Source organism: Canis lupus, chromosome 16, assembly GCF_011100685.1.
Source record: "Canis lupus familiaris isolate Mischka breed German Shepherd chromosome 16, alternate assembly UU_Cfam_GSD_1.0, whole genome shotgun sequence".
Lineage (NCBI taxonomy): Eukaryota > Metazoa > Chordata > Mammalia > Carnivora > Canidae > Canis > Canis lupus.
In genome coordinates, this window is record NC_049237.1 from 57192250 (window position 1) to 57330759 (window position 138510).

General features: G+C 38.0%; 1 long non-coding RNA gene across 1 annotated transcript; it reads right to left on the bottom strand.

The window, feature by feature from the left end:
- Positions 1 to 1766: 1766 nt before the first annotated feature.
- On the bottom strand, positions 1767 to 114940 carry LOC119869577. The gene is made up of 5 exons (XR_005371147.1): positions 114770 to 114940; positions 109615 to 109704; positions 100372 to 100598; positions 85539 to 85741; positions 1767 to 4016 (listed from the first exon to the last, which is right to left on the bottom strand). It is a non-coding gene; the product is annotated as an uncharacterized LOC119869577 (long non-coding RNA).
- Positions 114941 to 138510: the final 23570 nt, after the last annotated feature.

Below are 138510 nucleotides of genomic sequence, written 5' to 3' on the forward strand. Positions count from 1 at the left end.
TTGGCTTTGGGCTTTCTCAGATCCTAACACATATGGCAGAAAGGACTCCAGATTTCTTTCAGTCATTCAGTGATTCATAAAATTAACAGTATTTATTGAGTAGCTAAAAAGGGCCCAAATCATCAATAATGGTAAAGTTAAAAAATGCAGAGTTTGGTTCTATTGCTTTTGTTAAGTATTCATCTGTATTCATTCCGTTACCAAATCATCTCATACGTATGTATAAATTCATAAAATACGCAATATTTTAAAGTATTTTCAGTCTGCCTGAATTTTATGAAATCAAATAGAAGAATTTCTTGCTCCTAAGGATGTGTGCAAGATTTTCATACATAAAATGACAAAATCTGCAAATTAAGTACATTTTCTAATCAAGAAATTTTCAGATGCTGATTTTTTTGAAAAGCAACAAGACTTATGTAAGGATCACTCAATTTTTGCTTGTTTCAGAAATGATCAACAAATTCTACATGTCAATAGTTTGCCATTCACCTACTACCGGATTTGAAATGATGTTCAAACAGGGTGTATCTGCCCCAGAATATGAGCACTTGGTAAGGCAGATGAAGTCAAATCACTAAATGGACTTAGAAGTGCACCTGTGTGAATCTGGATGGACATAAGCAACCTTGCGAGCTAATGACTGTGGTAAAATTTGGTTATAACGTTATACTTTAAGAGCACAAGAAAGATCGCAGCATCGTTGGGAAACATGCTTTCATCTATTGTAAAGAACACCCTATAAAACCAGCATCTTTGGTATATTACTAGACAAAATTCATTCTTAAATCTTCAGATTCTGAGAATAGCTAAAAGAACATGTCTCTCAAAAGGAAGCTCTACCATATTGAAAACTGGGTCCTTTATTTTATATTTTTTTAAAGATTTATTTATTCATGAGAGACAGAGAGAGAGAGAGAGAGAGAGAGAGAGAGAGGCAGAGACACAGGCAGAGGGAGAAACAGGTTCCCCACAATCGTCCGATGTGGGACTTGATCCCAGAACCCTGGGGTCATGCATGCCCTGTGCCAAAGGCTCAAGCACTGAGCCACCCAGGCATCCCCAACTGGGTCCTTTAAAACCACATTCTTGTAACTAATACGTGAATATACTAGCATAGTTTAAGATATATCTTTTCTTTCTTTCTTTTTTTTAATGTGCACCTGACTTGATAAAGGTCAATGAAATTTTAGGCTAGAGTGAATGGATAAAAAATTGAAAAACTACTTAAAAAAAACAATTCCTTCCAGGTAAAGAACAATTGACCCAGGCAGCCCGGGTGGCTCAGCAGTTTAGTGCTGCCTTCAGCCTGGGTTGTGATCCTGGAGACCCAGGATCAAGTCCCACATCAGGCTCCCTATGGGGAGCCTGCTTCTCCCTCTGCCTGTGTCTCTGCCTCTCTCTCTCATGCTCTGTGTCTCTCATGAATAAATAAATAAATAATATTAAAAAAAAAAAAGAACAATTGACCCCTAGGTGATATAATTCACTTGAGGAAAGCCAGGATAATGTCTGGAATATAGTAAATGCCCAATAAAGAGCATCTTTTGTAAAAGCAACTTCCTTCAGGCTCAAGAAAAAAAAAAGTCTTTGTCTTATAGTTATATTTACCATCTATCAAATAACAAAACTGTAATGCACACTGTATCAATGATGAAATAGGTTTTTAAAGGCTGAAACTAGAAAAGGTAATTATTTAATTAACAAAAAAATACTAAGCAAACAAAAATAGAAAGCAAGGATTTTCCCCCTTGTTTTATAAATGAGAACACAGACACAGGGAGGTTAAATTTCTTTTCTAAGACCATAGTACAGGCAGCTTGTTGAACCCCAAACAACCGCTCTTTGTTTGAAAGACAAACTCTTCCACGCTACCATGTTTCTTGGCTTGTACTACAGTACATATGAGCAAAACAGCTAAATGTAAATTTATCCACTGGTGCATGCAAATAAATCACTTTCCTTTTTCTTTCTTTGTGAAGAAAAATAGAACACATTAATAAAATCAGAATAATTTCCTACAATTTGATGTCATAGTATAATCAATTTTTTCTTAGTAAGATTGTCTAATGCGTATAGAATACAAACTCTGTGTGTAGATGTTTATAGAAAAGGACCCTGAGTAAAATTAAGTTAATGCTCCATCCATGAGTTGCTTTTTTAGAAATTTAACATTGAGGACAATGATAAAATAATCAATTCCTGCCTTACGGTTTGCTTACAGAAGGAGCTCTACCATAAAGGCATTCACAGCGAGCAACTGGATTAAGACCATGATCTTTGGTCACTAAAATACATTTTAAGTTGGTAATCCTATGCAAAATAGTAACATTTAAAATCACAGAAAATCCAAAAGCTAACATGACTCCCGTCCACAAATTTTAGGATATTGACAAGCCAACAGTTAATACAGAAACTATTTGGTTGTAGGACTATTTTTATAAAGACTTAGATGATGTCCTTGCATCCATGTCAGTTGCTTATCTGCTCTTTATGCTGCAGTAGTAGAAATATTGCCGTGGGAGGACCTAGTCACTGATGTTCATCTACCATCACCTCTCTGAAAGAATAGTGATTCCAGAACAAGCAATCTTCCTCATCTTGCCTCAAACCAACGCCCTGCTTGTGTCCTATTATATGTCTGTCACCTTGTTGGGGAACCTCATTCTATTGATTCCCTTTAGGTGCTATATTTGTGTGGTCTCTAACATCCTGGCCCAGCATACCATGCAGATGTTGGTTACACCTCCTGTGGGAATGCAGCCAACTGCCAGACCAACTGCTGCTTCACATCCACTGGCTCTGGTTTCACAGCTCCTCTTGCCCCTCAGGGCTTGCACATGGCTGGGTACCCACATAGGCTCATGCCTGTGAGATGTGGGGTTCCTCCATTGGAACTCTCTGGCTTACACACTTTCCAGGGGCCTCAGCTAAACATTTGTGGAACCGTACTGCAATCAGTCTTCTCCCGCCAAAATTCCTTCCTTCCTGCTTTCCTTCAGAGGTGTCAGGCCCGCATCACCTTTAAGGCTCTCTCACTTTCCCTAGTTCCCTCTCTATCCAAATCCAATATAACCTGTTCTTGCTTATCTTGTCCTCACCTCCCCACTGTCACTGCCCTCACCTTTGACGTACATGCTGTGAAATTCAATGGCCATTTTTACCCTTAATTACTTCCTTACCTATATGTTCAAAGTCACTTTTTCTGTCTTAGAATGTTTTGGCTTTGACATTCATATTTCTATCTTCTTCTTAAATTTGTTTTCTGACTCTTCCTTCTTAATCTTACTGGTGAGCTGGTATCTTAAATGTTCCCTCTCTGTTTGATTCTGTCTTAGGACCTTACTCCTTTTCCCTCTATATGTTTCCTCAAAATCATTTCATCTCCACACTCTCATTTTGCAGATATGTTCATGTCTGAGTCCCTTGGTTGAGCTTTGAACTGATATATCCAAATGCACTCTTAAAATCTTCTTTTGTGTGATTTGTAATTGCTCGAAATTCCATATGGACAAAATGGAACTCATCATCTTTACCATCTAAGCCCTTATTTCAGGAAATGACGTTTTCATAAAGTTGGGTGTTAATCTCCTCTGACCTCTCAATCTCTTCATACATCAAATACCCACATCCTGTGGACTCTAATCCTACTTGATCACACATTTATTCACTGCATATTACCCTCTGCCGCTATTCAGACATGGGCGATTATTGCCTTTTGCTTGACTTAGTATAATAGCCTCCTTAGTCTCTCTTTGTCTGAAATCTGAAGTCATCTGATCAATTCCCTGCATCAATCAGAGTGATCATTCTAAAGTTCAGACATGATCCTTTCACTATCTTCCTTAGAGCCCTTAAATGTTTCCTACAGATGGATAGATCCATGTTCAATTCGATGGCTATCTCTCTTCATTGGGATTTTCTAGGAAATGCGTGCTAAGACTCTGAAATCCATGTCACAAACTTCAGTAGGGAGAGATGTCACCTTTCCTAGGGGATGTTCTCAGAAGCATTACCTGCAAAGGAAGGAGACAATATTATTGGTGTGTGTGTGTGTGTGTGTGTGTGAGAGAGAGAGAGAGAGAGAGAGAGAGAGAGAGAGAGAGGAGGAGGAGGAACTGTCTGTGATGAGGATGTAACAGATGTCTCCATTAATCCCACAGGAAGCTCCAGAGCTGGAATACCCTTTGGAATTGTTTCACATTAAAACAAAGGGCCAGGCTTTTGTGCTGCTAGCACAGGTTAGTCACTGCATGAACTCTGGAAGGGAATATTACCTTGTGAAATTCAGCTTCCTTTGGCTTAGAGCAATTTCTGAGTAGGACACAACTATGTGCCATCGGCATCCAACACTTTCCCCAGTGGAGAGGATGAAGAGATGGCCCAGGGCAGTACAGCCTGGCATACACTTCCCTATACCCCTCTACCCCTCAGTTGTCAGGGATAGTACCCATGTAGGCTTTTCAATCCAGTGCAATTATCAGTAGTTCCAATTTCATTCTTATAAGTGTACTAGATTTAGCAAAACAAATTATATGGTCACTGTATTAACTTGCTAGAGTTGCCATAACAAAATACCAGATTGGGTGATTTAAACAGCAGACATTTAATTTCTTACATTGTCTAATCTGGATGTCCAGGATCAAGTGTTCATAAGTCTGGTTTTTCCTGACTTGGTTCACAGGCAACCTATCTTCTTGCTGTGTCCTCACATGGCCTTTCCTCTGAGCATGTGCATCCGCCAAATCTCCAGGTCCAAATTTTCTTTTCTTATTATGACACCAGTAATTTTGGAATAAGACTTACCCTAATGGTCTCATTTTAGCTGAATCATCTACTTAAAGGTGCCATCTCCAAATACAGGCACATTTTGAGGTCCTGGGAATTAAGACTTTAGTACGTGAACTTTGGGGAGAACAATTCAACCTGCAACAGTCATCGTAGTTTTAAGTGATCATGTCTTTTATGTCTTTGCCTCTTCAGTTTCCTCTCCTGCCATTTTTTATTCATGTATCCTCTCTTTGAGTCAGAGACCTATTTTTGGTTTCCCGAGGATATCACGTACTCTCTGGCTTTGAGCTGCAAACATGCTACTTTCTGTCGCAGGTGTCAGCTTAGCAATCATTTCCTTTAGAAATACTTACCTGCCTCATTGCATCAAGGTTCATTTCCTCTACTGTATCCTCCTAGAGGGACAATATAGTGCAGTCCTAGCAGGTATCATATTATATCCTTTCCACTAACCTAAAGCACAAGAACATGGACTACATGTGTCCACAATTGTTTCTCCAGAGTGTATCTCAGGACCTTGCACGTGATAGATACTAAGTATATGGATAAAGATAGATATAGATTTTGAGGGACCTTACTGTCTTAAAAATGTACGTTTATTTTAAATATAATAGAATAAGTTAAGTTCAGAGATTTTATGAAGATTATGACCTAAGGGTATTCCTTAATTGTCTCTACTTTAAACCCTGACTCTATCCCATCTGCATCTCCCATGCCAAGTATCTCTGGGGGTATTGAGCACATGGGTAAAAAGTGCAGGGTTTCTGATTCCCCAGCCAGCTATGGGGCTCAGGACCTACTCACAGTACCTAGCAGTTGTACCTGAGTCCCAAAAATTTGACCAGAAAATGACAATAATACAAATAACTTACAGTTCAAGTAAGAGGGCCTAGCATCTAAGTGATAGAAACAACAATCCATTCTTCATGTTTTTCATGAAACATTTTATTTATGAGATAGAACTCCTTCAAGAAAAAGATGAACACTTTAACAATAACAATGACAACAGATGTGTAATAAGAAAACCCAAGGATATTCACACAGAAGAATAACTGTGTGCAAAAGCCACACAAAGAAGACCCCCTGGACCTGACAAATTTGATAAATGCATTGGAAGAAAAACATGTCGGAGATGTAAAATGGTTGCCTGGAACATCAAGTGGAAGGGCTTAAAGCCACGAATAAAATATAAGGATATATAAAAACTAAGTTGGGAGATTTAAAGACACTTGAGGAATATATCCAGAAAAACCAGCAACTAAAATATAGATAATCAAACTAAAATAAAAATGATCAGAGCGCCTGGATGGCGCAGTCGATTAAGCATCTGCCTTTGGCTTGGGTCATGATCCTGGCTGGAATCCCAGGACCCACCGCCATGTCGGGCTCCCTGCTCAGTGGGGAGTCTGCTTCTCCCTTTCGCTCTGCCCCTCCTCATTTGTGCTCTCCCTCTCTCTCTTGCTTACACTCTCTTTCTCTTGATAAATAAATAAAAGTTAAAAAAACTAAGATATAGATAAGAGGGAAAAATGAATTTACAAATAAATGTTAGAGAAAGAATTTCCTTGAGAAGAAGAAAAGTCTGAACTTGAAGATGATTTAAGGGAGTAATGATAATAATAGCAGTAAGACCATCCTTTCGTTCGATGTTTCATCTCTTTCTTACAAGCTAGAAGCTTGGAAAGAGCTAGAGACTACTGAGATAAAGATGTCTGCTATTCAAGAATTCCCTTCTTGACAAAGATGCTCCCCTCTAAGGATTAATTAAAGCTCTTTGTAACTATGCAAGCATTCAGCGACTATAATACTCAAGTAAGTTGCATGAAGAGTTTTAAGCAAATATAAAGTTAGCAAAACAGAGATTCAGAGATGATATAATTGGAGGAATTTATTAGGATGCAGTGAATATTGTGTTTTCATACACAAACACACTCACATATATGAACACAAGTTAAAAATCCAAATAATAAGTCGCTGAGTTACAGTGACTTGCAGTTGCCCTGACTTTAAATTCTGTCTGGACAACTTATCAGCTGTGTCTACTGAAAGGTTGTTAGACTGTCTATACTTCAGTTTCCTCATCTATAAATAAATTCAATAGTATTATACCACTCATCCTTAATGTGATATTAATTCATTTAATATTTGTGGAGTTAGTAGAACACTATGTCCTATTAAATACTGTGTGAGCTTATTGAATAAATAAATGACATCATGAATGACAAAGTGACTGCAATGAGTAACAATTAAGTGTTATTTCAAACAATTATACATGCAAACTATGATCCAAAATTAAACTATCTCAAGATAGCACATCCTGGGGAGAGGGATGTGAAAGGTGATGTATTACTCACATCTACATAGAAGGGGTAGTGGTGGTGAGACAAGGCGTAGGAGTGTTCAAAGCCCTCCTGTGAGGTTGAGGTGAATGAATTGTGGAAGAGGGTATAGAGAATGTTAGTGGGGAAAGAGTTGCTATTGTGTCTCACATTATGACAGAGAGATTTTTCTTTCATTGAGGTAAAGAGAAGACAGCTACTAATGGAATGTAAAATTTCAATAGAGCTTTCAAATAAACAAAGAGAGAAAAAAGTAAATGAATAGCATCTTGATGGGACCAGCAAAATTAGGAAAATGAGGAAAAAAATAAATGATTAATGTAAATTAAAGCAGAAAGAATAAAACCAAATATAGCAATTGTTACATTCTAATTGAGCTGAATTCTTCTTTTAGGAGATAGACTGTCAGATTATGTTAGAATAAACAACATTTCTGTACTACTTTAAAAAAAAATCATTTAATGGACAATGAGTATATTTTGAAAATGGAAAGTAAGTGTTTTTCTTTTTAATGTTACAAATAAAAGCATGGAGAAATCAATACCAGACAAGAGAAAGTAGGAGAGGCAACCTTATTTTCAGACAAGGTGAAATTTAATGTTATAAATACAGAAGATGAAGATTACCTAATAATTAAGGAGCAAATTTATGATGGTTATACAACATTTATAAAAATGAATGTATCAAAGAGCATGATAGGTCTTTGATACAGACCAGATATCCAAATACTATAATTTGAAAAGGAAATGGAAGCATTATGTATGTGTGATGTTATTAAATTTTTCAACATAACATTTTCAGAATCAGAGACATCAATGAGAGTGCTTCTCAAATAACATGTGGTAAAGAACTAGGTGTTTGTTTCTTTTAGCCCCATCATGAACTGATTCAGTAAAAAAAAAAAAAAAAAAAAAAAAAAAAAGTTAGGAAATTGAAATAAGGTTTTAATATTAGATGTCATGAAAATAAAATTACTCTAATTGCTACAAAAATTTTCTAAACACTAACTCTCCATTTCTTTGCTGACCTCATCATGGATTGTAATAAACCACCATACACCAGCTCTGGCCCATACATCATCTTTGAGTAGTACTAGTCTACAGGGCAAAGTGAGTAAAGCTCTAAGTGGCTGTATATGTCAACAGTCTTGATTTATCAGCCATACAGAGAGATCATTACATCTGTAAACAAGGAAAACATATTTTGACTTTTCACGGAAAGTTTAGTCATGACAACAAAGATTATCTTAGGTTTACACTGGAGAGTTTCACAGTGCAATATGCCTATGCATAACATAATGAAGTCAAAAATAAATATAAATTGCCTGGACAAGAGGAAACACTCCCACGCTCATATCACTTCCTCATTTAAAACTGCAGGCATGTCTCAGGAAGAGACATGGAAAATCTCAGGGAGATCTATAAAGCAGTCTAGGGGTCACAGCCAAAATAATAGTCAGATGAAAATGATAGCTTTCCAATGTTGATAATAACAAAACAAATGATAAATGATAAAAGTCTTTAGAGCACATCTTAAGGAATTGTAAAAATATTTAAACAAACAAAACAAAGCTGGATAAGGGAAATAAGAGAAACACTGAAAATGATAAATTAAAAAATAATAGTAAATGATAAATAAATCTGCAAGGTAATTATTTAGAGATATAAGTAAGATGAACTACTCACGAACTTAACATAGGAACAAAAAAGGAAAGCCAAAAAAAATCCAAAAAATAATGAGACGCACAGAGATTCAACTTTTTTTTTAAAGCAATAATCTAAAATAATAATAGTAATAATAATAATAATGATATCCCAGCAAAGCAAAAATAAACACAGTAACATAAGTATTGAAATGTATGAATAGACCAAGCCAGGCATCATTGGAAAATCTAAAACAAACATTATCATTTGAAAAAAACAACTAGAGTTTTAGTAATCATTCCATAATTATTTATTTTTATTTTATTTTTTAAATTTACTTAGTAGAGACACAGAGAGAGGCAGAGAAATAGGCAGAGAGAGAAGCAGGCTTCCTGTAGGGAGCCTGAAGGCAGACTAGATTCTGGATCAAGAGATCCTGGGATCGCCCAGAGCTTAAGGCAGAAGCTCAGCCACTGAGCCACCCAGGCATCCCTCACTCCATTATTATTTAAACTAATCCAGATTGGGGGTGCCTGAGTTGCTCAGTGGGTTAATTGCCTGCCTTTGGCTCATGTTATGATCTCAGGGTCCTGGTATCCAGCCCCAGGTGGGGCTCCCTGCTAGGGGGAGTCTGCTTCTCCCTCTCCTTCTGTTCCTCCCCTCATTGTACTCTTTTTCTCACTCTTAAATAAATAAATAAATAAATAAATAAATAAATAAATAAATAAATAAATACATACATACATACATACATAAATAAATAAAAAATAAATACTCTTTAAAATATATATATATATATATAAACTATTTCAGATTGTAGTCAAAGATGGTATCTCTCAGACACTCCCCTTTACAACTAAAATTCCCTGGACTTCATATAAAAACAAGCATAAAAAACATCTGGGAAGTAGGAAGAAGGAAGGCAGCTGCGGACCTTAGAAGTTGAAGAACCATGGGGTGGTATGTTTCTGTGTTTCCTTACTGATCCCCCTCCCCCTGCCCAAATATCCAGACAGGATATTGCAGAAGCTTCCAACTTTCAACTACCAAGAGGCACAGAGAAAAAATCTCCAAGAGAGGCCTGTACCCCTAGACAAGGGAGGGAAACTTTTTTCAGCAATACCCATCCTATTCCAGGAAAATGCCAACAGAAAAAAACTCACCTGCACCCCACCTCTCACTTACCTGTGGTTTCAGTAGAATCTCTTGGTGAGAACAGTGAAATGGGTAAAATCAAAATATAATGCAATATCCTACTTGTAATGAATTATTTAAATCATTAGGCAATTATACTTAAAAATGGACCTTCATAAAACTTAGGCTTGACACTGCCCTTGAGATGGTAAAATGATACCAGTGACTATGATGAGGTTTTTATTGTATTCAGATCCTGAAACAACCTTAAGACAAGGGTACAAAGTGATATCTTTAAAAACACTGTACACAAAATCAAGGTGGAATCCTAAAAATGTTCAAATAACATTTGAAAGAGTAATTGAAAGAGAAAAGCAAAGAAAGGAATGAGAAACCAACAAAAAAAATGATAAATAATTTTTAAATGACATATTTAAGCTCTAATATACCAATAAGTAGCTTAAATATAAATGCTCTACATGTATCAAAGGACAGAGATTCGTAGCATAGGTTAAAGAAAGAGAGAGACCCATTAGATCTCCACAACTTTTTCATCCCACCCCAGCCTCACTCCTGGTAACCACCATTCTACGCTCTGCTTCTGAGTTTGATCTTTTGAAACCCCACATATGAGATAATGCTAGCGTGCAGCATGGTGATGATTCTTAATAACACTGTATTGTATACTTAAAATTTGTTGAGAATAGATCTTAAGTGTCCTCCTCATACACACACACAAAGGTAACTCTCCACCAGGATATTGTATTAATTAGCCAGACAGTAGTAATCATTGCACTGTATATGTACATCAAAACATCATGTTGTACAAGTTAAATATGTACAATTTTTAAAGAATCAAAAAATTATTTATGGAGGCAAAACCACATCCTACTATGGCATTTATAAGAAATTAATTACAAATACCACAAAGGTAGTTTGAATTTAAAAGAACAAAAACTACGTATAATGCAAATATTAATCACAACAGTAGGAATGGTTACATTAATACAAGATAAAGTAGACTTCAAATAAGAGAAAATTGCTAGATACAATGATGACAAAGGATGGATATGGAAGATGTAAGGATCCTAAATATGTACTCACCCAATAAAAGAACTTCAAGGCACATAATGCAGGACCTGATGGAACTAACAGAGGATACAATCAAATTTGATGATTCAATACATAAATATTACTGGCTGGATAAAATCAGCAAAGATATACAATAACTGAACAACACAGTCAACTGGTATAATCAAACTAACATATACGGAACATCCACCCAACAGCAGTAGCTATAAGATAGGCTATGGACTGACCCAAAAACAAACCTCAAAAAAATTAAGCATTGAAATCATTCAGAAAATGCTTTCTAAACATAATAGAATCAAACTAGAAATCAATAATGAAAGGATAATAGGAAAATCTCTAGAACCTTGGAAACACAAGTAAATAAATTACTGGTCAAATAGGGAGATCAAAAGAAAAATTTTAAAAATACATAAGACAAAATGAAAATGAAAATATAGCATATCACATGTGAAATGTAGTTAATGAAGTACAAAGAATAAATTGTGGCATAACACGCTCATATTAGAATTGAGGGAATGTATAAAATCAATAAGTTTCTACATCAGTAAAGGTTAAAAAAAAGTTAATATAAACTCAAAACAAGTAGAAGGAATGAAGACAATGAAGCTAAAAGCAGAAGTCAATGGAATTGAAGTCAGACAATAAAGAAAATAATTAAAACAAAAACATTGGCTATACTAAAAAAAAAAAGGAAAAGAAAAGAAAAGAAAAGAAAAGAAAAGAAAAGAAAAGAAAAGAAAAGAAAAAAGAAAGTCAATAAATCAGTAAGTTGGCAAACCTCCAGAAAGATAATGCCAGGAATGAAACAGGAAATATCTCTACACAACCTGTAGCCTTTAATAAGGGAATGCAGCAAACAACACTGCTCATGAGGATAAAACTTACAAGAAACAGACCAATTATTGGAAAACTCACTAACCACCCAAGTCACCTGAGATAAAATGACAATCTGAATAGCCTTATAACTATTAAGAAAACCAAATCCATAATTTTTAAAGTGTGGCAGTTTTTTTTTTTTTAAACAAGTGCATGCTATGACCCACAAGTTACATCCTGAACATTTTTCCAGAGAAATGAAGACATGTTCACACAAAACCTGTAGATAAATGTTTACAGCAGCTATAGTCAGAATAACTAAAAATTGGAAACAGGCCAGATGCCTTTCAACATGTGGATGGTTAAATTCATGATGGTACTTTGAGATCATAGAATACTATGCAACTATTACAAGGGAGTATTTTTTTCTTTTTTAATTCTTATATTTTATGTATTTTTTTCATCAAGGCAAGTGCACTCCTTAATCCTTATCACCTATTTCACCCATCTCCCCATCCCATTCACACCTGGTAACCATAAGTTTGTTCTTGGTCTGTCTCCATTTCTTGGTTTCTCTTTCTCCGTCTTCTCTTTTTTCCCTTTGCTTGTTTGTTTGTTTTGTTTCTTAAATTCCACATAAGAGTGAGATCATACAGTATTTGTCTTTCTGCGACTGACTTATTTTGCTTAGTAGTATAGTGTCTAGATCCATCCAGGTTGTTGGAAATGGCAAGATTCATTCTTTTTTATAGCTGATATTCTAATATATATATGTAATATATATATAATTATATAATAATTTATATATAAATATATATATATAATTTTGCAAATGTTGAACCACCCTTGCATCTGAGGAATAAATCCCACTTGATCATGGTGTATGGTTTCTTAAATGCATTATTGGATTCAGCTTCCTAATATTTTCTTGAGGACTTTTGCATCTATGTTCATCAGAAACATTGGCCTGTAGTTCTTTTGTTGTGGTGTCTTTACTTGGTTTTGGTACCAAGGTAATGCTGGCCTCATTGAATGAATTTGGAAGTTTTCTTTTCTCTTCTATTTTTTGGAATAGTTTGAGAAGAACAGGTGCTAACTCTTCTTTAAATGTTTAGTAGAATTCACCTGTGAAACCATTTGGTCCTGGGATTTTGTTTGTTGGAAGTTCTTTGATTACTGATTCAATTTCTTGACTGGTTTGTGGCCTGTTCAAGTTTTCTAGTTCTTCCTATTTCAGTTCTGTAATTTACATGTTTCTAGGAATTTATCCATTTCTTCCAGATTGCCCAATTTCTTGGCATATGGTTTTTTATAATACTTTCTTATAATTGGGTAAATGTTAAGAGGATTTTCCCTCTTCATTTGTGGACTCTCCAGTGTGAAAGTCTGGCTTTGTCCTTCTCTATACTACCAATGGATGACCATGGTCCATTTTGCTCCTAAACCACATCTTTGTCCTACCTTCCTCGATGTGGCCTCTTCTCTACCTATAACTGTGGAGTTTGTTGTGCCAGTCTTCAGATTGTTTTCTGGGTTATTTATGATGATGTGTGTGTTATCTTTTTGCATGCATGGGAAGAGTTGAGCTTAGGATCCTCCTTCTCTGCTTTCTTTCCCCAAAGAACTATTGATTACAGAAAAACCTATATTGATCTCTAAAGAATTATGCCATAGGACTAACACAGCCAAACCCCAAATTTCACATACTGTATGATTCCATTCACATATCATTCTAGAAATAACATTATGGCTATGGAGAACAGATTGGTAGTTGCCAGGGGTTTACTAAGAAGAGATAGAAGTGGATGACTCTTGCCATGAAAGGATGACATTAAGGATGCTTGTAGTGATAGGAACATTCTTCATCTTGCCTATATCAACATCAGTATTCTGACTTAGCTAGTGTATTATATTTTTGCAAGATGTTAACTTTGGGGAGAAAATTGGTAAAAATTACATGGGATCTGAGTTTTTTTCTTACAACTGCACGTGAATCTACACTCATTTCAAAACAAAAAGTTTAGTAGAAAAATAAGGAAATGGGTCTCAGGAAAGTTCCAGAAATTTCCCCAAACAAACCTTGTACAAAATATCAAGATGTAATAGAAGAGAAGAATATAAATTAAGAATCAGCTAATCTTATGGAATTACTCAGTAGGTAATGAAATACAATTGCTAGATAGAGAGGAACAGATTGAACAAGGGAGAAATAGATGATTCCTGTTACTTTAACTTTCAACAACTGCTTCTAAGACAAAACAGAGCACAGTGAATGGAAAAATGAAAACAAACAATGGGGAACAATAAGAGACCTACAACACACTAATAAAATCCATCTCTATCCCTGAAGTCTTGGTCTCTTGTCTTGTGTGTTAAAATGACAGTCTTCTAATTCTGAAAAAAAATTAAATCTCGACTTCAACCCTTTTATTAATCTGTTGATACTTATAAAGGTAAGAAGGCAGCTAATTCTGGGACCTCTGGATGTCTCAGTTGGTTAAATATCTGACTTTTGATTTTGGTTCAAGTCATGATCTCAGGGTCTTGAGATCAAGCCCCATATGAGGCTTTACACTGGCATGGAGCCTGCCTAAGATTCTCTCTCTGTCTCCCTCTGGCCCTGCACTCTCCCCACTGCACCTACATGTACTCTCTCTCTCTCTCTCAAAAAAAGAAAAAAAAAAAAAAAGGTGGTTAATGCTTTTGTGGGCTCTCTTTATGAACTAATCCTGATTTCCTGATTCTGAAATACAGATAAATGCTTCTTCCAAGAGCAGCCACTTGATCCTTGGAAGGCAGCATTACAACTTGTGATTGATGCTCAGAATGAAGGAATGGAGACCTGGTAAGAAGAAATAATTGTGCTGAAGAAATCAATTTAAAACATCTTGGCATGTACCCATTTGCACTGAATAATTTATAAATGCAAAAGCAAGAAGTGGCAAAGATACACTTAAAAAGTAGATGAAATGTACATGTGCACAATTGTGGGTCCATTTAGCTCAACCAGGAACACGGTTCTTAAGATCTTGTCCCTTCTGTGTCAGAGTTATTGTGAGAACAAACTGAGGGAGCCTGTTGAAAAGACACTGAAAACTTAGAAATTAACTTAATATCAAAAAAACTTCCTAATTGTTGTGTATTTTTTCTTAGAACTCTGAGGCAAAGTTTCCATGTTTATCTGTGGATATTTTTTAAAGTATTTAAGTAATTACATTAAATTTGATGCAGGAAAAAAACAGAAACAACAAGAAGCAAGAAAATCTAATTTTTTTTTCTAATTGTTTCATGAAATTTATGTTATTCCTTGGATGCTGTTGATGTGGATCATATTACTTTACCTCATTGTTTTGTTCATCTAAATCATCATGTTCTCTCTTCCTCTGTAATTAACAGACCCAAAATATACAATAAGTAATCCATAGCTAATAAATGGAATAATATAACTAAGGGGTCCTGAAAAATATTGAGAATCCTTATAGAATGGTTTCTGGCCTGACCATAAGTTCTGATCTTACCCGTTGGCAATCTTGATAATATTGAATCTTATACAGGTTAGCTTGGCAATGGTGCTGTCTTTTGGGGCCTCCATGAATAGTGCTTTTGGGTAAATTTTTCTTCTTGATTCTGTTGTAAAATGATGATGAAGCTTTTAATGTATCCCACATGTCACATTTGCAGCATTACTCATGATTGCTTACTTCCACATGAATGAACTAGTGTAATCTTTAAAAAATGAAAATAATCACTATATAATTAATAGGTGAAGAAATTGTGATCTTTAAGTGTAGTAGAATAGGACAGGCTTTCAGTAATGATAAAGCAAGCTCTAAACTCTGGAAATGTGACATTAAAGTCACTGTTTCACTCCCTTTCTTTTATACCCAGGACATCTTTAAAGGGTGAGCTTTGAATCATTTCACTGTACTTTGCGCTTGAAAAATAATCAAAAGCAGAATTTTCATTAAAAGAAAACCGAAATAATTAGCCTAATGATCATAATAGATGGCAGAGCAATTATAACTGAGGATCAGTTTCCAAATCATGGTGCTAGGACCCCTTCCAGGGCCAATTATATAGATAGATAGATAGATAGATAGATAGATAGATAGATCTTAAGGAAACAATCGACATATATATGTCATATATATCTGTATATATCATATATAGATATATCTTAAGGAAACAATTGACATCATTAGTAGGTTGTAACTGATGCAGAAATGAGCATTTATTTATTCTTTAAGTACTGTGCATGTGTTTATAAACTAATTTCAAGTCATAAATATTTTTCATGTTATTTTTATCTGAACCAAATGGCATTCTAATATCCTGTCATCTAAATTATGTTAAACTTGTCTTTATCAATATAAAGATCAATGTTTCTCAGTTAAGGTAAAAAAAAAAAATCAAGGGATTGAAAACATTTAAAAAATGCTGTGATCTACTTTAAAAATATTTCAGAATTTTTAAAGATCACTTATAGTTACCATTTGAGAAAAGTGGCATCTAAATTAAACATGATTCCCCTAATGCCGACTCTACAGACTTCTGTGCATGGCAGCTACGCATCCTTGTGAAGATAAATGCTTATTCCCTGATGGACTTCGAGTATCCCCTCAGTAAGTGAGTTAGGATCAGAGTGCACACAACGTCAGTGAGATGCAAGCCATGGTGAACAAACAAAGCCATGAGCAGTCATTTCCTAGGTGTATTGTTAAAAACAGATTGTCTAATGGAAATTAGGAGGAATGCTTCTCAGTAGCTGTGTTTAGCATGTTTAATATGCAAGCATAAAAGGCAAGACTTTGTGAATAAATTATCAGCTTACTATCATCCTTATTTTGCTTATCATTTTTTTCTTCTTTCCATTAGATTAATTTTTCCTCTTTACACTGTTGTTACATTTCAATCTAAAATCTATGATTTACATATGGTCAAAATGAGCTGAAGCCAAACTTGGAGGTGCATAAATACCTTTGACAAGCAGTCAGAGCCACTTATACTAAACAGAGTAAGACAGCACCAAACCCAGGAGGAGAAATCGTTGCGATTTCTTTCAACCTTGAGACTCAAGGTGAAAGTTTCAATGCTCCAAAAACATAATGGAATGAACTATAATTGTGTCAAGTTTTCTTCTATGGAAAGTACAGTTCCTGTGGTCCTTTTAAGTAAAGTGCATTGATGCTAACTTAAATGTTTTCTGGATTTGGGCAGGATAACAGTGACACAAATTTATTAAAAACATATCTATATATGTATTATATATAATACATATGCACACATATCCACATATATATTTGCAATGAAGTAGTGTTGTTTTTTATTTAGTATTTTTCAGTATTTAAAATTTTTAATACTTAGAGTTTATTGTACATGCAAGAACAGTTCAAGATCTTGCAATATTCAAATTCAAAGCCTGATGTAAAACTCAGGGTGATGATATTACAGGACGGATTCTAAAAAAGGAAATGAGGGAGTTAAGTTGTACAATGAGTGATTATTATAATAGGGATTCAGACAGCAGAGAATTGGTTAAAAGTGGCTAATACCATTTTAGAGTGATGACTTAAGTCTCTTTTATCATCAGAGACAGTTACAAAAAGCAGCCCAACTTAAATTTCACCTGCTTTTGCAGAATAAGCGAAATTGCATTTCACTATTGTTAAATGGTTTTGTCTACTCTGGGAATTTTTAAATTTGGTCTTTCTCTTGCGTTTAATTTTAACAGCACCTTGGGCTCTCCATCTTGGACACTGCTCTTGAGAAAAAGAGAAGCACTTTATCAAATTAGTCCATTTCATGCAGTAAGGGCAGAGAAAAAACAAATTCATGCAGACACATTGGCATAAATGTGTGTGTGCACTCACACTCACACTCGCACACACATTTACTTACACATAAAAACCCAGCAGTCACTCACATCCTTCAGGTTTATAAATCAGAAAAGGTTTACTATAGTGTAGTTTAATAAGGACAAGAAAGATTATCCTTTACAATCTCATCTTTTTATGGATTAATATTCTGAGATTAAATAAATTGTCCCTAGTTTTACAATCTCAAAATGGCATAGCCAAGATGTTAACAAATGCCTAATTATACTGGTTAAAATTCAACGTTGTTTCAAAAAAGCTTTATTTCTTGGTAAAATGCTGATAGTAAAAAAAAAAAAATGCTGATAGTATTTCAGGGCTTATTTTAAAGCTATCACAGTCCTAAAATGAAAATTTTACCACAGTAATTTTAAGCATCAAGTTTTATTTTTCTTTTTGAATTTAGTGATTTGCTATTTAAATTCAAGTAGGTCCTGTTTACAGCCAGAGTTATTTTTGAATATTTTAGTTCATAAATTCAGAGGTTGATAATGATAGTTTTGTGGTGTGTAAAATTTTATTTCATGTAGTTTTAGCTTGACTTTTTACATGATGAGAATTTATCATCAGGGCTGTTTGAGTGATTGGCTCCCTCAGTTACATATCCTAGTGAACAAATGAAAGGGAAGGAAGGAAAGGAAAGGAGGGGAAGAAAAGGAACTGAGTGAGATTTGGAAGAAGAGGGAAGAGCAAAGGCCACAAGAGAATGGATGCATTCATCTGGAGAGCAGTGGCATCTTGAGCAGAATTAGTGAATGGGACTTGTAAGAATCACTACTGCCCTGAAGGGGAGGAGAGTAGGGCTGTAGGGGTGGGAGGAGCCAGGAAGGCAGCTCCTCATCAGCAGGTGACAGCCTCATCCCAGGACAATAGAGGTGCTCTGAGAAAGGAAGGTAATGAATCACATCCTGAGGAGCCACAGCAAAGCTGTGGGCTGGTTGCCGTGCAACACGTGGCAAACCTGAACACACGTGTACTTGGCATGAAGGGAGCTCTGACGAGGGCTGTCCTGGCAAATATAGCTGACTACGGTGAACATCAAACTTTTTACAAAGCGGAGAGAGAACAGAACACTGAACTATTATGTTGAGGATACACTTGAGAGAAAAGACGATCATTTTATCTCTGTCAGCTTAGACTTATTTGGACTTCCAGAAGTGGTCAATAAAATGAGACATGTGCAGATAGTCATCTATCCATACCATCTACCCATACCTCAGGATTGTTCTTGGAAAATACTACACAGTGGAAGATGGACTCATAGTGAGGATCACTGGTCACTGGGGATAGAGAATGGGATGTGTCTCAGTGAAGTCGGCTTCTTTTTTTTTTTTTTTTTCAGAGTAAATGAGAGGAAAGTGAGGCTTAGATAATTCTGATTACAGATGTATAACAAAGGAGGTAATATAAGCACATTGAAATTAAATATTAAATGATTAATAATTTTATTAATCTAAAATATATTGAGTGATGGCACCTCTATGACTCAGTCTATTCAGCCTCAGCCTTTTGATTTTGGCTCAGATCATGATCTCAAGGGCCTGAAAAATAAGTTCTTCATCCCATCCAGCTCCGCACTCAGCAGGAAGTCTGCTTGAGATTCTCTCCCTCTGTTCCTCCACCAAGAGTCTCTCTCTCTCTCTCAAAAAAAAAAAAAAAAATCTCTAAAATAAATAAATAAAAATAAAATATATCGAATTATTCTAAAAATACTAGTGTGTTAAAAAAAAAAAAAAAAGGATCTCGCGGTACTTTCAAGAAGATACATTATTAGGTTGAGTGCTTTAAAACCAAAGCACTTGAGTGACCATATCATCTGATCTTGCAACTCAAACCATTCGGGCTTAATAGGAAAAGCTGTTGGAATAGAAATTAGAACTGGAGTGAAGCTGCAGGAACTCTAAAATAAGATCCCCTATGTCTAGTTGAAAATCCATTGAACAAGAATATTCTTTAAATTAGCCTTGTACTTATGAACAGTATGGACTAAGGAGAGATAAGAAAAATGGGAATCATTTTTCAATTGGCTGAGACTCATGATAAAATAGTTTTAGAACAAATGCAATAAGGTTGCATATGATGAGAAGAAAAGAAATAGTAAATAGGATGACAGACTATAAACAAGTCATCCTGTCCTTTGTCTTTCATACAAATCCATGCCTGGCATTTACTCCCTTCCCATGAATTTCTTAATTTTACCAAGGTTCACCATGCTGTGGGAGCAGTGCTAGGCTCCCGGGACAGAACAAGTGATACAGAATAAAAGTGCCTTTGAAAACATATATCTGGATTCAAAGAATGACTTCTTGAATTAATGTACTCTTTAACCTAGGGTACATTAATGAACTTCATGTAGTCTCAGTTACAAAAATTAAAATGATAATTTTTATTCTTCAAGGATTAGTGAAATATTATGTTCCAATTCTTTAGGTTGTACATCACTGGCCCATTATCATTACACAAATTTTAGAGATATTGATCAGATATTCATTATAAGTTTATTCAAAATTCACCCACTAAACATTTAGTATATATCTGCAAGAAAGTGTGATATAGGAGATAAATTGCTAGATGAAAACATAAGTGTAGCATCATTGGGATTGTGGTTGACTGGTGGTGGGCTATCCAAAATTCATTCTCAAACCTGTCTTCTTTGTCACCTCCCACAATAAAGCTAAGGGAGAAATCCATGTTTGGCAACCTCCCTGCAAGCTGGAGGAGTTATTGGTGAAAAAATCTGCTGAAAGCCTGCTTCAGAAGGTTTTTTTCTCCACGATAAAAGTAAATGTCTCTTTTTCTGTCCATTCTTTCTTACAAGTCTCAGATGATGATCTACAGATATAAGGACCACAATTCAAAGCCATTGTCTTGCAACTAGGGCAATAGGCAAAATAATTGCCCAAATTCTGGGCAAGATCTCTGGCATAACAGATTTGCATTGACACTGAAAATGCTGAACTCTATTATTTCTGTGCATGAGAAAAAAAAAATGTCATTGTTCCTTGAGAAAATAGGAGCCAATTTTGGTTGTTCCTAATTGATGGAAGGGTCATATTAAAGAGTGGCCAAGGTTATAAGGAAGTCTAGAGGAATAATACCTAATCTTTCAGTCTTTTGAGTCATTCCTAGAGAAGAGATGCAAATTGAATTTTCAAATATAAGTATAGTTCTTTTCAGTTTTCAAAAGTTTGGCTGTGATATATCTTGGGTGGCTTTATTGAGTTTATCTTATTCTGGAGTGCTAAGCCTCTTTAATCTGTAGGTTTCAGTTGTTTGTCAATTAAGGCTACAGCTATTGATACTGAGATTTGAATTTTTTGAATTTTTGAATTTTTTTTTAACTCTCACACTTTTTCTTCCTTCCTTCCTGGATGCTTATGACACCTATATTAGGTCTTTGTTACAGTCTCTATGGTTTCTAAGGCTCTACATTTTTCCAGTTTATTTTATCTCGTTGATCATAATAGATAATTTTTTATTTTTCTACCTTTAACTTCTCTGATTCATTTTACTATTTCCTTCTTCTGCTGTTGGGCCCATCCATTGAGTTTTTTATTTCAGTTATTATAGTTTCAGTTTGAAATTTTCCACTTGATTCCATTTTATGTCTTCTATTTCTTGATGGAAACTTCTGTTGCTTTGCAGAAATTTTATGTATTTTTATTTGACTCAAGAAAAAAATATTGCATTGAGATAGAAATGATAATTTAAATGACATGTATTTCTCATCACAACTCAGGAAAGCTGTAAGGAAGTGGGAAAATATTTCTCAAGTTCTGAAATAAAATAACTGTCAACTGTCAATGCCAGAATCCTATATTTAGTTAAAATATCATTTTAGAATGAGGAGAAATCAAGAGATTATCAGATAAAGGAAAACTAGGATTTGACACCAGAAGATCTATCCTGAGAGAATAGCTAATGAAACATCTGTAAGCAGAAAGGAAACAATAAATGAAAGATATTTAGAACATCAGGAAGGAAAAAGAACACAGAGAACACACTAAGCAAAATTTTGGGTGACACAATAGTTTTTTTCACCTTTTGAGGTTTCTAAACTATATTTGTTTGTTAAAGCAAAAGTTTTAACACAAATCTATAAAGAAGAGATACTTAAGACAATTAAAAATGGGGAAAGGTAAAAGGGTGTAGGTTTTAATATTTCACTCAAATTGGCAAAATGACACCAATAGAAAGTAAACGTTTTATATGTATTACATCTAGAACAATAATGTAAAAAGCTATACAGAGATACACATAAGATCACTACAGATAAATCAAAATGGTATTCTAAAATGTATTCAAATAACTCACAGGAAAGCAGGAAAATAAAAACAAAGAAATGGAAAACAGAAGAAGCAAACAGAAAATAAGAAATAAAGTGGCAGATATGACCTAACATATCAACAATTAGATTAAGTATAAGTGGTCTGAATATATCAATTAAGAGACTTAGATGATAGAGTGGATTAAAAACCAGAGTCCCAACTATCTGGAAGAAATTCACTTCAGATATTATAATATTGGCAGGTTGAAAATGAAAGGGCTGGAAAATCATCAAGGAGATAGAATTCAACACCATCAATCAAAGGGTATAACAGACATTTTCTAGAATATGCCACGTAAGAACTGTATGTTTTTAAAATATCTGTGGAATAGATACCAAGATATATCAAACTCTAGGTCATAAAACATGACTGAAAAATCTTAAAATAATTTAAACTATACAGGGTATGTTCTCTGATCACAATAGAATAAAACTAGAAATCAAGTATAGAAAGATAACAGGAACATTTTTAAAAACTTGGAAACAAACAACATATTTGAAATAATACAGGGATAGAGGAAGCCTTAAATAAAATTTTAAAAATACATCAAAGTGAATGAAAATGAAAATGAAAATGTATCAATAACTGTGAAAATGCAAAGAAAGAAATCCATAGCAGCAAATGTATATGTTAGAATAAAGGACAAATCTAATATCAATAATCTAAACTTCCACCTCAAGAACATAAAAGAAAAGAAAGCCAACTAAAGCAAACAGAGAAAGGAAGAAATAATGATAACCAGAATAAGTGAAATTGAAAAAAAGAAAGTCAACCAGAATATGAATAAAACAGAGATCTGAGGGGTTATTTTTGGAAAAATTAATAAAATTAAAAACGTTTAGCAAAACTGACGAAGAAACACCAAAAACATAAAGTACCACTATCAAGAATGAAACAATCACCTGCAGACATCAGTAGGAAAATAAGGGAATACCTCAAACAATTCTGCACATGTAAATTTGAAAACATATGTAAAACGAACCGTTTCCTCTAAGGAAAAAAAAAATTCAAATTCGACCCACTCAATATACAGTAAATTAATTCAATAATACTATTGTATCTATTAGGTAATTTTAATTCATAGTTTAAAAAAATTCAGGTGATTTAACCGGAGATTTATAACAGAAGTTTACACAATAATTGACACTAGTTCCATTTAATCTTTTCCAGAAATGAGAATAGGGAGCAAATTACAAATCACTTTATGCAGCTAGTCTTATTCTAATACCAAAACCAGACAAATACAGTACAAAGACACACACACACGCAACCAATACAGACCAAAGCCTATTACAAATTTATTTTGAATTTATTTATAAAAATCATTAACACAATAGTACCAAATAGAAATCACCATTATATGAACGGAATTATACACCGCGGAAAGGTAGAGTTTATCTTACAGATTCAAGACTGGTTCGATATTCAAAAACCAATCAATGTAATCTAGTATATTTATAGGCTAAAGGAGAAGAAATTTATGATCACTTAGTCAACGTGGAAATAGCTTTTCACAAAATTCACCACCCCTTCATGATAAAAATTATCAGAAAAGTTCGAATAGAGGGTAACTTTCTCAGCTTGATAAAGAACATCCGAAGACATACAATAAGCCTCATGCTTCATGTTAACTTTTGAGAAGAGATATGAATCTTGAAAGACTGAACACATTTCTCCTATGAGAGAATAGGGCATGGCCTTCTGCTCTCACGACGACTGCAGGAAGGCACGAAAGAGAAATAAAAGGCACACAGGTTGGAAAGGAAGAAATAAAACCATACTTCTTTGCAACACGGCATGATTGCAGATTGTCTTAGTGGGTTTGGATACCGGACAGTGGGTGGCGTGAAAAACATACATTGCTCACCGTTCCCAGACCCTTGGGCAGGTGTGTGCTCTCTGGGTTCCGAATTCAGAACTGGATGCTGAGGCCTCCACTGACCTAGAAAGGGTGGCGGGAGCTGGAAGCTGCAGGCTGGCTTTGCTGCATCGCAGACGGAGCTCGCTGACCCATAGGCCGAAGCTCTCCAGGCCACATGCACTCGGGAGGGAACTTTCAGAGCTGTTTCTGGAAACTTAGCCCAGCATCTGTCCTGTCAGTGCTCCCCACACTTCCCGATGCCGTTCAATATTTTGTAATTAATCTTTGTTTAAACCAATCGGAGTGAAATCTGTTCTCCCCAGCTGATCTCCGACCAGCACAAGGCCTGTGTACTCCCTTCCTTGTGCCTTTGTACGTGTTGCTGCAACAGGTGGAGGAGGGAAGTCCAGAGTTTGAATAGGGGGCAGAAAAGGTGACACACATCCCATGACCCCAGCAGCAGTGGCGGGTGACATCTAGCCTGTATAGTTTTCCACGGGAAAGTTTCTTATTGCAAGATTAGGAATAGGGTCCGGTTATTAGGATACCTGTATATCTTCTTCTAGATTTTAAATCCACCCAGAGACCTGGAAACGCCTATCTATTCAGTGTTAAAATAAAGCTGTTTTAAGAGACTTGTAAATCCAAATGTTGCAGACTGGATTAACTAGGTACTGTTATTGCTGATGTTGTTTCATTTTGACTAATTTATCATATAAGATAAGGCGATTAAGTCTACAGCCACTTTATTATTTCCCACACACTTCGATGAGCAGGGCTTCAAAGACATAAAAGAAGCAAAATAAAACATATCCTCACTTTACGTCCAATGCCAAAGGGGTCAGGATGATGTTGAAATTCCAGGGATCAGAGCTTCTGTTTGGGCCGTTAGCCAGGGGTAGCTAAATTAAGACAATTTTGGTGGCGTGAAAAATAAAAAAAAGAAGCTGTAAGTTGTAACGGAGAAGAATCAAAGAAAAGTCCCTGGATCTTGGACAGGGTCTGGCCACTTGTCATTCAAAGGGCTTGACATGGGACCTCGAAGGACAAAACACCATAAACTGGGTGACTCTAAAGCAGAGAAACGTATTGTCTCAGAGCCCGGGAGGCCTCAGGTCTGGAGTGACAGGGTGCACGCTGCCTCTCTGTCCTCAGGGCCCTCGGGAGCACCCATCCCTTCCTCTCGCAGCTTCTGGGGGCTCCACGTGCTTCTTTCCGCAGCACAGAGCAGCTTGGGTCCCTGCTCCCATCCCCTCGTGCATCTCTGTCTCGCTGAATCCCACAAGCTTTGGGACCAACGTGTTGTTTTTGTTGTCATTTAGCTCAAGGGAGTCCCTACTTTTCTTTGTGCTTGCTTCTTGGACCCGCCGCTGGTTAAGCGGGTGCCCTTTAATTCCCACACTTGTGAGTTTCCCAGATCGCCTTCTGCTATCAGTGCCCGGTCTCCCTGCATTATGATCAGAAAAGGTATTTTGTATGATTTCAGCCTTGTTTATGGTTCTGAACAGTTGTGTGGCCCTAATACTAGACGGTCTCTCCTGGACAATCTTCTGTGTCCATTTGAGAAGAGCGTGCGTTTTGCTGCTGCTGGAGACAGTCCCGCATATGCGTCTTGGTCAATCCGGCTCATTGTGGGGCCAGGTCCTTGATGTTCTTGCTGTCTTAGCTGTTCTTTCCCTTGTTGAAAGTGGGACATGAACTCTACAATCATTATTTTTCAAAGGTCTCTTTGTCCCTCCAGTTCTGTCAACGTTTTGCTTTACGTAATGAGAGTATCTGTTGTTAGATATGGGAATATGTATTATTCCTTCTCGACGTATTGCAATGTTTCTTAATACATATAATGTCCTTCTTTGCCTCAGGTCACCTTATTTGAGGTGAAGCTTTCGGGGGCTACAGGACCTGCTGGACCTGCTGGTTCAACAGTACCTGCTGTTTTTCTCACCTGAGTTCTACCTCAGTTGAGACAGAGGCAAGCCCCTTGCAGCGTGCCCCCAGGTGTCCCCCAGACAGCTGAGAGCAGCCCTACACAACAATTTGCAAGTCAGTCTGCTTGGCAACGTTGGGCTCAAGGTACTAGGCAGACAGGTTGTCACTGGGCCAGGGAGGGATGAGTCTAGGGCAAGAAAAAAATGCCTATTATTTTGAAGGTGTTTATTTTTTTCTTCATTAAGCTATGGTTTCCTTCATGCAAACTTTTGACGGTTCCCAGAACTCCAACAAAGTTGACTCTGCTTGTTTTTTTTAGTGCTTCTGTAGAAGAATGAGTGCTTAGAGCTGCCCTAGCCTACCATTTTGCTGACATCACTCCAAGAATCTCTTATTTTTTGAGGCAAATCATGTAAAAGAACTCACATAAAGACAAAAAAGAAGCAGATATTTAGAATTCACAATCTCTCCCACAGAAAACCATATTACCTTACCATATTCTGGAAATGATTCTTTAAGCCACTATCCCAGAAGGAGATTGAAAATGATAAAACAGCACTCAGAATAAAATTCATGAGTGAGATGTTCATGAAAAAAGGAGAGGGAGAGAGACAAAGTTTTCCAGGAAATTTCTCAAGCACAGAGATGGGTTGTCATTTGCAAACATTTCATTTCAATGCTTCCATGTCTTGTAGAGATGAGATTTGAAATAAGTTGTATATCTTTTGCCACGTTTGACTTACTCTTTTTTTTTTTTTTTTCATATATAATGTTGGGGTTAAATCAGTTTTCTTTCTCCATTTGGTATCTCTTTAGCCTGAACTGAATCTGAAACTCCGCATAAGGCTTCTTTCCTTCAGTCCATCCCTTGCGTGTCATGGGCTGGGCGCTTTTCAGCACCTGCCAGGTGTGTGTTAGTGTGGCGATGAGAAAGGTAGGTGACCAAGCACGGGGTCTGTTGGAGAAGTGAGACAACCGCTGCTTAATTCAAATGACAGTTCCTCATTGCTGGGGTGGCGGAAATGACACAGCCTCCCATGCATATGGTCATCAGGACATGACTTGGTATAATACTTGAGTAAAAATGCAACAACACGCAGAAAATCTTAATGATGCACTTCACAGTAAGTCTCACTTCTTCTTTTTTTTTTTAATTATTGAGAGAGAAAGAGAGAGCATGAGCATGGTGGGGAGGGGCAGAGGGAGAGGGAGAGAGAATCCCAAGCAGACTCCCCATGAGCACTAAGATGGATTCAGGCCTTGACCTCACGATTCTGAGGTCACGACCTGAGCAGAAATCGACAGGCCTTCGCTTGACCTACTGAGCCACCCAGGTGCCCCAGAAAGTCGCACTTCAAACTACTGGATTTTGGGAAACATTCCAAGATGAAGAGAAATCTAACAGAAAGCATATAAAACGCACGCATGATCGATCTGGATCCGTGTGTGTGTGCACGTGCACGTGTGCATTAGGAATCGTAGACAATAGAGGACTGATAACAGGATTGTTCAATAAAGTGCAGCACCTGCACACTGCCCACGCCGCCCAGCAACTGAAATGGTAATATGGGCTCCTTTTGACATGAGGGTACGCCGACCTAAAGTTGAGGGGAGAAAGCCGCTTTCACAGAAGCCCGAATCGTATGATGGCATTTCTGTAAAAATAAACACGCCGGGGCTGTGTTTCGGCACGCAGACCGAGAGTCCGCAGCGGATGGCCTTGGGAAGAGGATTTCCCTTCCTTCTGCTCCTACCGATTGTCTAGGGTGTTGTTGTTTCTAATCATAACGTGTTCAATATTGGGAAAATGATCTTTGACACACACGCAATTTGGATTGTTAGAGACGGTCCTGTAACACTGAGAAAAATGTCAGGTCCGAGATGGGAAAACTGGGCAGAGAATAAGACAAAATTTACTTCCGAGGAATGACTAGGAAATGCTCAAGATACAGCGCTGTCCGTAACGGAGGACGGGGAGCTGGTTCGGTGTGTTGGAAATAGTGAGAGTGCAGGGAAACTGAGGCACAGACGGGGGGGGGTGCATCCTGGCGTCGAGGTGGAGCCGAGGAGGATGTGAGCGGGAGCTGTGGAGTCGCTGCACACACGTGCTGCTCCTGGCGTGTCAGGCACGTCCCGAATATTTGGCAGGTATTGACTCATTGGCCTTTCACAATAGCCAAGAAGGTGAGGTGCTCTACTTGGACACAAATAAAGTGCAGAGGGGGGTAGTGGCCCAGCCGTGGTCACGTCCGGGCCCGGGACCCCGGGGCCCTGTGCTGAGCTACTAGGCCTAGAGCAGAGGCCCTGCGCTCGGCCCAGTGGCAGCGCTGAAGACAGGAGGAGGACAGCAGGACATGCTGCTGGGGAAAAGAAAAACCAAAAAAAAAAAAATAAAATAAAATAACCAGAGCCTCAAATGCTGAAGGTGAGCAAACCCCTGGAGGTTACTTAGTAAAATATAATAACGATGGAGAATAATCACATAAACTCTTACTGTACACACACGCTGCAGGCAGAAGACGTTGAAATCATTTATGGATTTCAGGACCCTGAGCATTCATAGCTTCTCACGTTGGCAAATGGGCCTACAGGAAACTGTAAGTGGGAGCTTCCCTTTTGATCTCCTGTGTCTCGAATAAAAACCCAAGTCCAGCTCGGCTCAAGGGCTCCGGTGTCTTAGGATGTGGCACCTCCCGGCCCCTGCCCAGGGCCCGTTGCTAGAATCAACCAGCCGGATGGGAGGAAATCGAATATCGGTATTTTCTACCTAAAAGTCGTTGAAGAAAATTAGGGTATGTGAAATTGAAGCTTGTGACCCTCAATGAGAAATAGGTCTAAAAGGTTAGAATTTGAGCTTCTAGAATTATACGGCTCCCTGGGAAAGCCGAACTCTGACAGCCTCCGTGATTCCTGACACAGGGGTGCAAGCCCTGCACGTTCCCTCCCGGAAACGATGGGCACAACCTCTGAATCGGGATGATGTGAACATCGGTTTCTGGATTTAGCTCATTCTTATGGCAAATGGTGCTGTGCCGGTCACTCCCATGATTGAGGCACGATATCTTCTGTGTTTTATTATTATATTATTATTATTATTATTATTTATTTTTTTATTTATTATTTTTTTTTTAAAAGATTTATTTATTTATTTATGATAGACATAGAGAGAGAGAGAGCCAGAGACACAGGCAGAGGGATAAGCAGGCTCCATGCACCGGGAGCCCGACGTGGGATTCGATCCCGGGTCTCCAGGATCGCGCCCTGGGCCAAAGGCAGGCGCCAAACCGCTGCGCCACCCAGGGATCCCTATTTTTTTATTTTTATTTTTATTTTTATTTTTATTTTTTATTTTTTTTAGATTTTATTTATTTATTCCTGAGAGACACAGAGAGGCAGAGACCCAGGCAAAGGGAGAAGGCGGCTCCATGTAGGGAACCCGATGTGGGACTCGATCCCGGGACCCCAGGGTCACCTGGGCCGAAGGCAGATGCTCCACCGCCGAGCCCCCCGGGCGCCCCCGAGGTACATTATCTAGAGAGCAGCCTTGGTGGAGGTGGGAAGTCAAGCTGATGTGCTCACACTTGCCTGGAATACAGCAAATCCCCGATGGGCAAGGCCTATGGAGCAAGGCTGCGGCTGTTTGGGTTAGTTAGGCCCTGAGGAGGTGACAGTGATCTCCCGCAGACAGCTGGCGGGGGCTGCAACCTCCGGGCAACCATCACGAAGGAAGGGGCTGCATTTTGCCAGCCGACCGGACGAGCTCGGGGCGCCCTGATCCCCGGATGAGATGCTCGGCCTGACAGCTCAGCTCCCGCCCGGGAGGCCCCGTCATGCCCAGACTCCTGCCCCCAGGAAACCAACCCTATAAACCAGCGCTGGTTGAGGGTGCCACTCTGGTGTTAATATGGGATCCAGGAACAGTAAACGGGTGGAGGAGGGATGTGGAGAAAAACGACACAAAACCACACTGCACCATTCATTCATTCATCCATTTATTTAAATATGTATATATATATTTATGTATGTATATATGTGTATATATAAATATGTATATATAATATGTGTGTGTGTGTGTGTGTATATATATATATATATATATATATATATATATATATATTTAAGCCTGGGCCCTACAGCAAGGCTGCGGCCCCAAGAGGGAGGAGAACGTGCTGTCACAGTGTCCTGCGGTCCGAGGCATGGTCATGGCTCAGGCCCTACAGCAAGGCTGTGGCTCCAAGGGAGAGGAGGATGCGCTGTCGCAGAGTGTCCTGCACCCCGAGGCAGGGTCACAGCCCGGCCCTACAGCAAGGCTGCAGCCCCAAGGAGGAGGAGGACGCACTGTCGCAGTGTCCTGCACCCCGAGGCAGGGTCACAGCCCGGCCCTACAGCAAGGCTGCAGCTCCAAGGGGGAGGAGGACGCACTGTCGCAGTGTCCTGCACCCCGAGGCAGGGCCAGGGTGACTCTGCGCTCCCCACCACACAGAAGGGCTGGCACTATGCACTGAGAGCAAGAACCGCTGTGAATTCTCCTGGAAAAGTGGGCAAAGAAGTGAAACTTTTTTTTAACAAAGGGGGCCTTTGGGGCAAAGTTTGAGGATCGGCTGCAAGTGCTCGCGGCCCAGAGCAGAGCTGTGCACCCAGGTGTCCGGGTGAAGGTGGCGGGCGGCCGGCGGTGGCTGTGCCCGGGGCCGCTCTCCTGGACAGGGTCGGCTCGCTCCAACCTCAGCGCGGCGGTGTAGACAGGCCATGGCGTCGATTCCCTTGACAATTTTTAGACCTGGGAATGGATGGCCATGCGTGTAATGTGTCCCCATGCTCTCCGGGAGGTGCCACCGCATGGAGGACACACCAGCGCTTCTGGCCAGGCCCTGGGAATCCTTTGCACCGGGTGCTGAGCCCGTGCTGCACCCTGAAGCCTGAGCTACGGGCGCCTGGTCAACCCAACAAAACAAGGCGGGAGCGCTCCACTCTTGAACCCCCACGTACACACCCGACACCTTGTGAGTTGCGTGAAGTATACAAAGATTAAATGGAAATGAGTATTTCCTCTTTTGCAGAACTAATTCCCAAATTAAAGGACTTGAATTTCATCCAGTTTGCAGGGAAATCAGTGTCGTGTGGGAGTCCCTTGGTGTAATGACTGAGTCTTGCCCCCTTTTTGTCTGTGCTACAGGGATTTTGTTGTTCCTTTTGGCTCTTCCTATGACCTGAAGATCCAGTGAGGATTGTGTAGAAAAGGGTTTACTTCCAGGCACCCGGGTGGCTCAGGGGGTGAGCGTCTGCCTTCGGCCCAGGGAGTGACCCCAGGTCATGGGATCGAGTCCCACATGGGGCTCCCTGCATGGAGCCTGCTTCTCCCTCTGCCTGTGTCTCTGCCTCTCTCTCTGTCTCTCTGTGTCTCTCATGAATAAGTAATAAAATATTTTTTTAAAAAAAATTAAAAATGTTTACTTTCTTAGGATTCTATTATGTAAGACTTAGGAGCCCACTGGTCAACCCTTAATCATATATCACAGTGTATGTTCTTGGGGTGCCTGGGTGGCTCCGTTGGTTTACCATCTGACTCTTGATTTCAGTTCGGGTCATGCTCTCAGGGTGGTGAGATCAAGCCCTGAGTTGGGCTCCGAGCTCAGCAGAGAAGTCTGCTGGAGAGTCTTCCCCCCACCCTTCCCTGTCCCACTCCCTGCCCCTGCTCATGTACTTTCTAAAATAAATCTTAAAAAAAAAAAAAAAAAAAAAAAAGTATGTTCTCCAAGGTGATAAATTGTAAGTCAGAAAAAGAAAAAATAAACTAGATCAAAATGAATTTCCATTCCCCTTTTTAATAATAAAAAAAAGTGGTTGTATCAAAAGACTGTAAGCTTGATACATCGGTAGTATGAAGACTTCTGTTGTCCTGATCAATGATTTTTTTAGCCAAGTCACCTTATGTGACCAATGTCTTTGTCTTTACGTGGTGAAGATGAAGAATCTGTGCCGAGAGAAAGGCCAGGCTCTGCAGAGATCTCTGCATTTGGATCATACAATCAAACAGGGAAACATCCCTGTGCCCATTCACCAGGGCCGCGTGTGTTTGGACAGCTCTAGACTTTTTGTGGGAGCGATGGCTCTTGCTGGGAGCTCTTCCATGAATCAGGAACGATGGGGTAAAAAATTTAAACTGGAGAAGAAAAAAAAATATATTATCTCGGCATAGTTGGTAATTCTTTATTTAACCAGATACCTCACATTGAAGTGAAACAGTATCTTGAAGGCAATTCGTTTGCACATGTTCTGATGCACAGCGCATGGTTCAGAGGACGATTCTTTTCCTGAAGAGTTTGCTTTTCTAAAACAAAGGATAAAATATTTACTTAAAAACGTGTCCAAATTGCCCATGGGTGGCTCGTAAACTAGGTAATTCAGGGCACTCGGGTGAAAGTATAATTCATCAGCCCCAGAGCTGCTCGTGCGGTGGTGGTGGGATGTCCACATTCTTAGGCTCTTACTTTTATTTTCGAGTTGCTCCTTAGACCGACCCAAAGTACAGTACTTCCCAAGTCTTTACAAAATAACATGCCATAGATGTTACGTGAGAGTCGTGCTTCCATCAATCAAGTAAACGTCCTTCCTTCTTCCTCCTGGATCTTTTGATTACTTCATTTTCCAGAGCTGGACTGTTGAAGAATCATTTCAGACAACGTTGGAGGAAAATGCACGGAACTTAAAGTTCTAACATGCCTTCCCCGGCCAAATATGAGTGCGTTTAAATAAGCCTGTAAGACTAGTCATATTTTAAAAATAAAATCCAAAAATTACTTAACTACAATGTTTTATGGTTCCGACCTTTTACACTTACAGATTTTTTTTTTGCAGTTATTGGTGTAAATTTAAATGTCACTTTTTAAATAGAACTGTATAGATTCAAAAATGAATAAAGATCACTTTTTAAATGTGTGCAGTATATTTATTTTGTCTGAAAGATTCATGCACATTAAACTAAACCCATTACTCTGTATTGGCAGTGATTGACGATTCATGAATAAATTGGTTTGTTGAGACATTTGATACAAACTTTGGCATGCTTGTAAGATTCGGTCTAAATTGAACTCCAGTCCACGGTGCTAATATGGTAGATGTATTGTTATTAAGGTGAGAAAACACATTTAAAAAAAAAAAAACTGTTACCTTATTTTGACTAGCTGAAAATCATATTTTGAATAACCTTGACATGGAAGCGTTCCCTGAGCCGACGTGTATATCTAGATTAGAGAAAATTCTCAGAAGTCAAAGGGCTTCATTGCAGCTACTCACATATGATGGCCATCGTCCTTCCCTAATTTATGAATATGGTCTGTTCCACATTTCTCATTTGACAAGTGGATATTTGAAATCACCAGAAGGAAATTACCCTGCTCCGTTGTGTTTAGTTGTAGTAGGCTGCCCTGAGTTAGGTCTTGGGTTTGTAGGCACCCCTGACCACAGCCTCTGTGATTCCGTTCTGCAATCAGAAAACAATTTTGACAGAAAAAGAAAGCAAGAAAGCATGAAAAAGAAAGAAAGAAAGAAAGAAAGAAAGAAAGAAAGAAAGAAAGAAAGAAAGAAAGAAAGAAAGAAAGGAAGGAAGGAAGGAAGGAAGGAAGGAAGGAAGGAAGGAAGGAATAATTGAAGAAACCTCAAACCACCCTACACAAGCAACTCCCCAACCTCCCCTCCCCGCGCCTCCCTCCCTCCCTCCCTCACCTCCCCTCCCTCCTCCCTCCTTCGTTTTCTTTTCTTTCTTCTCTCCTTCCTTCCTCTTCCTTCCTTCCTTCCTTCCTTCCTCCTCCTTCCCCCCCCTCTCTCCCCCCTCCCTCCCCCCTCCCCTCCCCCCTCCCCTCCCCTCCCCTCCCTCCCCTCCCCCCCCTCCCTCCCTCCCCTCCAACGACAATGAAACGACAACAAAACAGAGGATATCCTTTTCTCAGAACCCAGGTAGAGGCAAGAAAAAGTGATTTTCTGCTCAGGCGGTGTGACCTCCAATATCTGTCCGTGCGCGACGGTGGAAAGCTTCTGGGTCCTGCCCGGCCACCCTTCTCTGCTCCCCGGAATCAACGCGGAGGTAAAGCACTGGGTCGGTGCCTCGGTTGCCTGGCCCTGACCACGGTACATTATCTCAGCCTGATGTCCTCCTGGCAAACACTTACCGACTTCCTTCCACTCAAGCATCCACTGAAGTCAAGTTAATGACCATTTCTGCAGCTGAATTCGATGGAGCAGCTCAGGCCCACCCCGTCTCAGGAATGCTCACCCCTGTTTTTCCTTTTGATTCTCCCCAATAGCCAAGTAACCGGCCAACCTGTCTTCACTTTTCATCAGATGGTGGTTCTCTCACCCTCGAAAACCATAGACGGTTAAGTGAATTCAGTCATCGAAACTGCTAGCTCTTTTTGAAGCAGCAAAGCATGAGGTCACTCCAAAGCACGACGTCACTCCCTCATGGAAGGAATATACACGATGAGGAAAGAAGACAGTGGGGTTTGAAGTCAAGGTGATGTCTTAGCACATCCCAGAAGCACATCATCCTACGTAACACGGCAAGTGTGTAGCATAATGAAACAGTTTTGTGATACTAAAAGATCCCCGGGAGTGGTGGCGAAAACCTACAAACAATTGTAGAGCAAAGTTATGAGCCATTTATCCCCAAATTTTTCTTCATCACTGAGAACTGGATTGAAATGAATGGAACCAGTCAGATCAGAAAACCAGCCTTTCACAGGATGGCTGCACGTTGCACGCGTTGTTTGTACACTACGCTTTGCCATAAACAATTTTTTTTTCACTTTTAGTTTTGCATGGCTAAAATTGCAACAGGGCACATGACAAATATCTCCCCAGGGCCGGCCGGGCCGTATCATTATGTCTTCCTTTCTTGTAACTTATGATTTGTATCCTACCCTACCCCTCTCCCCTTTATACTTATTTACTTTTGACGTTTTCTATTAGACGGGCTCTTTTATCCGCAGACATAAGAGATTTGTTTTATCTTTTGTTTTATCTGAGCAGTATATTTGCATTGATATATATTTTTTTAAATATGGATGAAGGTGAACCTAAAGTGCATCACCTTTTAAAAAGTTACATAATTCAACCGTAACTTCCAAATAGTACATCTTTTGTCCGTTTTTCATTCTCCAAGGGATGATTTTCTTTTTATTAAAAGCAGTATCGATCTTTCTTAATTTTTAAAAGAAAAGATAAGGGGCTCCTGGGTGGCTCAGAGTGTTAAGCATCTGCCTTTGGGTCATGTCATGATCCCACGGTCCTGGGGATCGAGTCCCACGTCGGGCTCCCTGCTCAGCCAGGAGTCTGCTTCTCCCTCTGCCCCTTGCTCATTCTCTCTCTCTCTCTCTCTCTCTCTCAAATAAATAAATAAATAAATAAATAAATAAATAAATATCTTTTAAAAAATAAAAGAACCGATAAAATGATGCACAAATAAATCAATGCACATTTCTTCGTGTCATTTTTAATGAGTCTGCTCAGTTTTCCCTATTTAATATGCCATGAGATGTGCCAAAAGGCTGGGTTCAATTGTGTCCTTCTGTGACCCCTTTGCCTGCATGTGGCCACACATTCAGTGTAGGCTGTCGTTTACATGTTGTTTCAATGATCGTTCAAGAAATGGCCTGTTTTTTTGTTCTTGCTTTTGGTTTTTTTTATGATTTATTTATTTAATTGAGAAAGAGAGAGAGAGAGAGAGACCATGAGCAGGGGGAGGGGCAGAGGGAGAGAAAGAAGCAGACTCCCCACTGAGTGCAGGGTCCAACTCAAGCTTGATCCCAGGACCCTGGGGTCATGACCTGAGCCAAAACCAAGAGGCAGAGGTATAACCCACTGAGCCACCCAAGTGCCTCAAGAAACAGCCTGTTTGAGTGTTCAAACACTGTCAGTCTACACATTATAGTTACATTTTCCAATAAAAAATGTGGGGTTAGTTTGTGGAAAATGCAAATTCCTGAACCTTTAAGATTCAGGATCCTTGCTTTTAGAATACGTGCCACTGTGATAAGCAAAAAGATGCAGTAGCATTTTATGCGGACAGAATAGGATTATGTCTGTGTACGTGTGTGATGACAAAAATACGGAACATGTTTCACACTAAGTAGGAAACGATGTCTACGGTATTAAATCGTTTCAGAAACAAAAAGTGCTCTCTTCCATATTTGGTATAAAAAGTTAAAACTTTTAACAACTTTATAGGCTATGATTGCCGTATGTATATTTAAACAATTTGATACTTTACAGCATATAATTTGGCATGACATTAAGATATTTTTTTTTAAGATTTTATTTATTCATGAGAGACACAGAGAGAGAGGCAGAGACACAGGCAGAGGGAGAAGCAGGCTCCCTGCTGGGGAGCCTGACATGGGACCCGATCCCAGGACCCCAAGGTCACCCCCTGAACCCAAGGCAGATGCTCAACCACTGAGCCCCCCAGGGGCCCAAGATACTTGTCTTGAATCATTTTCCATTTTCCATCACTTCCACTAGTTGGAACGCTTGCTGGTTTGGGCTCCACCCTTCTCTCACCTGACCATAGATGTTCAACGTCTTCTCTTCAGGAATTTGGTTCTCCAGGGAAAGTTTTATTTATTCGATTGTTGCATTGGGGGGATTTCAAAACAACCTGCCAAAATATTGCAAATTTAAGGTTGGCTTTTGATTGGATTTTCAGTCAAAGCATGAATGACGTTTGCTCTGCCTGGAGCACGAGCGGTTTGGCCAGTCACCATGAGAAGGTGTCTCTTTGTGGATGAGAGAGGACAAGGCCATGACGATGTTAGAATTCTGACGCCTGTGTTTATCTCTATTTTTAATGAAGGAAAATTTACTAGTAGACAGTCTTAGGACGAGCGGTGGGAGGGTGTGGGGACACAGAGGTAGGAACCATCAAGTCCAAAGCCAAGGGAAAAAAAAAAAAAAAAAGAAAAGAAAAAAAAAGTAAAAAAAAATAATAATAATAAAAAAATAAATAAAAAAATAAAGCCAAGGAAGACAGAACCAGCTCTGCCCCCTTTTTGCTTTGTCTTGACTAAAGGATTCGATTTTGTCCCTGGGCGCTCACAAACCTTGCACAAGTACCATTTTCCTGAAGGTGCACTGCTTCCTGCAGGCTCGCCGTGAGTGAGTTTCCTCTCTGTGGCTTTGCCAGTTGTTCTCAACATGCAAATCCTTTGACACGAATAAACCTACACGATCTCTCTGATATCAGTTCTGCGCAGCATAGCAGCCACTCCGTAGTGGAGCCAGCCCTGGGTTGGGCATTATATTCCACCCCAAAACACCTCCCAGCTGAATGATGTCATCACATGTCCATTTAAAATAAGAGAACAGGATGAGATTTGTGTTTCTCTTTACATTTTTTTTTCTAGCACCCAGGAGAGAATAAACAAAGATGCTGAACACACCAAAAGGACAAAAAGAAACGAATGAACAATAACAACAAGAGTACCTGGTTAGGTATGAACCAATCCCGTAATGCGGTGCACAGTTCTTACAGGCTCCCTGGGAAGAATGAGAAAACACTTCTTGGGGATATTATTTCACAAGGCAAATGTCTTTGAGGGGATATTTATCTTATCTTAAAATCTGCCCTTCACCTTTTGAGGCCATAATTATGGCTAGGTCATTGTTAGGAATGCACCAACTCTGGCCAGCAGGAAATTACGGGACTCAAAAATGTTAAATTCTAGTTCATCAGTAGAGCTGGCCTCTGCTAACCAATGATTCCAAATTTGTTGTCCAAGATAACATTGTAAACCTGACTCATTTATTATTTTAATAGGAGGGTAGGTGTTTAAAATATATATTTAGGTTATATAATTTAATGATGTGATATACATAAACATATAAAAGGATTATCACAATCAAGTCATTAATACAGTCATCACTTCACACAGTTTCCTTTTTGTTTTTGGTGATGGTGAAAGCAGCAGAAAGCACTTACAAGAAACCTTTTTTTTTTTTTTTTTTAACAAATTTCAAGTACACAATGCTATATATTAGATCTCCAGAACTTATTCATGTTTTTTTGTTTGTTTGTTTGTTTGTTTCAGGACTTTTTAATCTTATAACTGAAAGTTTTTACCTCGTGAACCACATCCTGCCACCAGCAATCACTATTTTAGTCTCTGGCTCTATGAGTTGAACTGTTTAAAATTCCACATGTAAGATTATACAGTATTTTTATTTCTGTGTCTGGCTTATTTAACTTTGCATCATGTCCTCCAGGTTCATCTGCGTTTTCACAATATTTCCTTCCCTTTTTTATGGCTGAATAATTGTATGTATAGAGTATATTGTCATTACCCATTCATCGGTCAATGGGCACTGGGTGGTTTCCATGTCTTGGCTATTGTGAATAATGCTGCCGTGAACAAGAGGGTGCACATACCTTTCTGAGACAGTGGCTTCATTTCTTTTGGATATGTACCCAGCAGTGAGATCTCTAGATCATAGGGCAGTTCTATTTTTAACTTCTTAAGGAACCTCAGGCCTGTTTCCACAATGGCCGTTCTCAATTTACATTCACGCCAACAGAGTGCAAGAGTTTCCTTCTGTCCACAACCTCGCCAGCACTTGTTTTCTTTTGTCTTTTGATAATCCCAGCTTGTTTTTCAAGAGGAGAGTGTGGATGTCAAGATAGGACTCTATGCATGATGAAAAAGTCAGTTGCTATAATAAAGGAAAAATGGCAGCAAGCCTACAGTGCGCATCGAATCCCGGGGACGGGGTGGGGGGGGGGGACTGACACTCCCTAGGTCCAAGGTCATGGGTAGTTTCCCTGTGGCATAGCAGATATTAGCATACACTAAATTGTTTGATTTAAAAATTTTCAGTTTTAAGGAGCAAGTGAAAGTGTGGGCATTGAGGCATATGTAAGAGAGTCATTCTGGGCAGGCGGGTGAAATCATGCCATCTTTATGCAGGAATGGCTATGTGATGGGTGTAAAGAAAAGGACGGGCATTAAACAGCTTGGGGAGAAGGCAATACCATGGAGCCAGTACCAGGACACTTGTATATTTAATCATATTTAAGCATTAGAATACTATAGAAGCAGGAAACACAGGCCCAAGTCTATAGGAAATGTTCAGTTTTGAAACTAATGCAAAGTATTGAAATGAGGCAGTGAATAGAGGCATATTGATTGATTCACTCATAATTAAACAGAGTCTGAAAAGCAGGCTGTAATTGCTAAGATGCGCTTAAGTATGTTTACTTTCTGTGGGTAACTAAAAAAGGAGACATAAACATGGTAATTAAAGGGTTATTTTTTTTTTTTTGTCCTTCATGTTCAAAGATGCTCTTACTCAAGATCAACCTGATTTGTATGTGATCTAAGTGAAGTATTGGAATTTTTGATTTTCTGCTGCTGTAAAGGGCATCATTGGTGTGGGTAATTGACCACTACATATAATTAACACAACAGGGCTTGTGTCCAGCCCAGCCAATGCTTCTGCCATGGTCCATGTCCTGGAGTTCAGCTCCTAGCCTCTTTTATTTTCTCGATGCAGCCTCATAAGCCATTCAAAGTCAAACATCGAGTGTTGTCTGTCATATAGTTTGTCAAGATTAAAAAGTGCACACCTGGATGCTATAATAGTAGCTACAAAATTATTTGTATCCGCCAAGATCAATTTTTCTCTTTAATAATAGTTGTGGTTGATCTTTAGGTTATAGGAAGACAGCAAATAATATGACAAATTAAATCTATCTAGTGCAATAGATATGCTTTCTTATAGTCTGCTTACACTTGAATATATAAAACAGAAATATTACACATAGGTGTGAAAAAATGGGTGTTTAGAGTTACTAACCAATGCTATCCAGCTCGAATACTGCTGAGTATTTCTTTTTAGATACAGCTATTTATAGTAAAAAAAAAAAAAAAAAAATGGCCCTTATTTCTGACTTGCATTCTGTGATTCTAAATCTCAGTTCTCAGCCTTTTCTGATGGTTAAACCATAAATAATAACCACTTGGAACAAATAAGACTTCCTTAATGTGTTTCTACTTTTTATTGCTGGTTTTATTTTATTAATCACTATTTTATTATCTGTATAATGAAAGGACTGAAGTCAGTGACATTCTCCTTCCTTAAGCTCCTAATTGGTTTTTCATGCTTTTGTGAGGCATGATTGACCTTGAAAAAATTACACATATTTATACATTTTGATGAGTCTATGTGAAATTCTAGAAATACATGATCATCTGAATTAATTAAAATGCTTCTTCTTTTTTTAACTTGTACACAAGTCTACTTTGTTTTAACCGAAGTTGTTAAGAACTCCAGAACGACACACCATACCAAGAGGGAGATTGGCTGACATTTATTTTCCCTTCCGATCCTAGTGGGAGTGGTCCTAAAGTTTCATAAATAATAACCTATTTGATAAGGATTTCTAGGAGATAACTTTTTTATATAAGTATCACCGCAAGATGGATAAATTTAAATGTCATGGTTCCTCCATCATCAAATGAGATGGTTGTAAGAATAGCAATACAATAAATTATGCTGACATATTATCTCCAATGTTGGACCAGTCCTAGAGGAACACCTCTGCCATCACTGTGTATGTGTGTATGTGTTATGGATTAAATTTTGTCCTGCAAAGATAGGATGGATTTGTAACCCCTGGTTACTCAGAATGTTAACTATTTGGAAATGAGGTCAAGCAAATGCAGTTTGTTAATTTAAGACGAGGCCATACCAGAGTCCGATGAAGTCTTGATCAAATGTGACTGTTGTCCTTATAAGAAGAGCAAAAGAGATATAGGAACAGGTACACAAGAGAAGAAAGCCTTACAAAGAGATGCCTGGAAGTGAGGTGTTCCATGTACAAGTCAAGAAACACAAATGATTGTCAGAAAGCACCAGAAGCAAAGAGAAAATCATGGAACCAATACTTCCCTAGATTCTTCAGCAAACGTGGTCCTACCACCACCTTAATTTGGGACTTCCAGACTCCTGAACAGAAAGAGAAAGAATTTCTGTTGCTTTAGGCTGTCCCTTTCTTCAACAGCCTTATGAAACTAATGTGCTATGTGCATGTACATGTGTGTGTAAGTGCATACACAGAGATATATACAAATAATCTGGTGCAGTTTTAAGCTTTTATAGTTTCAAACATGTAATTGGTACTTTTTTTAAAAAAGTGTTATTTTGAAATTTTGTAAACTTTGAAATAAAGGTTTAATTTTAAGTTTTCAGTTTTCCTATCTTCAATTAGAGGGACTTAAACAAACATTTAAAAGTTGTTATTTGTGAAAATATATATATAATCATTTTGACTTCTATCGGAATACAAAAAGCAGAATAAAGCCTTGCTCTGACCCTTACAACTATATGTATAGCCTATTTAAAATGCTTGTAATCTACAAAATCACAACTTTTCTTTGACCCACCTGAGAGCTGAAATCTGTGGAAAGACAGGCAGCTCCAGAGAGAGACAGGGTGACAGCATGTGCTCACCGGAACGGACATTGGACTCCTTATCACCCAATAAGATTAACTCCATTAAACTTTTTAACCAATTATGAAAGGCCAAGTATACATTAGTGTGAGAGAACAGAGTCCTTGGGGGCTGCTTAAAAGGGGGTTTACATCTGCTTGCATCCCTTCTGCACAGGCCCCACTGGGTCAAAAGGAGGATTGGTCAAGAGGCAGGAGAGAGGCATATCTTTTGGCCCAGGTCTGGGGGAGCTGCTGTGGAAACAGCATGAAGCCCCATATAAATCCTTCTCTGTCTTCTCTATGGGACAAAAGCTTTAAATCTGCTATGGGAAGGAAGAAAACTCCGTCATCTTCAAGGAGTGGATGAAGACCCAATAGAGTCCGACAAAAGGTGCTAAAAACAACGAAACAAACAGACAAAAGAAAATTTAAAAAAATACAAAAACAAACCAAAACAAAACAACAAACAAACCCTAGCCCCCTCTCTTGGGGAGGAGCTTAAAAATACCGTGAGATCAGATCATTAAGAAGCCTCGACCAAGGCCAAAGGATGTGTTACCTGCCTAAATATGATGCTGAACCGGGACAGTAGAAGGATCCCTCCCTGCCCCGCTAGGCTAACAAGAGTCAGCTAATATATAACAGCAGTAAGTGCTGAAGGAGAGACAGAGTCTGGGGACAGACCAATTCCAAGAGTCAGCACAAGGTTCTGAAGACCCCAGGCAGAGAATGGAGAACAAATCTTGAGGAAAACCTAAGTGCAAAGTGACACTCAGCATTTTAAGTCTGTGGTGTGCTGTGGATGACCACAGCACAGGAACACTGAATTTGCCTCATTTCCCAACCAGATGGACTCAACATTCAAAACAAGAGAAGGAGGCTTGGCAAGAGAAGACACATCCCATATCCAGACATACATATTATCTACCTCAGTCTACATTGTCCTTCACAAAATGCCTGGTCTTCAACCAAAAATTACATGATCTACAAAGAAGAAGAATAAAATCTCAAGAGGTAAACTGGTCAAGAGAACCGGGTTCAACTATGACCCAGGTGTTTGGACTTTCATATGATTTTTAATTTAAAATAATAATTAATATATGAAAGGCTCTAGAAGGAAAGATAGAAAGAAACATGCACAAATATGTGGATAATTTCAGCAGAGAGATGGAAATTAAAAGAATCGCCTGGAAATGCTGGAAGAGAAAAGCATGGTGGTGACAGAGATAATGTCTTTGAAAGATTCATTAGTGGGTATGACACAACTGGGAAAAGAATCAGTAATCTCAAAGATGGGCTAATTCACATTTTCCATATGAAAACACACAAAGAAAGAAACTGAAGACACATTATTAAAACATCACCCAGATAAGTGATTAACAAATATAAATAATTACACTTTAAGTTAATTCAAATAGTGGTTATCTTAACATTTTAGAATTTATACTTCAGAAGTTATGAAAGCTTGAGACTGCACTAAAACTTTAGGGAATATACAGTTATACACGCACACACACACATACTCATAGACACACATAGACTGGAACACACACTGCTATGTTTTATTCATTAATATCTTAGTTAAGACTTTTACATCTTTGATTTTGATTTTGTTCACATGTGAACATAGTCTTTTTTTATCCACGTACTACCCTATCTCACTTTATTTTTTCTTCCTATAGAGCCATTCAGATCCAGTTATGTATATGTAGAAGATCAGTATTAGTCACTATTCTTCAGAAAATCAGAACCGTTAGGATGTATCTCTCTAAGTAGATAGGTAGATAGTTAAATGATCTAGATAAAATTTATTATAATAAATTGGCTCATCCAATTATAGAGGCCAAGAAATCCCAAGATGTCCTATTAGCAAGCTGAAGACCTGGAGTGTTGCTAATATAGTTTCAGTGGTGAAACCAGCAAGCTCAAGCAAGACCCAAGAAAAGCAGTGTTTTAGTTCAAAAGCCAGAAAAGATGGATGTCTCAGGTTAAGAGGTTAGACAAGAAGACTCGCCTCTTACTCAACCTTACTTTTTTTTCTATTGAGGCCTCCAACTGATAAGATGAGGCCCACACGCATTAGGGAGAGCGGTCTACTTTCCTCAGTCTACCAAAGAAATGTTAATCTCATCCAAAACTTCACAAACAACACCCAGAACATCTGGGCAGCCCATGGCCTAGTCATGTTGACTTATACAAATAACCATCACAATTATTATCTGTTCTTCAATGTTCGGGTAAAATGGATCTTTGAAAAAAATTATTTTAGCCTGATATGTCTTTTTGGGAGGACAGTTAAGGAATTTAAAGATATTCTGTTTTAAATTTTCTTTCTAAATTAATTTTGGTAATTTACATTTCTACAAAAATGTCTCCATCGTTGTCTTCAAATTATTAGCTTATATATTTTTTAAGACTTTATTTATTCATTCATGAGAGAGAGAGAGAGAGAGAGAGAGAGAGAGAGGCAGAGACACAGGCAGAGGGAGAAGCAGGCTCCACACAGGGAGTCCAACATGGGACTTGATCCCAGGTCTCCAGGATCCCACCCCGGGCCCAAGGCAGCTAAACTACTGAGCCACTGGGGCTGCCCTATTAGCTTATATTTTATCGTGGAATCATGATTGCTGTTATTATCAATACCATTATGACTATTGAATTTCTCCTATTGTGGCTAGTAATACGGACAGTAGGAGTTCCTACGCTCCTGGCATTTTTTTGTGCTTCCACTGAATACTAAGCATATATACTTACGTAGTGACTTGAACCTCTGTTCGGCTACATTCAAACCAGATCATATGCTGGCCACTTGTGAATTATGTCTTACTGGGACACTGGTGATACCCCAGACCCAGTTACACAAGTGTGTGGCCTTACCAAGTCCTTCTTCTTCTTGTAATGGATGCATGTTTCAATGATCCGTAGCCTCAGGTGTGGTGAGCAGCTTCTTACAGTCGTCTTCTCTGGAAGGGTTGCTCCTACGTGCAGTCCCTGACTTTCGAGTGCAGCTTTGGATGTTATCCTGGCCTTGCACCATTTCTTGTCTCTCTCAAGATATCCTAGAGGAGCTAAGCCACCCATCAGTGTTCTGTTTCTGAAGCTGGAGCCTACATGCAGTAATTGTGGCTCTGGTCACTGTTTTGCGTGCATGCTTATGTTGTGTATATGGTCTGTCTCCGTCCATCCAGACTGCTATAACAAAACGTCATAGAGTGGATAGCTTATAAACGACGGAAATTTATTCTCAGATCTCTGGAGGCTGGAAGCCCGGGATGAGGGTGTCGGCATGGTCAGGTGAGGGCCCTCTGCCATGTTGTGAACATGTATCTTCATATAGTGGAAGATGCAAGGAAGCTCTCTGAATTCTTTTATAAAGCCACTAATCCCAGTCCTGAGGACTCTACACTTATGACCTAATTACCTCCCAAAGTCACCACCTCCTAATCACCATCACATCATCACGTTGGTTGGTAAAGATTCCAACACATGAATTTTTGAGGGGCATATTCAGAGATCATAGCAGGTCCACTGAAATATATGCGTTGTCTTAATGACAATAATATAATTTCATTTGCATTAGCTCATAATGTACTAGAATCAACTCCAAAATGGAAGTATTAATAATTTTTTCATTAATTTGTTCCCAGTGCCCAGAAAAAAATGTCCAGAATACGATAGGCACTTGTGCAAATCAGTTAGATGAATGAGTTACTATTTTTATTTCTATCCTAGGTCTGGATGAGGAGCAGTGGTCACTTAAGACATGATCTACAGAAAAGTACATAAACCTATCTAGGAAAATTTATTAGACAAACTTATCCTAGAGTCGAGCCATTTTGCTAGTTTAGTGAAAATACCTCATTTGGTTTCATCGCATGTGCTTCTGAAGCTGATGTGAACGTCCTTGTCTTTCTCTTCCACATGAGCACAGACATAGAACCACCAGAGTGTGACAGATGCTGCATTGAGTCTATTCGCATAGTTCTCTTAACGATGCCTCATATCACCATTGGGAATTATTTATTCAGATTTTACAAACAAGGAATTTTCTTACACCAGTTAATGGCAGAGCTGATATTAAAAAACCCATCTAGTGCACAGCACACAAATATTGAAAAATTTCCTTGGGATTCCTGTTTGGCTTATATTGATAATTCTCTTTCCTCAGATTTATCTTTTTCTCACACTGGATGACAGTTGTCTCATTTTATATGAGTTTCTAGAACCCAAGAAATTATTTGTGACTGACCTGAGTATTCTCAATATATATTTAACACTTGCTGGTCTTGAGTGATACATAAGGAAGAAGACTCGTATAAATGACCCGGCCTCCAACCCTGGTGAAAATACATAGTCAGCCTCAATTGGGTGCTTTCTGGGACAGTGAAGATCACCTTTTAAAGTACTATCTGAGGAAGCATAAAAATAAAACCTGGTCACTACAATTCTCTCTTATCTTAATGTTATTAAATGTACAGGAGGCAGGAGGTTGGACCAAGGTTACAGCCACTACCTGTGAATGCAATAAAAGGATATTGATATGAAGATTTTTTTAACACCATATAAAATAACAAGAGAACTGACCCTAAAGATCAGTCTTTTAAGGGGCTACTTACACAGCATTTGATACTATGCATTCTCAGGGACATTCAATCTTGTAAAGCAAATTTCTGAAGTGAGGACTTCAAGATTTTAGCTCGCATACCTCACATCCTGTGAACCACACCCCCCATTCTGAGAGCATCAGGACTTGAGTTAATAGGGACTTACGCATGTTGAAATCACAGCAAAATGCAAAGCAGGGCAAACCCCATAATATATGTGCTTCACTGAGCTTTTAGGTAGGTGGAGATTCTGGGTGATACAAGTGAGCCTAATTTGTCACCTTCAAGTAAGTTAGTTGGCTTGTAAGCAGTCCTCCATCATCAGTGGTCACTACCTTTAAAAAATAACTAATTTTAAAGTTTTCACATAATAATCTTGCAGTATAACATTCCAGGTTGTGTTAGGTTGGGATATTCCCAGTAGGGTAACTGGTAAGCAAAGAATCTGGAAGAAATACTGAATAACATTCAATTCTTTTTTTTTTTTTTGAATAACATTCAATTCTTAGAGTTTCAGGATATCATGCCAGAAATCCTGTAATTCTTGTAACTAAGTGCTCAGCAATAGTTTTAAAGCAAACAAGCATTAGCTCACATTCGTATTGGAATATTTAGCTGTGGTTGCTTTTGTTCCTATGTGTTCACCTTTCAAAACTGAACCACTGTTTTCTTCTGTGTCTGATATAAATTTGTAAGGATATTCTCTCTCACAACAATATATAGGGAGATTTCAAACTATAAATGCCGCTGGATTTTAAGCTATGGGGTCACTTAGCATTTTACTTTTATTACTAGAAGATAAAAGGTCCTTTACTTAGAAATTAAAATTTCAAGGGCACCTGGGTGGCTCAGTCAGCTAAACGTCTGCCTTTGGCTCAGGTCACATCTCAGGGTCCTTGGTTTGAGCCCCACTGTTGGGCTCCCTATTCAGTAGGGAGTCTGCTTCTCCCTCTCCCTCTGCCTGTTGCACTCCCCCTGCTTGTGCTCTCTCTCTCTCTCTCTTTCTGTGTCACATAAATAAACAAAACTATTTTAAAAAGTTAAAATTTCAGCCCATCTTAATTTTTGTTTCATAATGAGAGCAATTCAGATTCAACAGAGAAAGGAGAAAGGTGAAAAAATGGAACATTTGAAAAGGATACCAGAAATGGCTGCAAACCATGAATTCTTACAGAAATGGGAACACCGGGAAACAATCATGCAATATTTTGATGTGGTTGCTTCCATTATTTTACTGTATACACAGAATTAATAAACTATATATAGAACTCCATTGTTTGGTTAGTTCTGCTATAATCAACATAGGTGTCCCTGCACATTCCTGTGCTATGGAAAATCATACAGTTAAAAACAAAACAAAACAAAACAAAACAAAACAGCTTAAGGGGAAAACAGGGCTGGGGTCATACCACTCAATGACTCCGATAGGGCTCAGTTAGAAAAAAGAGGAATCTGGTAAAGCTAGTAGCACAGTTTTACATGGTAAAGGACTATAGGATACATAATACCATAGTTAACAGGTACTTTCCCTTAATAAAGATCTCGATTTTGCTTCTATAAGGGGCTTCAGAAGAGCTGCAGCTGTGAGCCAAGGTGAAGTCGTGACCGGGGAGGTGGGGGGCTGAATAGGATGGGAGTTGGAACGACAGAGGTAGATGCGTGTTCCTCCTAAACAGGAGGCAAACTGAGGTAGCTAGGTGGGGGGGGGGGGGGAGGATGTGTGTGTCTGTGCACGCTGTGTGTTCTGATCCAGCTCAGTTAATCGGAACGTGGTTTTACACATTTGCCTGGTCTTTTTGTAGATGAAAATGCACATAAACAACACACAGAACTCCTGTTATGCTCACATTGTTCCCGATATATCAATCCTATTGATACAAATTAATGTTTTCAAAGCACGTGGTGTATAGCAGAACTGACTGTATCATGAATATTATATCATCTTTTGTGAGTTCTTTTCCCATTACAATTATTTGCAAAGACTTTGTAATGCTCCCAAAGGAAAACACGTATGTAGTCCTATGTTGTTGAACATAGAGGTTGTTCCTAATTATTTTGCGTGCTTCAAGAATACCTTCATAATCATTGACATGTCCATATTCCAGTTAGGATAAATTAGGGCAAAGCACATGCAGTGAGTAGTTAAAAGTGATAATTCTGAAGTCAATTCTGATCTGACGCCATCACTTAAACTATAACTGAACTTGTGCAAATTACTTAGCATCACCGAGCCTCGATTTCTTGGTCTGAAGATTGGAGAGGAAGATATTCCCTACCTTCTAGGGTGGGAAAGAATGGAAAGACGTAACATTCAGAAAACCACCAGCAGAGCATTTTAAAGATAGCATGCATTTAATAAATGCCAACTGTGCGCATATAGGAGTTCAATAATGTGAGTTGAGTATAAAACATTTTTAATGGTTCCCAAAACATTTTAGCAAATGACTTTCCCAAGATCAATGCAAGAAAGAGACTCAGCTCATAGGTTCAAGCTTCCTAGATCTATTCTTTTAAAAACAATTAGCTATTTTTTAAAAAAATTCATTAAGTTTTATTTTAATTCCAGTGTAGTTAACATACAGTGTTAGATTCATTTCAGGTGTGCAATACAGCGATTCAACATCCTCTACGCTACTTAGTGCTCATCACAGTGAGTGCCCTCCTTCATCCCCATCGCCTCTTTCCCCTCTCCCTCCACCCACCTTCCCTATGGTGACTCTCAGTTTGTTCTCTAGAGTTAATAGTCTGTTTCTTGGTTTGCCTCTCCAATCTCTCTCTCTCTCTCTCTCTCTCTTTTCTCTCTCTCTCTCTTTCCTCTTCTTGTTTATTTTGTTTCCTAGATACCACATATGAGAGAAATCATATGGTATCTGTCTTTCTCTGACTTATTTTACTTAGCATCATACTCTGTCTCCAATAAAAGACCTTGAGTAGCCAAAGCAATCTTCAAAAAGAAGAAAAGCAAAGTGGGAGGCGTCACAGTTCCAGACCTGAAGTCATGGTACAAAGCTGTAGTAAACAATTTGCTATTTTTAAGGCGCTTTTTCCTTCTTCGTTTACTAATGAAGTTGAATATATTTTTATAGGTTATTTTCCCTGTGGCTCAAAGTTTGTTGGTCTTTCATTTGCTTGTTTTGTTTTATTCCACCCTTTAGTGATTCTCTCCGCATTTCCTTATCCTTTGGCGGTCCCATGTTGCTAACTTGGGGTTTAAATTTGTTAAGTACCCTTAGTGAAGCTTCTGTCCTCCTCATTGTCTCTTAAATGCCTGATTTTTAGCTTTCCTGCTCAGTCTCTCTTCTTGTCCATTGTTTCTACTTCCATTCACCTCCTCATCCTCCTGTGACTGAGTAAAAACCATTCAAGCAAGGTTGTGTACAGCTCCCCGTGCTGCCAGCAGCAGCTCCTATTCTATCCATCTTCTGCGTTTCTAGGACAGGCCAAAGCAAACATCAGCTGTGTGGAAGACAACCAAAGAACCCCGAGGGGCCAGTGAGACTTCCAGAGGAATCTCTTCCAGGCTCGTATTTGAAAGTAACAAGGCTGAACATAAGGTGACAGAAGAGGTGTTGGATTTTGAAGAGGACATTTCCTTTCTTTGCTGCTAATCCTTGTTGCCAGCTTGCCTTCCTTTCAGTTACGTGATTAGCTGGAATTTTGTCTCGGGATCCTTAGCACCCTGCTTACAGTGCTCTCTGCCATGTAGGTTCTGTATTGGGACCACGAATCCCTCCATCAGAATGATCAGAATCTCAGTGCGGAGTTACCATAGCTGACTTTTATACATAAAACATTCAAATTCAACTTGTCATCTCTTGCACACACTTTCTTTCATTTCCCTCTGATATGATTGATATAATTCAGCTAGCACGGCCTTTCGTTTCTGACTTTACTGCCTCTCGACCCAACATTTGTGTGTGACCACCCTCAACTCATATACTATCTCTTTCAGAATCCACATCTCTTTGTGTTCTCCGAAAGCACAACCCCAACCAAACATTTACACGTTAGGACTTTATTGGCGTGTAATCTCCGTGAATTAGGAGTGAGGCTGAGAAAGGAGTGAGTCAAAACAAAGCCACATTTCTCGGATGTTTGCCACCTGTTATTGGTCAAGTGTTTGCTCTCATCAGACTATTTTCCAGCATGACATAGACCTACAGGATATTCCATAGGCTGGGCCATATTAAGGAGAAAGGGGTATAAATGTATCTGCTCGCTCTGGACTCCGCTGGTCCAAGGTTTACCCCAAGGGCATGATCTTACCTAGACTTCAGGATGTTCACAGTTGCCCATCCTGAGGTTCCAAAGGTCGCCTGTGTCTCAGTGTCAAATGGGAAGCTCTAGGCAGATGAGAGGCTTATGGAAAGATGCTGTCATATTTCATTTGAGTAAAATTGGGTGAATCCCTTTCAGAATAGTGGCTGAAACATGAAACAGAAGTTGGTGAGGCCAAGAGGACCTGAGGTCAGCCTACAAAGTTGTTAGTTTACCCCCAGCACCAACTTCTGTGCTACCTAACTGGACTGCAATGAGTGTGCCTCAGTTAGATAAACATGCAAAGCACCAGATATTTATCTCTCCTCAGCTTAGCTATAACACAGTGAAGTGTGTGAACTAATACGTGTGTTTAACTCCATAGAAACATGTGTATTCCTATAACTCTTGAAGCATTGTTGACAATATTTGTTCACTAAATGAATTAATGCATGTAGAATAGAGTAAGCTTCTAAAGAACAGTATATTTTTCTTTAATATTTAATACCTTCTTGTAACCCCAATTCATTACTCAGTCCTGCTCCTACTTAGCTGATAAATAAAAAAATTGTTGAAATAAATGATTTGATAGGAAAAAAAAATCACAGAAAACAAACATATGTCAAGAATTAAGAAAGGTTTTTTTAATTTACCCTACCTGCAAGCTAAAAGTGTTTCATGAATGTTGGCTGAGTCATAAGATTCCTAGATTGAAATATAGGGCATTATTATTCACAAAAATCATAGTAAGTGAGAACATCAGCATTTCCTTGCATCTGTTTCCACAAGCCCCGATTCCCTCAGAGCAGCATGACGAGGCCGGGTGATGCCTACACATCCACTGGGTTGCATCCACTGTGGGAGAGGGAGCCCAGCTTTGGGAGCATAAGTCTTTTATAATGGCCAGTAAATAAATGTGCCCTTTGCTCTTGACGGAGATGCTCTCTGTATCTTCCAGGACTGATTACCATGAAAACATCCTTGATATTTTGGAACAAAGATATTATAGAACAATGGAGTCAGTACCTCTGCTTTATTGCAAGATAAGCAGAAATGTGAGCAGCCCATAGGGAATTGTCTGCTGATAATAAACACTGCTTGTTTCTGAACTGTCTTGGTTTTTGGCAAAATTTCCTAAGAGTAAGCCACTCTGCCAGCCACACTGATTAATATGACCTGAAGGGGGTGGGACAAAACCCATTCAATTTGTCTCAGACAGCACCCAATTAAGGGAACCATCAAAAGGTCTCCAAGTGTGCAGATGAGGTCAGCCTGCAGTGTTGACCTCAAGCATGTGCTTCAGTGTCCTGAACAAGTGTCAAAAACCATCAGGGCCCCCCCTAGAATGCCAAGTGGTTTTCTCCCCAGGCTTCTATACAACCTTTTCCTTTGGCCTGTGGCATTAATCCAGGTATAGCAAGATGTATTAGTGATTGTACTGACTCTGCCCTGGCCCACAAGGAGGAACTCACTACTCTAATGTCCCTGGCTGAGTGGAACTGAATGCCTTCCAGGGTCTGGGTCATCACTGACCACTTGAGTAATGTCAGGGACAGAGTTTTTGCACTTCTTCTAATTGGATGACTCTCGTTCTAGGAATAATTGCCCGTGTTATGTTCATAAATATCAAGGAAGCAATCCCTTCACAAAACTTCCCCATGTAACCATTAGTAGCCTCATGTGGAAGAGCCCTTTACAGTCATCTGAGATCTATGTGATGCACTGATGGTGTTCCCTTCGACACTTGGAGGGCTCATGAGCATCTCTAGGCTGTAGGTCATCATGTTTCCTGGGAAGAAACACATTAACAGCTGACTTCCACACAATGACTACATACCATCTCAGGGATGTAGATGGTGCCCTTAGAAAGAAAGTGCTATTTGATATTTCAGGGTCCCTGGAAGTGGGAAATCCACCATTTGGGAGGCATAGGTTGACAGTATCTCCAACATGTTCTCATGCATATCCAGCAACCCTGTGATTCCCAGTGTGGTTGGAACCATTGATTCTAATTGTTGTTGTAGGTTCTGCAAGAGGGCTTCCAGTGCAGCCTGAGCTGTTTGTTTCTGCATCCATCTGAGCAGCCTCTAACATTCGTGACTTAACTAGCAATGGGAAGAGGAGGTGATTTGTGTGGGAAGTGCAGGAGCAAGGGCCAGCCACTTGTGTTGTCACTAAACTTCTCTGTACGGTTAAGGGCAGTGATGATCAAACCGTGGTCAGAGCCATCAGAGGTGCATATTAAACTCAGGAACAAGTTAAATGTAAGAGTTTGCAGCAGTTTGGGAGAACCACACCATGGCATTTCCTTGCTTGAGTCAGGATCCAGGTGGCTCTGAAAGATCACCAGAGCAAAAGATCACTAATGTTCCTCTTTCCCCCATATCTCAGGGTAGAAGGTGCTACCCTTCCAAGGTGCTGAGCATGTTATCCTCCAAGAAAGAAAAAAAAGAAAGAAAGAAAGAAAAGAAAAGAAAAGAAAAGAAAAGAAAAGAAAAGAAAAGAAGAGAAAAGAAAGAAAGAAAAGAAAAGAAAGAAAGAAAAGAAAAGGAAAGAAAGAGAAGAAAGAAAGAAAGAAAAGAAAGAAAGAAAGAAAGAAAGAAAGAAAGAAAGAAAGAAAGAAAGAAGAAAGAAAGAAAGAAAGAAAGAAAGAAAGAAAGAAAGAAAGAAAGAAAGAAAGAAAAGAGGAGGGAGTACCCCCATTTTAGTAACCTTATATTTTTCTTATCATTTTCTCCTCACACACAGACCATGTTCTGAAAAGATCAGGGTGAGAATTGTGAGAGCATATTAGTAGAATTTATAGACACCCACCATGTCAACACTTTGACCCACATAGACTACTGATGGGCACCTTGGGAAGCAGTGAACTCAAACACATTGTCATTATCCTTACAATCCAGGACCACGCCAGTTCAACAAGAGAATCCCAGTAGTTAAACAAAAATTAACCTAGACACTAGTTAAAAATGACAAGGGTAGATTTTATTCAGTAATAAGTATTATATTAGAAGAAAGGATCTAGCATGAACTGAACTCAACTTTGACTCGTGCAGAGGTGAGTGAATGCTTTAAATAGAGGAGGGAGAAGAGAAGGGAGACTGGGGACTCAAAGTTAGGGAAGTGGAAATTTACCAAAAAGTGAGTGGAGTTTTGGTAAATCTGGGTTTGCTAACAGGGCTTAGGGAAGTCGGGCTCCCATCCTCTCACAGGGAGTTAACTCTGAGTGTTTGGATTGCTGAGACAGTGCTCAGGTTCTGGAAAAGAAAGCCTTGGAGGGTAAAAAAATTACATCTTAAAGGGGCAGAGAAAGATTTATAATTACAAGCTTTCTAAAGTCATTACCCCAGGACTGTTAATGTTCCCCATTCTCACTGGTGTGAGGTGGTATCTCATGGTGGTTTTGATTTGTATTTCCCTGATGGCCAGTGATGCAGAGCATTTTCTCACGTGCATGTTGGCCACGTCTATGTCTTCCTCTGTGAGATTCCTGTTCATGTCTTTGAATTCAGGAGCCTATCTGCCTATCATCAAATTTTGACTGAAACAGTAAATTCTCCTGGCAGCACTGACCTTTCTCCAGTACGCACATTAAATGGGGTTGGGGTCATCCTGGGATGTGGCCTTGAGTTTAGAAACCATGCTAGTGTTTTGTTATGGACTGAATGTCATGCCTCCCAACTCCCCCAAATGTATATGCTGAAACCCTACTTCCCAATGTGATGTTATTAGGAGGTGGGGCCTTTGGAGGCAATTAGATTTAGATGAAGTCATGAGGGTGGAGGCCCCCTGATGGAATTAGGAAGAGATCAGAGCTCTCTCTCTACCATGTGAGAGTCTATAGTCTACAAACCAAAAATAAATCTTTCATCAGGAGCCAATTAACTGGCACTTTGATCTTGGACTTTCAGCCTCTGAAACTGTGAAAAATAAATTTCTGTTGTCTAAACTACCTGGTTTACGGTATTTTACATAGCAGCCTGAGCTGACTAAGATACTTATCTTCAAGTCTCCTAGTTTTGAGGAGGATAAAATACTCATTGCTGAGAGTCTGAAGTTCTCACAGGCCACGGCTGAGGCCTGATCTGGTCAGGAAGATGGCTCAGAGGATGCTGACTGGAGTTTGGTCAAGGAAAGAGTCTATCACATTTTTGAATATGCCGTTTCCATCTGAGAAGGGAGGATCATCACACCCATCCCATAGGGTGGGTCCTTGCGTCTGGTTGGCACACCCAAATGAGCAAGTCAGTCGTAAGTTCTCCTGGGTCAGATATTTGGTTTGAACCAAAGCCCATATTACCATTAGGGAGCTAATGGCTGCTGGGTGTGCCTGGTAGCTGAGTCAATGGGGTGACAAGCCCAAAACCCTAGAGGGTTGTCTCCAGGTAGAGAGTGCCTTCCTTTGCCAGAGGCTCCATTTGGCAAGAGTTTCAGTCAGAAACTGAAAGTGATCATCGTGATTCCAGGGTTGCAAAGGTGCTGGCACTTCTCTGCCTGAGGCACACCTCATTGAGAGAAACCTTCTGAAATGCATGTACCAGCACAGAACACCTGGATTCTTACTGCATGCTTAAAAGTGGGAAAAGCAAATAAAGCACATAGATTTCGTCCATCACTCCCACCCCCAAGGTCAAGGCTAATTTCACCTCCTTTCCCCATTGTGAACCATTCTGAAGCTCACTTAGCTGAAGTAAGGCGTCCCTTCTCCCCACAGCATCAAGTAGGTTGGTCACAGAGCTCCAACAAAGTTTTGCATGTGGAGCTCCTCCCTTCCCTGAAATCTGAGATCCTAGGTTCATCCCCTAATCATCTTTTCCCTTAGGCCATCTGAGGTCTAAGGAACGGGGAAGGGAGGATGGGGTCATGAATAGAGAATCCATCTCCACAGCAGTACACAAGACACATGGGCTTTTGTTACGGAGTGGTGTGGTTCCTGCTTGAAGTTCAACCAAATAAAATTAATGTATTTGGCTCTCCCTGTATTAAGTAGTGAGGTCATCATTAGTGACGCCATCTCAGTCAGCTCTGAGGACCTCTTGACTCAGCATTTATAGCCATCGTGGTCTCTGGGGTTGCAGGGATTGTGCCCTTTGGGAGACCTGGGCCAGTCTCCCACAATGGCATCTTTTTAAAAGACATCTGCACGTCTATGTCCCACTACTATGATAACATCTCTTCTTAGATTCTTTCCTGTTTCCAACAAATGGGTCAGGAGGCTCTTCTGAGAATGCAGGGATGGCTAGAATAATTTACCTAAAATGTCTTTGTTCTGTCTCATTCTCAAATGGGTCATATTTATCTGTACTGTAAACCCAGCCCAGGGGGGCGAGAGTCTTATACTAGAGTCAACTTCTTCTCCGAATTCCCATAGGAATTTTTCTGTCTCAGGGAATCTTCCTCCAAGGATCAAAACTCTGATAGTAGCCAGGACACACTGCAAAATTCTCTAGCTCCCCTTATTCTTGTCTCTGAATGATCTGAAGTTTGGTGTGAGAGATTGCAGAAGAAGCCAACCCATAAGACAGATGGGTGTTACCATCCTTTTTAAACAAAACACTTTGTACCCCACACCCTCATCTCCGAAGCAAGCCAGTCAACGTTTTCCCACTGTGCCTGGTTTCTGCCCACAGTGGTCGCAAATGTCTCTCCTCTCACATTCAGTATGGGCACGCATATCTGCAACTCTTGTCTAAAGAGGTGGAAAATTCTACACCCCCAAGAAGAATTAGAGTGTTTGGTTTTACAGTAGGGACAAACCTGGGCCTGTCATCAGACTAGCCAGGGAGTCCCCCTTTCCTTAGGACAGTTAGCCACGACTAAAGCACTTTTTTGGACACGGGGCTTTTAGCCCACTTTACGGTGCTCAATTACCTCCTGGCCCCTGCTAATCGATAGCCATGGTGTGAAGAACTATTCACTGTGCATTTATTGTGCAATTGACTGTGCATTTCGGCCAGTATGGGTGCTACTAATGACCATGGACTTCCCTCGAATCTTATTAATCTTTCCAAGAGGTTTTTTATTCTTCCTCTTTCTGAAAGTCATGCCTTTGTCAGCATCCCCATGCTTATGGCCCAAACTGTGAAGGTAATGATATTGTACGGTTAGCCTGCCATAAGTTCATGGATGCTAGCTGGGCTGAAGGCATGAGATTTTCTGAGTCAAGACAAAGGACTTGATTGCACAGAGCAGTACAAGAGCCAAAGTATCAGCATTTTCTTGTCCTGGTTCTCTGAGTCCCAGTTCCCACAGGGCAATGCTAAGAGATCCAGGTGACAATTGCACATGCAGTGACCTCCATTATAGGAAAGGAGCCCTTAGATTAGGGAGCCCAAAGTTTTTGCCATAATTACAGTAAGCAAATTGGCTCTTGGCTCCAGAGAGAGGCACGCTCTGCATCATGTAGGGCTTTATGCAAAACTTCTCTTTGCTCCAGAGGGAGACTACTTCTCTACCTTCCAAGAAGATTTGCTATACAAACATTTTTGTAAAAATAGTCCTGCACAAACAATCCGTACTTCTGCTTGCGAGACAGTAGAAACACAAGAGCTCCATGAAGAATTGCCTCCCCAAAACATAATTACTCTCCCCAAAATAATTTTATTTGTATCTAGCTACAACAGCAGTAATTCTTAAATGTTTTGTAGGTCCTACTAAGAATCATTTGTGATGCCACAGATGTCCTTTCCAGGATAGATAAATAAATAAATGTATGTATGCATGTATGTCAATACGCACACACACAAAAATCCAGTATTCAAAGGCTATCTGAAGCTCAAATGGAAACCTGGCCCACCCCAGTTAAAACATTTTGACCTTAAGGATTTGTCCTGTCCTTAGTGTAAATTATGTAACTGCACGATGGGGTAAGATTATTCATTGAAGGGTTTTCCTGTAGGATAGGACAGAGAAAGGATCATAAAAGTGGGCAGTAGGACTAACTACTAGAAGAGAATCACTCATGCCCCCTTCTTTTCATACTGCAGCTGCCGCTCTGCATTGTGACTCTCAAGTTTCCTTCCAGTAAGCTAAGTAGTACCCAGACATATTGATGTTTAGCGCTAAGGGAATGGAAGTAATGAGTTGCTCTAAGACACACGGTGCTAGACTTCACTGCTGACTCAGATGCCTATTTTTAAGCTTCACTCTCTATTTTCTTGCTTTTTACTTTCTCACCGTGCTTGTTTCCAGGAGAACTTGAACTCACAGAGTGTCTCTCATGGGTGTGTTTGCAACAGCTTTACTCAGAGCTTTGCCTCGCCCGTAATTACTTTTCATCAAAGACTCTTGTCTTAAAGATTAATATAGGCACCGAGGTATTTTTGACCCTACTTACAAATGTAGATATTGCTATCAATACATCAGTTCTTTCACCATAAATATGATGTCAGGGTGTTCCAGTAAGACTTGTCAAATATAATGGAGGCCTCTTCTGTGATATCAATATTTAACAAAGCCATCAGATGCACTCAAGAGCTTACACTGTTCACATTCATGCATAATTTGCCATTGTTTCTTCTTTTAATGTTGAAAATATTATTTTTGGATTGCTATTTCGTTTTTTTTTCAGTATTTCAGTATTTTGGGTATTAAGTTTTTATGAATGATTGATGGCAATGGAAGTTTTGTCTTAAATTATAATATTGGAAGATTGAAGGATTGGTCCACTTTTACAAAATTACAGCAACTCTGAAAGGTCAGAGCAGCCTACAGGCAAAATTTATACAAATATACAGAGAAATAAATAAATACAAGGAATAAATGAGGTTTGAACAGAGGTTAAGTTGCATATAACGTATAATGGACATGAATGGAATCATTCAAACAAAAATATCGGGGGCCATTCCGCTCAGGGTGAATAAAATATAATAACCACCAAAAAAACTTTTCTGACATCAATTACTTAATTCAATATTCTACTGAGGATCAATTGAGTTACTTTGAAAAGCTGAAGTTTAATATAATTATATACAACTCCCAAAAAAAAAAAAAAAGGAGAATACTCTCCTGACTGCAGGCAATACCCCAACTGTGTTGCTTTAATTACATTATTTAACTCGATCAATAAGAGGAGAGGAAAATGAATTAAGCAATAGCAGAATGAGACCTAAGTAGCATTTGCTTAGCTGAAAATTCTACAATACCTATGAGCCTGATGTTATATGAAACAAAATTAGAAATGCCTGTTTCTGAAAAACAGAAGAATTGGTATGTCTGTCAAAAGCACTGAAATTCTCAGGGCTTATCTAGTTTTGCCAGTCACTGCTGTTTCCTAGAGCCCACTGTTGGAGAGAGCTTTTCTCCCATTGCCTGGAACTAGGAAGGAGGGATTGAAGGAAGTCTAGTACAAAATTATGAAACTCATCTTTGTGGCCAAAGACCTAAGTCTGATGATCAGTGATCTCTGTCATGTTTCTAATTCAGATGCCCAACCTCTAGCTATGTTCTTGCAGTTTCTTGACCATATTTGCCTATACCTGTCTTTCAAACTCGATTTTTATTCTACTGTAGAGCCACTGGGTCCACCGCCCTTACCTTGGCTCTTTGCTACTTTCATCAAGGCATTTGATTCCAGATCGTTATCTTTCTAAATTGCCTTGACCCATTGAAACAGTTCATGCCTAGCCATGTGCTGATGGATACAGAGAGGACGGTGAAAATGATATAGTACTAAATGTGGTAGACATAGGTTTGACTGTCACCTATCTTGCTTCCAATTTTTATTTAGTAACTTTTTTTTTATTTGAGTATAATTGATACGCAGCCTTACGTTGGTTTCAGGTGCACAACATAGTGACTTGACTTCTCTATGCTATGCTCTTGCTTCCTATTTTTGTTTATATGTTTATTGTCCCCTCTCATACACGAGGCATTTTCCTTCCCCATCATGGCAAATATGTGGCTCAAGCTGACCAGAGGGCCACCATCTACTTCAACCCAATCATTTGTCCAGAAACGTTCACATAATCAAGGATCTGGATCTTCCCTGCAAACACTAGGGGGTTGCATCTCTGCTTCTGAGATCTTAAGCTGTAAGAACCAAAAAGTCTAGAGAACATAGAGGAAATCCTTAAGAAAAACATAAGAGGCCCCCTGCAACATGTAGGCAACACACAGGGAAGCCTCGCTCAACTGAGAGAGAACTAGAGACTTCTCGCAGCAGTCTTGAGTCTCTTAGCATTGCAATAAGGAGAACCCACAGTTTTTGTTTTGTTTTATGATTGTATTTATTTATTTATGAGAGACATGCAGAAAGACAGAAACACAGGCAGAGGGAGAAGCAGGCTCCACGCAGGGCGCCCAATGCAGGACTCGATCCCAGGTCCCCGGGATCACGCCCTGAGCCAAAGGCAGACGCTAAACCATTGAGCCACTCAGGTGTCCCGAGCTCTATTTTTTCTAAAGTGAATTTTAATATATTTCTCCTCTCTCCCTCCCGTCTCTCTCTCACACACGGTATCTGAGAGTTTCTCCTCAGTAGTTCTCACCTCCCTCGGGCAATTTCCCTTCTGAAGTCCTAGTTATTCTCTGGGACCTTCTTTTCCAAGATCCCAGTATTGGGCACACAGTCCCACGTCCTCTGCTAAAGCAGCTTCTCTCTTTGCCCCTCCAACTCCAGGACACATCTTCCACTTTCAATTTCTGTTTTGCTTCATTCCTGTTTACAAACTGTATCCTTCTGTGTATGAAATCAGCTGGCACGGTTTCCTTTGTTCCATATTGTTCCATAAAAAGCAAGGAATCTACTCCAAAGTGATTTCTCAGGATGCAGGAAGAGTAGACCTATGGAGTATTCTGGATCAGATTTATAAGTTTCTTATGTGTTCTTAGATCATTTCATACCAAGTCAAGTATCTAAAGAAAGCACGCACTTATAATTTGACAATGTGGGTACAGGTTGCATTCCTGATGATTGAGCAACTCGGTCTTAGATTCATATACCACATTTGAAAAGAACAGACCAGAAACTTGTTACTAAGGTTTAAATGTCTCATGGAAAAAAAATAAATAAAAAAAGGTGGTAGATTTGATTCATTCATGAGCACCAAGGCAGAAATGAAAACAGAATTTCTTAAACAAATGAATGCCTCCAACAGAGAGATGCTGTAAGAGTCTAATTAGCTGTGTTGAAATTTTTCTCAAATTAGAGTCAGACCAATCATTCCATTGTTTTCTGTGACATGATAGAAAATGAAAAAAACATAATTCATGGAAGTCAGTAGTTGACATTTAAAAATTACTTTTTATTGTTGTATAATATTTGTGTAATACATATAAATCAGGAAATTGTTGAAACTGTAACATGCTCTTATGTTACAGATGTATGTCTGTCACTTCCCCCTCATTTAAAGTGCTATCAATTTCTAGTAATATTTTTCTGTGAGGTTAAAAAATCCAGATCCATTCTCACTTTAAATCCTCCAATTCTGGGATCCCTGGGTGGCGCAGCAGTTTAGCGCCTGCCTTTGGCCCAGGGCGCGATCCTGGAGACCCGGGATCGAATCCCACGTCGGGCTCCCGGTGCATGGAGCCTGCTTCTCCCTCTGCCTGTGTCTCTGCCTCTGTCTCTCTCTCTCTCTCTCTCTGTGTGTGTGACTATCATAGATAAATAAATAAAATTTAAAAAGAATCCTCCAATTCCGTCTTCTATTTTAATGTCTGCCAACATTTAGGAAATAAAAGGACGAAACTAGGGAATATGAACTATTACATCTAAATACTGAAATACCTAGAAACACCACAAAGTTCTGATTATTCCTCAAATTTTGCTACTTGTATAACTACATAACTTGTCTTAAGTTGTTCCTCCCACACCTATCACTCAAACAGAAGACCTTACCTTATGGCCACTGGAAAACCTCCATGGCTAATTTCATAAAAATCCAGTACTAAAATTAATCTCAAAGACAAATTCACAGCCTCATTCTGAGATCAGAAGAATGACTTTTAAGAAGGTGAAGTGACTTACTAATTTATATGGAAAATTAGTATAAGAGTTGAGGTTAGAATTTTATTCTGTGACTTTTTACTGTTTAGAAAAAATAAACCACACTTAAAATCCTGGCATACTCTTCTACCCACCCCATCCACCACCAACCACTTTAAGATATGACAGATTTAAGAACAAACATGTCACATTTAGTTTAGAAGATATTCGAAAATTTTGTGGTTGAAGTAAAGTACAAGTCTTAGTTGACCCTTTCTTTTGTTCAAAACAAGTGTCAACCATGAGGGAGTCTTCTTCATGTTGCATAATTGTTTAATATCCTTAACTGTCATATCCTCAGGATCTAGCACATTATATTATATGATAGATATTTAATAAACTATTTATTGAATAGGGGCACCGGGATGGCTCAGTCAAATATCCACCTCTTGATTTTGTTCAGATCATGATCTCAGGGTTCTGAGTTCTAGCCCCATGTAGGGCTCTACACTCAGCAGGGGGTCTGCTCAGGGTTCTTTCTCTCGACCCCATTCTCCTCCTTATACATATGCTCTCTCTCTCTAAAAAATAAATATTCAAAATACATATTTATTGCATAAACAAAATAATTATGTGTAATTGATGAGCTCCCAGAAAACAGACTGTGATAAAGAAGGTGTATTGGGGAATGAGGCTGGGAGTCACATCTGCAAGGGCATGGGAAAGTGGGACTGGACAGACAGCTGATCTGCTCTGTGGTGACTGCTGAGACTCAGCCAATCCTCTGGGGAGCTCTGGAGCTAAGATTTTCCTACATTCAGAGAAGGGGTCAGGTCCTGGGGTCGAGTCCCACATCATGCTCCTCATGGGGAGCCTGCTTCTCCCTCTGCCTGTGTCTCTGCCTCTCTCCAAGGCTGTCATAGTAGATATTCATTGAAGCCAGGGTTAGGATATTCTCAACCTCAGCACTGTTGACATTTCAGCCCAACATGACAACGTTTCAATACATTACTGCGCTATTCCACTGTATGAGTATACCCCAATTTACTATTTTACATTTGATATGTTTAGATTATTCCCATTTGGAGGCTATTACAAATAAAGCTGGTAGGAACATTCTTGTACTTTGTACATCTTGCATTTTTATGGACATAGACATTTTGTTGCACATTATGCACCATTTATGCTCATATTTAGCTTCAATAGACACGACTCACATTTTTCCACATGCTTCTTCTATCTATGCATCTCACATCAGAAATGCATGAGAATTTCCATTGTTTTATATCTTAGATACTGCCTGTCTTCTAAATTTCAGCTATCATAGAGGATTATTTGATATCAATTTTTAATTTTCATTTTTCTGATGAATAAATATTTTTAAAACTTTTTCTATGTTAATGGATATTTAAAGTCTTTTTAATTTTTTTAAAATATTTTAAGAGATTTTATTTATTTATCCATGAGAGACACAGAAGGACAGGCAGAGACACAGGCAGAGGGAGAAGCAGGCTCCATGAAGGGAGCCCGATGTGGGACTTGATCCCGGGTCTCCAGGATCCCGCCCTGGGCTGAAAGCGGCGCTAAACAGCTGAGCCACCCGGGCTGCCCTGAATATTCTTTTTTAAAAGCCTTTTGCTCATTTTAATTAGTTTATCTCTTTATTGTTGATTCGAAACTGTTCTATATTTTGATGGACATGAGTATTTTAAGTAAATATATTACAAATATAGTATCCCATCTGAGGCCTGACTTTTTACCCACTTTATGGAATTTTTATGAGAGAAAGTTTTTATTTTAAAGCCAAATTATCCATTTTTTCCGGTAGGCAAAGTGTTTTTTTTTTTTTTTTAAGATATTATTTATTCATGAGAGACACAGAGAGAGAGAGAGAGGTAGAGACACACCAGAAGGAGAAGTAGGCTCCCATGCAGGAGGCCGGTGTGGGACTTGATCCTAGGACTCCAGGACCATGCCCTGGGCTGAAGGCAGGCGCCCAACCACTGAGCCACCCAGGCGTCCCTGGCAAAGTGTTTTTTGAGTTCTATGTAATAAATCTAGCTTGGTTACGAAGCTATTTTCCTAGTTTTTTTTTTTCTTCCAGAAGCTTCAAACTATTTATCGTTGCTTTCAGGTACATGATCCATCTCAAGGGTAAATTTTGTTGATTTTCTAAGTAACGATGCAAGTGATCCAACATCATTAGTTGAGAATACCATACTTTCAGTTAACTGATGTGAGTAGATCTCTCTCTGGACCCTCTATTCTATCTTCCGGCCTGTTTGTCAATAGCCATTACTTTTAAAATCTGGACCTTTACAGAAAGCATTATTATCTTGGTAAGATATGTAGGTTTCAACTTAAGGACATTCATAGCTATTGTTGGATATTTGTACTTATATGTGAATTTAATTTAATTTAATTTTTTAAAGATTTTATTTATTTGAGAGACGGAGAGAGAGAGAGCATGAGCTGAGGGAGGGGCAGAGGGAGGACCAGAAGCAGACTTCTCACTGAGCAAGGAGACTGACTCAGGGCTTGATCCCAGGACCCTGAGATCACAACCTGAGCTGAATTAAGAGTTGGCTACTTAACTGACTGGGCAACCTAAGGTACCCCACTTCTATGTGAATTTTAGAATAAGAAAGTTAATTTACCAGGAATCCTTGTGGTTTCAATGTCATCGCATTGAATCTATAGTTAAATTTAGAAGAATTAGCATATATCAAGTTCTCTGATCTATGGGCACTACTTAGCTCTCACCAATAATTTAGGGTTTCTTCAATCTTTCTCAAGAATATCTTGCAATTGGGCAGCCCGGGTGGCTCAGAGGTTTAGCGCCTGCCTTCAGCCCAGGGACATGACCCCGGGGTCCTGGGATCGAGTCCCACATCGGGCTCCCTGCATGGAGCCTGCTTCTCCCTCTGCCTGTGTCTCTGCCTCTCTCTCTCTCTCTGTCTCTCATGAATTAAAAAAAAAAAGAAAGAAAAAGAAAAGAAATCTTGTAGTTTATAGTGTGCACATACTTTAGTTGATTTATTTCATAAACTATCTTTTGTATTGCATACCTTGTCTTGCTGGTATATAAAAATATGATTGATTACTTTTGTACTGACTGTTTCCAGGGACCCCATTAAGATAAAATCACTTTCATTATGACATTAGGTAGGGGCTTCTGTACAAGGTTGGGTTGAAATGTGACAGTGCTCATCCATGTTTCATATCAACCATGAGGGAAAAACTTGGAAAAACTTCATTGTTAGATATGATGTTAGCATGTTCTGTGTTAGACTGAGAATATTCCCTTTTATTCCTCATTTGCTGAGAATTAATCAAGAAATATTTTTTAAAATAATTTTTTAAAGATGTACTTATTTTAGAGAAGGGGGAGGGATAGAGAGAAAGAGAGTAAGCAGACTCCCCCTTAAGCTAAATAGGGAGCTGACCTGGGGCTGGATCCCAGGACCCTGAGATCATGACCTGGATCAAAATCAAGAATCGAGACACCTAACCAAATGAGCCACCCAGGCACCTCAAGAAATATATATATTTTTAATTTTATGAAATTATTTTTTATATTTATTAAAATTATCATTTTACCTTATTCTGCTAATGTGATGAATTATAGTCATTTATTTTAAAATATATTAAATAATCCTTGTACTTTGGGAATGAATCCCATTACTTGAAGCTATTTCCCATTATTATACACGTAAACGTATTCCAATTGCTAACATTTTGTTTAATTCTCACATCTGTGTTCATGAGAAATATTGATTGCTAATTTTCTTTCATTGGAATGTCCTATAAGGTTTTGGCGTAACACTTTGCTAGTCTCATAAAGTGTATTTGAAAATATTCCCTCTGTTTACTCTCTTCTACAATTTTCATGCGAGATTGTTATTCTCTCACAACTTTTTGAGAATTCAACTCTCTTCTCCAGGAGAAGCTACAAAAGAAGTATTTTTTAAGTGATACCCCATTCTAAGTGTGGCCCTTTCTGGGGATATACCTCTATTTCTGTTTACAAATATTTTCTCTGTATCTGCTGTGTGCTCACAGACACTGTGGATTAAGCTTGGACAATGACTATAAGAATATACTATTATTGCCTGCATTTTGCAGGTGGGGAAACTGAGCTTCAATTTATCTCTGGTCTCACATAAGCAGAGAGTGGAGACTAAATGCTCAATCAAAGGGTCAGACTCCACATTCACGATCCTTTCCATTTTATTTTTATCACCTCCTACGTCCCTCCTAAATAATTAGTATTTTAGGATTTTTCTAATATTGTTTTCAAAGTATCCTAGACAATTGAGGTGCATATTCTATATCCACTGATATTTAAAAGGGAATTTGTTAGGAAATAAAACAAGTGACAGTGCTGTTTTAATTTCATGATCCCCTTTTCTGCTGACTTACTGTGTGGTCAAGTATTTTGTCATTATCACGATGATGTTCAAGATTCTTAGCTTTTTTAACGCAGGTGATGTGGCTTTCTGAGTTAAAAAAAAAGTCACTTGTTTAAATGAATTTGACTTTAGCTTTTGGTTTGAGGTTAGATTTAGCACTTAGTTCTCGAGAAAATGCTTCCATGTTTTTTTTAAGTTTTCTCAAAGTAGAAAACACAGTAATGAAAAGTATTTTGAGGGAGGAGTAGAGGGAAAAGCTATAGTGGATGGAATGCTTGATTTTTTAACATGATAAACTACTGTTAAGACCTTTTGTTAGTACTAAACACACACTCCCTTTCCCTCTCTGTTTCTGTCCCTCCCTCTCCTCTTCTATTTCTATATTCTAGGGATTGAAATTAGATGTGAAGAGAAAGGTGATTGAGAGCTAGAGATATTCATATTATAGAAGTTCAGTTAGATCTTCCCCATGCTTTTAATTTATGAGTGTGAATTTTATTGAAATTTTTTTCAGTAACATAAGGAGAGCGAAAGTGTCACTGGGACACACATTTCTCAAAGATATTTTATGTTACCTCAGTACGTGAGCTAAAGGCAGCATTGGATTAACATATCGCCCCTTCTTTGGACACCCAGAGAGTGAGTCTTCAGTTCTTTAAAAGACAAATGAATCATGAGTAAAGTTAGTAACAGATTTTTTTTTTATTCATTTAACCTTGGTATAGCACAAAATGTTGAATAGAATATAAATAAAATAGAAAGTTCTGGGCTTATTTCCAACAAAATCTTTGGCAATAATGGTCAATCACCATGAGCACCCACTCTCCCCCATTCCCAGGAAATCTGCTTTTACCACAAGGTAATACCTACATATCTCTATTTTTGCATTTGTAGCCATTGGAATATTTCCAAAGAGGAGGAGAGATTAGACAAACATGCACTGACAAACACAATTGTGGTGTTGTGCTAGTGAATGTGATATATGTCTTGGGGTTTTCCCATACTTTCATATGGGCAGTGATACCAAAATACCATGCATGCTATGTTAAACTCGTTTTTGAATCACGCTGTGTAGAATCATGGAGTGGGTGAGCCTGGGCTGCAGCAGGAAGCGGTAAATAATCCAATACCCCAAATGTTGCACACGGGTGCTACACTGAACGTTGCCTTACAAATGAGAACACAAGCAAGTCATGGCAGAAACCTGGCAGACGTGAATGGCAAGAAAAGCTCTTTCCTGAGAACTCCTTTTAGAAATTTGTGCATGGGCCTTCTACAGAATGCCATATATATCAGTCAGCAGGGGAGAGAATTTATATGGGAAGCAAGACAGATGGCGAAGGCCAAAACAGTGGCCAACAATCATGTGCTTCTGTATCCAGGCAGGCATTCTAAATCTTGGCAGTGGAAGAAGCTGGCAAGGGCTGGTACTTGGCCTACCACTACTGAAGTCTGATACTCCTAAACTAATGGCTGTTTTTTCAAATTGTGAGTAAATTAATGCTAATCAGGCAGTGAAATTTGGCTAGAATTATTTCCCTAATCCAGCATCAGAAACCACTGCAATACTTGTTTTCTGTGTGTCTTTTCACATATGTGCCACGCAGAGGATTTCTTTATTTGTCTGGTTCAGCTCTGACATATAAAATGCTTGGAAGCTGCCACTCACATCTTTAAAACAAGAAAACACCAAGCAAACCAAAAATCAATTACCTTTCCTGGACACATCAGAGAACTGAGGTTGCAGAGTAAAGCATTACTTTAGAGGCACAGGGGAATCCAGAAAGTTAGAGCTGAGACCGGGTCACCCAAAGCAGAAGCTGCCGGAGCCATGGAGGAACATATAAATAGTAAATTTGATGACTTGCTGGAGGCGGAGTGTGGCAGGAACTCCTGGGGTCGGTGGCTTGGGAGCTCGCCTACACTTCTGCAGGTTTTACCTCTAGGGACCCTGCTAGGTTTTCACAAAGAGGCAGGAGGTATCTCTCACTGGCTCTGCAAGGAGGAAAGGGAAGGTAACAATTGTGAAACACACTACGTGTTCTCCACAACAAAGACAGTCTTTGGGGAAAGAGATTTAAGGGAGGCTTCTCCCAGCTGGAGAAAGGACAGTGCTTCCACTCCAGCCCCTCTAACCCTCCTTCAACAAAGAAGACTGAAGGGAAAATCTGTGACACGAGAGAAACACTAGTGATGTTTGCAGCCTTAGAAGCACAGGTCCATTATAAGACTGAAATCTGGGGCACCTGAGTGGCTCAATGGGTTAAGCATCTGCCTTTCACTCAGGTCATGGTCCCAGAGTCCTGTGATGGAGCACCACATGGCGCTTCCTGCTCAGTGGGGAGTCTGCTTCTTCCTCTGCCCCTCACCTCACTTCTGCTCTCTCTCTTTTGCTCTCTCTCTCTCTCAAATAAATTAAAAATAAAATTAAAAAAATAAGACTTAGATCTGATCCTAAGACTGTAGAACTCTCCCCTCCATCCATCTTATAAATAATCCAACAGGGATGCAGTGTCCTAACACTGGATTACAGTGGAAAGAGCATCATGACACAGATTCACTCTGAGAAAAATTGCTTAGGGGACCCCAGAGTCAATTGCATGGATCAAAACAAGAACCCTGGAGGAATTTGGTATCTCTGGTACGTAGGGCTACAGCAAGTATTAAACAAACCGCAGGACCTAGCTGGAACAACACAAAACCTCATGATAGCCTGTCCACCTCAGTTCCTATCACCCGATACTTCAAGTTCAGCTTTAAACAATAAATTACAAGGCATACTGAAATAAAAAACAATTTTAAGAGACAAAGCAACATGAGACACAGACTTGGATAGGACACAGATGTTGGAATTGTCAGACTGGATATTTAAAATACCTCTGTTTAACATGTTGAAGGTTTTAATGGAAGAAAAAATACACTATATGAAAGAACAGGTGGATATAAGTAAGCACAGAGCTGGACACTCTCAGAATCAAAAGGAAATACTAGAATCAAAATAAGTGAAGAAAAATCACAAATCAAAATTACTTAAGTGAAGAATGCCCTTGTTAGGCTCATCAGTAGACCAGACACAGTAAGGCAAGGATCACTGAGCCTTAAGATAAGTCAGTAGAAACTTCTCACACATACACATGAAGTGAATGAAGAATCAAAAGAAAACAGATTAAAATATCCAAGAATAGTAGTTCAATTTTAGAAGAGAACATACACAAAATTGGAATACCAAAAAGGGAAGCAGGAAAGAACAAAGTAGAAAAAAAAATTATGAAGTAATCATGACTGGAAACATTACAAATTAATGACAGACACAAGAAAAAGCAGAGTCAGCTCAAAAGCACAAAGCAGGAAAAATAAAAGGCACATACTCCTAGGCATGTCATATTCAATTTTCATATCTTTGTCAATCTTTGTCAAAAGACAAGGAGAAAATTGTTAAATCAGTTAGACTTTAAATATATATATATATTTTACCTATAGAGGAACAAAGATAAAAATAATGGCAGATTCTCACCAGAAACCATACAAATAGGAAAAAGTAGATCAAAATATTTGAAATGTTAAAAAAAAAATTTTGAAATGTTGGAGAAAACAACACACTGAAATTCCATATCCCATGAAATTAACCTCAAAAATAAGGAAAAATATTTATTTAGACAAATAAATAGAAATTTATTTGGACAAATAAAACTGACCCATAAGAAAGAAATGTTAGTTCTTCAGGAAGAAGGAAATCATATAGATTAGAATCTTCCATCTACAGAACAAAAAGGACATAAAAGAGGAAAAAAAATGAAGTTAAAATATTTTATTTTCTTTAATCTCTTTTATTAAGAATTGTGTTTTAGTTGTCCTACAATACTTATAGAAGTTACCATCTTAATCATTTACGTGTAGATTTTAGTAGCGATATATACATACATTCACATTGTTGTGCAACCAATCTCCAGAACTCTTTTAATCTTGCACGACTGAAATTTCATAACCATTAAATATAACTCCCCATTGCCTTCTCCTCGTGCCCCAGACCCTGGCATCCACCACTCTCTATGAATTTGTCTCTTCTGGGTACCTCATATAAGTAAAATCACACAATATTTGTCTTTTTGTGACTAGCTATTTCAATTAGTACAACATCTTAAATGTTCATCCATATTGTAGCAAGGGTCAGAATTTCAATTCTTTTTAAGCCTGAAAAATTTTCCTGTGTGTGTGTGTGTGTGTGTGTCTACCGCACTTTACTTATCCCATTTATCTGTGGATGGGCACTTGAGTTGCTTCCACCTGTTGGCTATTATGAATAATCCTGCTATGGACAGAGTATACAAATATCTCCTTAAGAACTTGCTTTCAGATGGGCAGCCTGGGTGGCGCAGCGGTTTAGCACCAACTTTGGCCCAGAGCGTGACCCCAGGATCCTGGGATCTAGTCCCACGTCGGGCTCCCTGCATGGAGCCTGCTCCTCCCTCTGCCTGTGTCTCTGCCTCTCTCTCTCTGTGTGTCTCTCATGAATAAATAAATCTTAAAAAAAAAAAAAAACTTGCTTTTGACTCTTTTAGATGTATACCCAGAAATAGGATAACTCCAATTTTTCTACATCTTTTTCCACACTTCTAATTTTCTGTTGTTGTTGTTGTTGTTTCCAAATATATAGTTGCCATCTTAATGGCTGTGAAGTGGTATCTCATTATGGTTGTGGTTGTGATTTACATTTCTCTAATAACTAATGATGTTGAGCATCTTTTCATGTGCTTGTTGGTCATCTGTATGTCTCCTTTAGAAAAATATGTTTTCAAGTCCTATGGCAATTTTTAAAGAGTTTCTGTTGTTGAGTTGTAGGAGTTCTTTATATACTCTCGATATTAACTTCTCATCACATACATAATCTGCAAACATCTTCTCCCATTCTGTAGGTCGATTTTCACTTAACTGTGTCCTTTGTTATACAGATGAATGTTTTAAAATAATAGCAGTAATGTATTTGTTTAAAATAACAGTAGTGATAATGTGTTGGGTGATTATAGAATACAAATAAGGAAAAAGAATAACAGCAATGTCTTAAGAGATGGGAAAAGGAAATTGGGAATACTTTTATAAGGTATCTGCACTGAATGTTAATCATTAAAGCATCATTTGTAAGTGAATTTAAATTAAAGTGTACACTAGAAGCACTAGGGCAAGCACAACTACATGTTGTTTAAAGAAATATAATTTATATGCTAAGAAATAAGAAAATACAGTCATATAAAAAGTTCAAGTAAGGGAAGCCTGGATGGCTCAGTCAGTTAAAGTCTTCCTTTGGCTCAGGTCATGATCCCAGGATGTTGGGATTGAACCCCATGTTGGGATCTTCACTGAGCATGGGAGTCTGTTTCTTCTCCTTCTGCCTTTCCACCTTCCCTTATGCTTAGCCCCTGCTTGTGTTTGTTCTCTCTTCTCTTCACTTCTCTTCTCTTCTCTTCTCTTCTCTTCTCTTCTCTTCTCTTCTCTTCTCTCTCTCTCTCTCTCACACACACACACACACACACACACAATGTGTGTGTCTCTCTCTCAAATAAATAAATAAAATCTTTAAAAAAAAATTCAAGTAGGGATGCCTGGGTGGTTCAGCAGTTAAGCGTTGGCCTTTGGCTCAAGGTGTGATCCTGGGGTCCTGGGATCAAGTCTCACATCGGACTCCCCGCATGGAGCCTGCTTCTCCCTCTGCCTCTCTCTGTGTGTCTCTCATGAATAAATAAATAAAATCTTTTAAAAAACTCAAGTAATGTCAGAAAATGCAAAAATATTGAGTAAGGTACAAAGAAAAATGCAACAAATGGAAAATAGTTATAAACATGGTAGTTATTAACTATCATTATATATCACTTTAAACCTAATAATTTTAAATATACTGATTAAAAGACAGAGATTCTCAGAATTAAAGAAGGCCTAACAATATTTTTTTCCAAGAAATTAACTTTAGGGATCCCTGGGTGGCGCAGCGGTTTGGCGCCTGCCTTTGGCCCAGGGTGGGATCCTGGAGACTCGGGATCGAATCCCACATCGGGCTCCCAGGTGCATGGAGCCTGCTTCTCTCTCTGCCTGTGTCTCTGCCTCTCTCTCTCTCTCTCTGTGTGACTATCATAAATAAATTTAAAAAAAAAGAAATTAACTTTAAATATAAAGAGAGATAAAATAAGAGCAAAAGGACATGTCATAATAATAATAAAAGAAAGGTGGAGTGGGTGTATTATTTTCAGACAAATAGACCTCAGAACAAAGAGTATTATCAGGAATGACGATAGAAATTACATAATGATAAAAGGGCATATTTTCTAAGAAAACATAATAATTTAAATGTGTATATACCTACAAACAGAGCATCAAATTATGTGAGGCAAAAGCTGATAGAGCTGAAATGAGAAATAGAAAATCCACTATGATAGCTGGAGATCTCAACATCCATACTTAAGTAACTGATAGAACAAGCAGGTAGGAAATCTGTAAAGATATAGTTGACCTCAACAGCTCTTTCAATCAACTAGATGTAATATAGTGTCCAACAGTAGATGAATTGCAGAATGTACCTTCTCACACAACTCACATTGGATTTTCACTAAGATAGTCTATATTCTGGGCTTTCAAACAGAGCCTTATAAAGCATATAGAGATAATGATGTCCTCAACAACAATGTGTCATCTGTCTCCAGGCTAGCACATTATTGTGAGAGTTTTGCCATCCAGGTAGGAGACTGTGAAGCGCCAGTGCAATCTGAGACCGTGGAGAGCCATTTTGAGAACAAAGACTCACACCCAGGTGGCAGACTCATCAGTGATGAGCTCAGCTACAGACCTGGACACAGTTCTCTACCCCTCAGGATTTAGCTACATCCCAGTTTAGGATGGATTCCACCACCAGAACGATACACTCAGGGACTTGGGAGGACTTGTGTCCACCCATGCATCAAGTAATGGAACACCAGTTTAAGCAATCACCCACGGGTAAAAGAGCCTTTGTGGAAGTCTAGGGGATAGTGAATAAGCCACAGCTATACTGCTAGAGGAAAAAAAAAAATACAATCTGAGTTGGACACATTGAGATAGGATGAGAAGAACAGTCTGGAGAACTCACTAACACATCCCCCACTCCTTATTACGGACTCCCTGTACATGCTTCTGAAGGAGTGAAATTTTACAGATATTTACTGAATACAGAAAACTGGCCTGACTCTGGGGGCATGGGAGAAACCAGAAACTTGAACATTTAGCACTCTGTCAGCATCCAGACTGGCTTATCAGCCTTGAGAGAAGGCATAGGAGGTTAACAATTCTTCCACAAGAGGGAGCAAGAAGTGTGGAGCAGGCATATCAATACAAAACGACTGTGAAAGCCTCAGAATCTCTAGCAAAATGGAGAGAAATTATATCCCAAAGTCAGTCATTAAAGACTGGGGGAGATGAGTGCTACTTCAAATGTGAAAATGGCATGAAAAACTTTGAGAAGTATGACAATTAGAGGAAACATGACATCACCAACGGGACACAGTAAAATTTCTCAACAAGACACCAAAGATCTAGAGATTTGTGATTTACCCAATAAAGAATTCAGAAAGCTCTTTCAAGGAAGTTCAGTGAGCTACAAGAATACTCAGAAAAACAATTCAGTGAAATCAGGAGAACAAAACATGAACCAAATGAGAGGTGTAACAAAGATATAGAAATAATAGAAAAAGAGTCAAGCAGAAATGCTGAAGCAGAAGATTACAGTGAATGACATTAATAATGCAAAGGAGACCATCAGCATCAAATTGGATCAAAGTGAAGAAAGAATCTGTGAAGCAGAATACCTTTGATATTACCAAGTCAGAGAAGAACAAAGAGTAAAAGAGAGAAGAAAGTCTCCATGAACTATAGTTACCATTACAAGGAATAATCCAGGAATTATTGCATTCCCAGAAGTACAAGAGAGGAAGAAGTGGACAGAAAGCTGTGAGAACATCCCAAGTTTAGGGAGCAATTTGGACATCAGGTTCATGAAGCTAATATGACATTCCAAAATCAGTCCAAAATGAATTTCTCTCCAAGACACATTATAATGAAACTGTCTAAACTCAAATACAAAGAGACAGTTTCAAAGCAAAACAAACAAAAACAAACCTCATACAAGCTACCAGCAGATATCACCATGAAGCTATCAGCAAATTTCTCAGCAGAAACCTTGGAGGCGGGATCCCTGGGTGGTGCAGCGGTTTGGCGCCTGCCTTTGGCCCAGGGCGCAATCCTGGAGACCCGGGATCGAATCCCACGTCGGGCTCCCGGTGCATGGAGCCTGCTTCTCCCTCTGCCTGTGTCTCTGCCTCTCTCTTTCTCTCTCTGTGTGACTATCATGAATAAATAAATTAAAAAAAAAAAAAAAAAAAAAAAAAAACCTTGCAGGCCAGAAGGGAATGGGATGATATATTCAAGCTGCTAAAAGGAAAAGGGAAAAAAAAAGTGCCAATAATATTTTATCTGTCAAAGTTGTCCTTCAGAAATGAAGACATGATAAAGACTTCTCCAAGCAAACAAAATCTGAAGGGAGTTCAGTATCATTAGGTCTACCTACCATACAAGAAATGATGAAAAAACATCTTCCAGCTGAAATGAAAGAACGCTAATTAGTAACACAAAAGCATGAGAATATACAAAACACTGATTAAGGTAGTATACTAGGCAAATTCAGAATGTTCTAGGACTGTAATATGGTGGTGTGTTAACTACTTTAATATAATGGATAAAGTGTTGAACATATTAACAATAAGTTTAGGTACTATAATTTGTTAATGGGTGCACACACATACACACAAAAGAGGCAAATTGTAACATCCAAAACATGAAAGGTATGCAGGGGAGTAAGATGGTAGAGTTTTAATATATGATCAAAATTATCAGTGTAAAATAGAGTATTATATCTATAAAATGTTTTATGTAAGCCTCAGAAAAATCACGGAGCAAAAACTTACAGTAGATACACAAAGATAAAGAGAAGGGAAACAAAACATAATTACTATAGAAAATAACTCACAAATGAAGACGGTAACTCAGGAAGAAAATAAAAACTGTAAAATAAAACACAATTAAAGATATCATTAATAACTTCTTAATTATTGGGGTGCCTGGTCGAACCAGTCAGTTAAGTGGCCGGCTCTGGATTTCAGCTGAGGTTATGATCCCAGGGGTCCTGCGATTGAGCCCTCAGATCAGGCTCTACGTTCAGCCAGGAGTCTGCTTGAGGATTCTCTCTCTCTTCTGCTGCCCCTCCCCTGTTCATTCTTTCTCTGTCTGCCTCATTCTCTGTCTTTCAAATAAATAAATAAATAAATCTTTAAGAAAAATAAGTCCTTATCAGTAATTACTTTAAATTTAAATGGATTAAATTCTCCAACCAAAAGACATAGAGTGCTTAAATCATTAAAAAAAAAAAAAAAAAAAAAAAAAAAAAACAACAACAACAACAACAAAAAACACGTATTTGCTACCTACCTTGGGCCCGGTTTAGCTTTAAGGACACACAGAGGTTCAAAATGAAGGGATAGAAATCGATATCCATATAAATGGAAATCAAAAGAAAGCAGGATAGTTATACGTATATCAGACAAAATAGACTTTAAACCAAAAACTGTAACAAGAGACAAACAAGGTCGCTATCTAATAATGAAGTGGTCAATTCATCAAAGAGATATAACATTTGTAAATATTTATGCACTCAACATTGGGGCACCTAAATATTAACAATATTAATAGAACTGAATATAACAATATTAATAGAACTGAAGAAAAAGATAAACAACAAAATAGTAGGGATTTGAATACCTCACCTTGTACAATGAATATATCATCCAGACAGAAAATCAATAAGGGAATATTGGACTTGAATTATACTTTGGACTAAATTGACCTAACAGACTAACACAAACATTCCATCCAATAGCAGTAGAACACACATTCTTCTCAAGTGCACATGGACTGGTCTGCCAGATAAATCATCTGGTAGTTTTGGCAAATATCAGAAGACTGAAATTATACCAACTACCATTTTCAACCATTATTTGAACTCAATAATGGAGGAAACCTGGAAAATTCAGAAATATGTGACAATAAACAACATATTCCTGAGAAACTAATGGAGCAATGAAAGAAATCATATGGGAAAAAAAAATCTTGAGAAAAGGGAAAATGAAAACAACATATCAAAGCTTATAGGATTTAGCAAAAGCAGTTCCAAGAAGGAACTTTACAAAAGCCTACATTAAGAAAAAAAGAAATCTCAAATAAACAACCTAAAATTACACATTAAGAAACTAAAAAAAGAAGAAACTAAATCCAACATTACAGAAAAAAATAACAAAGGTCAGAGTAGAAAAAACTGAAAGCAAGACCAGTAAACATTAGGAAAAATTCAAACTAATAGCTGTTTTTGTTTTGAAAATATAACAAAGCTGATGAACTGTTAGCTATACTTAATAAGGAAAAAAAAAGGGGACTCAAATATAGTAAATCAAAAATAAGAGTCATTACAACTGACACTACAGAAGTACAAATAAATCATTTTATGCCAATAAGGAAGACTGTATGAAATGGATAAATTCCTAGAAACATGCAACCTACTAACACTTACTCATGAAGAAATAGAAAAACAAAACAGTACAAAAATAAGTAAGAAATTAATCAGTAATAAAAACAATTCTCAATAGAAACAACAAAAATCTCAGGAGCAGATAAATTTATTGATGAATTCAACCAGATGTTTAAAGATAAATAAATAAATAAATAAATAAATAAATAAATAAATAAATAAATAAAATTTAAAATAAAGAAGAATTAATGCCAGTACTTCTTAATCTTTTCCAAAATAATTGAGTATCAAGGAACATTCCCAAACTCATTTTTGAGGTACATATTACCCTGATACCAAAGCCACATAAGGAGACTGTGAGAAAACTACAGGCCAATATCTTTGATAAATATAGATGCAAAAATTCTCAAAACAAACAAAAAACAAAACTAGGAGCCAAACTCAACAGCACATTAAAAGGATCATACACTATGATCAAATGGGTTATAGTCCTGTGACTTAAGGATGTTTCAAGATATGAAAATCAATAAATGTGATAAACATTTATAGAATGAAAAACAAAAATAATATTATCTCAGTAAGTGAAGAAAGATTGTTTGATGAATACAACATCCTTTCATGGCAAAAATGCTCAACAAATTTTGATATGGAGGGAATATATCTCAACATAATGAAGGCCATATATGACAAGTCCACAGCTATCATCTAGTCAATGATGAAAGTTTGCAAACTTTCCCTAAAGTCAGAAAAAAAACACAAGATTGCTCACTCTCATCACTCCTAATCAACATAGTACTAGAAGAGCTGCCCAAAACAATTAAGAAAAAGAAATAAAAGCCATCCAAATCAGAACTGAAGAAGTAAAATTCTCATTCATTGTAAATGATATAATCTTATACATAGAAAATGTTAAACTTCCATCAAAAACTTAGAACTGAAAAATAAATTCAACAAAGTACAACATGTAAAATTGACATACAGAAATTAATATACAGAAATCCGTTTCTATACCCTAACAATGTATTATAAGAAAAATATATAAAGAAACCATCTCCTTTACAATAGCATCAAAAACACTTTTTTTAGTTAGGGATGAATTTAACCAAAAATATGAAGATCTATCCATTGAAAACTATAATACTTTGATGAAAGAATTTGAAGAAGACAAAAATAAATTGAACTATATTTCATGTTCATGGGTTGGAAGAATTGAGATAGTTGAAGTGTGCATCCTATTCAAAGCTGTCTATAGATTCAGTGCAATCCCTATCAAAATTCCAATAGCAATTTTAACAGAAATAGAAAAAGCAGCCCACAATTCCTATAGAATCAGAAAAGACTAGGAAGAGCCAATGCAATCTTTAGAAAGAAGAACAAAATTGGAGACACCACATCTCCTGATTTCAAACTATACTACAGATTATAGTATCAAAACAGTTTGCTATTGACATAAAAAAACATAGAACAATGAATGAAACAGTATTGAGAGCTCAGAAATAAATCCATGCTTATGAAGCTAGATAATACTTGGCAGAAGAGTCAAGAAAACTCAAAGAGGAAAAGATAGTCTCCCCAATACGTTGTGTGAGGAAAACTTGATAATCACAAAAATGAAAAATACAAATAAAAAATAAAATACAAAACTGGACCCTCCCATCCTATACTATGTACAAAAATTAAATCAAATTGGATTTAAAGGGTAAATACAAGGCCTGAAATTATTATAAAACTCCTAGAATAAAGAAGGAAACATTTCCTTGAACTGGTTTTGGCAATGATTTTTTGGATATGGAATTAAAAGTATAAGCAACAGAAGCAAAAACCAACAAGTGAGCCTAGCTCAAATTTAAAATCTTCTGCACAGCAAAAGAAATAATAGGCCATGAGAAAGGCAGCCTACAGAATAGGAAAAAAATGTTTGCAGATCCACTTTCTTTCTTTTTTTTTTTTTTTGATGAAACTAATATCCAAATATGTAAGGAATTCATACAACTCAGTAACAAAATAATGATAACAGTATGATTGAAATATGGGCAGAGGACCAGAATAGACATCTTTCCAAAGAGGACATATAAATAGCCAACAGGTACATGAAAATATAGTCGGCACTATTAATTGAGAAAAATGAAAACCAAACCAGAATGATATTTTACCTCAAAGTTGTTAGAATGTCTCATTAAAAAGACAAGAAATGACAAGTGTTGAGCAGAATGTGGAAAAAAGGAAATTCTTATGCACTGTTGCTGTAAATGTAAACTGTTACAGTTATTATGGAAAACACTATGAAATTTCCTCAGAAATTAAACATAAAAGTACCATATGATCCAGCAATTCCATTTCTGGTTATATATCTGAAAGAAATTAAATCACTATTTTAAAGAGATATCTGAATTCCCATGTTTGTTGAAGCGTTCTTCACAATTGCCAAGATATGGAAAACCCTAAGTGTCCAGCAATGGAATGAATGGATAAAGAAAATGAGGTATACGTATATGTTGAAATATTATTCAGCCATTAAAAAGAAAGAATTTCTGCCATTTCTGACAACATGGATTCTCTTTGAGGGCTTTATGCTAAGTGAATTAAGGAAGGCATAAATAAACAGGTAGTGTATGATCTCACTTATGTGTGGAATCTACAAAAGCCAAAATTACAGAAACAGCATGAATTGGTAGTACCCTCTGCATGGGGGTGGGGAAAATTGCTCAAAACCTAAAAGCCTCCAGTTATAAGATAAGTATATTCTATATACCTAGTATATAGCATGCTGACTACAGTTAACATTATTATATACTTGATAGTTGCTAGGTGCATAGATCTTAAATGTTTTTACTACACCAAAAAGAAGACAAAGTGCTAATTATGTGAAATGATAGAGGTGTTAATTAACTCCACTGTGGTCATTTCTCATATATATCATAAATCATATTGTACACCTTAAACTCACACAATGCTTATTTTTTTTATTTTTAAATGATTTTATGTATTTATTCATGAGAGACACAAAGAGAGACAGAGACACAAGCAGAGGGGGAAACAGACTCTCTGTGAGGAGCCCGATGCAGGACTCAATCCCAGGACCCCAGGGTCAAAACCGGAGCCAAAGGCAGACACTCAACCACTGAGCTACCCAGGCTTCCCAAGTGCATGTAAATTTTATAACATAGATTAAATGGACCAGTTTACTGAAAGAGGTAAACTACCCAAACTCCCGCAGAGAGACAAAGATCATCTGATTAGGCTTATATCTATTTAAGAAGAGGAATCAATAATTATTAACTTAAAAAAAATAAAGCACCAGGCCCAGATGGTTTCACTGGTTAATTCTCCACAGTTAGAAAGGATTTATATCAATTTTCCTTTTTTAATATCAGTTTTTCATTTCTCTTCCTGAAAACAGAATCAAAGGGGATACATTCTTACTCATTCTGTAAAATAAGCATTACTCTCATACCAAAACAGAAAAAGACACTGCAACAAAGCATAGACCATGAATATGTACTTAAAAATCCTCAACAAGATATTACAAAATTAAATCCAACAATGTATACAATAATTATATACCGTGACCACCAGACATTTGTTTCACATCATATGTGAGTCTAGATCAATACTTGAAAATCAATTAATGGCTTCCATCATGTCAACAGGCTAAAGCAGGAAAGTCATATGATCATATCAATAGATGCAGAAAAGCATTTGACAAAATCCAAACCCTTTCATAATAAAAATTCTCAGTAAAAGAGAGGAACTTCCTCAACTTGGTATAATGAACATCTACATAATACCCATAGCTAATATACTTTGTACTAAGAAAATGGACATTTCTCTCCTAAGATCAGAGAAATGTCAAGAATATTCTGTCTCACTACTGGTTTCAATATCATATTACAAATTACAGGTACAAAGAATCAAGAAAAGTTAATAAAATATATATAGATTGAGAATGAAAAAAATAAAACTATATTTGTTTGCAGATGACATAATCGTCATATATATAGAAAATCCCAAAGAATTAAGAGAAATACCACCCCCCCAAAAAAAAGTTCTGGAACAAGTAAATGAATATAGCAAGATCCCAGGTTAATATACAAAAGTCAATTACTTTCTTAAATACCATCAATAAACAATCTTAATTTGAAATGAACAAAACATGATTTACAAGACCATCAAAACATAGAAGTTGCCCTTCAATGAGATAAAGCCTAAATAAACTGTATATCCATACAAAGGAATATTATTCAGTGATAAAAAGGAATGAGCTTTCCGACCATAAGAAGACATCATGGATGCTTAAATGCATTTTGCTAAATGATAGAAGCAGTATGAAAAGGCTACACATGAGGATAATTTGAGCATAATCATCATCATCATCATCATCATCATCATCATCATTATATTGGATTAACCTCAACTACAAATTTATTTATGAATCCAAACTTTTATAAATTAAGAATTGAATAAATAAGTCAATGCAAGAAAAGGGACAACTGTCCCATACATATGAATTTCCAATAATTAAGGTATATATTCTGACCTCCTGGAGGCGGACTATAATCCCTCCATCCATAGATTTCAGATGCTTACAGTAGCTTACTTCTAAATGGGACAGAATGGAACAGTCGGGGGAAACAGAGCAACTTTAAAGAAATTTGACTTACACCACTTTAGTCAGATGATCAAGTATGATTTCTAAGATGTCATGTGCCCTTGATATGATGTGATGAAGATGGCAACATATTCACATTTGAAGAATTTAGGGAAAGATTTTATAGGAAAGTAAAGGTGGGGCTGTTCCATAGGACTGATGAGACATAACAAACTCTAAGGATTTGTTGTCTATAGGTTCATGTTTGATGAAATTATTCTAGACTATTTCTATTTATCTTTAAAACCATAATAGGTAAAAATTTTATTCTAATCCACAGGCATCCATCTTCAGGGAAGTAAACTGCTGTAGTATGTCTTATATATAATTTTATAATCATTACATAGGGATATAGTTGACATATCCACATTTTAGGCAATTACAGTATTATTTTTAAACTTATATAATGAGACTCCCATGACTGTGTTGGTTGGTCAGTAACACCATATGAATAACGCATTAAATATTCTTGCCTCCTGATTTGTTTATTTTCAGGAATTCCATCAGGTGATCTCTATAAGCATTTAATTAATAAAAGCTAGATTTGATTTAGATACTGTCATTTATACTAATATGACTTGTTTAAGTAGTACTTAGTTATTGAAGATAATAAAAATATTCTGTGTTGTAAGAGATGCAAGGACTTAACACGTATGGGACTCACATGGGTGGTTTTCATCACAAAGCATCATTTCCTTTACTCATGTTGGGAGAAAAATTTTATCCTATCCCTTAAAGTTCTTCTAGCTATTCTAAAAATTAAATTGGCATGAGGCAGATTAACGGGGGGAGGGGGAGAAAGAAAGTTTAATTGTGTGCTTACAGAGACCCGATAATAAAATCAAAACCCAAAGAAATAATGAAGGCAGGCAACTTTTATACTTTTTAGTCAAAGAAACAATAGATCTGTGAGGAATTTATGGGACAAAGAAAACATATGTTTAGGAACTGTAATTATTAAGGAATTCTAAACTAAATTTGGGCTAGGGTAGTAAATTAGTAAAAGTAACAGATTTGTTTTTTTACAACCTTTTCAGCTCTGAATTCCCTATCTTTGGTGATAAGGGTGTCTCTTTACCTTCTGGTACAGGGAGTTTCATTTCCTGATTTCTGTAGACAAAGGGGGGTCAAAGTGCAGTTCTTGCATTGGCTGTTCCTTAAGTAACATTATTTTAAAATAATCACTACGTCGTATTGGCACATTTGGCGGCAGCCTGACCTTGGCCCCCACATTCACATTGTTCATCTGCTTGCAACATATTTATTATGCTATTTAAGCCTCATAAATAACATCCACCCATCAAGGTTTTGTTCAATTTAATTTTTTTCACATGAAAAATATCCCTACTACCATAGGCCATAGGGTTAAGTAATTTTGTTTAATTTTCACTCACATGGTCTTGGTTACTTATTTGAAATTCAAGCTATTTTACTATATACTATAATTTGTATATATAGAGAGAGAGTTATAATATATATATATATATGTAGTAGATAAAGTTCATGACAAACCATATCATCAGTCAGCTTTCAAAACACAGTTTAGTATTCTACATAGAAAGCAGAGTTTCAAAAAGCATTTTTTTAATGTTCTGATTATTTGCAGTGAATATAGGGCTGCATGTATAGAATGTTATCAGAAATGGGGGGAAATAATCACAACATTAATAGGATAAAGATGTCCTAAATTTGAATTAATATTTTACATTAACATATTTAATTTTAAATCAATTCATATCATATTTTCTATAGGAGGAAGATGCTTACGGTTTTAATTGAATCCTTCAAATTAAAAAAAAAGGGGGGGAGCATTATTTAGAAACACTTATCCAGAATTATTCAAAGAGAATCACTGCATCATTCAAAAACTATTTTGACCATGCTTGGATTCACTCACCAGATAAGAATTCATCATCCACCTACCTAAAGGAGGACACTATTAAGCAATGTGGGAGATATAAAAATCACCCTTTCCTCCATTAGCTTATAAACCAATATGATGAAGTGAGATGAGACCATATGGATGAGAGCTAACCTAGGTGACACATACACAGGTCTTAGATTTGAGTGAGAAATTTATTACTCTGATAAAGCCTACTAAAATCATGCAACCTCATGATTTTTTCCCCTAAAAAATCCTACGTAACAAAGAAAATAATTTGGTTTGATTATGTGAACAATTACATTTTCTAAACAAAAGGCTACGTAAATGGGCAGAACTCAATTTTAGAGTTGATTTTAGAATTCTGAAACACTCCACAGGATTTTAAAGGAATGCACCACAGAGATTAGAGAGGAGGAGCAAAAGGTCTTTTATTCTTGGCTGCCGGTGGAATACCAGGTCAGCAAAGAATATCATTCAAATAGTCAGAGGTCACCTTATCAAAATTTAATGAAACAAAATGCAAGCCTATCCATTTTAGAGCTTTCTTTAACTCTGAAAGTCCTGGGTCGCTTTTCTAAATTCACCAGAACTCACACCTCCTATTCCAAGCAGTCCTCAACTGGAACATCTTTGATCTACGCCTGTTGTACCCAATTAAGTTTCCTGTTTATAAGTAATAATTTTAAAGTGAAGGACTCTAGGCCAAGGCAGTCATAATATGTTGGTAATTTAATAAACTATGTGGATTAGGTGGTCTGATGTCCCATGATTACGTGTGGAGGAACAATTTCTAAAATGCGGAATTGTGCCCAAAATAATAATAAAATCTATGAAAGCATCAATTATAAAAACTAAACAGTGCATGTGTATCTGTGTATGAGGTACTGTCCTGAACATTATATATTTTGTTTTTCTGATAATTAATTTGACTCTGTGAAATATATAATAATAATAATAATAATAATTATTATTATTATTATTATTATTATTATCATTATTAAATTACTTGTTCAAAGCCACAGAGCTGGATAATTGGAGATCTGAATTTTAATGTAGTTCAGTTACAGTGATGATGAAGTGGTATATAATCAATTTTTCACTCCTCAAGTACTTAAAAATATTTCTCAATATTTTCTTTTTAAAGTTTAAAGTTTTGCTTTCTATATTTAAGTTTTAATATACCTAAATCAATTTTAAGCTGTGGCCTAAGGTAACAATCCAATTTATTTTTTTTTCCATGAAGATAACCAGTTGTTCTAGGATCATTGTTAAATAAGCAATTATTTTGCCCCATGTGCTATGCCATGACTCATGTTTTCATATGATTGTGAATCTGTTCCTATGATGTCTATTTTCCTTGAGTTGTCTTTGCTATTTTAAAAATACATCATTAATATATCTACAAGTGAATTTGTTTTTATTTTCACTGATAGTTCCTTTGCCTCTGTGTTTGGGTTCATGTCTTGTAAAAAATGTTCAGTTTTTTTTTTTAACATTTTAAATACTTTTTGCCTTCATTTCACTCTAGAATTTCTTTCTGGGCCTTACTTAGCTATATAGTGATCCTCATTTTATTGTCTTTATCTCTTATTTATCTTCATAGTTTCTCTCTTCCTTTCTCTTTACACTAATTTCTGGGTAATTTTTTTTCCGGATACACCATTGAATTCAGGATTTCCACTGGTCTGTGTTGAACTTGTCATTTAATTTATTCACCAGTTTTAAATTAAAAGTAGCACATTTTAATATACAATATTATTTCTTTTCCTATGTTTGTGGTCCCTTTTCAGAGTCCCCTGCTGCCTACTCATTATTTTTAGCTCCTTTATTTATTTTTATTTCTTTAATTGGTGTCTTCATTTTCATTTTATAGCTGTAAGTAATCTTATATTTAAGGTTATGCTTTCAGACTCCAAATTATTTGTTATTTCTGACTTTTATTCATTGTGTGTTAGTAATTTTTAATTGCTTGATTTTTTTTTTTCTGTAGCAATCCTGTTTGCCTAGTGTCTTTCAAAAGTCATACCTTAACTCAGCAATTTCAAATCCTGTTGTGCACATCTGTGATGGGCTGTCATCAGTCCAAGCATCAGCCTTGGTGCTTGTGCCACCCTTTCTCACCTAGTGCTCATGGTTCTCTACTTACTGAGTATAGTCCCTTATTTTCAGTTGGGCTTGTTTTTCGGTCTTGGGGACTGTATTAGTTTCTCGTGGCTGCCATCACAAATTACCATAAACGGAAGAGCTTAAAACAGTAAAAATTCATTCTATCATAGAAGTCCAACATCACGGTGTCAGCAGGGCTGCAGAGTCTCAGAAGACCCTCAGACAAAATTCCTTTGTGTCTCTTCCACTTTCTAGAGGCTGTCTTCATTCTTTGTGATGTCATCTGTCCAGCATGAGCCTCTATCTTCACATGCCTTTCTCTTCCTCTACAATTTCCCTCTTGTCTCTTCTGATGACACTTATAATTGGATTTATGCCCCCTCCCCCCCAGTAATTCAGAATGATCTCATCTCAAGATCTCCCTAACTTAATTATATCTGCAATGACCCTTTTTTCTAAATAGGGTCACATGCCCAGTTTTTGAGAGTTAGCATGTGGACATTTTGGAGGGGCCATCATTCAATCCAATACAGAGACTTCCCCTTGTTTTCTGTGAAATATTTTCTATCCTAGATCTGGTTTTATATTTTTAAGATTGCCCTTCAGAGTATCTTGATTATGTAAAGCCCTTTTCCTATATTACTGTTGAGAATATAGGTTTTGGAGTCTATATAATTTCATAGTCCTAATTCTGATTTTGGATAAGACTATAGATACAGAGGTAGAAAAAAAGAGATGGATAGGTAGAGAAATAAAGATCATTCCTATATATGTCGCATCATTCATTCAATAAACATTTACCATTTATGAAGTGCTTACCTCATACTGTCCTACCAGCTGAAAATGTAATAGTGAACATAAAAGTCAAAGCTCCTGCTTTAGATGACCTTCCATGCTGGTGAGGTTTAAATGGTATTGTTGTTGTTGTTGTTGTTGTTGTTGTTGTCGATGAACACTGAGTACTAAGTGCTTCACCAGGTTGCAAGCCTCCAGTAATCATGTCAGTTAAGCACTGTTACTACCTAGTGGGTCAATATAAAAAAAAAAGAGGTCATCAATACGCTTAAACATGATACTGTTCATAATGTAATGTCTTCTTTTTAACATCTTCAGATCGATAGTCAAGAGATTTATTATTTAACACAATTTTATTCTTAATTTTTTTAAGGATTGCATTTATTTGAGGGAGAGAGAGCACTCCTGTGAACAGGAGAGGGGTCACAGGGGAGGAGCAGAGACAAGAGACTCTGCCCTGAGCATGGATCTCCACGTAGGGCTCAATCCCAAGACCCTGAGATCATGACCTGAGATGAAATCAAGAGGCAGATGCTCAATTGACTGACCCACTCAGCTGCCCGTATAGCCAAGGGATTTAAATTCTAACCTTAATTCTGCCACAAGCAAACTAGGCACTTTTGATCATATCTTTTACCTTTACTGGGCTATGATACCACTTGTCTGAAAGAGGAGATAAAGAGTAGATGAAGAGTGAAGCCCTTCCAGGGTTGAAATTTTAGGACAGTTTACAAAGTAGACACTCAAGGGGATATGGCATTTGCAGATTAGATTAAGTCCACATACCAGAGTGGATTTCTGCTCCACTCCTGGGCATACACATATGTTTATGTTTAAACCTGTCACTTGTCTGATGTGCTTTCTCAGCTTATAGCTGCTGAATGTTAAGATTTTTGAATCTAAAAAAAAAAAAAAAAAGAAACAGTCTCAGGCCTGAGCAGAGGCGTGGATTATACACATAGACTTCTATTACAATAAGCTTAGTGGGACACCAAGATATCATCAAAGATACTCAGTGAAATATAAATGAAATATATAGAGAGCCATTTTTCCAATGTACTTTTGGGTTTACAACCTTCAGGAAGAAAAAAAAAAAAAAAAGCAAGGAGTCAAAAGTGAGAAGGCAAAGTTGCACAAGGGTCAGTCTTACTCTATTCCTCTATAAACCTGTGATTTCCACCCTCAGACACCCCAGTTGTCCTGTCAGGTCTGTGACACCCAGGAATGACAGCTTCAAGTGGTAAAGCCTTTTAATTTAATTTGTTTAATTTAGCTCACTTAACAATCCTCCATCCTAAACTACTTCATACATTAGAATATTGTTTATAAATATGCCACACTGTTGTCATTTTGACACTGCAGGGTGACAACTTACTGGCAGCTAACATACCACCCAGTATCTTACAAGTTAAATGTGCTCACTGTACTTGATCACTTGGCCCCATAAAGCTATCAAACAAAAACCAAGCCTGGGACTGGAATCATGCGACAGGACCTCATTATACTCTCTTGTCTTAGTTTGAGCCGCATAACAAAGGCCAAAGACTGAATGACTTAAACAACAAACATTTGCATCTCACAGTTCTGGAGTTGGGAAGTCTGAAATCGGGGTGTCAGCGTGGTTAGGCTCTGGTAAGTGTCCTATTCTTGGTGTCTTCACATGATGGAGAGAGAGAGAGAGAAAGGAAGCATGCTCATCCCTATCTCTCTTATAAGGGCACTGATCCCATCATGAGGGTGCCATCCTCGTGACCTCAGGACTTCTCCAAAGCCTCATTGCCAATGCTATCACATTGAGGATTAGGAATTCAAGTATGAGTTCTAGGGGGACACAGCCTTCAGCCCATGGCAGTGATCACCTGGATAACCTAGAACTACGGTCAAAGTAACTTATTTTCGATTTTCTTTTAAACAGATATACCAATTTTCAAATTATTATATAGGATTGTAGTTTGATAACCACTGATAGAAATACATGTAAATATAATTCCTATCCTAGGTCAATCAATACAATTTAAAAAATGAAATATTTTGTGATGAATATTCATCATTGCATTTTTTTGGTAATCACTGGGGCTCTCCGTTGATGACCATTTATCCCTCTGTCTGGCATGTGGGAGACTGAACCTCTTGTGTTTGATGAGCCCATGGCATGGATGTGGTGAGTCTCATGTTAAACATGATGTTTTGTGTGTAGGTCAAAACCCTCCAATGCTTTCTGTTATTTCTCCGTTGGCCTCCTGGGGCCTGCTTTGCACTATTCATTTATCCAATATTAACTGAGTGCCAACTACTCATTCAATCATTTAATCAAATTACATACACACGCACACACACCCATTCCTTCTAGGACTGTACTAACATTATGCCGTAAAATCTCTGCTCTCAGGCAGCCCAGGTGGCTCAGCGGTTTAACACCTGCCTTTGGCCCAGGGCCTGATCCCGGGATCGAGTCCCACATCGGGCTCCCTGCAGGGAGTCTGCTTCTCCCTCTGCCTGTGTCTCTGCCTCTCTCTCTTTCTTTCTCTCTCTGTGTCTCTCATGAATAAATAAATAAAATATTTAAAAAATATCTCTGCTCTCTGTCCTTAAGGAGTTATATTCTAGATATATCAACAAGCATTTGGACAAAGATCATGATGAATTACAAAAGATGTAACGACAGAAAACAGTATGGTAACCTTGTTTGTTAACACTGTGCTGTATGACTAAAATTTGCTAGGACATTAGAACTTAAGTGTTAAAATTTTACAAAGAGATAGATATGTGAGGTATCAATAGTAGGAATTTTTTCATAATGTCTATGTATATCAAAACGTCATATTTAGACTTTAAATATATTGCTATTTTATTTGTCAATTATACCTCAAGAAAGCTTAATAAAAGACAGTGTCAAGAGTTTATAGGTTCAGGGCACCTGGGTGGCTCAGGCGGCTGAGCATCTGCCTTCAGCTCAAGTCATGATCTTTGGGATCGAGTCCCACATCAGACTCCCTGCTCAGAGGGGACTCTGCTTCTCCTTCTGCCCTTCTCCCTACTCATGCTCTCTCTCTCTCTCTCTCATACTCTCACTTTCTCTCAAATAAATAAATAAAATCTTCAAAAAAGAGTTTATAGGTTTATATTAGAAGAGAAAAATTTTAAATTAGGACATTTCATCAACATTTAATGAGGGAAATGTAGACATTCCTTAAATACAATCTAATATAGTTTCAAAATGCTTTTTGCTATTAATAAAATCCATTTTCTCTATTAAAAGCATTCTGTGAATTATAATCATAGTGTGGCTACCAATTTAATGTTCATCCTATATTATCTACATTTTATATTTCCTATCTGACTCTGTTAACTATTTTCTAACTTGAGATCGCCTGTTTTTTCTAACAAAGATATCTCTGTTTTGTACCTAAAGGCAGAATGAAAAGAGAATTTTTCTCTTTAAATTCATCTCTAAAATAAATACTTAGTATTATTAAGGAACATTTTAAGCCTGATAGCTATGGCTGGGGTTTCCAGTACTATGTTAAATAAAAGTAGTGAAAGTGAGCACCTCTGTCTTGTTGTCTTGTGTTGTTTGATCTTAAGGGAAAAGCTTTTATCTTTTCTAAGTTAAATATGATGTAAGCTGTGTGCTCCTCTTATATGACTTTATTATGTTGAAGTATGTTCTTTTATACTCCATTTGTTGAGATTTTTTTTTTAATCATGAAAGCATGTTGATTTCTGTCAAATGCTTTTTCTGCAGAGGTGATCATATGATTTTTGTCCTTAATTTTTTTAATGTGATCTAATCACATTTATTGACTTGTGTATGTTGGGCCATCCTTGTGTCCAGGGCATTCCCACCTGACCATGGTGTTTGATCCTTTACCATTGATTTGATTTGCATGTGTTTTGTTGAGGATTTCTGAATCTATGTTCATTAGGGATATTGTCATGTAATTTTCTTTGTGTATGTGTGTTCTTGTATAGTTTTGGCATCAGGGTAATACAAGGCCTCATATAATTAATTAATTTGAGAGTATTGTCTCCTATTATACTTTTTAAGAGTTTCAGAAGGATTAGTATTGATTTGTCTTTAAATGTTGGCAAAATTCACCAGTAAAGACCTCTTTCCCTGAACTTTTCATTGGGGGCAGGGGGTGATTACTGATCAATCTCCTTAATTATAATTACTCTGGTTTTTTGTTTTTGTATGGTTCTAGGAATTTTTTAATGATTTAAAAAAAAAAAAAAACTAATTCCAGAATAGTTAACATACAAGATTATATTAGCTTAAAGTGTATGATACAGTTTTCAATAATTTTATACATTGCTCAGTGCTCATCATGATGAGTGTGTTTTCAATCCCCATCACCTATTTCATCCATTCCTCTACCCACCTCCCCTCTGGTAACTGTTCATTTGTTCTCTATGGTTGTCTGTGTCGGTTTGTCTCTCTATATTTCTTTTTCTGTTCATTTGTTTTGTTGTCTTAAATTCCACATATGTGTTAAATCATATGTATCTGTCTTCTTTTGACTTTTTTTTTTCACCTGAAATAATACTCTCTAGCCACATCCATGTTGTCGCAAAGGACAAGAATTCACTCTTTTTATGGCTGAATAATATTCCGCTGTATACCCATACCACAGCTTCTGTGTCTAATTCATCTATTAGTGGACACTTAGACTTCTAACATAATTTGGCTATTGTCAATAATGCTGCCCTAGATATAGGGATGTGTATATCCTTTTGAATTAGTGTTTTTCTCTTTTTTGGGTAAATACCCAGCAGTGAAATTACTGAATGATAGGATAGCTCTATTTTTAGCTTTTTGAGGATCCTCCATACTCTTTTCCACAATGCCTGCACCAGTTTGCATTCCTACCAACAGTGCAAGATTTCTTTTCTTTCCAACACCCATTGTTTCTTGTGGTTTTGATCTTAGCCACTTGACAGGTGTGAGGGGGTAGCTCCTTGTATTTTTTATTTGCATTTCCCTGATGATGGGTGATGTTGCATGTGTCTTCATGTGTCTGTTGGCCATCTGTATGTCATCTTTGGAAAAATGTCTATTCATGTCTTCTGCCCATTTTTAAATTGGATTATTCATTTGTTTTGTTGTTGAGTTTTAACACTTCTTTATATATTTTGAATGCCTTTTCTGAATATGTCATTTGCAAATATCTTCTGCCATTCAGTTGGTTGTCTTTTAGTTTTATTAGTTATTTCCTTTTCTGTGCAGAAGATTTTTATTTTGATGTAGTCCCAAAAGTTTATTTTTGCTTTATTTTTCCCCTTGCCTCAGGAGACATCTAGAAAAATATTGCTACAGTCAATATCAAAGAAATTATTGCTCACATTCTTTCCTAGTATGTTTATGGCTTCAGGTCTCACATTTACATCTTTAATCCATTTTGAGTTTATTTGTGTTTATGCTGTAAGAAAGCAGTCCCATTTCATTCTTTTGCACATTGCTATCAAGTTTTCCTAACACCATTTGTTGAAGAGACTGTGTTTTTCTCATTGCATATTCTTTTGTTGAAGATTAATTGACCATAAAATTGTGGATTTATTTCTGGGCTCTCTATCCAGTTACATTGATCTGTGTGTCTGTGTTTATGCCAGTACCAAAGCTGTTTTGTTTACTACAGCTTTGTAGCATAACGTGAAGTAAGTAATTTTGATGTCTTCAGCTTTGCTCTCCTTCTTTAAGATTTCTTTGGATATTGGGGTTCTTTTCTGGTTCTACACACATTTTAGGATTATTTGTTCTAGTTCTATGAAAAACCCTTTTGGTATTTTGATAGGAATTGCATCACATGGGTAGATCGTTTTGGGTTATGTTGACATTTTAACAATATTTGTTCTTCCAATCCATGAGCATGAAATATTTTCCCATTTCTTTGTGTCATCTTCAATTTATTTTATTATTTTTTATGGTTTTCAGAGTGCAGATATTTCATCTCCGTGGTTAAGTTTATTTCTAGGAATCTTATTATTATTGGTGTAATTATAAATGGGATTGTGTTCTTAAAAGTGTATAGAAATACAATGGATTTCTGTACATTGATTTTGTAGCCTGTGGCTTCACTGAATTCATTTATCAGTTTTAGTAGTTTTTTGGTGGAGTCCTTAAGGTTTTCTCTTTCTAGAAATTTATCCACTTATTTTTAGTTATCTAATTTGTTGGCATATGGCATTTCATGATATTTTCTTATGATCCTTGCTATTTGTTGTCAGTTGTAATATCTCCTCTTTCATTTCTGATTTTCTATGAGTCTTCTCTCTTTTTATTTTGGCTTGTCTACCTGGTGCATTTCAATTTTATCTTTTAAAAAATGTATCTTAGTTTTACTGGTCTCTTCTATTTCTTTTAGTTTCATTTCATTTATTCCTCTGTGTTTTTCCCTTCCTTCCAATAACTTTCAGTTAGGCTAGTTTTTTCTCCCTTTTCTAGTTCCTTGAGGTATAAAGTTAGGTTGTTTATTTAAGATCTTTCATTTTTCTTAATGTAGGTATTTATTGCTATAAACTTCCATCTTCAAACTGCTTATGGCATCCTGTAAATTTGGGTTTATTGTATTTCTATTTTCATTTGTCTCAAGCATTTTTTATTTCCACTTTATTTTAATTTTTTGACTTACTAGTTGTTCAGATGCATGTTATTTAACTTTTGCATGTATGTGGATTTTTTAATATTCTTCTAGTAATTGATTTCTAGTATCAAATCATTGTGGTTAGAAAGGTAATTGGCATGACATCAGTCTTCTTAAAATTATTAAGACTTGTTTGTGGCCTAACATATGACCTATCCTGGAAATTTTTCAAAGGTACTAAAGAAGAATATGTATTTTGCTGCTGTTGGATGGAATGTCCTATTTATGTCTTTTAGGTCCATTTGGTCTAAAGTACAATTCAATTCCAGTGTTTCCTTTGTGATGTTCTCTCTAGATTATCTATCCATTTTTGAAAGTGAGGTATTGAAGTCCCTTAGTAGTATTGTATTACCGTCCATTTTCCCTTTCAGATCTATTAATATTTACTTTATCTATTGAGGTTCTCTGATGCTGTGTGTATAAATATTTATAAGTGCTCAATCCTCTGGATGGATTGGCCCCTTTATCATCACATAGTGATGTCTCCTGTTACAGTTTTAGACTGGCATGCTAGTGTGCACTCCAAACCCCTTGTTCTGTGGGAAGAAGCTGGAGTCAGGGTTTCCCTCTGATTGTATGGTGCTATGCTGGGGGTGCAGTTTGTGATAAGATTGTGTCTTAGCCTTTCCTGCTTGTTTGGATGTTGAGTGAGTGAGTGAGTTGTTTGTTTGTTTGTTTGTTTATTTGTAGAAGTCACTCAGCTAGTTTCTAGATTTCTCACAAAGTGAGTTGCTCTGTGTGTAGCTGTATACATAAGCATATGCTAAAGTATAATATAATCTAATATATAATCTTTCAATCTATTTTTAGGTATATTTGTTAGAGAATTTCAAAGAAAATAGTACACAGAATAAAGATAACTTCCAAGAAGATTTTAGTATAATTTTAAAAATTAACATATCGGTCATTCTTGAGATTTATGTCATTATGTAATGACATAAATAGAGCTAAGGTATGATGCTAAGTGAAATAAATTAGTCAGAGAAAGACAAATGTCATACAAATGTCATATGATTTTACAGTATATGAAGAATTTAAGAAACAAAACAAATGACCAAAGGGGAAAAAAGAGAAAGAGAGAGAAACCAAGAAACAGACTCTTACCTATAGAAAACAAAGTGATGGCTACCAGAGAGGGAGTGGGGGATGGGTTAAATAGGTGATGGGGATTAAGGAGTGCTCTTGTCATAATGAACACCAGCTGATTAAAATAAAAACTTAAAAATATACATCAATATTATTTCTAATAGTATACTATAAAACATTTTATGCAGTAGTGCTTTCTATGTACAGAATTTTAAAAGATAAATATTAGCTATCTAAAAAGAAAACATGAAGGATACAATGCATCTCTCCTAGTTTTAGAAGGCAGTCTAAACTGTGCTTACCTGAATAACAAGAGATCCATTTATTAAGAGTTCCTTAAAAATTTTAGATGGATGAAACTGAAAACTAACATAAATGAAAAAGACTTAGCATAGTGACTGTGGGATTATGTTTTCAACTCTCTGTATTTAGACTTTGCCAGTAGAATGTCAAATATGCCAAGTTCCCCAAACACTGATAACCAAATAACAGGTCATTTATATATTTTGCTTTATAAACATATTTAAGATGTATTTATTTATTTATTCATGAGAGACACAGAGAGAGGCAGAGACACAGGCAGAGGGAGAAGCAGGCTCCCTACAGGCAGCCCAATGCACAACTCAATCTCTGGACCCCGGGATCATGCCCTGAGCCAAAAGCAGATGCTCAACTGCTGAGCCACCCAGGTGTCCCTGCTTTATTAACTTTTTAAGGGACAGTTATCATATAAGGCATTTTAAATTTAACTTGTCCTTTCTTCATTGCATAGTAAACCAATCATTGCCTTTACTTTTTTTAATCATCTAAATTTGACTAATTTAGTTAAAATGTTGAAGTTTGAACCTTATACATATTTTTTTAAAGTCATATCCTTTATAGAAGAGAGCATTTCAACCAAAGGAATTAGGAAGAGAATAAAAGGTGAGAATTGGGAAGAGAATATAAAAGGTGGCTTATAACCAGTTTCTCCCTCTTGGGAATGCCTGAAGCTGGCAGGTGTGAAGGAAACCGGACTTCCTTATTTGTTGATAGAAAAAATCCCAGGCCGACTCATAATGCATGTATAGTTGGGGTTTGCCAGTCGCTCCAAAACCAAAATGTGCTCACCTTGATAAAGTAGAGTCAGTAGCCTGAGTTGATGGTTGTCAGGCAGTGAGATCAAACAGGATGGCACTGGCTTTGACTTCTTATCTCTATCCATCCCTAGTAACTACTAAAGCTTGACTCTGAGTAAAATAATGGTTTAGAGTTATGGCAATGCTTTATAGAGAGATGGAATATCCCAGGATGTTAATAATGAGGGGATAGGAAAGTCTGGATGAGCTACTGCTATTACAAACAATCCCCAAATCTTAAGACAGTAAATGTTTATTTTGCGCATGTATTGGAAGCACAGGAGTCATTCAGAAGCTCATGGCCCTCATGTCCTATGTCCCCACTTTCCTTTATTGTCATTCAGTATTCCTTATTTAGCTGGCAGATGGAAGAGGGAAAGCATGAAAGATTCTCAAAGAGACTTTAGGAGCCAAGACTGTAAGGGATATACACAAAATCTTTCCACATTCCACAAGTAAAACCTATGCGTATAACTCATCGACATGATCTCACATATGCTCAATAGAGGCTGACTCTATTCCGGGAAGAGTGAGAATGGAATATGATAGCAGTTTGTTCCAAATCACAATTAGCAAAGGGAATTAACTAATAAATACATTTCATGTGATATTTTCTTTAATTCTTAAAGGGAGTTTTGCAAAGAGTAGCACAGCAGAACCGAGAACTTGCAGGTAGATGTGAACAGCTATGCCTAGCTGATTGTCGACCCAGGGAGAGAAACAAGTCAATGGAAGGACAGCCTTTTGAAAATACAGTAATAGAGCAATTGCACATCCATAGGCAAGATGGAAACCTTTACCTAAACCCTATACTTTATGCAGCTATTAACTCAAAATGGATCTCAGACTTAAAATTCTAATACTTTTAGGAAAAGAGAAAAGATAAAAGCTTCAGCATCTAGGGCCAGTCAGAGAATCATTAGACTTGACACTAAAAGAACAAACCATAAAGGGGAAAAAAATGCATGAAGTAGACATCAGCGTAATTTGAAACTTTTGCTCTATGAAAGACCCCTTTAGGATGTTGAGAAGGCAAGCCTGCCGACTGGGAGAAAATATTTGCAAACCACACCAGTATGCAGAATATATACATAACTCTCAACACTCAGCAGGAAGAATTAACTAACAAAATAAAATTAGAAAATGGGCAAAAGAGCCATTTCAACAGAGGACATAGAAACTGTAAATAAGCACATAAAATGATCTTCAATATGCTTAGTCACTAAGGTGATGGAGATTCAAACTTCAGTGTGGTATCACTGCCCACACATCAGAATGGCTAAAAATAAAATAAACAAATAAATAAATAATGACAACATCCTAAGGCTGGTAAAGGTGTGGGGAAAGTGAATCAGGCATACACTCCCGAGGGGGATGTAACATGGGGCAGCTACGCTGGAAACGGGCTTGGCGGATTCTTCAAAAGCTGAGTATGCAGCCACCGCATGATCCAGCAATTGCACTCTTGGGAATTTATCCCAGAGAAATGAACACTTCTGTTCATACCAAAAAAAAAAAAAAAATCATTTGTGAATGTTTACAGCAAATTTATATTTAATAAGCCGACGTGGAAACAACCCACCTGTCCTTCTATAGGTAAATGTTAAACACACTGGTACAGACATACCACGAAACCATACCTAGCAACAGAAATGGATGAAATACCCACACACAACAACAACTTAGAAGAGTCTCCAGGGAAAACACCACCACAGGGAGGTTGTATAATGTATAAACTCACCTACGTCATGACCTGGAAATGATAAAATGCAGAAATAGCAGATGGGTGTTGGGGTGGGGGTGAGGGCAGAGAAGAGAGTGTGGCTTTAGAAGGCCCCCAGGCAGTGGGGATTCTGGAGCTGCTGGAAGTGTCTGCACCTGAGGGCCTCCGCTCAGTATCCTGATGGTGGTGTGGTGCTGTAGCCTTACCTGCTGGTGTCACTGGGTGCAGGGTCAATGGGATCTCTTTTTATTATTTATAGCAATTTCCCCTGAACCTATGATTATTTCAAGTATAAAGTTTGATTTAATGAAAGTTTACCTCGCCTTACTAGAAAAACTTTTGGCACGTACTAACAATATTTTTATTAAATAAGCATATATTTTAACAGCACACATGTTTAGAGTCAATATTTAATTAAGATTAGTTGCCATTCATATTTTTACATTGATATATATAGAATATTTTTATATTAATATAATATTTTATGATATCTTCAGTTTAAAATTAAAAGATGTCAAGTTTTCATCTTTAGAATTCTAATTCTGGAGTGTTAGTAAATGTACTTTTCATCTGAATGTGATGCACAATTTTACCTTTTTACTAAAATTGTATGTTACTTAAAATCTAAGAAATATTAAACTGTACATTTAATATTTGAATAATACTGATTAAAACAGACATATATGTGCTTATTCTTTAAATCCCAGTGGCAAGGTTTTTTTTTTTTTCTGATATTCACTTAAAAATATGGGGAATTTATGCCACATTTGTCTTCCTCTTCCAAATAAGTAGCTTCTTTACAAATATAAGAATATTGGCACAAGAAACATTAGTTTCTTAGTGTTCTAATATTATGGAGTATTTGCTCCACTAATTATATAATTTTATAAAGTGGAATCCTAAAAGCCCAAAACCTTTTGAAGTGATTTGGTAAGTTAATCTACATTCACTGGACAACAGATTTATGGATTCATATCTATTTTGCACATAGAAATGAGGCATGCTCTCTCGAGGAATTCTACAAATAATTATATTTTTGTCATTCTGACATGGTCATATTTGCCATTATCAGGTAAAATTCAAACAGAGAAAATTCCTTTTCAAATCATAATTTTTCACTCAAATCATAAAATTTTGCATTCCTGAACATCTTCAGCTGCTCGTTCTCTGAATAAAGTACTTATGAATTTTATGATTGAACTGGATTTGTATTTGTTATTTCTTCAAGGAATTAATGACCTGCATTTAGTTTCTTCTTATCCTTTTACTAAAATTGCTTCTGGTTTATTGCTCTTACTTATACCAGGTTTTTCTCTGAAATCAGGGCAGGGAAATGAATCTCTGCCCATTTTAGGGAAAGTGCCCATTTACACTGTTATTTACAGTGTACATGAAGCATATTCGTAAGTGGAAGAAAATGGAGGCAGTGAGTCCTCAGATTGAAAAAAAAATGTTGTAGTAAAGATTGCCTGTAGTTAAATAAATAAGATTTGTTTTAAGGGAAACTCAAATCCTGGTCTCAAAAATGGTTTTTGACTATGCAGTATGTCCAGTGACACAGAGGCTTCCCATGTTCTATTGGGGGGAAGCAGCCTGCAGAGCCTGCGCGGGCCCCAGGAGAGCGTGTTCTCCATTGCCTGATGCAAATAGGTCCAAGAGGGAGAATGGAAGTGGAAGGCCTCTCCCCACAGCAGACCCCTAGTCCTCTGCAGATGGGAATCAGGCATAACCAGAGAATGCGCTTCACACCTTTCTGCATCTTCCCTGTGCTCCTGTAGGAATGTTGTGGACCAGTAACATCTGTGGGCCTCACAACGTTCCCCTTTCCGGGAGGCGGTATTTATTGTGGTGACATTGTTCCTGTTCTATTGCTGCGGGTTGTGTGAGTACAAGGGAGATTCCTTTGGGATTCAGGTTCTCTCTGTCAAGAGCAACGATGGTGGAATATCAGGTGAGAAAAATGTGTGTCATTCAGAGACCCTCGACTTTGACCTTGACGCTGTGCCATGATAGGATTTAGATTCTAAACCCGGGGAACAGGGTGAGCGTATCTCATGTGAAGAAAGTGAACTGAACCAGATGTCGTGCTTAGCAGCACACAGACTGCTTTTGTTACTTTCGCTTGTGGAAAAAAAAAGAAAAATCAATTTATCTTCCTTCTGGGTCTGTGATAGAATCGCACTCCTCACCCTTCTTTGAAGTTAAGTGAGGTGTAATGTCATGTGTCAGCCAATGAAATGTGAACAGAAGTGACTGAGTCCTTTCTGGGCAGAAACCTTAAAAGGCGGTGCACAAGTCACGTTTGTAGGTGCGTGCGTTCGAGGAGATGGGTCCCCAGCAGCAGGAGCTGTGATGACAGTGATGAAGAGAAGTGTCCCCTCTGACTGCGGCAGCCACGCAGTACGATTGAAGGGCAGGAAGACCTCACCTGTCCTGATGAATTAACTCGAGTCACATGTAAATTGCACTCAGAGGAGACGTAATGCAGTCAGTATTGATGTAGATGGAAATAGAGTTCTATCAAGTGCTAGGGAGACTGAGAGATTTTTTTATGTTAGGAGCTGGCCCATGCGACTGTGGAGCTTGCAAGTCCAGGTTCTGCAAGGCAGGCCAGCAGGCCGGACACACGGCACGGAGGCGACGCTACGATTCAGACCTGAAAGCTATCTGCAGACAGAAAGTCGTCTTCACTGAACCTCACTCTTTCCTTTGGGACCCTCACCTGGTTGGCTGAGGCCCACGCACATTAAGGAGGATAGCGTGTCCGTTCCAAGTCTACTGAGTCTAATGTTAATCATCTCTAATAAAATACCTGCACAGTGGGGCACCTGGGTGGCTCAGTCAGTTAAGCATGTGACTCTTGACTTAGGCTCAGGTCATGATCTCAGGGTCATGAGATCGAGCCCCACGTTGGGCTCTGTGCTGAACATGGAGCCTGCTTAGGATTCATCTCTCCCTCTCCCTCTGCCTCTGCTCCACCCCAGCTCCTACTCACGCTCTCTCTCAACACAAACAAACAAAAACCCAACAACAACAAAACACCTTCACAGCACAACAAATAAAAACCCAAAACAACAAAACACTTTCACGGCAATATCTTGACTGGTGTTTGAACAAATATCTGGGAATTATAGCCTAGTCCCATTGACACAAAAATTAATCATCACAGAAGCTTGTGGAACTTATCTATTAAAGATGCAGTATTTTCTTCCCATTCTTGCGTTTTACCAAATATGTGAGGTAGAGAGGTGGTCTCTCTGGGAGGTAAGCGTTTCTATGTAGAAGGAACAGATTTTTGCAGATATGCTTCCTATCAGCCACAGTGTGGGAGGGCCTGAGAGAGAAGCTTGAGGAGATCCCTTCTCTATCTCCTCAGGCAGGCATCCCATCCCGTCAGACTAACTATGATGAAGCATCTAGTGTCAAAATATATGGTTTCACATTCTTCCAGTGTTAAGATTGAATACCACGGATCTGACTATCCACTCAAACTGCAATCTTTCCATTAGTGTATGTCTGTTGGAAGACAGCCTTGGTCTCAGGGCTCCTATTAGGTACAGACCTTCACAAGCACCTCTTCCTAACGTCAAAACACTACTCCCAAAGGAGGAAGGAGCAAAACAAATGAGTAAACTGTGTTGTTTGTAAATGGATATTCTCTTCTAGTCTAGAAAAATCACAGAAGGCATGATTCTTTCTCTCTCTGCCTTTTTTGTTTGATACAAGGTCATTCTCACTGGAATCTGTTTATAAAGTTGAGATCCGCTTTCTATACTATTATTATTATGGGGAATATGCATAAACCCTCAGAAGAGTTACCAGTTGGACTTTTTGGCTGGAGTTTTCTTGGTTATAAATCCTGAATTTTCTATTCTGTTTTTTTATTTAAAAAATAACTCCTAGGAAAACTGATCCCACTGGTGAAATATAAATGAATATAATTATAACTATAATTAATGTAATCATTAATAAATGCCTATAACCTTTGAAATCCAAATGATAGACGTATGTAATGAAAACATAATATAGTATTACTGTTATGCTGGGTTGCCATTATTCCTTAACCTAGAAGTGTTGATTTTATGATTTTGTGATAATAGCTCAAGCTATTTACCCATAATTTTTATGCTATCCTTCAATACTAATCTAATGTTACAGAACTGTTCATGGTGAAAACAGCAATTTTTCACCATACCTCAGGTCATTCTGCTCCAACTTTCTTTCTTCACTGTATCGTTTCCTTGTTTTATGTGAACAATGTCATCTTGAATATTTGTGAGGATACTTACTGCTTTGTTTTCCTTCTGTTTTATTAGCTCTCTCATCTTGCTAAGTATTGAGTTGTTCTACTTATCTTGTGCTTTTCTGCCTTTGCTCTTTGCAACGTTGGGTTTTCTCACTTGACTGCACATCTTGATTGCACCACTGGTAGTTTCTCTAGACACAGGTGTAGGTTCACATAATCTCCATAGACTGTGAAGTCACTTGTATACCTTGAAGATTTATATGATGATGTCTGTTACAAGAACATAGTAACAAGTGTGAGGCTTTGACAAAAGTTGAGACAGAATAAGTCAGTAGGAGAGGAAGAGTAGTGTGCAAGAGCTCAGGTCGGAGCCTGGCTTGAGCCCTGAAGCTGCTGTTCACTTGGGGTGGGAACAGGCAGTGTTCTTAACTTCTCTGTGTCTCTCTTCCTAAACGAGGAAAATATATGCTAAATATTTAGTCCATTTGGGCTTCTGTAACTGAATACCAAAGTATTATAAACAACACAGACTTCTTTTTCAGTCCTGGAGGCTGGGAGTCCAGGATCCAGATGCCGGCACATCTGGTGTCTGGTGAGAGGACACTTCCTGGTTCATAAACACCTGTGTTCTCTCTGTGGAAGACAGGACATGGGGATTCTCTGAGGTTCCTTTTATAAGGGCATTAATCTCATTCATGGGGTCTCCACCCTCATGACCTCCCAGAGGTCTCACCTCCTAACACCATCACATTGGGGGTTAAGGTTTTGGCATATGAATTTTTGGGGGATACCCACATTCAGCCTGTAACACTAACATTTCTTTCCTTCATTTTTGTCAGACTCAGCATTGAGTCTTTTCATTAGTTCTTCTGTAATTTTCACTGAAGTGTGTTAACTAAGTACTATTATTATCACAATTATATAGATTGAGGAATTTGCAATTAGAGAGGTTTTTAAAGATTCTCCCAGAGACATGAAGAAGAGGAGCCAGAATTTCATATGGCATAAAAGTTTGTTATTAACCACTAAGCTATTAACTACTGCCATTGTCCAAGAAGCTCCTTTAGGATGACAGCAGGCCTTGTGTTCCCAGCACGCGAGATTTCAGTTCTGCCGAGGAAGTAAAACTTGCTGTCACCTCAGTCTTTGTGCATTTGCCCATATTGTCAGTAACATGGTCCCATTTTCCTTCATTTTTATCACAGCTTTCTGCCTGGCTATGCTGTCATTCATTTTCCTTGGTATGTGAACACATGGACATACCCCAGGGGAATGCTACTTGAGAGCTGGACCAGTCCTCAAAATCCTGGCTCTTTGGTCTATTAAAATCCTTCATCTGTGCTGTGAGGGTTTTCCTGATGTGATTCGGATGTCAGGAGTTTTGTAGGACCATGAAACTGGTGCCAAATATTTAATCTTATACTTTCAAAATCATCAATTATTGGACAAGTAGAATAAAACTTGATAAATAAAAAAAAATTCAGAACAAATATTACTAATGTCTCTAAAAGTTTTGCAGTGAAAGAATCCTGGAATACCATTACATATACATTTCTATGGAGTAATAGAAATGGTAATGCACAAAGTTAGCCAGTATGACATGATGGCTAAGTATACAGTTAGATGGAAATTTACCCAAAACATGTTTGGGGTTGTGTTAAGTGGTTACGGACAAATTTGAATTATCTATCCCTGAGAATCAATGGTGACAGAGATGTTGTATGTGAGGAAGCAGGTAGAGAAATTGTTCAAAAACCAAAATATAGACAGATAAACCATGAAATTGAAAAATAAATTGAAGTTCCTTTTTAATAATGGAAATAATGTTCAATAATATACTTTGAAGTAAATAGAAGCCAAAAGCTCAGGTACTAGTGGGACAGAAAATCATAACAGAAGACCTATGAGTGAGACTTGCTGAATCTTACTGAGTAATTCATCACTTATCTCTTGTTCTTTGCATTTTTTTCATGATATTTTCTTAATTCTACTTTACTATTGCTGTAAAAGATGCCAGGAACAGGTATACATTAGCTAATCATGGCAGGCATGTGACTGAAATCGCTCTTCCTCTTTTCTTAAACTCCATTCTTAATGAAAGTACTACCTAGTACACATGATAGGCGGAATTTAAATCATTCTGGTGTTTTGATGGAACGAATTCTAGGTCAAGAGTAGTTTTAGCATTTCAGGGTTGACTCTGAAAATGAATGGATCTGCACTAAGAGGACTTACTCACAGCAACTGTGATCTTCTAAAACTATCTGTTGGCCACATCTTCATTACCAGTGAACTTCAGGTGAAAGGAGGCTTGATGCCAGGACAATTAGGTAAGGATGTCCTTGCAAATGTTTTTAAATTAGCTAAGTGCCTTTGAGAAGGGAATCCACACCAAGGTGATGCACATTAGCAACAGGAACATTTCCATTATATCCAAAAGATGAAATAATTTGAAGGCCTTCTTTTGACAAAAAATACCAAGGTATGAACACAAAGTGAATATTTATCTATAATAAAACCTATTAAAATGTTAGTAAGGTATTACAAGAATAATAAGAAAGTATTACCACTTCAAGATGATGAATCAAACAGCATAGATGAAGCAGAAGCTTCCTTAAGGACATCATCAAAGTTCACAAAACACAACATAGATAACCTGACTACCTCTACATCTATCAGAGAAAGAGAATGTATTGTTAAAAACATTTCCTTGAAAATCTCTTCAAATATTTAAGGAAGAAGTAATGCAAAATATACAAAATATTCCAGAAAACTGAAGAAAACAGGAAATTTCCAGTTCATTCTATGAGGCTAGCATTACTCTGATATCGAAACCAAAGATATTACCAGAAAAAACAGAACAATATTCCTCATAAAATCAGTGCAAAAAATTTTAACAAATTTCTAGCAAACCAAATACAACAATATATAAAGATAACATACAATAAGTAGAAGGAATTCACTTAGGAATTTATAATTGCTTAATATTTGAAAATTAATCAATGTAATATAACATATTGAGACTAAAAATGAAAAACTATGATCAAATGTATGAAAACATATAAAAATTCAAAATTTACCCTTGCTAAAACTTTTCTTTTTTCTTTTTTTTTTTTAAAGATTTTATTTATTTATTCATGAGAGATACAGGGAGAGAGAGAAAGAGAGAGAGAGGCAGAGACACAGGCAGAGGGAGAAGCAAGCTCCATGCAGGAAGCCTGACATGGGACTTGATCCCAGGTCTCCAGGATCAGGCCCTGGGCCAAAGGCAGCACTAAACCACTGAGCCACCCAGGCTGCCCTAAAACTTTTCAAAAAAGTAGTAATAAAGGAGGAATTTTAAAAACTGATAAAGGGCATAAATGAAAACAGATAACATCATTAATATCAAAAGACAGTGATTTTCCCTTAATATCAGGACAAAGACAGGAATGTAACTCTCAAGACATTAATTCAACATTATGTTGGGGATTCTAATGAGTGCAAAAAAGCATGAAAAAGAAATTAAAAAAGAGATAAAAACAGTTCACAAGCTAGTATTCATGAAAAATCTCATGGATTCTATAAAAATGCTAGTAGAATAAATTACTGAGCTGAATAAATTTTCAGAATAAAATATCAACATATAACATTCAGTTGTATTTCTATATGCTAGCAATGAACAAATGGAATTTTAAATTTAAATTATAATATGGTATTAAAATATGAATCACTTTGGGATAAATCATGTTAAATTTATGCAGGGTTCTACAATAAAAGCTACAAAATATTATTGAGAGTAATTAGGAAGGACATATGGAGAAATACATCATTTTTATGAATCAGAAAATTTGATATAAAATGTCAATCTTTTGCAAACTGATCTGTAGATAGATGTAATGTGATTTCAGCCAAAAGTACAACAGAATTTTCTTGTGGAAATTGACATGTGAATTTAAAATTTTACATGGAAAATTTACATGGAAATATAAATAAATAGTCAAATGACATTGAAAAAAGGGATTATTTTGGGAAAGGTACACTATCTGAATTTAATACTTATTATAGAGTTGCAGTGGTTAATAATGTTATTAATGTTAAGATAGGCAGATGCATCATTGGAATAAAAGAGTGATTCCAGATAAATAGCCCCATGTGTAAAATCAATTGGTTTTTAATAAAAATGATAATAGAATTCAGTGAAAAAGAAGATAGTCTTTATAAAATGCAAAGACAAAAACAAACAAATAAGCTTTATGCATCATGCCGTATATGAATATTAACTCAGAGTACATCAGACCTAACTTAAAAAACTCTCTAAGAAAATATAGGAGCAACCCTTTGTGACTATAGGGTAGGCAAAGATTTTATAGATGCAACACCAAAAGAATGATCCATAAAATAACAAATTGATAATCTGGGGTTTATCAAAATTAAAATTTCTGCCCCCAAGAAAACACTACTAGGGAGTGGGAGGGAGGGGGGTTGCAAAACAGAAAACAAACCAAGGACTGGGAGAAAATATTTGCAAATCGGAAATCTGACAAAGAATTTTATATGCCAAAAAAAAAAAAAGAGCACTTAATGATCAAAACTCAAAACTCAAAAATAAGAAAAGCAACCCTGTAGGTAAGTAGGCAAAAATTTGGAATAGACACTTTGCCAAAGAAGACCTACACATAGCAATTTATTACTTGGAAGATACTTGACTCATTTGTCATTTTATGTAAATGCAGTTGAAAACCACAATGAAAAGCCAGTGCCCATCCATTAGAATGACAAAAGGAAAAGAAAAAGGGTGTCCATACCAAGTTTAGGCAAGGATAGGTAGGAATTTGAACTTTCACAGAACAAAGTGCGTGAAAATAATTATTATTAGAAAACAGTTCAATGGTTTCTTTAAAAAACTAAATACACACCTAACATATGCTCATTCACTCCCCTCTTAAGTATTTTTCTTTAAGAGCTTATTTATTTATTCATGAGAGTCACAGAGGGGCAGAGACACAGGCAGAGGAAGGAGAAGGCTCCATGCAGGGAGCCTGATGTGGGACTGGAACCCCGGGACTCCAGGATCACACCCTGGGCTGCAGGAGGCGCTAAACAGATGCGCCTCCCGGGGCTGCCCCCCTCCTAGGTATTTGCCCAAACAACATGGAAATGTATGTCCATGTAGAGACTTGTCTATGAATGTTCATGTCATCAGTATTTGTATTACCCAAAGGCTGGAAACAGCCCAAATGTCCATCAAAAGGTGAATGTACACACAAATGATGGCATGTTCACACCACAGACTACTACTAAGAAATGCAAAGAGAAACCAACCATTGCTATAGCAACATGGATAAATTGTGCTGCATAAAAAAAGCCATAAAAAGAACAAATAATTCTATGTACACAAAATTCTAGGAAACTCAAACTGATCAAGAGCAACAGATAGCAGATCAGTGGTTGCTTAGTGAAGGAGGTCATGGGTCAGCAGAGATGGGAGGCAGGGTCTCCAAAGGGCCTGAGGGAAGTTTTTGACATGATAGATATATTCATTTTTTGATTATGGTGATGTATACACATATCAAAACTTATTATATACTTGAAACATGGACCATTTATTTTAGGACAACTAAAGTTTAATAAAGTAGCTTAAAAATGAACTGGAAAAATAAAAGTAAATTTAAAGGAATTGACATTTCCAGAAACACCACACACACACACACACACACACACACACACACACACATGCATGAACAGTATCTTATGCGTTTATAATCTCTTTGAAGTTTTCATATTGTCCTGACTTTGTTTTATTTTCCATAGAAAAAAATAGAGAGGTAATTTAATATCTACTGTTTTTTAAAGATTTATTTATTTACTTAACAGAGAGAGAGAGAGAGAGCAGGAGCAGGAGGAGGGGCAGAGGCAGAGGGGAAGAGAGAATCCACTGAGGGTGGAACACAACACAGGGCTTGATGCCAGGACCCCAAGGTCATGACCTGAGGTGAAACCAGAAGTTGGAAGCTCAACTGACTGAGCCACCCAGGCACCCCTAATCTCTATTATTGATCAAAATTTATTACAGATACTTGGATGCATAAAACATGCAGCTTTGCACTTAGTACTCTAGACTTCAACTGCCGTATTCTCAAACCTTTCAGTGCTAATAAATCGTATGTCGTATAATCTCCATCAAAAAATAGTGATCACGGGACGCGTGGGTGGCTCAGTGGTTGAGTGTCTGCCTTCAGCTCAGGGGTGACCCTGGGGTCCTGGGATCGAGTCCCACATCTGGCTCTCTGCAGGGGGCCTGCTTCTCTCTCTCTCTCTCTCTCTCTCATGAATAAATAAATAAATCTTAAAAAAAAATAGTGATTGTATTGTATCACTTCACTACTGCCTAATGCTACTGCCTGACAAATTTATACCAAAGTCAATGGCTTAGCAAAGAATTACTTTTTCTCATGGGTCTACAACTTGATGCACTTGGCTGGTCTAGGCTGGCTCAGCTAGATGGCTGGAACAACCCTGCTTCTTACTAGTGTTCTGTGGGTCAGCTGGGTGGCTCTACTCCATATTTTTCTTATTGCCTTAGGACTGGGAGCAAGCCAGGACAATTTTGGTCATGGCAATAGCAGAGGAGAGGCGGGTAAGCAGAACTGTGTTCTATTTCTGAATGCCCAGGCCAGAATTGGTGCATTGATATTTTTACCTCATTCCTTCTTATGAGCCACTGGACAAGGATCAGGCAAGTGTAATTTCCCAATAATGAGATCATAATAACTATGGGGTTGACTAGAGATGCAAAGGAATTGAGCTAATTATTGAATTCACCACACGCATTTATAATTTATGTACTGAATCACTAAGGGATACCTCTTCCAGGAGGTGACTTCTGTTTTGATTAGAAATGGGGCTCCCACCCATGTTTTTATACATCTGATGGTTGGAAGAATTCTGCAAGTCTAACAGCTGGATATATATTTCAAACTTTGTTTTTTGTATACTATGCACATATTTACAATACCGTTATGTTCCACAGACCCAACTCTTGGGCCTGAAAATTGGTCATGGTGCTGTACTGGTTGACAGCATGGGCTAAAAAAAAAAAAAAAAAAAAAAAAAAGTACTACTGGAAACCATTTATATACTGGAAGAGTTGTTGATAAAAGTAAGTGCAAAGCACCTAACTGGATTAAATGTATTCTCAGCTCTGTTTCCCTTGTACTGGAAAGCAAAAGTATGTCTAGCCACTGCAATAGCCCCCACTGCCAGACAAAGTGAGGTGAAGAGCAAACTGGAGTGGAAACAGAAAGCTGTTGCCATCGATTTTGATTTGACAAAATTAACAAGAATATATGATTGTATGGAACTCATAGTGCATTGATCATAGGGCTTTGGAAAAGGCTGGGCAGGTGAGGGTCTCTTATCCTCAAGCCATGTTGGTCTCACAATCAATCAGCCCAAACTTTAAGTCTGTTTTTCCTACTTACGCTGCATGCATCTCGAGACCCCCTTTATCAGTTCACTGAGAAACCTGTGTAAACCACTCCACAATAAATTTAGCTTCCGTATTTCAGACTTAGCAGGGCCAATTTAATTCAGACATTTACTAATAACTATTGTTTGCAAAATACAGGGTAGGGATGCAATAGCGAGTAAGTCATGGATTTTGCCTGCAAAGAGTTCACACCCTGGACAGCAAAGATGGTCCACCCCCCGTTAGACAATTCATCAAACTGAATACATACATAGGTACAGATTTTTATATTTAAAAACAAAAGAGAAGACGAGGTCAAAAGGACTATGTTGTTACAGCATGCCAAAATGTCGTTGGAAAGTAGAGAAACGGGGCGGGGAATGTCTACTGACGGCCTGCTGTATGCCTGCCAGTTGCTAGGGACTCAGCCTCCCTTAGTTTATCCATGTCTTTACAGTAGTCTTAGGGGCTTAGAACTTAGGATCTATCAACATTGGAATTAACTCACCTCTCTGGGAGTGATCCGACTTTATTGTATGTGATCGCAGCAACGCAAACTTTGGGACGCTATGGGTCAGTGACAAGTAAAAAGGTTGGCGTGTGTCATTCCTTAGTGAATGAAATGCCAAGTGTTCCCTGGGACTCTGCTATCGGTACTGCCCTGCCTCCCATCCGAAGGTGGGAGTTCTCAGCCTGCCTGTGAGGCATGCTTGTGCTCGTGGGGCACGCCCCCTGTGCGTGGACAAACACAGAAGGGGTCACGCCCTACTTATTTCATTTTTCATCCGTTTAACAAGTTGCAATCGTTCCTTAACCTTATTATACGCTAGAAGATATCTCGTTTACCTATTTATAATAGAAAATAAGAAAGCAAATCTCAAAGCTAAAACATTCTTTGAGCAGAAGATTTGAAGGTGGCACCTGTTCTCAGTTTGGGGACCATGTTTATCTCTGAAAACGGGTGCACAGATTCAAGTGGGATTCATTTAAGAGCAATATCGGATGGTCACGGGGTGTCGTTCTCACCTATTTTCAGGGAAAGGCCTTAATTGCGATGAGGCCGGAGACTTCGGGTCCTTTGTCAGAATTTTGCAAAGTGTCTCCCTGCTTTTTTATGTAAAGAAGCAAGAATCCTGGAGATGATGTCATGTACCCAAAGTCCCACATGGTGTGTGTAACGGAGCCAGAATCCACTCTAAGCTGAACTGTCTCAAATGCCTAAAAACAAGAAAATACTTTTACCTGGGAACATTTGGGAGATATTTTGAGAAGATGCCTTTTAGTGGGACAGGGACACATGGGGTCTGTTCCAAGAGAGGACAGGGGTCCAATATTAAAGAATAAGATGGTTTTGGGGGAAACTATGGGAGAGAAGAAGTAAAAATACATCAAGGTTTTGGTTATAGAGGGTCTCACCCATCAGCTTAAATTTGGACTTTTATACTCCACATAGTGAAGCTACAGTACGGGCCTTTTTACCAGAAGTCTGACTTGAAGTTATTTAGATAAAAAAGAAAGATTCTTCTGTGGCAAGGTTACCTCCAGATTCAAAAACACAGAGACACATGCAGCAGTTGGCCAAAGACGAAGCAAGAGGCAGGGAATTCATATGAACAGAGGCAGTTCGGACGACGTGAGAAAGGAACCACAATTAAGATCTAACAGAAAAAAAAAAAAAAAACACACACACAGACACACACACACACACACACACACACAAAAAAAAAAGCCCTCAAACTGTTCTTACAAGAGACAGGGAGTCAGTGTGGTGAGCGCCTGCCTGGGAACAGGTGTCACCGTGTAAAATAAAGACCACGGTCTGGTGTCTGTAGTTACCTGTCAGTGGATCCTGTTCTTCTGCCCTGTGGTGTGAGAAGCTGCTACGTGTCTTGCTTCCCCTTCTTGCCTTATCTTGCCTTGGCTTATCTGCAAAACAGGACCATGAACACCGTGGGCCTCTTGGAGGTGTTTATTATGATAGTTCAAATAAAACGCTTACTGTGCTGCGAACAGTATGCGCGTGTCCCTTAGAGGCTCGCTAGAAAAGAAACCAGCCAGTCCTAGGCACCCGCCACTCCTCTGAGTGGGCCTCGTGGCTGTCCCTCGACCCAAACAAACCACTGAATCTCCAAAATGTGTCCGTCCGGCGACCCAAACATCCTGGGCAGCATCAGTTCAAGGATTGTGACAATTGCCATCAAGACAGTCTCCGTCCCCTTAGCTCTTCACCTAAGTCATAGCGTTATTTTTACATATTATGGGGAATGACTAGGGGTTTGGTGGTGGGAGGGAAGCTATTTACTGAGCATATACTATGTCTAGAGGGTTGGGATATTAATTTCATTCTCACTGTTAGAATCGAAGGAAAATGATTTCATATAACTTAACAGACTTGTGATCTGAGGTAGGAAAAAGCTACGTTACTTGTCCAAAGACTCCTGTGTGTAGGGAGTGTTAGAGCCTTGGAAGGAAGCTCTGAAGCCAGATCTGTGGGATTCCAGTGTGTCTGTGTCGTCCCCCTGGTCCACGTTGCTGCAGAACTCGCTGGAGCTGTGTCTGGCATTCATGCTCTTGGTTGGACAGTTTGTTATTCATTGAGCTGCTTATCCCAAAAGAGACGTGTGATGTTGTTGTTGTTTTCTCTCCACATTATTTTTCTATCTTCTTGGAGGGTTTTACTTTGTTTTTGTTTTTTTTTGTTTTTGTTTTTTGTTTTGTTTTGTTTTTTTTGTTGTTGTTGTTGTTTTGAGGGTTATTGTTGTTTTTGGTCTTGGTTTTTGGTTTTGTTTTTTGTTTGTTTGTTTGTTTGTGTTTTTTTTTTTTTTGGCCAAATTTAGCAGCCTGGTATGAAAGGAAGAACAGGGACAGCCTGTCCAACCAACTTTGGGTTTCCCTCCTCAGTAGAGTGGGATAGAGCCTGAAGAGGGAGAAAACGGCAGGTAGCCTTTCCAGAAAGGAACAACACATTCTGTTAGACGGCACTAGGTAACTTAATCAACAACATCTATCATCATTCTTCTACTTTATTCATGGAAGGTTCTGGCTTGCAAGTCGGTCACATGGACAGAGTAGGCTCAGGCTGTTGAAGCAGACACTCGCACAGCAGCCCTGAGCGATGTAGGAATTTTGTCAAGTGTCAAAGTCGCCTCTGGCTCCAGTTTCAGAGATGAACCAGAAAGCTGGCATGAAGCCCCCATGTCGCCAAGGCAGCTGGCCAGTTCCCTGTCTGGTCTAAGACCCAGACTCCACAGTTTGACACTCTGGGGCCTACTGTCTAAGATGAACCGAGAATGGTTGGGAAGGTGTCCTCATCTTCCATCTGCCGTTTTAGTTGGGTTTCAGCCAATTATCAAGGTAGATCAGTCGTCTCTGGAAATAGATTCTTGTCCACAATCATGTTTATATGCAGAATGGTGTCTGGGGAAATCAATACTCTGTTGTGAACCATGAACCTTAAACGTTTGCAAGACATCTTACCACTTACAGAAATTGTGAAATCTATTTGGTGACCTAAAGGTTCGTCTGTCCCGGAGTGGACTCTAATGACGGTACACCATTTCCTCACTAAGCCATAGAAGTAAAGGAGATGGAGGAAAAAGATAAACACAGCTACACACAGAGAGAGTAGAATCCATATTTCTTTACTCACAGACCTGCTTGAAAATCAAAATCTTTCCCTTTTCCCTCTGTATCCTCAATTTTTAAAAATTTCTTGGTAGGTTATAAAGATCCATAATTGGTCTTAATCAGAGGCGATGTTCCAAGTGCTGTATGTTTACCCTTACTAACTAGGACACTGGCAAAAAGTAGGAAAGACACAGTTTTCTTGGAAGCGAGGTAGATGGAACACTTGAGTGCGATCTTCCTTCAATGCCCTTACGTCCGTAATTGGGCACCAGCCAGATGTCACAGGGCTCCAATGAGTAAAAAAAGCCAATGAACATCTGAGAGGGATTGCTCATCCGGAATTAGTTGGGATGAAAATTTCCAAATGGGAATAACAAGGGTCACAGTGCTGTTGAGAAGACCGCATGTGTCCATGCTCATGAAGCGCTTAGATTATTAATAGTTCAGGAGTCATAATAAGTGTTCAGTAAGTAGCTGTCACTACTCAGCCACCCCCACTGCCACAGCCACCATGTCCTCCTCCCCATCACCATCCTCATCCAGTCATGGGTAGGGGGCGACTTCTCAGAATGCCTTACCAGCAGACAGGCCAGCAGACAGACAAACCTGAGGGATGGTGGTCACGTCACAATGGTTATGTGCTTCTTTCTACAAACTATAGTCCCATCCTGTTACCCACTATTATTAATGCAGAAAGCACATATAATATATAATATAATATATATAATATAATGTATAGAATATATAAATATATAATAAATAATATAATTATTATTTATAATTATAAATTATAGTTATAATATAATTATTAATATAATATAATATATAAATATTTAAATATATAATAATACAAATATGATAAATATAATATATTTATATATGCATTTTTCCCAATATATATTCAGAATATATATACATATATTATATATATATTTTTGTATACATATACATATATAGATATGTATTCCCCCCTGTGGACACTCCACCCATTTTCGCAGAGGGAAAGATCCCTCCAGGATTCCAAATTCCCCAGGGAACAAGGCCAGTCAGGTGCACTGATGAACCCAGTTATGGGCACCAAGGTGTCTTAAAGACACGCATATTCTGAAGAGCCCATGTGCAGGAAGCAGATTTTTACAAAAGAGCCCTTGTGTGTCCTTTCCCAGCAGGGCCCTGCAAAGGAAAGGGCTCACACGGGTCCCTTTTCTGGGAGTCTCTGATGGTGCTTTCGGCCAGCTGTGACAAGTGACTGATATGTGTGCCAGAGAAAATGCCATTTCACTTACAGGGGGCAGGTTCCTGGATTCCCCCAGCTGACCCGCACACAGGAAAGTATGAAACCTGCCATCGTTTTGAAAATTGAGGCAGCGGAGAATTTGATTGTCCTCTACCCATTTCGATTGTGAGATTCCCAGTTAATTTTTTAGACCGCAGAATGGATGCTAAAAGCCAAAGGGCGAGCCATGAAACGCTTCAGTCATTCTTCCAATTCCAAAGTCTCTGCACCTGCATGCAAGCAAACAGGGTTTTTGTTGCTGATGACATAGTGACTCAGACTCAGAGCTGTGTTTTCTTCACTTGTCATTTTCCAAACTGCCGGGGGACTCCCTGGTCTACACATTTTACAGGAACAAATTTTTAATTTATTGTAGGCTTCCATAGAAAAGAAACTAAAAAAAAAATAAAATAAAATAAAAAAAAAATAAAATAAAATAAAAAAAAATAAAAAAAAATAAAAAAAATAAAAAAAAATAAAAATAAAAAAAAGAAAAGAAACTAAAATAAAATCCTGAAATCTGGGGTCATGGGTAAATGAAATTGCATTTATTCATAGGGCATGATCCCATTAAAATGTTATCTCAGAAAGCATGTATTTGAAATGCATATATTAAAAATATTTAAAAAAATAAATAAAAATAAAAACAACCAAACATACATTTTCAAACTCTATTATTAAAAATTCATCATAATCCTTGGCCACCACAGTACCTTAGGCAATGAGCCAATGAGTCTTGGTTGTAGAGAAAATATACATGGAGAGCTTTAAAATGTTTTCATTAAAAAAAAAAAATCTTCAGATTAGTTGTCTGTGGTGTGTTTAAGCACGTGCACTTAGAAAAAAAAACAAATAGTGGTGCATTTTCAGTTTTTGTCTTATGAAAGGGATAAAGAGAGTAAAGACGACAGTTAGCCAATTATTTTTACTCACATATTCATCAGTGCCCTTCTTGAGCAGAGCCGTGAGTGTCTTCCAGGTGTGAAATACTGCTGAATACCCAGGTGGAGGAAGAGCAGGTTACACACCTTTGCCCTCGAGAAGCTCACAGTCCGGGAGGACAAACAGTGATGAGATATAATGAAGTATTATAAGAAGGATGAGGAATCCTGTGTTATCCTCTAAGGTAGCAAAGACCGATTAATTCTCTATAGTGGTTTCAGAAGACTTTCTGGAAGGCCGTTGACGACAAGAGAGTATCTCATCAACTTTTGAGTGGGGGGTGGTCATCGAGGAGGCAGGCACAGCTGACAGGCCATGGGAGTGGGTGGCGGGGATGCAAGTGGACGCTGTGCCCGGTTCCCGTGAGCACCCTCCAGGGGCACTCGCACTGCTTGTGCAGAAGAGAGGTCAGTGCAGAGGAGGGTAGTGGGGGAGGCAGAAACATGCCACCCATGCCAGTGTAAGGACTGGCCTTAAAAATAGAAGACCCAGGGGCACCTGGGGGCTCAGTGGTTGAGCATCTGCCTTCGGCTCAGGGCCTGATCCTGGGGTCCTGGGATCGAGTCCCACGTCGGGCTCCCTGCACGGAGCCTGCTTCTCCCTCTGCCTGGGTCTCTGCCTCTCTCTCTGTGTCTCAAGAATAAATAAATAAAATCTTTTTCTTTTTTTTTTTTTTTTTTTTTTTTAAGTAGATGACTCAGATCTCTGTGGCAGGGGGACTGGTGGGGATGTGACTGAGAAGTGACCCCGACTGCGCGGAACTAGTCCAAGTAAGGAGAGTGAAAACTGAAATAAGTAAGGGCTAAGACAGTGAGTGGAAGGGGGTCTTCAGGACCTTTTTCAAGGAAGGTGGGATGCGCATCACCGAGCACTGGGACACGGAATACAAGGTAGTGGACAGAAAGGTAGTGAGTTTCGGGTCTGAATGGGGCAGGGGGTGACCATCCACACGGCTGCTGAAGTGATGGGTGGATGGGCCTGGAGCCGTAGAAAGGAATGGAGCTCAGGTTTACGTCGATTATCATCTAATAGCCTTAGTGCACGTCTGAAGTGTGAAAGACCAAGGGAGGCAAGGGAGAGAATCACAGGTGTTCCCTGTGTCTGTGGCAGGAGCTAAAACAGGTGGAAACAAGATCACTTACTGACCTGAGGCAACAAGAGGACTAGTTGCGCGGGGATTGAGAGCTCTTGCCCTGCAGAACGCCTGGCCTAACCGTCGGGGTCCTGCTACCCCCCGCCCCCCGCCCCGGGGAGCCGAGGACGTGTCACTACCAATGAGCCCGGGCCGGGATGCTGGCGCACATCAATTGCATTCGCAAAGATCGCTGAGGTGCAAACTATTATTGGGGTGTCTGCAGGTCCTAGCAGATATTTTGGGAAGCGCAGCAACTCCTTGTTAGCATAACTTAAAAGAAGCAAGAAGAGACGGCTGTGTCTGCTGGGGAGCCTGGGGTGGCCCATTACACAGGTGAGGTTGAGGGAAAGCTTCCAAAGGAAGCTGAAAAGATGCTGATACCCCATGTCAGTGGGGAGGCACAGGTGAAAACAACCGCCACATACCATGACACAACCGTCGGGATGGGCGAGATCTGGAACCCTGAGAACTTGCATGCGGGTGAGCACGGGGGTGAGAAGGACTCCCATTCGCTGCTGGTGGGGATGCAGGTGGGTGCGGCCACCATGGGAGCAACGAAACAACAAACCCTCCGGCCACATGCCCCAGCACCCATGCTCCTTGGTATTTATGCAAAGGAACCCAACGCTCATGGCCACACAAAAACCTGCCCGTGGTGTTTATCACAGCTTTATTCACGACTGCCCAAGCTTGGAGACAAACAAACTGCCCTTGGGTAGGCGAATGGATAACCCGTGGCTCACCCAGACAATTGAATGAAATGAGCCGGAAAAAGACACGGATGAGACTTAAATCCATATTGTTGAGTGAAAGAAGCCAATCGGAAGAGGCTACATACTCTATGATTCCAACTCTGTAACATTCTGGAAAAGACAAAACTATGGAAATGGCAAAGGATCATTGATTGTCAAGAGTTTGGGGAAGGGAGGGTTAATACATGGAACACAGGGGATTCTGGGGCAACACAACTCTAATATGTGTTATATCGTGTATATCTCTCTATATATATCACATATATGGTATATAAATATATACTATATATAATATGTAGATAGATAGATGATAGATGCCCCCCTATCTATCCATCTCTCTCTCTCTCTCCTCTCTGTAATGGTGCATATCTGTCATATATTTGCAAAGCCATAGAATGTACAACACAAGAAGTGATCCCTGATGCAACCTATGTACTTTAGTTAATAATAATATATAAATGTTGGCTCATCAGTTGCAACAAATGTGCCAGGCTAATGCTAGACGTTAATAAGGGGACCCTGGGGTTGAAAGTCAGGGGATATATGGAAATACTCTACTTTCTACTTAATTTTCCCATAAAACTAAAACTGCCCTCCTCCCCAGTAAAGTTTGTCAATTAAGAAAACAAAGCATTGCTTTGTAGGGTATTATAAAGTGTCTTTATTTTATTCTATCATCTCTTCTCTGGGATTTGACCTCCTTGGGGTATTCATGGACTAAAACGTTGCTATGCAAAGTCTAGCAAAATGTTGTTCTCTGTATCATGTGTAAGACGCTAATTCATTTGCAATGTGTGCTATTTTTATTTTAATTATATTTCAAAGCTCATTAGGCTCATATCAAGATACCTATTATTCATTATAAAATCATTAAATTTTGATTTTAGATTATACAGTGTTTCTAAATTTAAAATCAGCTTATTTGGGTTATTTCTGAAAAGACATCATGCTGATTGGCTACTTCTCCCTCTTTTCCATCCAATCCCTGTTAGCATTCCAGTTTTCTATGCTATGAATTTCCTATGTATGTCATTTGCTTTCTTTTAAATTAGAATCACATGTTTTTTCACGCATTTTCAATATTTTCATTCATATTCTACATATCAAATCTTTGACATTTTTGGATGTTCCGATTGTCTTCTCCTCGCCTGTCGCCAGTCTGTTTAACCTGTCAACCTAATTGCATAAACACAAGTCTCTGATTTTGATGTATTCTTGTCTGGAATCACTAATACACTCGAATCTCTACTGCCACCTGTAAATCTATGCCTTTTACATGCTGTTCTCCACACGTCAAGTGTTCTCTTCTGTCTATGGTCTCACGTGGATACAGGACCACCGGAAATGGCTTTACTCAGGTGGTCGATCCCACTCAAAGAGCTTTGTTAGGCCCACTCAGCGCCTCAATGCTTAGAAGGGTCACAGGCAGGGAGCAGAACAGGCACGGAAGCAGCATCACACGGGGCCAGACTCTGACACAGGGATTCCGGATTCCCGTAGTCAGGCCCTCTGAGCACAGTGGAGGGGTTGGCAGGAAGCAGCTAGGATGCGGAGGACACGTCAGCTCAGAAAAGCCAGGAGGGTCAGGTTCCTTCCACCCAAGTGTCTCGTTTGCAACAGAGAAAGGCTGAGTGAGCAGCTCCCATCGTCGGTCATGAGGTTGAAGCACCCAGACCGTGCAGCAGAGCAGACCAGGGACACCCCGGACAGGCTGCCCTACGGAGCTGCCCACAGCACTCACGTGTTGACACGTCAAGGTTAATACCACGGAAGGACCACTTTCTTTAGGCCACAGGAGGGACTCATGTCAAACTCTTTTAAGAAATTTTTTTTTTTCATGTAGTGATGCAGTATTATTCTTTTTCACACAATGAACCATTTCTTCCCAACACGATACAGTAAACTACCCATCATTTCTTCACGGTCTTGGGCCGCCTCTACCATACACAGCTTCCATTGTATTTGGGTCAACATGTGCGTTTTATTTTGTATAATCTGCTTAAGCTTCTTTTATTTTTTCTGTGCTAATTTGGCACTGTTTTTAAGGCTGACACTGAAAAATACTTCCTTTTCAGATGTTTTTTTCTGATTCATTATTGGTGATCATCTTGTACCTGACAAATCTGCAGAACTCTAATTTGTTTTAAACATTTATCTGATGATTCTATTGTATTTTCTTTAACAGTGAGCATATTGTCTGTACATGATGCCAGTTGTTGACTCCCCTCCGTTCTAGTCTGGGACCCTCAGAAAGCAGCAGCTTATGAGATGGCTTACGTGCTACCAATTTATTAGAGGGTATGATTCCAGGAACATAATCGAGGGCCTAGGAAAGGGAAGCAGAGGACGGAGAGCCAATACGACCTGTTCCATCAAACTAGGTGCCACTAAGCACTGATCCTTGCTTTTGTTTACCAAGAAATCATTTTAGTTGCTTTGTAGAGCAGTATGTCCTGAGGGAAAAAGAGAGAATTAACCCATAGGCTCTCTCCTCCAATTAAGCGAAGTTTCGGTGCATTAACTCCCTGGAACTTATCAACTTCACCTGCCTGGGCAACAAGCAAGCCCCATGTCCCAGCATACACAGGAGAAAGCACTCAGTTGGGTAGTCAGCAAGATCCTCTCCAGTTGTGTGTAAGTAAAAATTGATCAAATCCCAGGCAAGTCAGTCTCCATCAATGGCTAGAACAAGTCATAGTTAAGAAGGCCGAGAAATGGCGATGTGGTGTAGAGCATGGATCTTGTCTTGTCGCACAAGGGATCACATATTGCCATGTCGTTCTGGAATCCTACCATCCTCATTGATATTAGGGGCTCATCCTAGAGTGGCACATCTTACCATCAACCTTGACCTACAGACAATAGGCTGTTTTCTCAAATATCCCAGTGCTTCCCTCCGAATGTGTCCTTGCACAATCTCTGGGAACATTATCAGAGGCGGTTTCTCACATTTACAGAGTCAACCCCTGTGATAATCCAACAGTATCACTTCACTAAGACTTCTGACATTTCCCTCAATACCATGCCAAGAAAATTCTGGCATTATCCCCTTATTCAAGGGTCAAGCCTTTGTATATCAAAGAAGTGGCTCCTCAAGGAGCCGGTTCAACAAACTATGAGGGCCGCGTCCTGGTGTCCTTGCCTGCACGCTGAACCCTTGACATAGCTGTGTGCTCCATGTCAATAAATCCCCCCTTGTAGTATCTCCCTAACCTCCAGTTCAACACCTTGAACATTCAGCCTTATGTGTTGCCCTGTTCTCGTTGGTATCATTTAACCAGTTTCTGCAATTTCTGTGACCACAGAGCTTTTTCTTTCCAGAGCAGAAACTATAGCTCTCCTCTCCGGATGAGATGTGTCCTACTTCTCTTTTTAACCTGGAAGCAGTGAGAAAGCCCAGTGGCAAATCCCAAGGCAAATTTGCATCCTTGTGGCACACCCCTGCATCGGTGAAGTCACTACATTGTCTCTTGGCAAAGCGAGGCTACTTTTCTCTGGCAAAATCAGAGATTGTGTCTACCAGTCAAAACTTTCAGGAGAGGGGCCCCTGGGTGACTCAGTTAGCATCTGACTCTTGGTTTTGGCTCAGGTGATGATCTCAGGGCCCTGGCTTGGAGCTCTGCGCCAGGCTCCATGCTCAGGGCAGAGTCGGCCTTGTCTCCCACCCTCGCCCCTCTGCCCTCCCTCTCCACTCTCATGCATGTGCTCTGTCTCTCTCTCTGTCGAATAAATAAAATCTTTAAAGCAGTGCAACCTCCAGGAGAATCTCAGGATTCAAGATCACCTGACTCATCCCCCCAAATATCCAGTCAGAATTCTGGTCTTTTCATATCAGGTTTCAAATTCTGACTTTGGAGGGTGTTGGCATTAGGCAATGGGTCGTCTCTACAGCTTTGTTACCACCTGCACAATTGGATCCTGGGAGTGAGATTTAGCGTCTTCTGCTCTGTACCCACCGAGTTGACGCTCTATCTTTATAAACAATCTCTTGCAAAGCCCCTCAGAATCCCTGGTGCGCTTTGAGTTGGGAGTTGACTGCCCTAAACTTACCATTTTTTTTAATCAGATATTCCAGACGTAGTTAATATATGCCAACCCTCTCCCTCCCAGTCCCTGGTATTTCCTGGAACTGTTCGGCTGCCGTGGCTACTATGCACCTGTGTCTCTCTTCACGATGACCACAGACAACAGCTTCGTTAGAACGCCGTTGAGGATCAGTAGTTTTCACGGTCTTGGGCCAGATTTCCACCCGGATTTAGGGAACCCTGAAGTCCTTAAATGACCCAGCTGCACTGTAGAGCCCTGCGTGATGGTCCGTGTTCTCGGGCCAAACGTCAACAACTTCACTCTTAGCTTTCTCCTCTTAGTGCTACTGTTTCACTAAGGAGTGTAATCTGAAGAAGAAGAAGTCATGACAAGGTACCGTTGGGGGGAAAACAGCGAAGCAATGACCTAGCTGGTGCTAACTGTAGCACGTTGCTTGACTTCGGCAACATCCCCCCAAGAGTAGAGAGAGCTGCATCTCTAGAGCGTCTGCCTGGAGGAAGGAAGGTAGAATTTATGTTCTGTCTCCTACTTCTCATGAGTCAACGGTCTGCCCACGGGACATCACATCACCCATCTTTCTGAAGTTTACAACCATTGTGCAAGGAGGGTCTCCTCGTGAGGTTGTGCAGAGTGAATGTGGTTGGGATTCACGCGGAATGGGTCACTGCCACAGCAGTGGCTGGAGCGCGAGGTGGATACACTGCGAGGCTATGAAAGGGTGCAGAGGTGTCGGCAATCTGTTCGTAAACTTGTCTCTTTTCCTCTGCTTTTTTTTTTTTCCCCTTTGCTTTACTTGCCTAGTCAAGCACTTTAGCATTATGTAGAAAAATAGTATGTGCTTGTGTAAAGGAAGCACAACCAAACTCTTCCTATCATAAAGGGGGGCTGCTGTAAGATTTTTGCACATGCTTCTTTTTTTTTAATGTGACACAGTTTCCATCTTTTTTTTTTTTAGTTTTCAGCTATTGCATATTAACTTGGATTTTTTCATTTATCAAAAAGTTTATGCATCTACCCAGATAATCACATCATTTTTATATAGTTGATTGAAATGATGAATCAAATTATAGAATATTTCTGATATTTTTAAAAATGTTTTATTTATTTATTTGAGAGAGAGGGAGAGAGCATGAGCAGGGGGGACGGGTAGAGGGAGAAGCAGCCTCCGCACTGAGCAGGGAGGCTGAAGCCCACTGTGGGGCTCGATCCCAGAACCCCAGGATCATGACCTCGGCTGAAAGCAGAATGCTTAACCTGACGGAGCCACCCAGGAGCCCTCAGAATATTTCTGATATTATGAGAGTCTTGTACTCCTGAAATATACTCACATCCATTATGATATTTTATTATTTTTTAACGTGTTGCCAGATTTAATTACATGTTAGACTCTGGATTTTCAGAGCTGTGCTATGAAGTTTTTTTTTTTTTTAATCTGGCATTGTAATCAGGTTATATTAAACTTACAGAATTAGCAGCACTCATTTTAGTCTATTGTGAGGAGATAGACCTTTCACGAGGCAGAAGTTTTTCTCCTGATTGAGGTTTTTGGAGAACTCTCACACAAAGCCTTAGAGCAGGGGAACATTTGGTGAAGTGGTTTGATCCTTTTGAACATCAGCTGCAATGAGTCCTTTGAGAGTTTTTACTTTTATTCATCAATCTTCGCCTTTTTTTTTTTTCTTCCCAAAAACTGCTTTTGCTTTGTTGTGACCACCCAGCCCCCAGAGTGTGACTGGAGTCCGCCTTCCCTCCTCACCTGTCGGCTGCTCCATACCATTCATGCTACAGGGACCCCCTGGTCTCCCCTGGGCTGCACCGTTTTCCAATAAATCCTTTCCCCGTGGAGAAGAAAGCCGTGAACAACAAACACACTGCATGAGTGTTCAAAAAAAAATCAAGTAATGGTTTTGTTATTGAAGAAGATTCCTGACAAGTACATAACTTATAGAAAATGGTTTTCGATATTTTCTATACACCGTGGGGCTCATACTGATTGATATCATTTGTCTACACAAAATCCAGAAGATGTAAGTCAGGAGCAGCAGCATCTATTTCAAAAGTGTGTCATTATTTTTCAAAGTCTGTGGCCAAGGTGGTGGCTTAACATGTGGAGCAGAAGAAAGGCTATGTAAGGAGCCCTCTGAAGATCATCCGTTTTCATTTAGATCAAATGATACTTCTCGTCAATTAATTCTTCTCATTTCCAATTCAAAGTGTGCAGGAGGGGTGAGGGGTGCATGTATGAAAGGTCAAGGAGTAGATGTTAATGTGCTGGCTCCCTTAGCGCTGGCATAGCTTCACAAACATTTTAAAAGGTGACACATTAAAAGGAGTATTCATCAAACTAAAAAAATCATGCTAATTCCAAGAGCATTTTTTTTAACACAAATCTATGGCAGGAAAGTAAAGCTTTTAAAAATTCATTATATTGAAGGTGAAAGAGCACAGATTATTGTGAATGCTACAACGAATCCTGAGTTTTAACCTCAAAGAAGAACATTCCTTGTTTTTGAAATGTTAAAAATGTACAAAGACTTTTTGGGGGAAGAAAAACATCACAGGAAAACTGTCTTACTGAATTATGTTATGTAATGTGACTACACTTGAAATTAATTGTGGCTGAAATAGTTTATAACATCACTCAAGAAGCATCCGAAAACAGCAGAAAGAAATCATAATCTTCAAAATTCACAAATACAATATATATACTATAGTATATATATAATTAGGGAACTGTATATAGTATATATGTAATTAGAGAACTTATTTACAAAAAATGCTCAATATTATTCTAGTATGCATAAGCTAATTTATAAAATAGGTTTGGAAGGCTCTAATGTTTCAAAAAATATAATAGATCACAGGCAGGAAAGAAGAAAAATAAATGACAACTTTTTAAAAAGTATTTTCGATGATGTTGACATTAAATACAAAATCTGCTCATCCATATATATCACTGTTGTTCGTTGCCTGTGATTATTTAGTAATATTTTAGAGACATTTTAGCCTTTAAAATCTACTTTATAAATCAGCTTCTGGGGGTGCCTGGATGGCTCAGTCAGGTAATTTCTTGATTTCGACTCAGGAATGACCTCAAGGATGTAGAACCAGCCCTGCGCTGGGCTCCACTCCCAGCTCAGAGTCTGCTTTAGATTCTCTCTCTCTCTCTCTTTCTCTCTTTATGCCTCCCCCTCTTCTCTTGCTCTAAATAATAATAATAATAATAATAATAATAATAATAATAAATAAATATTTAAAAAATAAATCAGCCTCGTATCCTAGAACAAAATTGAACATTTGTTTGTAAATGAATTCTATAAATTTTGGTTTCAATTCCTGAAAAAATCAGTTGAAGATATTTAAATAAATGAAACACCAAACTTCAGCTTTAAGTACCTATAGAAACTTGCATTTATTTAAAACAAACAGCAAAGAGACCCAAGACACCTAGAATATCTAATTTTGAGATTCTATAATTACTCTGTGGGATAGCTTAATTTTTTGATGATGGCTTTAATTTTAGTTGTACATGGTATGTCCCATACTGTAATAGAAGGAAAATACCGGGGTGCCTGGGTGGCTCAGTGGTTGAGCATCTGCCTTTGGCTCAGGATGTGATCCCGGGGTCCAGGGATCGAGTCCCCCATCGGGCTCCCTGCATGGAGCCTGCTTCTCCCTCTGCCTGTGTCTCTGCCTCTTTCTCTTTGTCCTTCATGAATAAACAAGTAAAATATTTTTAAGAAAAAGAAGGAAAATGCCAAGGCCTATGATTTTGTAGTATCTAAATATGGTGAAACATTTAAAAGAATTTTAAATGGAGAAAACGTAATTAGACATGTTTTACCTTGCAAAATAAACATTTGTCATTGGGAAGTTATCATGAATATACACAAAGGAAGATATTAGTAAAACTCTTATTTCTTAAATACTTACAAATTATTCTATTACACATATTAGCATTGAGGATATACTTCATTTATAATAATTTGATACTTTTAACATGTCCGTAGTACATTGTAAAGACAGTATTTTCTCATTTAAAAATATATAAGTATTTATTAAATGTGTTGATAATTTCAAGTTTATTAATCATGAAATGCAACTTTAAAGAAGATTAAAGACAATTTTATTTTAATATTTATATATATATATTAAAACATTCTGAAAAATAACAGGTTCAACGTAAAGAAACTCATGGAGTACTTTTTTATAAGTAATCTCTACATCCCATGTGGGGCTCAAACTCACAAACCTGGGATCTAGTCCCAGCCCCACCGACTTAGCCACCAGGCGCCCGTGAAGTAGTTAAATACATACCAAGATAAACTATTTTGATTATACTTTTATAATGGTGAGATGATCATTATGAATATATTGTGTTTATATTTTTTGTTTAAATTTAGATACACGTGTCATTTTGACTCTAAGTAAGAATTTGTTTTTAAAGGAGAGTTTTTCATGGAGCTGTTGTAGGCTCACTAATGCCTTTAACAAAAAGGCTATTGTTTTGATTCTCGCTCAGTGGGTTCTCCTTTTAACTTCAGTAGTTTCCTAGTTGGGATAATAAAATATGCTTACACAGAGGCACTGGATGCAGGAGGAGCGAGGGTATTTGATCAACTGGTCAAGAAAATGAAGACCAGGTGCCCAGCATTTTATTTTTCTTATTTTTGAATAAAATTTTAAAATTTAATAACTGTTTTAGATTTATAGAAAAGTTGAAAAGACAATACAGAGAATCTCCACATATCCCACACCCAGCTCCCTCGATTATTAATCTCTTGTTTGAAGATGGTATTTATTGAAAGCAATGAGCCCAAACGAATATGTTATTATGAGCTGAAGTCCATACTTAGTTCATATTTCCTTAGATTTTTTAAAAAGATTTCATTTATTTTAGAGAGAGACAGAGGGCAGCGGGGAGGGGCAAGAGAGCCACTGAGGGACTCCATCTCTCAACACTGAGATCACCATCTGAGCTGAAACAAAAAGTTGGACGCTTAACCAACTGCCCCACCCAAGTCCCCAAGATCTCCTTAGATTTTATCTAATATCATTTTTCTATTCCAGAATTTCAACAGATCCCAAATTATTTGTAGTTTTCATGTCTCCTTTGGCCTCTTTTAGCCCTAGAGGATTCTCAGACTCATTTTGTTTGTGATGAGCTTGGCAGTTTTGAGAAGTACCGGCCAGGTATTTTACAGAAGGTACCACAGTTGGTACTGTTTGATGCTTTTCTGGTTGCGACCCTGGAATTGTGAGTTTGGGGCAGGGGGACCATAGAAATTAAGTGCTTTTCGCATCATATTGAGGGTAGGTAAAATTATTTTCATGTACCTTTGCTCTCATTGATGTGTATTTCGATCACCTGGCTAGGTATGTTTGTCCAAATGGTTCACTATAAATTACTCATCCCCCCCCCCCCCCCCGCCACCTTCTTACATACTAAATTCTTTGGAAAAAATTCACTCTACACAGCCCACAGTTTATTCTCCTACAAATTTAGGTAAGCTATAAATCATTTGGAATTCTTGTACACAGGAAATTTATCTGTTCTCCATCACTTATTTATTTATTCATTCAATCATTTATTTATGACATCATGGACTTATGGATTTTTATTTTTATAGTTTAGGCTATGATCCATAAGTACTTTATCAATTTTGTTGGTCAAATGTTCCAGCTTTGGCCATTGAGAGTCTTTCAACTGCCTCCTGTGTTTCTTTGACATATGTGAGTCTTGAAGGGTTTCTTACATTACTTTTTAATCTCAATTATTTTTCCTGATTATTACTTTTAATGGGAAAAAATATATATCCTATAAATATTCTCTATAGATTTCTTTTACTAAGGATTTTTCTTTGTTGTTTAGTTTTCATTTTTGGTGCTCCTCATTCCTTCTAGAAGATTCCATCTGTCATCAGTTTTCATTTCTTTTCAATTTGAAGAATTGTTTTAACATTTAAAAATACAGTTGAGGGCTCAGCAGTTTAGCACCTGCCTTCGGCCCAGGGCGTGATCCTGGAGTCCTGGGATCGAATCCCACATCGGGCTCCCTGCATGGAGCCTGCTTCTCGCTCTGCCTGTGTCTCTGCCTCTCTCTCTGTGTCTCTCATAAATAAATAAATAAAAATATTTAAAAAAATAAAATTAAATAAAATAAAAAAATAAAAATACAGTTGAATGGTATGACTCTATTTCAATGAAATCTGTCTGCCTTCTATTACTTGGCTAGGTCTCTTTAAATTTTATCTTTATTCTTTAAGGGTTTTTGTAGGATGTATTTTTATTTTTCACCTTTTCAATGGCAACTATGGCTTTGAATCTTGCTTTATTTTTTACCTAGTAGGTGTAGAGGATATTTCCATGTTTGTGCATGGAGAGGTTCCTCATTAATCTCTTTTTATAACTGTCTAGAATTTTATTGTGTGATGTATCATGGATTAGCAATCTCTTTGATGGGCTTATGGATACTTTCACTCTTTTGCTATTCTGAAGAGTAGTCTGAAGTGTTGCCTTGAACATATATTCTTTGTACATGTGTAGTTGTAGCTATATGGTAGATTCTCAGAGTGGGATTTCTGGATCAAAGTGTGAAAGGTATTACCAGTGAAAACTTGTCAAATTTTTAATTTTTCCCCATTTAAGAGGTAAAAATGAAATCTCGCTATAGTTTCAATGTATATTTCTTTTGTTATGACTGAAATTGAGCATATATTTATACATTCAAGAGATGTTAGTACAGGGATCCCTGGGTGGACGCAGCAGTTTGGCGCCTGCCTTTGGCCCAGGGAGCGATCCTGGAGACCCGGGATCGAATCCCACATCGGGCTCCCGGTGCATGGAGCCTGCTTCTCCCTCTGCCTGTGTCTCTGCCTCTCTCTCTCTCACTGTGTGCCTATCATAAATAAATTTAAAAAAAAATTAAAAAAAAAATAATAAATAAATTTGCCGATGTAATTTAAAAAAAAAGAGATGTTAGTACATATTTGTGAATTTTCTGGCATGTCCTTTGACAATTTTTCTCTGTCATTGAACTTTTTATCCTTAATTTCTGGGACATACACATAGACACACACACACATGAATCTATGCAGATTAGGGTTTAGACCTTGTTTCTTGTACAAGCTTCAACTTTTTCTCTAAGGTTTTTATTTTTCTTTTGACTTGGTTGTTGGTCTGTTTTCTTCCTTTCAGGGAAGAAGATTGTTGTATTTTTTTATTTTTTATTGAGTCACAATTAATATACAGCATTATTTCAGTTTCAGGCTTACAACATAATCATTCAAATTTGTGTGCACTGTGTAAGAATCACCACAGTAGGTCTAGTTACCATCCGTCACCATATGCAATTAAAATGTTTTGTTTTGTTTTGTTTTGTTTGCTTTGCCTTGTGATGAAAACTTTTGACATTTATTCCCTTGGCAACTTCCAAATGTGCAATACAATACTGCTGACTGTATTCACAATGCTACACATTGTATGCTCATGACTTACTGACTTTATATCTGAAAGTCTGCCCCTTGATCCTATTTACCGTATCTCCCCCTTCCAAGTCCCCTCTGCTCTGGCAACTACCAGTGTGTTCTCTGCATCTATGAGTTTTGTTTTCTTTTGTTTGCTCATTTGTATTGTTTTGTTTTTTAGACACATGTAAGTGAAATGATATGGTATATGTGTTCCTCAATGTGACTTATTTCACATGGCATCATACTCATACCCTCGAGGTTTATCAGTGTTGTTGCAAATGGCAAGATTCCTTTTTTGGCTTAGTAGTATTTGTGTGTGTGTGTGTGTGTGTGTGTGTGTGTGTGTGTTTATCTCACATCTTCTTTATCCATTCACCTTTATGGACACTTAAGTTATTTCCATATGCTAGCTATTGTAAATCTTGCTGCAATGAACATAAAGATGCATATACTTTTAAAATTGTTGATTTTGTTTTTGCTTTTTGGATGACCACGAAGAAGTTGAATTGTTGGATTGTATGGTAGTTCTATTTTTAGGTGTTTTTTTTTTTTTTTTTTTTTTTTTTTTTTTTTTTTTTAACCTTCACACTGTTTTCCTCAGTGGTCACACCAATTTACATTTCCCTCAACAATACACAAGGATTTCCTTTTCCCCACATCCTTGCCAACACTCTCCACTTCTTGTCTTTTTGATAATAGCCACCCTAACAGGTGTAAGATAGTATCTCATTGTGGTTTTTAATCTGCATTTCCTGATAATTAGTGATGTGAAGCATCTTCTCATGTGCCTGTTGGTCATCTGTATGTGTTCTTTGGAAAAATGTCTATTTAGACCCTCTTCCCACTTTTTAAAATTGGATTATTTGGAGTTGTTTAAGATTTTATTTATTCATTAATGAGAGACACAGAGAGAAAGAGAGACAGAGAGACACAGAGAGAGAGAGAGAGAGGCAGAGACATAGGCAGAGGGAGAAGCAGGCTCCGTGCAGGGAACCTGAGGTGGGACTCGACCCTGGGTCTCCAGGATCGTGCCCTGGGCAGAAGGCGGCACCAAACCGCTGAGCCACCCAGGCTGCCCCTATTTGGAGTTGTTTTTTTTTTTTTTTAATATTGATTTGCATAAGATCTTTATAAATTTTGAGTATTGACCTCTTATCAGATATATAATTTACAAATATTTTCTCCCATGAAGTAGGTTGCCTTTCATTTGGTTGATGGTTGCCTTTGCTGTAGAGAAACCTTTTAATCTGATGTAGTTCCACTTGTTTTTTTTTTTTTTTTTTTGAGTTAGTTGCCTTTGCTTTGGAATCAGATCCAAAAATTAATTGCCAAAAGTAGTGTCAAGGAGATTACCACCTAGTTTTTTCCCCCCTTGGGGTTTTATCGCAACAGGCCTCACCGTTAAGCAAGGATTTTCCCTTAAGAGAAAAATTCTAAATTTTATGGCATTGGATTAAAAAACCTACTCTTTGAAAGTCACTAGTAAGAAATGAAAAGAAATACTGCAGACTAAGGATTTGTTTACAAAACATATATTTAAAAAGGACTTGTATCCAGTACATAAAAATCAGTCAAAACTCAATTATATGAAAACAAACCAATACATAAAAGAAAATAACAAAGTTTGAAAAGACTGCACACACACAAAACATATAGAGATGTCCAATAATTACATAAAAAGATGTTCAATATCATTACCCATTAGGGAAATGTAAAATAAGTACAATAAAATATCACTATGGGTATTACATTAGAACTGCTTTAAAAATTACAATAACATGGGCAGCCAGTGACTCAGCCGTTTAGCGCCACCTTCAGCCCAGGGCCTGATCCTGGGGACCTCGGTTTGAGTCCCACGTTGGGCTCCCTGCCTGGAGCCTGCTTCTCTCTCTCGCTCTGTGTCTCTCATGAACAAATAAATAAAATCTTTTAAAAAAATTACAATAAAAAAAGTGAAGTATGTGCAGTGACTGAAATGTCTGGAAAGAATAAAAGATGGTATAGTCACTTTAGAACACAGTTTGGCATTCTCTTGTGAAGTCAGAAATATACATAACATATGACCCAGTGTTCCCACTCATGGCTGTTTATCCAAATGAAATGAAAAAAATATTTTGACATAAAACCCTATACACAAATGCCCATGGAAACTTTATTCATGATCATAGAAATCACCAGGTTCCAGAACCCACCTATGCTTCCTGCATCTATATACACTTAGGCTATCCTAGATTTTGTCCTGGTTTCCAAGATGTAACATGTTGACCATGGAATGCAATTTGATTTTTTTTGAAGTCAAAGCCAAGAAATGCTACCTGCTTGTTCTTCCGGTGAACCAGTGGGGAAAAGAACAGAATGTGCTTTTTATGGTGTTAGCAGCCTTCTCATGTTGGATTCCTAATAATGTTTTCCTTAACAGATGTAAGTCCTTTATCAGTTACATCTTAGAAAGACAGTGGATTACAATGTGGTGACCTCGGGTTCTCCCTTACTGTGTGTCAGCAGGCAAGTAAAGGGATGACTACATAATGGAGTCATTTGTTTCATTATTGTTCATTCTTTTACTTTTAACCTATTTGTGTCTGTAGATGGAAAGTTCGTTTCTTGAAAACAGCAAATTAGTTAAGGGATTTTTTATATATGTATATAATCTGACAATCTCTAAATTTTATCAGAATACTTAGACCATTTATATTTAATGTACTTATTCATCTGAATGTGTTTGTTCACTTTATCATCATGCTATTTATTTTCTGTGCTTACCAAGTGTATTTTTTTTCCTTTTTTTCTCTATTTTGTAGGTTGAGCATATTTCATTTTTTCTCCCTTTGGCTTGTTAGGTATAATCGTTTCATTTTGTTGTACTTTTTACAATGGTTGCTCTAGGATTTACAATATACTTCTTTAACCAATCACAGTTTGTCTTCAAATAACATTACACAATTTTACATATATTATAAAAACCTACAAAAGCATATTGTCATTTCCCTACTGTCCCTTGAGCTATTGTTGTCATTTCATTTTTATATATATATTTGAAACCCTAAGATACATTGATTATATTTTTGCATTACATTTTCAGTTATTTTTTTAAGGATTTCAAAAGTGAGAAGCAAGACTTTTGTATTTAACCACATCCGTAACGAGTATGATGTTCTGTTTCATAATAACGTCCTATTTCTTGAGTGGTTTTCTTTCTGCCTGAGGATATGCTTTAACAATACTGCAGTATATATGATGGTGATAAACTCTCTTACTTTCATTTTGTCTAAAAATGTCTTTATCTTAACTTTATTTTTAAAATATATTTTCATTGGGTATAGACTCTTAAGTTGGCAGTTTTTGTCTTTTGGCTCTAAAGATGTTGCCACATTGTTTTCTGGCCTGCATAATCTCTTATGTGAAGGTGATAATTCTTATCATCTTTTGGTCTAAAAGTAAGGTGTATTTTTACTCACCTCAGTTTGCTTTATAGATTTTCATGTTTATTATTGTTCTTTAGTACAATAGTTCTTTAGTATTGTTCTTTAGTAGTTTTCTTTTTATTTTTTATTTAAATTCAATTAATTAACATGTTTTATTACTTTCAGAGATAGAAGTCAGTGATTCATCAGTCTTATACCCAGTGCTCCTCACAACACATGCCCTCCTTTATGCCCATCACCCAATTACCCCATCCCTTACCCCCTACCCTCCTAGCAACCCTCAGTTTATTTCCTATAATTAAGAGTCTCTTATGGTTTAATTTCCCGCTCTGATTTCATCTTGTTTTATTTTTTCCTCTCTTCCCCTATGATCCTCTGTTTGGTTTCTTAAATTCCACAGATGATTGAGATCATATGATAATTGTTTTTCTCTGATTGACTTATTTCACTTAGCATAGTACCCTGTAGTTTCCATCTGTGTCATTGAAAGTGGCAAGGTTTTATTTTTTGGATGGCTGAGAAATATCCATATATTCATATATATATGAATACTACTCAGATTTATACATATACACACACACACACACATATATACATATAATCTTCTTCATCCACTCATCTGCTGATGGAAATCTGAGGTCTTTCCATAGTTTGGCCATTGTGAACATCGCTACTGTAACATTAGAGTGCAAGTGTCATTGTCCTTTCACTACATCTGTATCTTTGGGGTAAATACTTAGTGCAATTGCTGGGTCATAGAGTAGGTCTATTTTTTTATTTTTTTTAAGTTTTTATTAATTTATTCATGACACACACACACACACACAGAGGGAGAAGCAGGCTCCATTCAGAGAGCCCGTCGTGGGACTTGATCCCAGGTTAGAGTAGCTGTATTTTTTACTTTTTGTGGGACCTTCATAATGTTTTCTAGAGTGACTGACTGCACCAGTTTGCCTTCTCACCAACAGTATAAGAGGATTCCTCTTTCTCTTCATCTTTACCATCATCTGTGTTTCCTGACTTGTTAATTTTAGCTATTCTGACTGGTGTGAGGTGGTATCTCATTGTGGTTTTGATTTGTATTTCCCTGATGCCAAGTGATATTGAACATTTTTTCATGTGTCTGTTGACCATTTATGTGTCTTACTTGAAGAAATGTCTGTTCATGTCTTCTGCTAATTTTTTATTGGATTATTTGTTCTTTGGGTGTTGAATTTGATAAATTCTTTATAGATTTTGGATATTAGTCCTAAATTAGGCTATCTGGAAAAATAGATGCATTCCTAGACTACCAAGACTGAAACAGGAAGAAATAGAAAACCTTAACAGACCCATAACCAGCAAGGAAATTAAAGAAGTAATCAAAAATCTCTGAGCAAGCAAGAGTCCACGGCCAGATGGCTTCCCAGGAGAATACTACCAAACATTTAGAGAATAATTAATACCTATTCTTCTGAAGCTGTTTTTAAAAATAGAAATGGAAGGAAAACTTCCAAACTCTCTATATAAGGCCAGCATCAACCTTGACCCCAGAACCATGTAAAGACCCCACCAAAATGATAATTACAGACCAATATCCCTTATGAACATGGATGCAAAAGTTCTCACCAAGATACTGGCCAATAGGGTCAATGGTACATTAAAAGGATTATTCACCACGACCAAGTTGGATTTATTCTTGGGCTGCAAGGGTGATTCAACATCTGCAAATCAAGGTGATACTTTACATTAATAAAAGAAAGGACAAGAACCATATGATCCTCTCAATAGATGCAGAAAAAGTATTGACAAAGTACAGCATTTTGATTAAAACTCTTCAAAGTGTAAGGATAGAGGGAACATACCTCAGTATCATAAAAGCCATATGTGAAAAGCTGACAGCAAATATCATTCTCAATGGGGAAAAACTGAGAGCTTTTCCCCTAAGGATAGGAACACGGCAGGGATGTCTACTCTCATCCACTATGTCTTTCATAGTCTTATTTTTTTTTGTTTGTGTGCTTGGCGGTTGAATCTATAGGTCTATGCTATTCGTCAAATAGGCAAGTTTTCTTCCATTATTTCTTTAAATATTTTTTAAATTTATGTTAGGGTTTTTTTGTTTTTTTTTTTTTTTGCCCATCTGGATCTCAAATTGCATTTATTTTTAACTGTTTGGTATTTTCCAATGGATTAATGATGCTCTGTTCATTTTTTTTAATTTATTTATGATAGTCACAGAGAGACTATCTCTATAGTCTCATAACTATAGTTATGTGCCTATTTTTTAAATATTTTATTTATTTATTCGTGAGAGGCAGAGACACAGGCAGAGGGAGAAGCAGGCTTGCTGCAAGGAGCCTGATGAGGGACTTGATCCCAGGACCCTGGGATCACCACCTGAGCCAAAGGCAAATGCTCAACCACTGAGCCACCCAGAAGTCCCTGTGCCTATTTTTGTTACTGATTTATCTCTTGCTTTGAGTCATATATTTCTGTTTCCTCACATGCCTGGTAATATTGGGTGACAGATACTATTATTTGGCATATGTGAGTGTTGAGTCTTGCTCTATCCCTTTAATAGTGTTGATTGTTGCTCTGGAATTCTGTTAAGTTATTTGGAATGAATTTCACCCAAGCAGCACTTGCTTTGAATCTTCATTAGGGCCAGAGCCAGAGCACTCTTCAGTCTGGAGCTAATGCTGCTCACTATCAACTATATCAACTATGGGAGGACTCCTCCAAACGCTGTGTGTATTTCAGTATCTCTACAGCCCATCTGGTAGGATGCACACTGTTCCTACCTGTTTGTGAGTTCTGGGAGTTGTTTAGCCTACTTCTTTCCATGGTTCTTTCCTTATCATCATGGAGTTTCACCTCATATATTAAAATTCAGGGGATTCTTCTGCAGATCTAAAGTTCTCTTTCTGTCTGTCTGCCTGCCCTCTGGTGCTAGCTCCTTAAAATCTAACAGCTTCCCCCTCCACACCACCTCCAGTGAATTCTGGTCTGTCTCCTAAATTCTGAGAGAATGTTTGACTATATCCGTTTTTGTTCCCCTCTGTCTTGAAAACTATCTCCCAGCCTTCAGCACCAGCTGTCATTGGGCTTACCTTGTTGGTTCCTTTCTCTGAAGAATCACAATGCTTTGTTTTCTTGTCACTCAATTTATGAAAATAACAATATTCCACATAATTTATTAGTAGTGTACTGTGTGAAAGCAATTTCCACAGGAGTCAATTATTAATGGGAGAAGTCCATGATTATCTTTTAATTTAACATATATATTACAGACCCTGATTATATATGTTTCATGCATTTAGTATGCACTTAGAATTTAGAAGGGATTTTTAGAGACTTTATTTTTAAAAATAATTGATAAAACTGAGAAACTTAATTGTTTGTTTTGATAGACTTTATTTTTAGAGTATCTTTAAGTTCATAGCAAAATGGAGCAGAAGAAATGCAGATTTCCCATATGTATGTGAGAGATAGACCCCCAACCACATCCCATGCATAATTTCTCCTATTATCAATATTTTCCATAAGAAATTGTTTTAATTGTTAACCAATCTGTTGTAATTGATGAGTTTGCATGAACAAGAACACATAATTATCACTCAAAGTCCACAGTTTACATGAAGGCTCACTCTCACTGTCATACATTCTATGAGTTTGGACAACTGTATAATGACATGTGCCCATCATTATTAGATCATATCATGTGCTCTCTCTGTTCATCCCTTCCCTTCCCCCCAACCCAAACCCTGGCAACAACTGGTCTTCTTATCACCATAATTTTGCCTTTGGCAAAGTTAGTATAGTTGGGATCATACACTACACGTATTGGCTTCATTCATTTAGAAGCACACATTTAAAGTCTATGTGTTTTCAGATCTTGATAGCTCATTTCTTTATTGTGCTAATATTTCTTTGTCTAGATGTGCCAGCGTTTATTTGTCCATTCAGCTAGTGCAGAACATCTCAGCTATTTCCATGTTTCAGCACCATCCACATTCAGGGGTTGGCGGGGACATAAGTTTTGAACACCTTTGAATAAATGCCAGGGATTGAGGGACAAACTGTAAGAGTATGTTTACTTTTGTGAGAAACTGCCTAACTGTATTGCAAAAAGGTGTCTGTTGACGTTTTGGGCCCATTTCTCACCGGTTTGTTTTCCTGTTATTGATTGAGTTTAAGAGTTCTTTGTGGGGCAGCCTGGGTGGCGCAGTGGTTTAGTGCTGCCTTCAGCCCAGGGCCTGATCCTGGAGACCTGGGGTCGAGTCCCACGTCAGGCTCCCTGCATGGACCTGCTTCTCCCTCTGCCTGTGTCTCTGCCTCTCTCTCTCTGTGTGTCTCTCATGAATACATAAATAAAATCTTAAAAAAAAAAAGTTCTTTGTGTATGTTGGATAATAGTCCTTTATAACATACTTTTTTTGCCAATATTTTCTCCCAGTGCATTTCTTGTCTTCTCAAGATAAACTTATTTTTTTCATAAAAACAAAGATATGATTGGAAATTTCAGTTGCTATTTATGAATAACAAGAGTTCTACAAATTCACCATAGGAATAGTTTACTTTCATGTTTACATGTTTTTTTGCATTTTGGTGCCTGTTGCATTAAAAGGAGACATGAGCGTGTCACACCTTTACTGTTTCTTAATTCTTCTTGATTGTGTATACTTAAGATTATTTAGATGTGTGTGTTCTATTACGAGTAATCCTTTTACCCAAGGGACATAGTTTGAGAAAAGATTAATTTACAAAGCTTTTTCTCTGAAAATAGAGGCAGAACTGTGAAATGTGAGACCACAAAGCCGTTACAATGGGAGGATAGCACAGGGATAACCTGCGGAGGGCTCCCTTCTTAGTGAAGACACCTTGGAAAAGAAAGCAAACATTACAGATAAAGCTGAGATATCTTCTGTGTACCTATCTTACCCTCTCCAACATAAACTCCCACACTGTGGAAAAATTTCTCAGAAATTCCATGTTTACCCTCCAAGAGTAGAGTGCATAGAACAATGCTGGGCATGCAGTAAGTGCTCAGTAAATGTTCTGGATACTTTACCACATATTTATTCAAAATATCAGTCTATATTGTATTACAAGTATTTAAGTGTTCTTTTTTTCCTTTGGCAACTTACTTTTTCTTACTCCATATTATGTGTTTGAATTACCAAAGCTGACAAAGGAATTTGTAGTTTCCAACCTGTAACTAGTGCTATTACTACTTTGTATAAAATACCCACTTATTTATAGATTTTCCTGTTGAGGGACCCTGGATTATTTCTTATTTTTGATATTAGAAACAACATTGCCAGGAGATTTCCTATGTATTTCTCCTTGTGCAGGTTCATACGAGCTGCTCTTAATATATAACTTATAAGTGGAATTTCCTGGCTGTGGGATATAATCATCTTCAACTTGGCTCAATATTATCAAATTTCACTTCAAAATGTCAGTCACAATTCAAGTTCACACTAGTAGAGTATGAAAATTTCTGTTGCTCTATATCCTTTCCAACACATTTTCAGTTTTTATTTTTTATTCTAAAGGTATTTGCAGGAATACCTGGGGCATAGAGAATGGGGTGATTATCTCTATAGGGGTGCGTGTTTCCAAGGAGACTGTGAATAAAGCCAGAAGTAATGAGGGCCTTAACTAAGGCTGGGTATGGAGAGGAGGAATTGGGACATTAATAAGATGCAATTGAGAGTTGTTAGCAAAAACTAAAAGAAGGAGAATCAGTCACTTCAAAGGAGTGAAAATATAAGACAATGTAAGTGAAATATGATTTATGGAGTGTAGGTGAGTGGCCATGCTGCCCATCCACATGGAGGTGGGAGTGGAGGCAGGTGCATCCTTTGCTAGGGGTGAAATATTTGAAATAAATACATTTTATGCGTGAAAACCATGAGACCCAACATGTGTGAGTGTTTGTGTGCCATTTGTTCCTCTTTATCCTATAAAAATACAACCCGAGTGTCCTAGGCACACTCACATTTCTAGAATTAATATGTTTTAAACTTAGCTCTTTCCTTAGTTTGGCCAACTAGAATATTTCATGGAGGAAACAGAAAGAAAATTGGGTTATGATTATTGAGCTGCCATTCACTCTATAGATAGCACTTAAAACTTCAAACCTATACTTCAAGAGTTTCCCCTACTAAGGACGTGATTCATTTAGCAAAATAAATAGAACAGTGATCTTGCTACACTAATTATGTGAGTTCTCACTATAATTACCATAAAATTATAAGTTACAGTAATTTTCGGTACTCCACCAGGGAAAATGAAGTTACTTTGAATTATAATGGCAAATTGGATAGTGTCTTATAACAACATGAGATAGTGTAAGTTATTTGGGTCACTGTAATATGTGTTCCATCCCCAAATGTATCCTTTTAATTCTCTGATTAAATAAAAACCATATATTCCTACTTGAATTTAGCCTTACTCCCACCCAATGTATAATAGATGACGAGACTCAGAGAATTACAGAAGTAATAGTAAATTAAGCAGACGAATCCTACACATGAGAAATGGGGAGCAAGGGTGTTGAGTTAGTTCAGCTTGCTGGTTTGTGTGCAGGTGGGATGCATGTGATGTGTAGCGGGGTTGGCATTAACTGCAGCCACAGTCGCTTTTTTCTTCTTCTTCTTCTTATATATTTCCTAACTTCAGTGACACAAAACTAATGATCAACCATAAAACAAAGCTGGGAAATCTATAATGTGAATATTAAATATTTAATATTAATGTAAATACTAAGAACAACACACTACTGCACAAGCAATGGGCCAAATAAGCAATCAAATAGCAAATCAAAATATGTCTCAAGACAAGAGAAAAAGAAAACGCAATATTCCAAAACCTGTGGGATGCAGCAAAAGCAGATGTTAGAATGAAATTTATGCTGTAAATGCCTGTATTAAGGGGGAAAAAAAAGTTGAAATAAAAAATCTACACCACAAGGAACTAGAAAAAGAAGAAACTTAGGTGAAATTTAGTAGAGGAAAGAAATAACAAAGATAAGTGAGAAGTAAGTAAAAGAGAGACCAGAATAAACAATGTAACATTGAAAGTAATGACCAGTTTTTCACACATACACACACACACACACACACAAAAGTTGGCAATGCTTTAACTACATTAACTAAAAAAAAAAAAGAGAAGCCTCAAAAACCAAAATGAGAAATGGAAGAGACAACATTACAACAGATAACCACAGAAATACACAGAGTGAGAACACTTTATGTATAAATAATTATATACCAACAAATCAGTAATTTAGAAAAAAAAAAAAGATAATCCCTAAAAATGAACAAATTGACCCAGATTGAATTGTGGATCTTGAATCCAAAAAGTAGGAAAATAACCTTCTTAGACCAATAACAAGAAGGAAAGTTGAATTAGGAATAGTAATTCTTAAAGTTTGGTTCTGCCAAATTGTAGCATCAGCAACCAACAGAAGCAGCGTATTTTGATCAGAAAGATGAGGCATAATAGGGATTCTTCATTTTGTCTTGTTTTCAGAGACGCTTACGTTTAAATCCAGGGTCTGTCATTCTCTCTTGAGTTTTGAATTCTTTATTGATAACGTGAGTGTGATATTCCCATTTCACGGAGTTACTAGAGAAATGAAATTATAACATATAAAGTGTCAAGCAGAGAGCCTGTGACCCAGTCAATTGTTAGTAAGAAACCGCTCAAGGTGCCCCCAAATCTGCCCAAAACGGGACAGATTGCACAGCATTTTCCTTAACAAAATCCCAGGCAGGACTGTATTGATTACCATGCACAAACATCTCTGCGTGTTGATGGAATGGTGTTTATAAAGCACCTTCTCACCACCCACTCTTAATAGTGCCATGGGGAGCAAAACGGGGGTGAATGGGGAATATTGTGTATGCTGCAACACCGATGAGCTATTTTCAGACACTGTGACCCCCCCCCCGTCCTTTGCCTCACCCACCCCCATCAGAAATAATTCTTCACTTGGATAAAAACCGGTTCGAATTGTAATGACATGTGCACAGTGATACACCTCTTAAGACAAAACTAAATTTTGGAC